This window comes from Lonchura striata, chromosome 8, assembly GCF_046129695.1.
Source record: "Lonchura striata isolate bLonStr1 chromosome 8, bLonStr1.mat, whole genome shotgun sequence".
Lineage (NCBI taxonomy): Eukaryota > Metazoa > Chordata > Aves > Passeriformes > Estrildidae > Lonchura > Lonchura striata.
Window position 1 is genome coordinate 36,989,283 of NC_134610.1, and position 141,303 is coordinate 37,130,585.

Below are 141,303 nucleotides of genomic sequence, written 5' to 3' on the forward strand. Positions count from 1 at the left end.
TGAAAGTGAAATGTGAGAGAGGTCATGGAAGGTGCTCAAGACTTACAGGGGATGAGGCAGGACAAACACAGTAAGATGCTTAATTTTAAGTGGATCTGGATGGATTTACCTCAAAGGTTTGCTAGGACTCCTGGGAGAAGCTTTGTAGGTGGAACATTCCCGGCCCCAAAAAGGATGAGATGCATCGCAGCAGAGCCAGAGCAGCAGCACATCCAGGCAATGACTCCAAACAGGAGGAGAGATCCCAGAATTCTGCATCCCTGGATGTCCCACCACCACAGATGCTCACCTCCCTCCTGGTTTCATGCCACCAGGCTGGCTCAGGTTTTTGTTCTGTCCTTGCAGACATCCTTCACCCTTCACTCTCACTTCTGACAGGATAAAAATGAGAAAAATCACAGCAGAATATTCGTGTTTCATCAGGAATCCATGGAGAACACACATTATAAGCCAAGGGGCACCATAGGTATATTCAATCTGCTGGAAATTATGACTTTTGATTCCACTGCTGTCTCAGACCATAGAATCCCAGACTAGTTTGTTTTGAAAGGGCCTTCAAACCTCCTTCCACTATCTCAGGGTGCTCCAAGCCCCAGTGTCCAGCCTGGCCTGGGACACTTCCAGGGATGCAGGGGCAGCCACAGCTGCTCTGGGCACCCTGTGCCAGGGCCTCACGGTGGCTTGTCCAGCCTTTTCTCCAACAAAACCTGATTCAACCACGCTGAATTTTGCCTCAGGTTTCCTTTCTTTGCTCCAAGTCCAGCTGGGTCTCTCTCTAGGAGCCAGGAATTAGGTAGAACAGCTATTCCAAAGTAAATTGCCCTACAATTTCTTTTCCATAGCAAGAGGGTTTTTTTTTTAGGGCAAACCACTTTTATCCTTGAGGAAAATGTCAGCAGGAGGAATAGCCAGGGAAAACTTGGCTGTGCTGCTGTCCTGGAGTTACTGTCAGGTAAAAAAAGGCCACTGAGTTTCTCCTCTGCAGGTTTTGTGGCCAAGTTCTTTAACTTTCCCTCAGCTCAGCTGAAGATGTCAGAGCTGGGGTTCCCTATAAATACTCTCAGCCTCGGCTGGGGAGAACAAACCAAAAGGGCACAGGAACCATGGAGCTGCTCCAGCCAGGGAAAAATGTCTGTAATTAATGTAGTGGGAAAATTACACATTTATATGGCCCCCCCAAATACAAGAGCAGACATCCATTTCCTGCAGGGCTGTGGACGCCTGCCAGCCCACAAATAAATCACAAAACCACAAAGCCAACAAGGAGGAAAAAAAGGAATTATCACAGAGGATGCAGCAGCCTTTTGTACCAGGAAAATCACCAGCATCTCCACCAGACATCTATTGTTTATCAATAATATTCCCTGATGTTTCCCACCATTTGAGACTGAGACAGGGAGGAATATTCAAGCAGAGCAACATTGGATTTTGCAAACTCCAAAGGCACAGCCAAGGGGTGACTTGGGAGATGCACTGACCTGCCCCAGAGGCGTTTGTGGGACCAAACCCAAACAAACCCACAGCAAACCTGATATCAAATAGGCTTTGGCATGGGTGAAAAAATGGAATAAACCCAAAGTTGCCAACTTTCCTCCAGGATGAGGGTGTCTGGAGGGCAGGGATGGAGCACTCAATGGTCTGGCAGCACCTCCAGAGGGATCACGTCCAGTGATGCTGGAGATTAAAAGTAAGAGAACAAACAATTTCGGTGGAGACTTGCAGTCCTACTCCCACGCATTTTCCCTCCCCTTGCCTGTCCCCATGGAGGTTTAATGGCCTGGGCCCCCACTTCACAGCACCCTGGAGTCACTGAGAGCCTCTCCATTGCTCTCCAGCTGCCTTTGCTCCAGCCATGGGATCATGGCAGCAGCTTTCCAGCTTCCCCATGGCCTGTGAAGCTGTGTCAGTGCCAGGGGACTGCAGGAGTAGGTCCATTAGTGGGGTTCTGAAGGGCAGCTCCTGTTTTCTGCACCACCCAGGGCTTGTAAATGAACCATGCGTGGTTGCCTGGGATATATTGTGGCTACAGAAACCCTGGCAAATGCATCAGCATTCCCAAGAGGGTTATTTTATCTTTTCCACTCTGAGCTGAAGCACTTCAGGGGACACTCAAAACCATCCTGTGCTGCTCGCAGAACAGCTTCTCCACCACCTCTTTCCCTGCCACAGCCACAGCAACACTGATCTTATGGATTGCAAGCGACTCTAAAGGCCATCCACTTCCAACTAGACCAGGTTGCTCCCAGCCCCTTCCCACCAGGATGAGGTGGGTTTATCTCCCCAAGCTCCCTGATTTCACTGCCTGGCCACCAGAACCAGAGGTCCCACAACCAGGGACAGATGTGAAGAAATTTCTTCCCTATTCTAGGCTTGCCCATCCCAAATCCTCAGCCCTCCTGCTCTTACCCTGCAGTGGGGAAACACAGGTGACACTAAGCAAAGTCAGGGAAGAGAGCAAAATGCTGCCCTGCACCTAAAGCACTTCAGCTTTTCCTTTCCTTACTGGCCTGCTCAAAAAAAAAAAAAAAAAAAAAAAAAAAAAAAAAAAAAAAAAGGGAGAGAAATTTTATTTATTCACACACACAACAGTGAAACATTTGTTCTAAGAAAAAAATCTCACTGATTCTTGGCTGTTTTTCCAGATACAGAGAGAAACAGCAGCCCTTAATGTCTGCCTGTTCCTCAGTGATTTGTGCTTTTGTGCTTTGAGCAACATTCCCAGTTCTGATAAAGGTATTAGTGCATGTCTTGGGCTGAATTATAAATTATGAGATGCAAAGCCCTCTATTTATGCACTTCAGTGCTGAGAACTTACATGCAAAAGACACTCAAGCTCTCACAGTTCCCACAGCAGCTCTCTCCATTCTGCACAGAAAAAGCACCCAGTTTATTTGGCTGTGTTTATGAGGGACACATTTCAGGGATTAGGGCAGGAACAGACATCTCCTGGATGTTTTCACAGCACTTTGCTCAGAGCAGTGGCTCCTGCAGCAATATCCTCTGAGTTGTGTCCAGGGCAAGCTCCCTCTTGAGATCGGCATGGCCAAATGGCACACAGGATAAGGACATTCAGGATAAACACATCTGGAAGTGGCTTCCTAGCTGCAAAGAAATGCTTATTAACACACTTTTTTAGGGCAAAAGTCGAACTAAACTAAAATGCAGTAAGCACAGATTTGAGTTTTCATTTGGGGAGGGGAAAACTGTCTCCAAAGCAGAGGACGCCCAGCATTGCAAACAGCAGATTAATCCTTTTTCGTTTGTGCTTCCACTTCCTTTTAACTGAAAGAATCACAGAATCATTAAGGTTGGGAAAGACCTTCAAGATCATGGAGTCTAACTGTGAATTCAAGAGCACAAAAGCATTTTTCTGAGCACCACATTCACACGCCTTTTGAACATTTCCAGCATTGGTGCCTCTGGGCAGCCTGGTCCAATACCTGACCAACTTTGCAGTGGGGACATTTCCCACAGTTTCCACTCTAAACCTCACCAGGTACAACCTGGAGCCGTTCCCTCTTGTCCTATCCCCTGAGCTCCAGAGCCTTGCCCAGCTCTGTTCCCTTCCTAGGACACTCATCCCAACAACAGGATAGAACAACAGGAAAGGGAGCTGCACTACCCCTTCATTTTTACAAAGCGAAAGAAAAAAAACACCTGGAAAAAAAGAAAAAAATTGTTTAGGCTAATCCGAAACTGAAAGTTTATATTCATTAGTTAGATTTCGAAAAACTAAGTTTACTTGGCTCAAAGTCAAATGTTTAATTTTACCTAAAAGCTTTAACTTTGCTTAAAGTTTCTTATAATCTTAGAGGACTAAACAGCTCATTTTCAAAAAGGAAAAAAATAAAGCCCTCTCCCCCATCAGGGATTGAGGCAGGTGACAACAATAAGCAGCGATAAAAGAGCAGCAGTCTGTGTTCACAGAAAATGCCTCAGCTTGCCCATGTGCCCACAAGGATGCATCAGTTTATGTTGCCAAAACTGCCCTGTTTAATAATAATAATAATAATACTTAAATGTTCCCGCAGCCAAATGGAAAGAGGTGGTGATGCCTTGGCAAGAAATGGAGGCAAGTGTCCCAGCCAGGACTGCTGAAGGGTCCTGATGAGGGAGGGCCAGGTCCCACGCCCTGCTCTTGCCCTGCTCCATCAAGTGGCTGCTGTGGCTCTTGGGGGCTCACGCTGAGCCCTGCACTGCAGCCACAGCAACCCTGACACGAGGGGAGAGCCAGGCCTGTTGTTTCAGGAGAAGCCACTGCATTCGTGGCTCTGCTTCATCTCCCCCTCTGCATTTGGCTTGGGAGCCTTTGCAGCCCCCCAGAGATCAGCTCATCGCTTCCTCACCATTCCCTGTCCATCAGCATTCCTCAGAAACTGCTGTGTGAGTGCATACATCTGCCTGTAGTTCCAGCTGGCAGGAGGAGCTCATTGTGCTTGGGTTTAGGAACACTTTGGAAAAGCCTAGAGCCCGTCCCCCATCCATTTCATACAATCATAGAAGCACTAATCTTGGACAAGACCTCCACCAAGCCCAGAACAGTGTCTTTCTTTCTCTGTTTCCAAGAACTGAGATTTCCCTTCATTTGAGACTTCTCTAACAAACCAAAACCACATATTCACCCTCATTTGCAGTTTGTTGGTGTGCAGGCTTTCAGTGCTCATGCCAGCGGCTCCACAGGGAAGCTCCAGCAGGCTCTAGGAGCAGGCTCTGGGCAACGGGATTTTTGTCTGACACACAGTGAAAACTGATTTCTGGGGGCAGCCGCCTGAGCCTGCTATGTTTGAGAGCATTGGCCTAAATTCTTGCTGCTCCTCTCCATTTTCCCAGCCACGATCCAATCCCAAGGAGAATTCCACATTCCCTGCAGCTTCTTCCAATGTCCAACAAAGCCTCAGGAGAACAGCAGCTTTTTTTTGTGCTGCTACCCTCTGGATCTGAAGGATACTCCTGAACTTTAGCCTGGCTCTTGCTCCTGGCCCCTCTCTGGGGCTTTGATCCAAGGAAGCCTCTTGACACGTTCCCCTCGCTCCGCTGGGGAATTCAGCACTGCAGTGTCTTGCATTGCAGATTATTTTTAGGGATGATCCAATTGAGACAGATAAAAATAAGAAACAAGCTGGAAAATCTTTGCTGGAGCTGACAGCAAGATGCTGTGGCTTACCAGAGCCTCGTGGCCAGAGTGGAATTCCTGATCCAGGAGCACATCCCAGAACAGGTCAAGGGCTCATCCGCAGGGCTCGATGGCCCAGTGTGCTCCCACCAGCACCCAACAGGACAAAAAAGCAGGGATCACCACAGATAAACACAGATACCTGCATGCCAAAATACCCAAATCACATCCAAGTTTCATTTCAAAGTTCAGGAAACATCACCCATAGCTGTCAAGGACATCTTAAGCAATAGCGGCCAGCCAGACTGATAATGTACTGCTGAATCTCACTGAAAGCCCTTAAAAATTATTGTCAGATCTTTAATAAGCTCAGCTGGCTGTGCAACCACAGCCCTCACTGTGTAGCTATCAACTGAAGAGTAGAAAGCAGTGAGACATCTCCCTGTGGCATATGCCCAGACTCCAGAAAATGTTTGGGGCAAAATTCCAGAGCACAGCAAAGGACAAAACTGATTTTTTTTTTTTTAAATTTTCACTATTGTGAAGAAACAGGATTTGCTCTCAACTTGTTGGTCAGTATTGCCTGGGGAAAGAAAGTAAAAAAAAGAGCCACCCTCGAGAGATGACATGTCTAAACCAGTCACTTAGAGGTATTTATTTTTTTAAGAAGGGAATTTTCCCCTTTTTTTTGGTCAGGTTGATTATTGCCAACAGTATTTTAACATCTGCTGTGCCTGCTGACCTACCACATTTACCCTACTTACATTAATTAAACTTTAATTAATCTTGCTAGATGTTCATCTAACATCAAAAGTAAAGCAAAAGCTTTGCCAAGCAAAGGTCTTGGCATGGCCGGGCAGTTTGGGTTTACATCATTTTATTTATACATTCATAATAAAGGGGAGGGGTTTTAAGTGCAGGTCACTTCTGATCTACTCACCTGACCCTTCGAACACCTGCTCTGCAGTTCTGTTCTGAACCAGCTTCACGAGGACTGGCACTTGTTGGGGTAATAAACATTTTGAGGGACTGCGTATTTGTTTTGGGATGCTCCCATGAGTCCAGGCCCTCAGATACCTCAGATTTCTCCTCCCAGGCTGCCAATCAGGTCTTGTATTCCTGTTTCTTAAAAAAAAAAAAAAATAAAGGCAAAAGGGCTTTTCTGCCAGCCCACCCTGGCAGTGCAGGGGTGCAGTCTCTGCTCCATGCACACACAGCTGTTTTCCAGTCAGCCTTGCTCAAATAACTCCAGCCAAGTTTCCTGACAAGTCAGTCTTCCTCTCCTCTCTGCCTCCAAAATAAATTCACTCACATCCCAGGCTTGGGAAGGGAGGGAGAGGCAGCATCAGGAGTTTCTTGTGGCACCTGGACCACGGGTGTCACATTCCCCCTCACCAGCCAGGGCTGCAGTAACCAGTGGGGATTAAAACAGATCCTGGCGCTCTCCTCAGCTCAAAAGAGTCACAGAATCCTTAAGGTTGGAAAAGACTTTGAAGATCTTTGAGTCCAGCTGTTAACCCAGCACTGCTTTTCACTGATTTCAGCAGGATCAGGTGGGAAACCAAAAGCCAGGTGCATATGCACACTTCAAGGATCAACAAGCAGATTGTTGGCACCCAGAATTGTCCTCTTGCGTGGTTCACTCCAGTCTCACCTTCAGCAAAATGGCTCTGCCTTTGATCCTGGGAAAGCCACTTATTTTAGAGCTATTCCTCTAAAATTGCTTGAGCAAGACTCCCTCTTTTTCTTTCTTTCATTTGCAAGCAGGAACTTTTAAAAGAAGGTTTTTGGAAAAGGATATTTTGGCTACAAACTTTTCAGTTTAGTGCTTGGCAGGCACCAAGCATTTAAGCTTTGAAAAATAAATATTTGTTCAGAGCTTTGGGATTTTGCTATTCTTTTGGCCTTTCTAAATGAAACTCCAGGTTGGTGCTGTGAGTGGGGAAGATCTGACACAAACACACACACACACAAAAAAAACCAAACCATCAACCCTCAAGGATTTCCAGTGATCTCTGAATGAAAAGATCTGAATCCAAGTCCAAATTCCCAGGAGGAGCACACATGGATTCATGGAGTGCTTCCCCCTGAATGACAGCTCCCAGGTAGCATTGAAGGGTGTTGGAATTGTGAAATGGTTTGGAAAGGACCTTAAAAATCTTCCCATTCTCCTCCCTGCCATGGGCAGGGACACCTTCCACTGTCCCAGGTTGCTCCAAACCTTGTCCAGCCTGGCCTGGAACACTCCCAGGGATGCAGGGACAGCCTGTTTGAGGGTGTAAGGGAATTGATTGTTCCAAACAATAACCACCTATTTGTGGTGGTTTACTTTCAGTCCATCCAAGGAGAAATGCTCCTGGTGAGTGTTCTGTGCACTAACAGAGGTTCCCAGTGAGACATCTTGTCCATCCTGAGCCCAGCAATGGAAACTGTCCGTGCAGGAATGCAATGGGTGCCTGTGCCATGAACACCTGGGCTAAAAGGTGCCCTGAGCACACAGCCTGGAGCAATCCCCCGGGTATCCCTTGGTCTGTGGTGTACAGATCAGAGCAACAATCTCTTCAAAACCACATCCTGCACCTCTCAGCAGCCCTGCAAAACCTGCAGCGAGCCTCCTTTCCTGGGACCCTGCAATGGTTTTATTTCCAAACTCATTTGCTCCATGGGATTTAAAAAAAAAAAAAAAAAAAAAAAAAAAAAAAAAAAAAAAAAAGCAGAGAGGTAACAAGAGAAATGGAGCATTTGAAAATGTGTACTGAACTTCACACAACAAACTCATTAGTTCAGGCGGCCCCGTCTCTATGGCAACCAAACAGCACAAAAACAAGGCATTAACACCTAAATTTATTAGTGGGCAAGTGCTTAGCTTTTATCATTCCATGGGGTGTATTCCCCTCCGCAACTCACTGGGGTTCCCAAGGAAGACGGTTTTGGTTCAAATGCCAACACAAACATCAGAACACCATTTACAGACAGCTGAGCTGGAGCTTTCGTACTTTCAATCACAGTTTGGAAAACAAACAACAAAACAAAACCGAGAAAAAGAGGCTGCGTGTAGGGGAGTTACCCAGTTTCCACTTTGATGTGCGAAATTGTTAAAGGTTTGCAAGCCACGGGAAAGGGGCGAGAAATATTTTCCATCCTATCCTAACATGAAGATCTTCACAAGGAGGAGGAATGGAGGGTATAAGCTGGTTCCACCAAAGTAATGTCTAAGTGCCCTGCCTCTATTTTAAATTGATATTAGGAAAATGTGTAACCCAATCTCCCCTGTGCCACAGGCTCTTGGGAGGAGTGGGGCTATTTGGATTTGTTCCAGGAATAGAAAGGGCTTGGGCATAAAGATGCTGAAAGCCGCATTTAAATGCTTCCCATTTAAAGCATCTTCCCCTTTCCGAGGGCCCTAGGTGAATTCCAGTGGCCCCAAGAGCACAGGCCAAGCTGGGACAGCTTGCAGAAGATAAGGTGTCAGATCTCTCTCTGCAGGTCGGAGTGAGGCAGGAGAACAAAGGATGTGTCTCAGCCCAAGGCACACTTGAAGCTGTGCTGGGGCTAACAGTGCTCTTCACATTTATGTAAGTGCTCACTGAACTTCTTTTTTCATCTTTGCTCCAGGGTTTAGAACAACCTTCAGCATGAATAAGGATCTGGCTTTCTTGGGGTGGATAGTCTTAAAGAACCTAATCCTGCTCACTGTCAGAGAGAGAAAATCTCTGCCCAGGGAAGCTGTGGCTGACCCTGTGTCCTGGTTTGAAAAGCAAAACCAGTGAGAGGCTCTAAGTCAGAAATACAAATTATTAGAAAAAAGGGAACAAAGAACCAAATACATACAATAGCACAAAAGAAGGACCACTGACAGAGTCAGAGATACAACCTGACACTCTCTGGCTAGGGCAGTGGTAGCAGATATGGTTCTGTCCAAGCAGTGGTCCTGTAGAGTGATGGAGTTTCCCTCTGGAGGTCCAGTGCAGAGGTCTCAGCTGTTCCTCTTGGAAGAGGGGATCTCCTTGCTGTCTGCACAACCCCGCTGATATCCTTGATGGCATCGTTTGGCTCCTCCCTCTGGGCGGAGCATCTCACGTGGTTAAAAGAACAGGTTCCCTGGAGGGACTTATCTCTGAGTCATGAGATAAGGAAAGAAAGGGATCGCAGGTCCAGGTGGTAATGGAATACATCCCAATATTATAACCTAGGACACCCTGGATCCCTGGCAGTGCCCAAGGCTAGGTGGATGGAGCTTGGAGCACTCTGGGAGAGTGAAAGGTGTCCCTGCCTGTGGCAGGGGGTGGAACAGGGTGAGCTGTGAGGTCCTTTTCAACCCAAAGCCATTCTCCCTTCCATCATGCACATCTGTTTCCAGTTGAGAGGCACCTTGTCCTGGGGCTAATTCAGACCTAATCACTAAACATTCTGCGTCTCCATACAATGAAGCAAGGAGAATCAATCCAGGCTACACACTCAGGAAAAATGTTTAGTGAGAAAAGCAACGCTGCACCAGGAGACGATGTCTTAAAAATATCAAACCCAGCATCCCTTCAGGTGGAGTCAGAAAAGCACCTCTGCTGCTACCAAGCACAGATTTAGCCATCACAGTGTAGAAGGTCTGATGGCAAATTGGTTGACGGCTGCCACCTGATTTCAGCCATGTGAGCAGCAAGTGCTTAACACAGGGGTAGTGATGCACTCACCCCGCTGCCATTAGCAGCAGCACAGCCCAGCACTCATATCCATCCCCATGTCCTCAGGCAGCACCTCCTCCTGAAAGCACACTGCCAGGATTTCAGCTGACCAGGGCCCTGCTTCCCAAGCCCTTCAGGCAGGTTGCAAGAAAGCAAATTAACATGTTGAAACCCTGACAATTTTCTTCTGAAACGAGGTCGCTGAGGATCTCACAAGTCCCTGACTGACTGGCTTGCTATCAGCTCAAAGGCATTTCAAGAACATTAGCACTAGTGCCAAAAATATCTGGGCTCATCCCTGCGGCAAAACAGCAGCAGGGGGAGGAGGAGGATGGGATGTAATGGCAGTGTCTGAACAGACAGAGAGATGGAGGGAACAGAGATGTTTGGGGTTTTGTTGGTTTTTTTTTTTTTTGGGGGGGTGCCTTCCCCACTTGGAAGAGTAAACAAAGGAGATTTAAAGTCTTCTGTCAGCCAGAACTAACTCTGTCACCATGATGGTTCTTAGCTGGACTCGAGGATCTTAGAGGGAGGTCTTTTCCCACTGTAATGTTTCCACATATACCTCTGCCAATAGATCTCAGCACACAGCAGCAAAGCCAACTCGAAATAAACCTTCAGCACGCCCAGCCCCCTACAAAAAGCACTACAAAAGGGCTTCCTGACATCATGTCCAGCTCACCAGTGTTTTCCTCTACTGGAAATTTTGTTTGCTGTCTCCAGTCTCACCTTATGGTCTTTTCAAAATGAGGGGATTTTGGGTTTTACCAGTGAAATCATTGCTGTGGAACAAAATTCAGTATCAGGACAACATTTAGCAATCAGAACAACATTCAGTAATTGTAACAAGAACCATATCTGCAAGCTTCGGCACAAATACACCTCCAGATAGACCTGGAATAAGATCTCTCTCTTTCACGGTGTTCACCATTTTATTTTTGGATTTGATGTGTAAATTAAGCATTTAGAGGCCTCCGTTCTGAGTCCTGAGGCTTTTCCCCCCAAAGTTCTCCTGGCTAACATTCCCTTGGGTTGAGGTGGATGTTTTGCCTGTGGTCCCTGTGAGCACAGACCAGTTCTGACTGCTCTTGTCACACACAGCAGGATTTCTGGGCACAGGGGCAAATGGATTTGAGCTGAAGGAGGGCAAGTATTAGATGAGATATTGGGAAGGGACTGTTCCCTGTGAGGGTGGGCAGGCCCTGGCACAGGGTGCCCAGAGCAGCTGTGGCTGCCCCTGGATCCCTGGCAGTGCCCAAGGCCAGGCTGGACACTGGGGCTTGGAGCAGCCTGGGAATAGTTGAAGGTGTCCCTGCCCACAGCAGGGGTTTGGGACAAGATGAACTTTAAGGTCCCTTCCAACCAAACCATTCTGTGGTCTGACCCCTAAAATTCACACCTCTAGGCCTCTGTCCTGATGGGCAAAGCCACGCTGGGACAGATGCAGATCCTGGGAAGCAGCTTCTGGTCGCTGCTGCCCTCAGTGCACACCCAGAGCTGCAGATTGTGCAACAGCTCTGAGAAGCCACCCGGGCCCTGCAGAGCAGTGCCATGCTGAATGCATTAGCTGTGCTAGGAACAAATGAGTGAACCAAAGCCAGTTTTGTTGTTTTGTTGTTCTGCTGGGGGCAGAGGAGCGAGGCACGCAGCGGCAGAGGCGGAGCACGGTGACACCGCTCCCCACAGATCAGCCCAGGGGTGCCCAGATGCAGACCTGGAGGCTGTCCCTGCTGGAGCCTGTTTATTCTAGCCCTGCTTCCCTGCGTGCGTATTCCCAGCAGGAGGGGATGTAAACTGGCTCAACCATGCCTGCCCAGCCCTCCATCCTCCACCACATGCCAAAACTCTTCTGCTCACACTCTGCGAGGTCACATTTCCTGGCAGAGAGCTCAGCTCCTTCTCCCCTCTCCCTTCCCCCATGCTCCTAGTGAAATATGAAAACAGCCTGCCACCTGCCATTTGCCTGGCCTGCTTCTCTCTGTGTGCCAAAAATTAGCAACATACCCCAAAATGTAATTGGAAACACTGCACTGCACTGCAGGGGTCCCATTGCTGTTGCATACAGGAGGCTTGACAAAAAGCCAATTTAATTTCTAGATTCTCTGGGCTGCATGTGCTACACTAAGTGTACACTAACCTCCTCACAAAATCCCCTTTACCAAGCCAATTCCTATTAGTAGATTTAGATCTTTTAACAAGCCATGCCGTAGGAATCAGCGAGCTGTCACTGCCAGCACATTTAGGGCATTGTTTCTTGGAATAGGAGTCGTGTGGGAGGTCAGGAGTTAGAAGTCGGCATTCCCAAACTCCAGGGCCGGGAGCTGGGGAGTGCAGGCACAGCCGAAGGTGGCAGAGGATTCATGAGGGCTGACATTAACCCCAGGAAGGAAACTACCCTGCCCCCTGCTCCCCAGCAGAACTGGCACAAGTCCCAGAGGATCCTTGCAGGAGGACCTTTGCAGGAGCCTGTGGACATGGCTCCCACACCTCCGTGCTCAGGGCAGCTCTGACAGCGGAGCACGGCACCACTGATGCTGCCCAGGCTGCAGACCAGCCCTGCAGAGCCAGCAGTTCTCTCCTTCTTGCAGCAAAAGGGCAGGACAGGCGAGAAAGAAAATATAGGGCACCTCATTCACACCACTCCTCGGCAGAGAGCTCAGCCAGCAGATTTGTGAAACTGCAAAGCAACATTTCACCCCAAAAGAGCTGTTTACATTGTTAGGGTTGACTGGCCAGGCTTAAGAAAGAGCTGTGCCAAACTGGCTTATTATTAGCTCCCTTCCCCAAAACACTCGAGGCCTGCTCCTTTGTTACGGGATGTCTGTATCCATGGAGCTGTGCTGAAATCCATGCGCCTCGGGGCCACCTGTACACAGACACAGGGAACTCAGCCACTCTGGCAGCAATAAAGATATATATTGGGAAGGAGCTGCTCCCTGTGAGGGTGGGCAGGCCCTGGCACAGGTGTCCAGAGCAGCTGTGGCTGCCCCTGGATCCCTGGCAGTGCCCAAGGCCGGGTTGAAGCACTCTGGGACACTGTAAGGTGTCCCTGTCCATGGTGGGGGGTGGAATGGATGAGCTTTAAGGTCTCTTCCAACACAAACCATCCTGGGATTCTGTGAAAATAATTGTCAGGCTGGAGCCAAAGCCTCACTGACCTCATGTTTCCCCTGAAATTGTGCTCCCTCCTCAACCTTATACCAAGGCTGTACAACACACTCGGGAGATCCAAACAGGAACAATTCTTCCATCTGCTCTTAGGGAGAAAAGTGCTTAAACCCAAAACACAGCACTATTAAGTATCTCCCCAAATCCTCCCTGGCCAGGTTCCTTGGAGAAGATGCAAAGAGATGCTCAGATCAGGCAGCTAGGGAACACTCAGGTGTGGCTCAAGGCTCAAACAAGACACTGGGACAATGCAATGCCTCTGGGGATGGAGTCTCTCAGCCCATCTCACAGAATCACAAGATCCTGGGTGGAAGGAACCCACCAGATTCATGGAGTCCAACCCCTGGCCCTTTAGAGGGCAGTGCCCAGAATCCCACCCTGTGCCTGAGAATGCTGTGTTTGGGACTGGGACTCGGATACCCAAAGCCCATCAGGGATCTGCTGCATGGGACTGTGGGCTGCCTTAATTTCAGCCTCAGAAGGGCAAGCCAAGAGGGAGCCCTGAGGAAACTCCACATTCCTTCTCATCAGGCTGATTACTGAATAGGCTTTAATAGATCAGGGAATTAAGAATTTGATTAAGTCTAAAGAACTGCTTTGAAATTCTTCAAAATTAGATTTTTTTTTTTTTTTTGTCAGTAGCAAGCATGCTATGGAATACTAGGGAGATGACCCCACGTTTCCAAAAACTAAAACAAAAAAAGTCATAGCAAAATCCACAGCTGCTCCCCATTTGCAATAAGCTGTTTAAAACAAAATAAACCAATACATTTTGCTCCAAGAAACATGCATTAGACACTGGCAGCTTGTTTCCCTCATTCCTCTATCCCCAAATACTTTGAATGGAAGGAGGAGGAAACATTGAAGTGATACATATGTGAGAAGCTCTGAGAACAATAGCTGCTCCCCAGTTGACTCTAGAGCTGTTAACAAACACAAGGTTCCCATGCTAGAGGAGCACAGATGGAGCAGCACCAGCACCAGGCTCTGAGAACACCAGCAAAAGTCAGATTTCCACCTACAAATTCCTAGAAGTTTGTAGTCCAAAGAGCAAAACACCACAGATTCATGTGGGCAGGCTCAGAGGGATGGCATCCTGCAAACCTCCCATCCAAGAGCAAAATATCAGCAGGCTAATCCTCAAATCAGGAGGGGCAGGATCCTGCTTGGAGCACAACGTCACCACTGTGGTTTTAAAATGAATTTTACTCACAGTGAGGTGCACTCAGTACAAAGAGGCTACAGTAGGTTTGTCACACCGTGGTGTCTGGAAGTAGCAGCTCAGTCCCTGGATGTGTCAAGAAGGGGAGAAGAAACTGAGTGCTGTTGTTTGCAACCAGCTCACGGCTCTTGTCCCTCCTGAAAATGAGGGGAAGAATTGGAGGGTGCATCGTGCACCCTCCGTGGGGGTGGCTCTGAGGATCCCTTTTTCTAGGCTTTTGGAAAATGAAGCTTCTCTTGACAGCCACAGCTGCAAGCATGTGCAGCCATTCCCTCTGATTCCCCAGACACAGAGCTGGCCCATGGGAAGTAATGCCATGAAAGTTTTCTCTGGATTTAAAAGCTCAGAGATCCCTCTGAAGCACTGCCTTCAAATGAAGCCTTCACCAAGAACCTTCAGGAAGAATGAGCAGCCCAGTCCACTGGCCAAGAGAGCCTCGGCCCAGGCAAAAAACAGAGGTGAGGAAAGAGCTGAGGGAGAACTAAACCACTCTGCTCAAAATCAGATCTTCAGGCATCAAGGACTCAGAAAAGCAGGTGAAGGAAGGTTTCAAAGGCTGCCTGAGACTTGTACACTTGTACTCCCCAGCAGGCTGCCCACATTGATCTCCTTCCCACAGAGGACACACAAAGGGACGTTTCACGGCACTCACAGCAAACCTTACCTGAGTTATGCATCAGATACCTCCCAACTGCCATTGGATCCCAGTCCCTGATTCCCAGAGACCCCTGATAAATTCCCAGCCCTGCATTAAGGACTTCAAGCTCAGCAGCAGGATCTCTCCATCCAGCACAGCAATACCCCCACTGCAAGATTTCCCTGAATGCACATTGCTCTGAGTCACCTCTTCTCCAACCTGATGTTCCCAGAAAGGCTGGGGAAGGGACCTTAACATTCCAGCCCCCTACCATGGGGTGGAACTCCTCCCAGTACTCCAGGTTGCTCCAAACCCCATCCAACTTGGCCTTGGACACTTTCAGGAATGGGGCAAAGGATAGAGGAGCACAGGAGACTTCCCAGAAAATTTCAGATATGAGGAAGCATCTGGGTTCTTCACTGAGTGCCGGGATGCTAACAAAGTTGTCCAGGAAGCTTTTCATCCCAGCTGTTCTGGATTTGGGGCTTGTGCTGGCCGAGTCTGGCCTGTCAAACAGAGAGACCCAGGCTTGGCATCTACCACTCTGCTGTTTGTCATTGTGCAGGAATGCTGAGGGATCATTTTATCCCTACTCTAAATTTCAGATGGTTTCCCTTGCCCATGACAAAGGGAAGCTCTGCCCCACCCCTCTCCACAGGTTCTCAGAGCCAGTGGTTTGCAAACAAACAGCCTGGTGACAACACTGCTGAGTAACATACAGAGTATTAAGAGTCAATAAGAAATTATTAAGAGAGGGTCCACAGGAGGTAGTGACCTGGATCCAGCTGTTGCACCCTTCTGGGAGAAGAAGTCAACTGGAGCTTTCAGACCTTCCACAGGGAGACCAGGAACAAACACTCCAATCAAAACGGAGGATTTGTTGCTGTCTCACAAAACCCCTCTCCCTGCCAGCTGTGCTCCATCCCATCCTTTGCTGCTAAGCACATCCCACACACAAAGGCTCATTTGCAGTCTGTGGTCATTCTAAAGGGGTCACCCAAGACCTGAACTGGCTGAAGCCAAGGTGGGAGTAATAGAAATCAGCTGCCAGGATCAAACTGTAAATCATCTGAGACCTCTGATGGAGCCCAAACAGGAAAATCTTTCAATTTTTGCTGCTTGGTTTGGATCAAAATCATTTAAAGTGGCAAAGGAGCAACATCTGCAGGGAGCTTCAGGAGAAACCCTTGGGACTGCAAGGAGTTCAGTTCTCTCAGGCAGAAATTCTTCCTTGCAGAGGAAGCTTCCCAGAGAAGCTGTGGCTGCCCCTGGATCCCTGGCTGTGTCCAAGGCCAGCTTGGATGGGGCTTGGAGGAGCCTGAGACAGTGGAATGTGTCCCTGCCCATGGCAGGGAATGGCACAGGATGAGCTTTGAGGTCCCTTCCAACCCAAAACAACCTGTGATTCTCTCATTAGGGTGGAATTTGATTCTGGACAAGGTCTGCAGGCAATGCTCCTCTTCTTCCCACTGCCCTCATTCTTGCAGCTGAGCTCTGACACCTGGAGAGGACTCTGTGCCTTCCCCAATGACTGTGCAGCACCTGGCACAGGACTTTCCCTAAGCTGGAAAACCTTCAGCTTGGAACTGTCCCAGAGACCCTGGAGTAGGGTGATGCTTCTGCTGACAGAGAAGGTGACCTTGAGAGGCTCAGAGCTGACTTTAGGTACCACAGGAACCTGTGTCCTGCCACCCTAACCCTGCTGGAAGGCAAAAATCTCAGGAGCTCTGCTTCCAGTGAGAGCAAGAACCTTTTCATCCAGCATCCCAGCAAAGCTGCTTTCACAGGAAGCCTCGCCAGGCCTTCTGCAACATTTCCTCCAGCCAGGCCTGTCCCCTGCCTTCCCCAGGAAGGAACATTTTGTTCTAAGACAGCTAATGACCCATTTACATTTGCCTATAAAACGATGTTGGGTTGTTTGTCCCTCCCCTCCCGCCTCTCGGCTGCTGCTGCTAGTCTGCAGATCCTGTCAGGGCTAATTACATTGGTTTTTCTGTGCAGGGAGTTTTCTCTCTTCCATGTGTTTTCTGTTCAGGGCATAGCACAATTTCAACAGGTTTTTGAAGCTGTGGTTGTTGTTGTTGTTCCTCACAAGAGCTGCAGTTATGAAACGCATCCTTACGGCCCCACAAGGCCCCAGCCAAGGCAGAACCAGCTCCCTCTGACGCAGGAGCAAATTGAGACCATTTGGTACTGGGGGACACTGGACATCTTATTCCATCTGCAAGGGAGCAGTGAGAAGGGCTGAGCTTCTCCTCCCTCCCTTTCCCTTTCAGTATACTCATTTATCCCTGCCAAAACGCACTGTTTCCCTTCCAGTCTCCCCTCATCCCTAATTTTATCCACATGCCATCAGGGTGGACGTGGAAAATCACCTGCCCATCCCTCTCAGCAGATACCTGGGACAATCCCTGAGCCCGGGGGACACGACACTGTCCCTTGCACCCCTTTGCCGGGGGAGAAGCTCCCGGGATGGCAGAGCAGCCCAGGCCAAGCCCCGGCGTCGGCGTGGGGCAGGGAGCTGGTGAGGGATGCAAGGAGGTGCTGCTGGAGCCAAGCTCTGCACAGCCCTGCCAGCGGCACCTTCTCCCCCACGCCGAGGCTGCTGTGGGCTGGCCGGGGGCTCCCTTGTCCCCCCACATCGCTGCTCGGGGTGGCAGCAGCTCGTTTGTCAGGAGAGGTGCCAGCGGCAGCCGGGGAGGTGGGAGGGCTGGAGCACAGCTGTGCTCCCTGCAGCCTCACACGGCGCAGCCACGGTGCCCCACGTAGCCCCCGCGCCATGCAGGCTGCGTGGGACGTATGCTCGGCAGCCAGGCAGACTGCACCCGACAGAAGGGGACAGGAGGGATGCTTGGGTGGAGCACTGTGCCAACTCGAGAGAGGTGACCACACAAACCACCCCACAGGCTGCAGAAGGTGACAGGGTCAGTCGTCAGAGTTTCCTCACTACCCTGGCACAAGGGATGGCAGCGCAGCCTCCCCTCCATTCCCTGCCATTTGAGACATCTCAGAGCATTGGCTGTCCCCGAAGAGCGGCTGCTGCTTGCAGGGTTCCCTCATAGCCAGCTGGGATGACAATTGCCTTGCCCAGCCCTCAGCATCGCAGAGCTCAGAGCTGCTCTTGGAGACGCAGACACCACGGACTGACCCCAAGGAGCCCTTCCAGCCCACAGGAGTGCAGGCACTGGCGTGATTAGTGAGCAGACCCTGTTTTACCACACACCCTGTCCTGCCAGTCTGGGAAATGAAGAGCCATCCACTCAGGGGATAGTAGCAGCAGCACCTTCACAGCTCTTGACCTTGCCTGAGAAGACACCAGTGTAAAGGCTGGATTTTAAATAATTTTTACGTGTTAATCCAATTGGTTTTGCCAGGGAAGAAGGAAAATAAGGGAGTAAATGTATCATGTCTTTAAACACTGCATAATGGCTTCAGATTGAAAGGGAGTAACTTAAATTGGATTTTGGGAAGAAATTGTCCCTTGTGAGGGTGGTAAGTTACTGGCACTGCCCAGAGCAGCGGTGGCTGTCCCTGGATCTCTGGAAGCGTCCAAGGCCAGATTGGATATTGCGGCTTGGGATAGTGGAAGGTGTCCCTTCCCATGGCAAGGGCGGAATGAGAATGAGATGGACTTCGAAGTCCCTCCCAACCCAAAGCATTCAGTAGTTCTTTGTTTCTATGACAAAGGAGCTCCAGGAGCCCTCCCTTTGCAGGCAGGACCTGCCTGTCTCTCCTGCTGCCATGGGTGGGAGCAGCTTTCCCTGGACAAAGTTCTCCAAGGATAGCCACTAGCACAGCTGCCCTGGTCTCCCTCCGCCGGGAAGCCAGCCCCAGCGTTTCAGGGAAGGCTCATTAAGGAGTTGAGTGACAAAGCAATCAGGCTTATCAAAGTCCAGCTTGGGCTCTGGGCGGAAATGCAGCCGCTGGAGTCCATGCCAACGTTGTTAATGCCTTTTGGGGCTGCATCTGAGACTGGGTTTGTTTAGGCAGCTGCAAAGCCTGATATAAAAACATGTCCTTGCTGCACAGACTGGCAGAGAGAGCCAAGGCTGCTGAGCAGGGCAGCCCAGGGATGCAGCAGAGCCTGAGCCTCACCTGGCAGGAATCCACCTGGCTCCAGCCAATCCATTCACACCAACGGAGCAGCGGGACCCAGTTCTTTGTTTGTTTGTTTGACATCTCCTTGGGGCTCCTCCTGCTGAATCTCCAGAATGGTGGGGTTTACATGCCACAGTGCCACGGTGGCTGTCATCAAACCATGTCCTGCAGCAGCTCAGCAAGGTGTGATGGGCTCTCCTGGAGCCAAACCTTCCTTGTAGCTTCAGGATGGCTTCCTCAGCTTGGATACCCCCAAAACTCAGGAGGGGTCAGGCAATTCAACCAGTTTCAAGAGCAAAAACTGGGAAGTGAGAAGTCTCTGTTGCAACCATGCAAGCGAGTTTTTTCCCCTCTCCTGGCACTTCTTCCACAAAAGCATGGTTTTAGAGGGCTAAACCCAGAACTTAGGGGGTCTCCTGGCTCACGGGCAGTGGGTGACAGCGACTGCTTGATTAATCAGTACAATGAGGGATTTGGGTTCATGGGTTGAACCAAATCTGAAGCACATTTGCATCCCGTAGGCCAGAGAGGGATGGCTACAGCCCAGGAGCCGTCAGCGATGGCATGCCTCCGCAGGATAATGGATCGCAGGATGTTTTGCATTGGAAGGAACCTGAACCTTCCCTGATGCCATTTGAGGTAATTTCCTCTCCTCCTGTCCCTGTTCCCTGAGCAGAGCCCGACCCCCCGGCTGTCCCCTCCTGTCAGGAGCTGTGCAGAGCCACAAGGTCCCCCCTGAGCCTCCTTTTCTCCAGGCTGAGCCCCTTCCCATCAGCTTTGAGCATCCCGGGATTTTTTATTTCGGCAGCGGAGTTGAGATCGCACCCACCGTGCTGCTATTGGTCGCTCTCTTCGCGCTCCCCCCCACTTTTCCTACTGCCGTCCCCACTTCATTCCACATTTTTCACATTTCTAGGGATTGTTTTTCACCTCCCGGCGCTTTCTGGAGCTCGCCCAACAGAAATAAACTCAGCCTGCCCATCGCTGGTGGGGCGAGGGGCAGGGGGTTACGCTCGCGGTAAATTTAGCTCCTCACTGACAGATTTATCTTCCTTAATCAGAACCAAGCATAGTTAGTGAGGTTTGTTATTGTAGACTGAACTTCCCCAAAGTCAGCGCGCACTCACCTCCCCCTCCCTCCCCAATTACATAAATGCTTTAAGAGCTGATTTCCTGGAGTGTGTGCCAGTGCTCTCTCCAAGCAAACAAAGCAAAGACGACACTGAAATGAGCCCGCGCTTGGCATTGAAAAGGAGGATTATCCTCACAATAAGGTGAGACATGAAGTATCAAAGGGTCTCTTCCCCGTTTCTCTTCCTTTATTTGCGCACGGGAGATAAAGCAGAACTGGGGAGCACCTTTCCAATCCGGAAACTCAAGCGGGTTTGCCCTGGCAGACCGAGGTTTGGCCAGAAACTCAAGCACGCCTCCCATTCGGCAGGGGAGGCAGCAGATCCATCAGCTGTTCCATTTCCATCCAGGCTGCCTGCTCCCATCGTCTCCTCACCCCACGCTCACAGGCTGGCACCAAAGTATCCCATCCTGCTGCAGCTTGGGCCAGCGCAGGGGCTAAGCCAAGTCTGGCGCCACCGTCCTCTCCCAGGAACAGTTTGGAGGATGTGTGGTTGAAGAGACTTTGTGGACATCTTCCCTGACAGGGCTTCTCCTCTGCGTCTGTCCACGGTCTTGCTTTAATCTTCCCCTTTCCTTTTCCTCGCCACCACTGATTAAGAACATCCCTAGCACGTGCCAGCCTGGAATGTGCTGTAATGACCATTTGCTTTCTTCTGTTTCAGCTTAAACAATTGCTTTTACTGAGCTCAGACCCTTTCGCAGCAATTAGGAGCCACGATGGATTTTGGGAAGAAATTCCTCCCTGTGAGGATGGGCAGGCCCTGGCACAGGGTGCTCAGAGCAGCTGTGGCTGCCCCTGGATCCCTGGAAATGCCCCAGGCCAGGTTGGACACTGGGGCTTGGAGCAACCTGGGATAGTAGAAGATGTCCCTGCCCATGGCAAGGGTGGAATGAGATGAGTTTTAAGGTCCTTCCCAATCCAAACCGTTCTGTGGTTCCATGTTTCTATGACAAAGGAGCTCCAGGAGGCCTCCCCTGTCAGGCAGGGTCTGGATCTGCCTATCCCTGCATCCTGCCATGGATGGGAGCAGCTTTCCCTGAACTAAGCTCTCAAAGGATGTCCACTCACAGCCCCAGCAGCCCAGGAGACGCCCCACACATCCCAGTGCACAGACAAATTTCAGTGGGATTGGGTTCCAGTCAAAATACCATTAACACTTTCCCCCCATTGCTGCAATAAGGATGAATCCTTCTGTTCACTTGTAGTTAAGGCAGCCCTGAGGCATTGCTGAAGCACCAGCGAGCTAAACTGGGCAGAAAGGAGAGAAACTCCCTTTGCTAAGAGAAATTGCAGGAGAGGAAGGCAGCAAGGCAGAGGGGAAAGGTGCACTAACATGTTTTCTGGATTAGCTCAGGCTGAGATGGAGTCCTGACCTCGTGACATCACTGATCCACTTCTCCCCCACCTGGACACAGGTCCTGTTGTCCAGAGGGTGAGCTGGGAAAATAGATTTCAGTTTCTTTTTTTATTTTTTTCCTTTTCCTTCAGATGAAAATTCCCCTCATTTCCCCTCAAAAGGAAGCACACGTGGGACTATTTTTACCCAGGCTTATTTTTAGCTCCTCTTGTCTGCGTTGCCTCTCACATGGCTGCATGGGGAGGGATGGCAGCGGTTGCAAGGACACGTTCTCCCTCTACAGCACAGCAGGGCTGGGGGCAAACACACCGGCAGTAATTACAGCACAGCCTCGTTAATCAATCTCTGCTCCCAGCCTTGCTCAGAGTGCAGCAAGCTCGTTCCCATCCAACACTGCTGCCCACGCTGCCCCCATCCCTAGAGATATCCCCACCCAAACATGTCCCCATGCCACTGGTACTGCCTCAAGGGACCCAATTCCTGCTGTCCCTCTCTCTGCTGGATGCTCAGCTTGGCCACAGGAAGGCAGAGGCTGGAGCGAGCTGAAAGCCCTGGGAGCTGGGTCGGAGCCAAACCCTGGCGACAGCAGGGCAGGAACTGGGGCACTGCGTGGCCCCCCTGGGACAGGTTTCTGTGCCTAGCCCTGCCTTCAAAGGAAAGCAGAGCAGCAGGCAGCTGAGAAAAGGGGGTTGGGATGCTCAGGAGCTGCTGTGAGCAGGGAGAAGGCTGTGGGTGCTGGCCCAGAGGATGCTGCAGGACACTGAATGTGTTTGATGGGGATGAGCAACGTACAAAGGTCTGGGTTTCACTCTTTAGGGGAATTCACACACAGCCAGAGCCTGGGTGTTTTTTCCCAGAGGGGAATCCCTGCTGCCAGCAGCACAACCAACCTGCCTCATGGCCTGTGTGCTCCATCCAGCAGCAGCCGAGCTGGGAGCAGCACTGCGACCGTGGGCATGGAGGGCAAAGGGGATGCACAGGAGGCTGGGTCCTGGTCAGGACACTCTCATGTCCCTCCTCACCCTGCCACCAGCTTTCAGAGCATCTTCCCAAGGCCTCTGCTGACTTCCAGAAGGGAAAGCACAGCCTCTTCATGGCACCAGCCCTCTCCATCCTGGATCACAGTGTGCCACAGTGCCTACAGTGCCATGCTGCCTGTGCCAGGCTGCAGCAGGCACTGGCAGGTCCCCCGTTACCATGGCAATGCTGCCAAGGTTCACATCTTTTCCTGAATCCCGATTTATCCTGCTGCTTTATTTCTCCCCCACCCCCCACTCTCCACACCTCAGGAAAGGCCAGGATGTAGCTCTGCCATCAGGGCTGTGGTCACATTGCATGAAGTCCTTGCTCAGGAGTAACAGCCTTGGATCTCCTGACAGCACAGAGGGAAATCAGGGAGCAGATAGTGGTCAATCCTCTGCTGTCTCTTCTCATTAGACTTAATCACAGGGAAAAATCCAGAAGGCCTGAAACGTTTTTGTAAAGTGACAGGGATTTTTTTTTCCTGGTCATTATTCTAAAAGAAAAGCTCCCCGTGCAGAGGGGACAGCTGTGGATGCAGATCCTTGTCAGTGCTGGTCCCCCCACCCACATGGCCTTGCCCCGGGCATCCAGCCCATCCCAGTGTCCAGCACCTGGGCAAGCGGGAACATCCCCTGGCACATCTCCCTGGGGCCATGGTCCCTCTCCACCCATGTGCTGTTTCACAGAATCACAGAATCATCAGGGCTGCAGAAGACCTCCAAGATCCTTGAGCCCAACTCCAGCACCACCAAGGCCACCAACAAACCGTGTCCCCAAATGCCACATCTACACATCTTTCCAACATTTCCAGGAATGGGGACTCCACCATGGCCCTGGCCAGCCTGGTCCAGTGCCTAACCACCCTTTTGGTGAAGGAATTTTTCCCTCATCTCCAATGCAAACCTCCCCTGGCCCAGCCTGAGGCCACTCCCTCTCCTCCTGTCCCTATTCCCTGGAGCAGAGTCTGACGCCCCTCCAGCTTCCCCCCCCTGTCAGGAGTTATGGAGAACCAGAAGGTCCCCCTTGAGCCTCCTTTTCTCCTGGTGGCCTCCATCCAGCTTCTCCATAGCAACATCAAGACATTCAATATAGATCCCAAAACTGCCTTTGCTAAATGCCACCTCTCCCTACCACAGAGAAACATTTTCAGGGAAAATCCTAGCTTGATCCCAGCATGGGGTTTCATCCTGCAATGACAGCAGCTCACCTTTAGCTGGAATGTCCAGGCTCTTTCCTATACTGACATTGTACCTTGTGCATCCAACTCCTTGTAGCCTGTCGTGTGATAGGATAGAAAAGAGAGACCTAAAGGAGCTCCTAAGGGAGAGCTGGAGAGGGACTTTAGACAAGGGCCTGGAGTGACAGGACAAGGGGGAATGGCTTCCCACTGCCAGAGGGCAGGGTGAGATGGGATATTGGGAAGGAATTGCTCCCTGAACTAAACAGAGAGCTCAGTCACTTGGAGTGATCCCTTATCCAAGCACCAAACCTCTTGGAATAGAGGAACTGGAGCTTGGATTACCATCCTGCCCTGCTCAGGGTTCTTCTCCTCATCCTTGATTTACAGGAGTGGCACTTTGGCTGAGGATGCTGATGAGCTGATGTTGGGACACAGTTCCAGGAAAGGCAAATCCATTTATCAAAGTGCTTATGGCTCCCAGTTCAAGACGGGTGAAGCACCAATAAATATCGAACAAAGCAAGGGAATCAGACTCCAAAGTAGCTTCATAAATAAAAGGCTATTAAAAAAATATATATATATCTGCAGATGCTCGTGCCAACCTCCCTAGAGTCCCAGCCCAGGTCTAAATCACAGCTGAGAGGGCCTGGCTGCATCCTCCTGAGCTGACATCCCAGAGGAGAAAGGTCCAAGGCACATGGCAGGCTGCACAGACGTGGGTCAATGGGAAGGGAAGTGGTGTCTGACAAAGGAACGAGCTGCTAATTTATTGAAATGCTTTGGAAAATAATTGCATTTGGAAGCCTTCAGCTGTCCTGGATTTGTGCCTTTTTGTGCAGGACTGGAATTTCAAGAGATGGGACATAAAAGGGAGTTGAAAAGCAAAGAGAGCTTTGAAGCTGGAGCAGGAGAGCACTCAATCAAATGTCAAACAAAGCACAATTCCAGCTCCCACACAGGCAAAGCTTTGCAGCTCCCATGGACAAGCACTTAGGGAACAAATCAGCCCTGTTTGTTTTCACCGAGGTGAGAAACACCTCCAAACCTGGAAGCACCTTCTGCTCCTTCAGACAACTCCAGGAATGGGGAACAAATCCAGCATGAAGAAAAACAAAGGGCGGAGAGCAGCCCTGGGAAGGGCTGAGGAGGGAATGAGCACAGAATGAGCACAATTCCAGCACCACCACCCCCAGGCCCTGCTCTGCCAGCAGTTCCCAGGCACTTTCACAGCACTTACACTGAGGCAAAGGCAGAGGATGGATGGGGTCACTGCTCCAGCAGCACAAAGAGGGGTTCAGAGCTCTTCCCACTGGAGTTGGCTGGCTTCCCTCCCTGCTCCCAGGGTCTGCTGACTGCCACCATCCCCAGCTTCCTCTTGGGCCATCTCCTGGAGGAAGGGTGTCACACAAAGCAAGAGCAATGGCCCTGCCTTGGAGGGCTCCTCTGAAAATCAGCACATTGAGAGAAAAGCTTCCTTGGGGTCCTCTGGTGCCCAGTGGATGGGGCCATGCTTGTTCTGAGACAGAGCTCATATTCAGGCTCTGCAAACAACAGGCCATTCAGAGGCAATGAAGGGACAGTAAATCCAGAAGTGATGGACAAAAAAAACCCCATCTTTTCACACAATTTGCCTCGAGGAACTCTGTGTCATATGATGCGGCCAAGGGCAGAGACTTGTGGGATCAAACAACTGCTGAGCCAGCCCTGGTAGTGCTATTGTTCAAGCCAAAAAATAAATTATGTTAAAGATGGGGAAAACCCCCTGAGTGTAAGCAGCAGAAATCACTCATGCTGTTGAAGGACTACACTGAAGAAGACTTTCTGAGGACAGAACACCTTTGCTGGGAACAGGTCCTTGGGAGCAGCCTGCATGAAGCTTGCAGGACACCCTGCAGCTTTCCCTGAGGTTCCTGGCACCAGCTGCTGAGCCAATAAAATCCCTTTGCTAGCCACAGTGGCAAACAGCCCTCTCACCACAAGAATTCTCTCCATCCAGCCACTCCTGCAAGATTTCCTTACACCTGGCTTGACCCTCCTCTTCATCTCTGCACCTGCCATGCAAGGAGCTGCCTCCACTGCTCAGACCATGGAATCATGGCATATGGGTGGGGTTGGAAGGGACCTTAAAACTCACCTCACACCCCTGCAATAAGCAGTAACATCCTCCACTGTCTTGGCATGTTCAAACACTGTCCAATCTGCCCTGGACACTTCCATGGACGAAGATTCCACAACCTCTCTGTGCACAAGATTTGCCCTGGGAACTTGGAATAAAGCAGGTTGCTTCCCTTCTAAACTGGAGAGGGAGGGAAAGGTTTAGAGAAGAGGAAGAGCTGCTACAGTAAAACATTACCTCCAAAATATTCCAGAAAAACATATGCCAACAAAAGCCTCCAAACACCTTCAATTATTGAAGTTTCCCTATCAACACTCACAGCATGTTAATTCTCCCTTTGGGAGCGGTGATGCAGATGTGAGAGCACAGCCTGGGAAGGATTTGGTATGCTGTTGGAGCTTTCCTTGCTGGATTGAGCCATCCCAGCACACTCCCAGGCTGAGGCTTTTCGAGCTGCAAAGATGGGGAAGAGAGTGAGAAGGTCACATAAACCCAACCCTCCAGCTCAGGTTTTTTGGTGTTTTGGTTAAGTTGGCCAGATAAATGCTTTCAGAAGACACTTTAAAGCCATGGCTGCTCTCTCCAGGGAACTATCAGGCTGATTTCCTTTGGCCAGAGCACAGTCTTAGGGTCAGGCTTTTAATTAAGATTTGGAGGTGTCACTGAATGGAAAGCACTTGGCTGTATTGCTGCTCATTTGGTTGCTTTGTGATAAATCTAATCATTACGCCACTCCACTTGGCCTAGCTGAAGGAGATAATGCTGTGCTGCAGCCATCCCAAGGGAATCCAGACCAAATGGCTTTCCCAGGAAGGGCAGCTCTGTCACAGAGCTCCCTACTCCCAGTGGGATGCACCTGCCCCAGATTTGGACCTAGGAGGATGGGTTTGGGTAATTAAGAGTAATTAAAGTTCGGCCATGTGTCACTGCTTCACATCTCCTCCTGCAGCCCCAGCAGGGCACGAGGCTGAGCTCCAGCAGTGCTCCATGGGCATCACTGGGAACAGAGGTGAAAGATTCCCCCCCTTTTTTTAAGGCTCGTCCATGGATCAAGCTCCTTGTGACTCCTCCCATAACCATATCCAGGGGTTGGAACCCCACTGCAGGTGGTACTCACATGTGTAATAGGACTGCTGGGGACCCAGGCTGCGACTGAGCCATCCCAGGGTGCCACAATGGGGTCTGGGCCGGTGGCTTTCTCCCTGGAGATTTGGGCTGAAGGTTTGTCTGCTCCTCATGCTTTAATACATCCAGAATAATCATTCACGTCCCCTATCACCATCATCATCTACAGAAACTGCACAGCTCTTCAGACTCCTGTGGCCACCTCCTCTGTGGGCACATGGGGGAGCAGAGAGGTCCAGAACTGCAACACTTCCCTCCTCCTCTCCTGAGGGCATCCAAGAGGACAGCCAGCCCTTCCCCAGGGCTTGGCAGCATTTCATGCTCACCTCTGATAATGGCAGACGTGGTAGTAGTGCCACAGCTCCCCAGCCCTCGGCTCCTGTGGAATGCTTCCCATCTTCCTCTGGCTTCATGAGCTGATGAATTCATCAAAGGGAATTAAGCTGCTCCTGGTTGAGGCATCCCAGAGAAACTGTTGGAGTCCTTCTGCTCTTCCAGAGCAGGACAGGGAAATCTTGGCACCATCAGGCCAGGCAGAGCCTCTGCCTGGAAATCTGCCAGGCCATACCCAGGCCATGTGTGCTGGGAGCCTGCGCCACATTCCCAGGCCTGGGCTGCACAGGCCCATCTACATGGATGCTGCTAGAGATGGGAACTAAACACAAACAAGCATATTCTCTAAGGAATTTAGGGAGCTGGAGCAGGAGGGGTCCTGCTGGGAAACACAGAGCTGTGTTTTGAGCCCCTCAAGGGCAGCAGTGGCTCCCCAAAAACCATCAGATCATCAGGTCTTTGCTGCATCTAAAGGCTTGGGTGCACCAGGATCCATGCCAGCAGAGAAGACCCTCCAGGTGGAGCCTGGGATGCCGCAGTAGTTTCCCATGCCCCGGGCTGTCCCTGGCAGGGTTGATGCCAGCCCCTGGCAGGGTTGATGCCAGCCCCAGCACTCCTGCCTGTGCTAACACGGCAGCCCGGCCCAGCCGGCCCAGGGCTGGTCCCAAACCACACACAGAGCTGCAGCCACAGAGAGCAGGAGCGGCCTCCCCTCCCTCCCAGGCATAATGGCTGCGAACACAGTTCAAAGTTCTCGGTACAAAAACGGGCTTTGAGGGTAATTTGTTGCAGCTTGAAAGCAGCTGAAGTTAATTACAGAGCAATGAAATATCACACTTTAACATTGCTTTAATCCCCTCGGCTGGGCTGCTGTGGAATTTTGCTCCGTTCCGGGATCCAGACCCGAGCGCTCTCTCATCTCCAGATAACATCCCAGTTAAACAGGGAGAGGCAGGCCGTGGGATGCATGGCCCTCTGGAGCTCGGGAGAAAGGGGGCCGGAGCACGGGGCTGCACCTGGGGGCTCCCAGCAGGCACGGTGCTGTTCAGCGCATCCCTAACCCATGCCAGGGCACTCAGGGAGCCCCCAGCCCCGTGCTCGAAGCTCAGCCCCCATCTGAGACACAGGCCTGTTCCCCTGCCCACGCACAGGGCACCCCTCAGTGCCTCTGAGCTCTGCTACTGCCTGGCCCAGCAGTCAGCCCGGGAAGCCCCTGGCTGCAGGCCAGCACTGCCCAGGTGTGCTCCTGAGCAAGCGCTGGAGTGCCGTGGCCAAGGGCAGTGCAGATGTCTGCATCCTCTGCAGGCCTGGGAAAGGCTGCTGGGAGCATGGGAGCAGCAGCCTTGTCCTTCCTGGAGCTCGGGCTGGCTCTGTCAGGCAGCCGTATGAGCAGACTTGTCCCGCTTGCTGGTCACCCCAGAGAAGATGCCAAGTCTACCTCTTGTCCTGATGCTACTTGGGTGCTTCCTTCTGCTTGGAAATGACACGGAATAAAGCAACAGGGAACACCAGGGTGGACAAAGCACTTGCAAACAGAACTTGTGCAGCCTAGGCAAGGGACAGAGTTGGCCCAAGCAAGGCCACAGCCACCACTACGCAATACAGGGCATCTCAAAGCCAGAAGGATGGGAATCCCAGTGTCCTTGTTAGTGTCAGCAGCCAAAACAGAGTTACAAGCACAAATCTGAGAGCCCTTTCCACACGCTGAAGGGCCTTGGCCACCCCAGCCCACTCCACAGAGGCTGCAGCCCCTTCCTCAGTGCCGTCATCCTGCGGGGCCGCTCAGAGGAGCAGCCGCATTGCCACCTGAGGGATGGGAAAGCCCCGGCATCCCGCTGGAAACTAGAGACCAGGACCCTGGGGGCTCTGCAGGTGCTTCACGTGCCCTGCGTCAGCAGAGCTGACCCGGACAGGCCACCCCTGGCTCTGTGACACAAATCAGAGCTGGGGCACAAAGCAGAGGGGCCAGGCAAGATTGAGGGTTTGTGTGCTCGGAGCTGTGCCAGGAAACAAGGCAGCCGCTCATCACCCAGTGGTATCACCACCCACATCTGTCTGGGCACACCAGGAGAAGTCTTTATTGGGTCTCAAAGTCGTTTTCCCCTTGCTGCCTCCCACAGCTCATAAAAGCTCCTGCCAGCAGAGCCCATTGAACATTAAGCTCCTCGAGGAAGCGCTTGTCCAGTTAAAGCTGCCTCCTTGCCAAAATGCTGCATGCAGGCAGACACCACAGGGAAAACCAGCTCCACAGGGACTCCAGAGGTGGAGGTGGGATGGAAATCAGCATGGCTAGGAGAAACAGGGGTGGTTGTGCCAGGAAAGCCCAGGGACTGGTGCACTGTGCCAGACCCACAGCACTGAACACAGCCCTCCACCCCACTCCTTCTCCATCACCACCTAGGGAGCAACACCTTCCGTGTGACATCACAGGGACTGCTGGGAGCAGCAAGGGCCCCATATCCAGAATTACTGCACTGACAAAGTCACAAATGCACTGGCAGGAGGGTCTGCTCACATACCTGATCCTTCCTGCAGCACCAGCTCACAACCTGGCACAACCCAGCCTGTGACCAGGAGCAGCAATCAGAGCAGCAGCTTTAATGCCTGGCTCCTGAGCCCCTCACCTCCCTGCAGAGTTCACTTGGCTCACAACAAACACCCCAGGGAGAAGTCAGAGGGGATTCAAGATCCCTCAGAGCCCATGGTGGCTTTGGTTTCCCTTCCTCAGTGAAGGTGCAGTCCCTGCCCATGCCAGCCTGACTTCCAGGACTGCTTCAGCTGCCTGGAAGGCAATGGGAGCTTAATTTTTACCCATATCCAAAGATAAAATCAGAAATTGATTTAATAAAGTTCCTCCCTCCTTCAGCCTTGAGTCTCTTCCATAAGCAGAGAAAAGCATTAAATGGAGTCTGTGTCCTAATGGCAAATCCCAGCCCAGTTTCTGATACCCTCACCTTTTGTGACATAAAACCAATTAACCTTGTCTCCCAAAACACCCAGAGGTGAAGGGAAAGTCCTTGGAGCTGCTGTAGACCCTGCCAGAACTGCACAGTTCATGCCTGCTGTATATAAGCACCATTTTGTACTTTTTTCTTTTGCATGCATCAACTCCTTTTATAGACCAGAAACTGTCCTGTGAGCTTTCTACCAAAGCATTTGGTTCCCAAAAAGGAAATCTACTTCCACAGCATGCAGCAATGTTTGGAGCAGCCACCTTCTCGTAGGTAGGAGAGGAAGCAGAAAAGAGCACACCTGTGCATCAGCAGCTGGTTAAATCCCATCCCCTGGTCTGCAGAGGGGCACTGCTGTGCCACCCTGGAACTGTGACATTGCCCAAAGAGCTGGTTCTTAGTCGTGCTCCCTGCTCCAGGAACAGGTGGAGGAATGAGGAGCAGTGCTTGTCTCACTCAGAGGGAACCACAGCGCCCAACTTAAATTCCAAACCCAGCTGCCTTTGAAGATGCTCAGCACTGAGCTAATTGAGACAAAGCTTTCTCAGGCATGGAAAATTGAAGTCTCATTTGTAGCTGCAGTTTTTGCTTAGGAGGGTGAAGAGCACAGCAGGAGTGTCCCATCAGATAGCAGCATCCAGGCTGGGCTCCAGCACCTGGGGAGGAATTACACGACAGCGGGAGGCAATGTGCCAGGCTTGGTCTCACTGGGAACGAGTGTTTGGCAGAAAACAGGGCTTAAAGCTGGGAACCAGAGCAAGTTCCCAGGTGTAAGAGCTCAGCAGCATGATACAGAGCAATGCCATCAGGTGGGATCAGCGTGGGCTGACATGGATGGGAGCCCCTAGGGCCAGGCACTCCCAAGGAGCTTTGGCCAGTATCACACAATCATGGAATGGTTTGAGCTAGGAGGCACCTTAAAGCTCTATTCCAATGCACCTGCCATGGGCAGGGACACCTTCCACTATCGCAGGTTCCTCCAAGCGCCATCCAACCTGGCCTTGGACACTTCCAGGGATTGCCACTGCTGCTCTAGGAAACATGTGGTAGGGCGTCCCCTCCCTCATGTTATCTCCTGTCACCCTCACATCAAACAAAAGTCCACAGAAGACCACCCCAAGAAGGAGAGGCCATCCTTTTCCTTGATCTTCAGACCTCCTTTTCCCCTGAACCCTCCCTGAACACTGATGGCTTCTGGGGCTCTCCATAAACACCCAGTTTACACTAAACCCACACAGAAACATTGTTGGGAAGCAGCCCATCAGGTGGTATTGTGCCATCCCATCTCCCCTCTGCTTTGGTTGCTTCCACTCACTTCTGCACAACTGATTAATTTTGCTTTTGTGAGCAGCACTGGAAGCCAGCTGGGATTTGTTGTGCACCTAAATTCCACTTGCTCAGCAGGCTCTTCCACAAAAGGGATTAATGCCAACCTTTGGTTGTGGTGGGGACACAACACAACTGAGGCAGCAGGGATACTATTGAAACCTCACTGCTATTGCATTGCCCAGAGAAGTTGTGGCTGCTGCAGCCCTGGAAGTGAGTGTTCCAAGCCAGGCCAGACAGCTTGAAGCAACCTGGGATAGTGGAAGGTGTCCCTGCCCATGGCAGGGAGTAGGACAGAATGGGCTTTTATGTCCCTTCCAGCCCAATCCCCTTCTGTCATTCTGTAATTAAAACATCAAAGTTTCACTGTGAAGAAGGAAGAAGAAACTTGCTGCATCTCCTAACTGCAGCCCTAGGCTCGATGTCACTGCCGAGGAGCCAATTCCTCAGCGAGAAGCTCAGCCATGCACAGGTATCTCCACAGCCTGGATGGTCACAGCCTGCCCCAGCTGAGGGGGAAGCTATTAACAGACATACTGGGATAGCACAGACAAGCACCAGCCACTCATCTCCTCTCTCCTTTCTCCCCTCCTGTGCAAAGTGAAGCCAAGGCCAAGGTCAATGCTGAAGTGGAGTGACCACAGGGAAAGCTGGTGGTTTTGCCCATAAACGTGACCTTCCCCAGAGAATCTGCCCTGGGAAAGCAGACGGGGCCAAGCATGGGACAGGACAGGCAAGAGGCAAAACCCAGACAATGGGAATTTGGGATAAGAGGACAGACTGCAGATGGGTTTCACACATGCCCCTACGCAGAAGCATGGAGAGGATCTGAGCTATATTATCTTCCCCAGTCTAACTAAGAATTGGAGATAGATTCATCCAGCTGGCACAGCATAGCCTCCAAAACCCAAATCTCTACAGCTGGTTTGCTAAGAGATTTTTTTTGAGGTGTTGGAGTAGGAAGGAGGAAAGAGAAAAACACAGAGGAAGGAAGAGAAGAAAAACTAGTGCTCCCTCCTACAGCATGGAGAGATAGAGTTATTTCCTTCACAGATTTAGCTTATAAACAGTTTTAAAGCAGAGTTAAAGCCTGAATAAAAATTTTTAGAGTGCTTGAGATGCATGTTGTCATACCACAGGGCTCACCAACATTACTTTTCCTGACTGGAATTAAAGTCTTTTATATGCAAAGCTCAGCCTTCCGTGCTGCTGGAGTGGGTGGGGAAGGCTCCTAAAGCTGCTCTGCACCCCAGTGAGCCCCCCAGTGTCCCACAGTAGCTTCTCCAGCTCTACCCACAGCACAAAACACCTCTCCAGATCTGGCACTGGGCTGTACACACTGCCAAGTGAATTCCAGCACCCAGAGAAGCTGGCGACACCAGGATGAAGGACACATGTACAAACAGAGCTGCACTCTCCAGAGGAATCTTAAAACCACAGCAAGTGCTCCTTTCATCCCCACATCCCTCAGAGCTGGGAGATGGTGCTCTGGGCAGTGGAGAGAGGCTCACACTGCTCAGGATCTCACTGCACTGGCTGGGAGTCCTGAAGGATTCAGGCATCCCTTCCCAGAGGGCAGACAGAGGAGACATGAAACACAGAAGCAAAGCGCCACAGGATCAGCAAAAAGAGGCACAGTTCTTCTCACTGCTCCTTTACCCAGTACCTCACCAGGCCCCCAGGGCTCTTTTTAAGGGTTCTTCATACTGGTTTTGATACAGGAAGGGGCACAAGCTTAACTCCAAGGCACTGCCCTAAATTCTGGAATGCCTGGCAGCCTTTTCCTCAGTGACTGAAGCAGTGAGCCCCATGCTGAAAATGCAAAATTAACTGCAGCCTAAATCTGGACAGTGGCACTTGAACCAATGCCAAGATACCTCATTTCTGTGACTAATACTAAATGAACAATTTCTTTTAAAAGAACTCTTCCAACTTGGACTTTCAGGGACTTGCAAAAATAATAATTACACTTGTCTTTTATAGCCAATAAACATCTCACTCTATAGTGAAGAAGCTATAAGTACAACTGCTGGAAATTATTTTGACTATTTTTTAGAATTTTAAGCAGAGATTTTTGCTATATTAATTGAGATAACTTATTTCCATCTCTCATCAAACTTCTTATGCTTTGCTGAGGTCCAGTCAGTGCCTTTCAGAACACATTGCTGCTTCTAATGAACCTCACAAAACACTACGCATGACAGAACAAGATATTAACTTTGTGAGAGCCAGGAGGGTACAGGTTTAATTTCTCTTGAATCAGCAGAACAACACTAATCATGGATAATAATGTGCCACAGTCTCAAGGAAGAGAAAACACAGCTCTGATGTTGAGCCTGCCCCAGCTCACTTGGCTATACCACACTGACTATCCAACATCCCTGAGTTCCTCAGGGAAAAACAAACCAGAATGAAGTGGTTTTCCTTCTGGAAGTCTACTCCCTTCTGCTGGGGACAGGAAATGATTTGAGCAGTGTTTCCTTGGTGCTGCACAAGTGATGTGGAGCAGGTGCACTGAACATGGCTCCTCTTCCCTCAGGTCCTGTGGTCCATCCAGCCAGGGCTCCAGCAGGAACAGATTTCATTTCAGCCAGATCCACTTGTCCCCAACATCAGCATTGTAGCCTGGCTTGTACTTGCGCCCAGGGAGCTAAAGAAAGCAGAAAGCTCAGTCAGAACTCTGGCCACTCCCCTCAGAGGTTTGAAGTGCCTTATGAGATCTACAGAACACAAAATACTGTTTTTACATTGTAGTGATAAAACGTACAGAAAAATTAATCTCTCAAAAAAGACTGAGCTGTGCAGCTGAAGGGGGGACTGCAAAAACCACAATATATATATGAAAACGAGGCAAATGATCTCAGCATCACATTCCACCTGGATTCATCTACCTCTTCCCAGACTGAGATGGTTCCTCTAACTGTATCAGGGAGAAGAGGAACTGAATCTCATTCCAAAATAGGCAAACACATTATTAAATATATTAAATAATTAATGCATCAGATACTGAGTTAAATATCACATTAAACTGTTGAAATGAAAATGCAGATTCAGCCTTCAAGAACTGAACTTATCTTCATTAAAGCAAAAACAGTATCTGCCTGCCTTCATCAGCAAAGTCAGGAACTACTTTTTGATGGAAAAATCCAAAGATTTTTGAAGCCTTTACCCAAATTTTGACTCTGGGACCTAAGCAACAGCCTGTGAGTCTCAGTGCTGAAGTAGTGCCCTTTGGAAGGTACTGACCACAACCTGGAATGCCAGAGATGGTGAGACCCTGATTCTAAAAGCAGAATGCATCTCCAGAACATCCATTCCTACCTCTAGGAACCAAAAAGAGAGAACAGAACACCTCTGAGCTCAAATACTGGACCTGAGAAGCAAAGCACCAGAAAAAAAGCCAATGAGTTTGGTGAGAAAGGCTGAAGCCAGCAAAGATGCTGTAATAAAATTCTTCCTTTAAAAATAAGCTATCTACTGGCAGCCTCTCCAAATAATTAAGCACAGATCATCTGCTCTGACTCCAAACAAACACTCGTTTCAGACAAGACCCCAGACTTGTCCTGAGGATTTTCCCTTTCCAAAAAAACATGTAAGAGGATCCTGTTGGGGAGAGCTGCCTCTGCAGAGAGAAGCAAGATGCAGTCTTGATAAAATCTGTACTCAGGCCACAGAAATGAATTATTTAATAAAAGATGAAGCCCGCTAGTTTGAGGAAGGGGAGTTGTGTTTATGTTCACTTGAATGTCAAAAACCAAGACACTTCTTTCCCTAAAAATCAAGCTGACAGAAGACCTGACCTCCTCCACGAGATACTTCCCACCCTGCCTTGTCACAAACCATTTATGATCAGTTTTTCTGAGGTTTTTCAATTAATGTCTTGTCTAAACATCAGCAGAATCCACACAGTCCTGCTGAGAGTTCCCCCCACTGAGCAAAGAGGAGATGGGAGATGAAAATAAACTATTACTATCTCTGCCCCACGGATCTCCAGCAGTGAGCCAGGGAGGACATGAGACCTCCTGTGACCAGCCTGTGACACAAAAACAGCTCTCCCTGGTTCTCTCCAGGCAGCATGTAATTGGACCTTTGATACTTGAAGAGATTCCCAGATAAGTAGATTATTAAAGCAACAGGAGATCTCTGGGAAAATACAGCAGTTTACAGTTTTGTTTCTGGGAACATCTGCCCTCTTTAAAAAGCTACAATATCAACCCCAACAGAATTCAAATTCATTGTCCAAAACAAATTCCCTGTGTGCCTTTGGTTAAAGACATGCAAGACATCAAAGCAAGTGTTATAAGTATTCATCCATAACTCCTTCATTCACAGTGGGCCTTGGCAAAGGCAGGAGAGTTTGGGGATTTGTTACAGCTAAACTTTCAAAACAATCAAAAAGAAAAAAAAAAAGGGAAGAGGGAAGCAGAGTAAACAACTCCCGTGTTACCTAGGAAGCAGGATGATGGGAATTTATGCTCTGTGCACAGGATGCACAAGTGACACCGACCACTTTGCCAAACTCTGCTCTTCAAATCCCACATCTTCTAGCTGTGACTGCAGTAAAAGAGCTGCACAGTTGGAACAGGGGAGGATTCTGCAGAGAGGAGTGGTAGGAGCACCAGAGAAGATGTGGCGATGCAGGGCAAGGGGTAAGATGGGCTGGTTCTGGTTAGGCTGGTGCTCCAAAGTGCACCCAGCTGAAATTCCCAGGCTGCTCTTGGCCAGCACAAGGGCAGGGATGGAAATCAGGGACCAGCCCTGAGGCTGCTGGGTTTGTCTAGGCTGGGCAGCCCTGCTGCAAGAGATGATGGAAAGGAGATAGGAGAAAGCTCTACAGGAATTGCCAGCAGCTGAGACAACAGAGAGGGACTGAATATTCACCTTCTCTTGCAATACAAGTTCCCTAGAAGTGTCCCAGGCCAGGCTGGAGCACCTGGGATGGTGGTGGAAGGTGTCCTTGCCCATGGCAGGGGGCTGAGATGAGATTTAAGGTCCCTTCTAACCCAACCCATTCCACAATTTTATGATCACAGAGATCCCACCAGGCTCCCCCACATCCTTGCAATTCCTGCCAGGTCACCAAGGAACAAATTTTTCCACTCCATGGAAATCAAGCGTGAATGAAGCCTTGGCCTGCTGCATTACACTCTACAGAACCCAAATGTTGGCAGTGAGGACTATTTCCAGAGGGATGGGGTAAAATCCACCACACAGAGCACAAAACTCCTGAAATTAGCTGAACCCAAAGGTAGAGCCAGCTCAAAGGCATCAAACTGCTCAACTTTAAAAGAGCAATAGGAAAAAAAAAGACCGTCTCATCAGTTAAATTAAGAACCTGCCACAGAAGTGCCTGTCAAAATTACAAACATGATGAAAAGCCCCATAAAGTAGCAGAGACTGTGGAAGAGTAACAAGCAGCTCCAGCCAGCTGCTTGCTCCACATCATTCCACACCAGGCACGTGCAGGTAGAGCTCTGGAGAGCTCCAACCACCTGGAAAGGTTGTTGAGGAGGAGCCTGCCTTGTTTTGCAGCCTTTGGGGAACAAACAGAATTACCATTATTGCCTTCTATTCCTGCTCTGCTCTGTGCTGATGGCTGGGCTCCACAGCTCCAAGAGCTCTATAAATAGCCTGCTCAGAGGCAGCACTGATCAAAGAGCACTTAAAAGCAGAGTCATTGCTCTGGGAGCTCAGGCTCATTCATCAATATCCCGAGGCTGTTTAGAACAGCCACAATAATAGTCCCTTCCATCACTGCTGGGAACAGATGACTGCTTTGTACAGGAGAAATCCTTGCTTCCAAAGGGTTGACAGTGTTGTAGACACACAGCTAAAATCTGGGAGAGTCTAGGAACATGGAGCTGCAGATATTGGCTGGATTCTGGGAGGGTTTAGTTCCTGATTGCTCCATATTATTCCTCCTCTGGTTCCTCTCTACAGCTACACAAAAGGAGGATGTAGCCAGGTGGGGTCAAGTCTCTCCTCCCAAGGGACAAGAGGAAACAGCCTCAAAATGCATCAGGGGACACTGAAATCGGGCGTTTGGGAAAAAATTCTTCATGGAAAGGGGCTGTCACCCTTGGCAAAGGCTGCCCAGGAGTCCCCATCCCTAGAGGGACTTAAAAGCCACGTGGCACTTAGGGACATGGGCTGGTGGTGGCCTTGGCACTGCTGAGTTTAAGTTGGACTCAATGATCTTCTCCAGCACCACTGATCCTGTGCTCCAGAGCAGCAGTTAAAGCAAGGAAGGGGAACAATTTGCCCTCCAAACAGACATCTGAGGTGCACATGGCTTGGTTTCCAAACGCCTGGCACAGGCAGATGTTTGTTACAGCCTTACTCCTGCCATCCCTTACTCAAATAAAACCCTCAATGCCATTAACATCCATTGCAGCCCAAAAAACAAGAACACCCAAAAGTTTTGCTGAATTGAGGCTAAAATAATTCCAGTTTGCTGGAACTGTTCAATGACTGCTGTCCTGCCCTTCATTCATTCATTCATTCACTAAAAAAATAAGACAAAAATCCTTTGGAAAAGAAGTGCCTGTAAGAGGATCAGTTATCCACTAGAGAGTGCAGGGAAAAGCCAAGGAACTAATCCAAGAAACAGAGCACAGTTAAACACCTCAAAATGACTGCACACTGTAAGATCCATGGAGATGCTACCCCTCTATTACATTATATTCCAGTTAATTTTAATTTAACAGAGATCTACCCAAGGGATTACATCCCTCCACAGGTATGGGATTAAGGGGGGTTTGGGAAAAGGGGATGTGCTCCCACATAAAAAAGTGCTTCCTTTCAAAGGGACAGACTATCAAGTAGAAAATGGATTACTTAAATGCCAGTGAGATTTGATTGTATTCTTGATTCACAGAGGCACCCAGTGCCTGGGACAGCAGGGGCCATCACCTAAAATAAAACAGACACAACCACCAAAACCAAGATTTGAGACAGTTACAAGGTCTGTCAGGCTCCTTCCCTACTGTTTCTGGGATAGATATCCCTGCCAACTGTCCATGATGCTTTTCAGGGTGAGCAGGGTGGAAAAGCTGCCTGTTCCTAAAGAGGGGATGCTCTCACACTCTCCCCATATGGACAGGATTAGTGAGAGCAGAGGAGAAGTGGGAAGGTGGGAACAGGAGCAAATCCAGGTATCCTTAAGCAACAGCTCTGTTATTCCCAGGTTTTTGTTATTCCTCAGGTTCTTTTGGTCTTACTGATACCTAGCTAGGCAACAGCTTGTTACTTTAGAAAGGGCTAAAAATACTTTTGCACAGATAAAACAGAAAAAAAAACCCTTAATGAAGCCTCTTCTAATTTATTATGTGTCTGTTTTCATTCCTTCCTGGATTCAAGAGCAGACAGGGCTGGGCATTACAACTGTCAAACACCTCCTTTACAACAGAATTAGGAAAGGAGATCTTGATTGTAAAAAGAATGAAAGCCTCATCAAGCCAAGAAAAAAATGGCAGGAGAGAGAAAACAAAGTTCTATCAAATGCAGCAGCTATGGCAACAATCACAAACAGAGAAGGAAAGACATCCTAAGCTCCTTGCTCTTGCAAAGGCAAGAGTTGATCCTGTTGTTGATCCAGACTCTGGCTTTCTGAAAGCTCAAGTATTCCTTTTGTAGCTCTTTCAGGAGATTTTTATGTGAAGAAGTCCCTGCACTCTCAGCAGAGATGAGGAGCTAAGGGCCCTGCTAACCCTCTGCTTGCCAGCAGCCACCTTCAGCCCCACAGCTGCCAAAAAGGGCCAGAGCAGCTCTTGGGCCCCTCAGACCTGGAGAGCCTTCCCATAACGCCCTCTCTTTCTGGCTGGCTGTGATTTCCCATTGCAAACACAAGCTCTTCCAGCACTCTCAGCGTTGGGTGGTGGGACAGACCTGACTCATACTGCAGACTCACCTTCCACCACTCAAAGCTACTGTCCTACAACCACCTCCAACCTGGAGGTATGGCAGACACTGGAGGATTTTCCCTCCTAAGGCTGCATCCTTATGGAAAAGAGTGATGAAAAGCCTGGGAAAAGAGTGTGGGATTCCCCACCCTCCATCCTGTTCCCTCTTCTCTGCTTGCTGCTACACAGGACTGCAGGGCCCTACCAGCCACACACTCCCAAGCCCTGGGCAGGAGGGAGGAGGATGAGGAGCAGGACACAAAGATCAAGTTAGGCAAGGCAGCTGAGCCTTGCAGCTGCTGTGGAATGAGCTGAATTGCACATCACAGCAGTAGCCAGGACTTTGCTCGAGCTTTCCTTACTTCATGCTCAGCATCCCTATATTCCAAAAGCCGTTTTCCACCATGGAAAACAGGGAGGGAAATAAAATGAGAGCCTTGTCGTACCTTTCCGTGGCACAGGACAAGGAGGTATCACCTCACACTGCCAGAGGGCCAGATTAGACAGATATTGGAAAGAACTCCTCCTCTATGAGGGTGCTGAGGCCCTGGCACAGGGTGCTCAGAGCAGCTGTGGCTGCCCCGGATCCCTGCAAGTGTCCAAGGCCAGGTTGGCTGGGACTTGGAGCAACCTGGGATAGTGGAAGGTGTCCCTGCCCATAGCAGGGTGTAGGAATGAGATGAGTTTTAAGGTCCCTTTCAACTCAAAGTGTTCTGTGATTCTTTGATTCTCCAAATTGCAGCAAACAGCTGCACTTTTATGTACACAGAAAAGCATACACACGTCAAAGACGCTGTTTTTGCCCACTCCAGGAGATGTAGCAGGAGTGTGAAGTACATCAGCACATTATTTAAGTACACTGATTCCATTAAACAGAGCCATTTGTTTTCATCTTCACTGCAAACACATCTGCCTAAGTGCTCCAGCTCTCCAGCTTCACAGGGTGCACACAGAGATTGGAGCATTATCCCTGCGGATTGTGTGCACTTGGAAGAAAGGCAGAGAGTTACAGCAGTTGTTAAGGGAAAAAAAAGGGTAGTCAAGCCTTTACTAGTCTGACAGTTCCTAAAATAATGTTGCTTCCCTGAAGAATGAACGTGCTTATCTCTGATCTACAGAACCTGACTGAAAGGTTGCTTTTCCCTTGCCAGAAGAGTGTCCTTAGAAGTTTCTGAATGCCTGAGCAGAACTGCTGGACCCTGCCAGACGACTTAATGGTATAAGAAGGCTACAGAAAGCCACCTCCTCATACATGAAAAGACCCCTTACATCATTTAGAGGATATACATTAAAAAAGAAGTGGGTTTCGAGTATTCAGAACTGTATGTGGCCATCTCATTATTTCATGGAAAAACACACATACTAAAATCTTGAACTCTGAAGTGTTCTTTCCTCCTCCTTCTTGGTTGCTTCTAATGAATATTTTGAACAAAACCCAGCTTCTACCTGGAATTTGTAACTACCTGAAAACCACCATTATTAGGCAGCATGAATTGTGTGCATGGAGCTCTGAAAAGCACAGCAGTTTGCTGCCTATTGGAGAGATCAAGGATTTATGAGTAGTTACAGAGGGAAAAAATCCCCTATGTAAATCATTGTATTTATGTGGTAAACATCATTACACCAACTTTAGAAGCGCACATTTCCCACAAGGAAAAGTTAAACTTCTGTAATTATCTCATAATTAAGCCTTTACTTACAAGTGAGCCTAAACCCTTTATCTTCAAATGCCAAATTGGCAGCACAGCTGTGACCGTCCCTGTACAGCCATGGACAAGGCAGGGGCCTGTGATTCCCTCTTTACAGAGCCAACAACCTCCCAGCCCAAATGTGGGTGTCTGGAAGCTCATCTGCTCTCTGTACCTGTGCTGGTTGGCCTCTTGCAGGATCACCTCTGCACAGCAGCCTTACCTGAGAAAAAAATTCAGCCCTTCATTTGCTAAACAAAGTTGGAAGGTAAAAAAACCCCTAGATCTTCAAAGTTTCAGCACAAAGAATGCAATTCTCAGAACATAAAACAGCAGGTGGGGCTGGCTTTGTGCTTCCCCTTCCAGTAACTGATTGAAAACAGGAAAACTCAGCATCTTTTGCATTGTGCACCATCCCCGTACAGCCTCCACACTACTGAAGGATTACACGTATCCAAGCATTTAGAAGAGAGAAAATTAGTATTAATGTAGCCTAAATTTAACAGAATACTTCCTGAAACAAACAACTCCTCCTGATTCCAAAGGACATTATCGCTTTCCACAGCACTTTCCTGAATCAGGGCCTACAAACAAGGCTGCAGAAGGGAGATTATATTTTGGCAATGTTTTTTTTTGTTCATCTTCAGCTGTCAACTAACTGGTATGGAGCAGAGCAATCCAATAGCACAGCTTTCCTTCCCAGGTAACCATAATCCCACTACTAAGCATCCCTTTGCTACATCTGCAAGGCAAGTCACAAATTTCTCCTGGCAGCCAGTTACTGGATGAGCCAGGACATTCTCAGTTTCCTGCCAGCACAAAGAGGCATGTGCTGCTGTACAGCCAGAGGAAAAAAGTCTTTCAGAAGTCTCACCCCAGGCTCTCAGCACACAGCACTAAGGTCACATCTAGCTGTGTGTCAGGCAGCCTTAGTAATTCCCAGCTCTACTGCAAAGGGACATCTCAGCCCAAAAAAAGCCCTCTCATCTTGGGGAAGAAAGGCACAGGCAATGCAGATGGATGCTGTGTGCTAGAGACAAGTCATGCAGCAGATCCTGCTCAAATCTGTGCTACACAACACAGCCAGCTCTTGGAGGGAAGGGCTCCAAAAATCCTGAGCCCGAGCTTGAAGTTCTGTATTTAAGAATGTGATGCCAAGGAGGACGAAATTCTGAGAGCAATTTCTCAGCTGGACCACAGAGTTCTCAAATCCATTAGACAACTTCAGATGCTTTCTGCTGCTTTAACCTTTAGCCTCTTTTACAAGCTGAAAAGGTCACATCTCAAATGAGGCAGAACAGTGTGAATCCAGGAGCCTCTCTACTACACAGCCAGCTGAGGAGGAATAAATTATTGGAATATTCTGTCTATTCCAGAAGAAAACATTGGTAGATCAGTTTCCAAACAAGTCCATAAATCTGTATCTTACATTTTAATCTCAGTAAGAGACTGTATACTAACAGGAAAAGAAAAATTATAGGGCTTGGATTATGCAAATCATGGCTTCTAACAATTTACATTGTATATTCCTCCCTTTGTCTTCAGGATTTCCTGGAAAATAATAAGATGAGGCGGCAGAGAAGATTTCAACCGAACTGGAAAACAGAGGCTCACCTGTAACTTTGGCCACTCAGTGTTAATTATCAGCTACACAACCTCTCCAAGGAGCTTTTCCAATACCTGGGCTTTAGGTAAGCCTCGTGTGGGGTGAGGACACCGTGCCAGGGAACCACTGAGCAGCACAAGGGCAGAGCTCTGGGGGGATTGGAAGCTGCTGTCTCCAGAAGCAGCAAGGCAGGAGCTAATTAAAATCCTGTGTGGGAGCCTGCATGAGGTGTATGAGAGCACTGGGCACAACAGGCTTTGGATGTGTGCCCACGTGCAGAAACACTCTATTTAAAGCAACAGCACTTTGGGGAAGCGAGGCAGTATTCAATTCCTCCTCTAAAAAAACACTCCCTTCCCTCAGCATTCAGTAAGGAGTGGCCACAGGTTTCCAACGTTCTTGTTTGACTTAAGGGACTCAGATTTCAGAGGTCACAGACTCATCAGGGCACAAGAAACAGAAGCAAGTAAAAACCATTTATCCTTTAGTCCAAATCTAAAGACAAAAAAAAAAATCAGATTATGAAACAAACCATTTGCTTCCCTATTCCTCTCGGGGGGAAGCTAGACTTCAAAAAAGGTGGGGATTTGGGCAGAACGCACAAGTTCCCAGCAGCAATGGGCAGGGTGAAGCAGCAGTGGGAGCCCCCGGCCGTGTCCCCAGCAGCACTCACCTCCCGGTACTCATAGTAGATTTTGTCGTACTCGGAGCCGCCAATGGTGATCTCGGGGACGAAGCGCGGGATGGACACAGAATCCAGCACTCCAGCCTTGTCCTGCACACTGAAGGGAAAAGGAGCACGCAGTTCACACCCGCCCCCAGCAAGAGCCAAGTACTGCACCCAGAGAAGCTATGGCTGCCCCATCACTGGAAGTATTCTGAACCAAGCTAGATGGAGCTGGGATGGAGCAACCTGATGCAGTGGAAGGTGTCCCTGCCCATGGCAGGGGGTGGACTGCCAGGGCTTTAAGGACCCTGCCAACCCAAACCATTCTAGGATTCATTAGCATCATTCTATGATTAAAGAGCTACTTTTCTGTTAAATAAAGCTTCCAAAGATTTGGGCTACTTTCCAAACATTTATCCTTCTCCTTACAAATCTATGATGTATTGCCCCTCATCCTTGACTCCAGTTTGTTCCTGCTCCAACTTCCTTCTCCATATCCCCTCCCAGGTTCACCTTTCTTGGAGATGCTCCATCATTCCTGGGACCCTTCTACATGAATCCCCTCCGGCCTTTTTTATTTCTATAAAAGCAGTATAAAAACCAGTGGTTTTATTGAATGCCACACACTGCTTTGCTAAATTCCCATCCTAAATGGACCAGTACTGAGACAGTGAGAGGGTCTGGAAGGAGGCAGTGCCTCCAGCACCCTGTCTTGGAATACCTGGAGGAAGCTGCAGCAGCTCCAGTGATGGATCTCAGGATCCACAACTCTGCACAGCACCAGCACTTCAGATATCCCAAATTTAAAATGCCTGAGAAACTGCTAGAAAGCCTCCTGCTGCCTGTGGTTATCCACAGGCCAACAGTGCCACCTGCACATGGCTGGCAAAAACACATCCCCTTCCAGTCAGCAATGACCAAACCCTAAATCCAACACCAGAAACTCTGCAAATCAGGTTGTTTCCAGTGAATTACATTTCTCAGCAAATACTGACATGCACATCAAGCACATGCCCTGAGCAAAGTTCATCATCTTCAAGCAATTATTTTTACCCCCAAGTCATAAATTTTGGGACCGTTCCTCTCAGCAGTAAAGAGTTCCAAAAAGTGAACTGGTCTGCTAACATACCCTTGATATTCTCTCTGTAAATTATCCCACTACAGACAGATTTGTAAGGAAATACAATAATCCAGTCAAAGATCAGATGGAAGAAGGTGAGGATAAATGCTCTTTTCCAAGATCAGGATCAACAGTAAAGATGCTTCCTATAAACTATAACAATATTTAACATCAACAACATTAAATGTGTATTTCACGTGCTGGAAGGCACACAAGGGAGTCCAGGCAGATATAAAGCATAACATCACACAGGGAAATAAGGTTTTGTAGCCATCCACACTGCAGTCAATACACTCCTTCCCTAATCTCAGCCAAGTGGCCATTTGGAAAGGACAATTCCCAGGCACAATTAATTTTAGTTAAGGGCCAAATGACAAACTTACTGCTCCCAAAACTTATTTGCACAAGAAAAGAATGAAAGTTACTGATGGCTTCTCCATGTTCTCTGCACTTTCAGAAATAATTTGGAATACTAAGCAAAAGCACACCCATTGCCACAACAATGTCTAACCACAAAACCACAGCCACTTGCCAGGACTAATTCCCTGCTCAGCAGGAAGCATTTACAGACACCTTTTGTGTTTCTTTAATTTTATTTCTCTCCCCCAGCATAAAATCATCACTATTTATTATTTTCTGACCCTTTAACAGACTTTCCTGAAGGAGCTCTCAGCATGCAGCACCTTGCTAAAGGTGCAAGGTGGGGTAAGGGAAGGAAACAGTTTAGAAAAAAAATTAATGAAGCAACCCAACCAAAACCACCTGAGCTTGCATAGCCTGGGCTGTGATTTCTCAACACCTGATGTTGGCATAGTCACAAAACCTCAAGTGACAAGAGAGACCTAAAAGCCAACACCATAAAACCATTCCATGTAAGTTCTATGTTGATAAAGGAAATTAATATTCTTTCTTCTGCCAAAGGGACTCCAATTCCCTCATTTAGCCAGGCAGAACAGGTATTGCATGGCCAAGGTGAGGCACAGCCACTCCCTTGATGAGCAAACACTCAACATCAGCATCAAGAACAAAAAAAAAAAAATTCCCAAAAAAAGCAGGTCTGCAAGAAAAGGAGAGAAGGTGCACCAATAACTATTCAAACCTAGAAAAGCCACTGCAAAGAAGAAATCACAAAAGAAGTGTTTCAACTGCAGCAAAAAGATGGGGTGGACAGGGCTTGGAGCAACCTGGGATAGAGGAAGGTGTCCCTGCACATGGCAAGGGGAGGGATGAAATGGACTGTTAAGGTCCCTTTCAACCCAAACCATTCTGGGATTCTATGATTTTATGATGAAAAGAGAACCAAGGTGCTAAAGAAAATAGCTTCTAGTGCCAGAAGTTTTACAATTAATAGTTCATAAGATTTTTGGAGTCTCCATGACAGAAGTCTCAAAGCCTGATCCAACACACCTCTTGTCAGCCCTTCTAGTCCCGCTGTTTGCAATCAGACATTTAAACAGGGACACTTCTTCCCCTTGCTAGGCAAAGCTACACTGGAAAGCAAAGTTGCAGGGTCTCTGTCCCTCACTGCCAGGTTCTGAAGGAGCTGCAGGGACAGATCAGATTTAGTTGTGCAGTTGTCTGATGCAACAAGCGCAGCAATTTCTCCCTGAGCTGATAAATAACACAGGCAAGGCTACACAGCCTGAAGCTCCTCCTCCCAAATGCAATTTATTTTGTAATACATGTAGACAGACAAATGTCACTGGGAAGGGCCCAGATAAAAACATGCCTGAAACAGTGCAGTGGCAGCAGAGGAGCTCCCTGAGACAATTAAAAAGCCAGAATGGTTCCTGTTGGAGAGGAAGGGAAGATATGAAGAACATCCTCTGGAAGACACCTCCAGCTTCCAAGCCACAAATGCAGCCCTTTTTAACCTTTTACCAAGATTCCCACAACCACGCTGCCAGGGCAAGGGAGAGCACTTAAGGGCAGGCAGGGAGATAAAAGAGATCATTATGCAACTGATTGCCCACGGGTTGGGCTCACCGGTTTGATTAGCTTCATTAATCACTCAAGAGGCCCTGCTGGGGTTTCCATGCATTAGATCCTATACATGTGCAATAAAAAGTTTTCCTCAGTCCTGCTCACCCATCCCAGTCACCCAAAGGTACAAGCTGAGGGTGGAAGAGAACAGCAGGGCTGACAGCCCCAAGAGCTGGGAGGTCAACAAAGGAAGCAACTGCAGATGGAAAACCAAACAGGGCAGAACTTTGATTAGATATTAGGGGAAATTTCCTCACGGGCAGAGTGGTCAGGCATTGAAACAGGCAGTGGTGGAACCACTGTCCTTGGAAGCGTTCCAGAGACATGTGGGGGTGGCACCTGGGGACATGGGCTTGAGGTGGGCTCAGCAGTGCTGGGAGAATGGTGAACTCAAACCATCTCAGAGGGCTTTTCCAAGCTGAACAATTCTAAATAGCTGTTGGAGCCTGCCAGGAAGACCCAGGAGAGGGCAGTATGTGCCTGCATACAAGCTGGCACCGGGAACCTGTGCCAGGAAAGCAGGAAAAACACCTTCCAAAGGAAAAATTGCCATAGGCACAGGACGCCTGCACATCTGTAGGGACCACAGGCTCTTTGCTACTTGGGCATTGGAAAAAGGGAGAAAAGCATCAACTTCAAGGTTCACAGACTTACACCTAGGCATTGAATCCAGCATGCAATTCCAACACAGCCAATCTGCAGCAGGCTCCCTGCCTTTCTGGAGTTACCATGGGGAAAAATCATGTCCAAACACACACTTTTACAGTCTCTTCCCAGGCTGCCCGAGACATTGCCCAGTATTCCCTCACTCAGCTGAGCAAAGCATGAGCTCAAGACTGGCATAGGATTTGTTGTCATCCCTTTATTGATGCTCTTGACAGCCCAGCACAAAAAAAGATTCAAAAACAAACCACAGGAGCTAGGCTTGATGCTCAATGTGGGTCCCTTCCACACAGGATATTTATGATTCTGTGGTTTAAATAAGCAGCTTATTGCATTCTAGGATCTTCAAACAACCCCATGGTTTTGCCAAAAGAATAAATAATTTCTTATTACCTACAGTGACAAGAGCATTGTGCATTAGACTCACCCCCCTCCAAGGTTCAAAATTCAGTCCTTAAAGCAATTTATTCCCTTTTAAAACTGTGAAATAGAATTTTCATACAGTATCTTAACACACTTCCCTAATTGACATGTTTCCTTAAACTCCTTCCTACTCATCACAATTAGTAATCCTTTCCTCATACCTGCATTAGTAGCATGGAGCTATAGGAAAACAAGCAACTTATTTCCTCTCTCAAAGGAAGTCTGATTGTGATCATTTTTTAGATGTTATCCTCCAATTACTACACAAAGTAACCTCATCTTTGACACATAAAATGCACCCAAATCATGACTTGATCCTCTCAGATACCACCCAGCACTGCTCTTCTGCAATTTATCTTCACTCCTTGATAGAAAAACCATACAATTAGGAGCATTATCTCTATTTTTAGGAGGTACTTAAAGTAACAGCACAGAAAAGTAAAATGCAAGAAATATCACAACTCTGCAAAGAAAGTTTAACTTGCTTCTCCGATGCCTGTCACAAAGACACAAACTTAGGGGCATATACTCAATTTAAAAATCTGCGTTTCTATTAGCCTATGAGATGACCAGGAAATAATGAATAGAACTCTTACATTTTGTTTTGAAAATGTAACTACTGAAATTTCCACCTGCACATTCAATATAAAGATGAAGTTGCAGCAAAATGGGGAGCCTGTCTTACTTCTGGTATTAACAGCCTTACAAGTACAGCTATATTCTTTATATACATCTTTGTATTTTATAAACAAACTGACAAATTAAACATTATACATTTGCAAAGAATTATTAAAATCAAATTAAATTCTATTACAACAAGTTATTTTCCAGTGTCTGAGTCTGATCTCTTCCAACTGGGCAGACAAGGATCTTCAACAAAAATCACTCTTAAACTTGTCTGGAGCCTCTTGTCTCAACTATCAGCAGCAAAAATGCTACACCACATTCCAGTGCCAAGCATCAATATTACACAATGCAACCCCACCTTTAAAAACTCATGGCTTTGACCATTTTCCCTGGAATTTAATGCCAAGAATTGCTCTGTGGCTGGATGAAATCACACTTACTAAAGTCTCAAGTGATGGAAAGAAACATCATCTTGTTCCACCCATGGCCCCTTGTCAAACTTCAGATACTCGATGTCTTCAATTACCTGGAAACAGAAAAGAAAGCTCACTAAGGGGTGGTTTCATCCAAAAATTAATTAAATAATCAGAACAGGTTATAAAACAAATGAGAAAGGCTTCACTGCTAAAGCTGTAGTAATAAGGCAAATGTCTAGAGATAACATGATCATCCCCCAGGTCTACTTCTGGAGGCCGTGGCCATGCCAGGAGTACTGGGCACACACGTGGGGCATCTCCTAATATCCTGTGCTTTCAGCTTTGGATGGTAGGGAATAAACTGGCTGAGAGGTGCCCTTGTTGCCAAATTCTTACCAGATCCAAGACATTCTTCCTTAACCTGCCACTGGGGTTGAAAAGCCAAGAAGACACAACCTCACCCCTGAGGGAGAATAAGCAAGGGATGGAGGCAAGTCTAAATTTAACTCCTTTTTGTTACAAAAATAAAGTTTTGTCAGTTTTATTCCCAGAGAGGCTCAGTAACACATTCTCTGAGACAGGCAGGGGAGCAGATGTGGCATTTGCCTCAGTGCTGTGTGGTTCACAGCACAGAAACAAAGGCACATTTCAAGCTGGAAAACTCAGGCCTACAGGAGCTGCAGTGATGAGTCCAAGGGCTCAGGATTTCACCATCACCATGACCCACCCATGCATGAAAGGAAAGGTAACTCACAGCTCAGAACCCTTCAAATAAGCAATGCCAGCTCAGCAAATCATTCCTTCACCATCCCCAAACTTATCAATCCCTGGTTTGAGCTTCACTTACAGCCTGGCTCCACCAGAAAACAGATTTTGCTGCTCCAGGAGGTAATTGCTTACCACACCTGGCTGTCTAGAGCTGAGGAAAACCTGCCCTGGTGTCAGGAAGAGGCACTTCAGGTGCCTGATGAGATGGATACAGCACCTCGGAGCAACCTGGGAAGGAGCAGATTCTTACAGCTCCAAACAACCCTTTCCAGAGACCTTTTCCATGGGGAAATGATAAAGCTGAGGTCATGACAATAAAAGAAAAATCCTTGTGTTCTTTAAATACACTGTAATTATTCCCTGCAAACTAAATCCCAGATATTACCATATAAAAAAATATAACCAAGCACTATTACAAAGTAGCCTCAACTATAAAGATCCACCCTGACCAGAACTGGTAAGAAATTTGGACATGACTGAATAAACACTTTTGAGGCACAAACTGCTGCAACATAACTCCAAAATAAAAGGAAGAGAGGTATAAGTTAAGTTAGTTCAAACAGCCATTATTTCTTTGAATTATTTAATTGCCAAGCTGAACACAAACAATTCCTTCTCCACTCCACAGGAAAGCTTTAGAAACTCTCTGAACCTGGTAACAGCACTAATCACAGAGTTGCTACAATGGGCTCAAAATGTGCTACAGGGGGAAAGGAATCTGCCTTCAAATTAGTTTTGCTCACTGTAATCACTTGAGGTCTCTCTTCCAGCAGCTCCTTAACAATGGCATCGGTTTCACGACCAGGACAGAAGAACAACTTCTTAATTTATAAGAAATGCCCTGGCACCCCCACGAATTAGCAGCAACTATCCAAGGCTTTAAAGAAAATTAAACATAGAGCTAACTTTTTATTCCCAGTTTTACCCTCAAGCTAAACAAGTGTGAAACATCCTAAAGAAGCTCATTTCAGCACTCATTACTCCTTCAGCCACTATAACCAAAGTTAATTACAACAGGAAGCCCCAACTGACCTTTTTAGGACACTTAAAAATCGTTTCTAAGCTGTGTATGTGTGCTCTGTACAACCCAAAAGTTATTAAACCATAAGGCTATAAAAAAATTCAGCTCCCAAATCCCTAAGCAAACAGATTGGAGTGGGCTAATGAACACTGCTGTCTGTCAAGAGGACACACCTGTGTAAACACACCTTACAAACCAAAGCTCTCCAGCCAATCCTTATTTCCAAATTTTTTCTGTGTCATCCCAAAGGGAAACTGAATCTGAACAGAAAAGGGGGGGAAAAACAACTAAATTCTTCCAAGTATCAGTATCTACCACCAACACCCAACGTTGACAATGACAACATCATGGGCTGGTCTTTTCCGACCTTAATCATTCTGAGGCATTATACTTTAAATTCCAAATAATAATCCTTTCCCTAGTCCAGATTTGTCCAAGCAAATTAAGGACTCCACTGGTGCATCTGATGACCCTATTTAGAGAAATGACAAGATTGATGAGCTCAAGAGAGTCGCTCCTTGAACAGTAAGAGCTTTAGACTGACTTTAAACTCTGATTTAAAGGATTAAAATAAAATCTCTAGTAATGGGGTTTACTACAAGAAAATCTAGGGAGGAAACAAACTGCTTTATTCTGACCACTTGGAGATGTGTCCAGAGAGAAGGACAGGGTAAAAACACAGGCATTTAACCCCCATCCCAACTTTCCTTTAATTCACCAAGTACCCATCTTGAAACACCACAGCTCTCAACTCCTATTCTTGCTTCTATGTTGTTATCTGGAAAAAAATATATTAACTGGTCCGGATTCTCTATATTCACATCACAACCTCAGCTTTTTTATTCATTTCAGCCTGATTTTTTGTGTTTTTTCTATTTATTATCTGCTGTCACACTGAAGCCCATCAGCCATTTTTTAGGGGTATAAACCCATACTGTCCCACAGGTCTACTGGTTATTAATGATAACCTTTATTATCAAGTGCAGGAGCACCCAAAAATCCATCCACAACATCAGAGGACCCAGAATGTGGCACACAAGCCTGTTCTTATAAGGGCAACCAAAAGGCCTTAGAGACAAAGAGTAGTACACCTATGGGGGAAAATGGAATGTTAATTTTAGGACCAGGGAAGTCCATTTTCTGCTTCACACAATCATACAACCAGACACCTCAAGCAAAAATGTAATTTTAGTCTGATTAGGAGCAGTTGAATATTAAAATACATGCTCTGACTATGTTAATAAGCTTACTGAGGTACAGGCTACCACACATATGTATGTATTACTCAACTCTCTGCCAAGATCACACTGCACATAACCTAGGAGGAGAGGGAGTGAGTTTGGGCTGTGTGTAAGTAGGGTAAAAATTCCATCTCATTAGGATGAAGACCCAAAAAAGCCCTTGGAGACAGCCCATGAGTAATTCTCCTCTCCCTTCTCCCAAGTAAGGATGATTCATTGCCAAGCTTCCACGTAGGATTATTATTATTATTATCCAGTTAACATCATATTACTGTTATTAACAAACATCTATCCCTAGAACCTAAATGGGCCTGAAACCTCTTCAGAGGCTCGAAAACCTTGGTGCTCTTTCCCTCAGAGAACAGCAGTTAGATAGGACAGTTAATAATGGTGAAGCAAAAGGCTTCTGTTACTCTGCTAATAATCCTCCCAGTTCACTGAACTAAGGGAAATCTATTAAACTTACTCCCAGAAAAGCAAAACTTACCTTCTCCACATCCTCAGCTGCAGTTGCTGTGTACTGCAGAACTTCACTGCTCTCACTGCAAAGAACACAGAAATTGAATTCCCCTGATAAAGCTGCTCTACCCATCCTCCCCCCACCCCACTCCAAAAGGAACAGAAGTGAAGTTAAAAGGCATAAACACCGAACCAGATTAATTGCAATTTTTTAGACTGCTCCTAGCTATTGCAATGGAATTCCTATTGCACTTGTGAGCTGCTTCTTTGCTACTGAAAAGTTGGTTTTAAAGGGCAAATGGCCTGGATATCTATATAACTTCAGCTGGAAAAAATTTTTAAACACCACATGTGTGAATTTGTTTTCATTTACTTAATGTGGATATTTGCCCCTATTACAACTGCCCAATCTACTTGAAAATAAGTGAAATTTTCAGTCTAACCCAAAATTGTGGTAGATTTTCCTTTTTTCCAAGTGCATGACTAGCTGTGAGTCATTTCAAGAGAAGAATGCATTCATTTATCACTATTTACTCAGGTTGAGCTAGCTGAATGAATACAAATACAGGCAGCATGATCTGTAAGTGTAAAAACATTCTTAAAATGTAATGTTTCCTGGTTAGAAGATTGTTTTTTCTCATCAGCCAGCAGCCTTCAGAGCAAAGGCACTTGCAGAGCAGAGCCACAACAGGAGTTCCTACATGAACCTTCCACACCACACATGTTCAGCCACATTCAACAATAACTGTTTCCAGCTGGAAAAGCTGGAAGGTCCTGGAATAGCTACCCAATGTGGACGTTATACCAAACATCACACAGCAAAGTTTAGGAGCATGAAGAAAAATTCACAGAATCTCAGAATGGTTTGGGTGGGACAGGACCTTAAAGCTCATCCTGTTCCACCTCCTGCCCTGGGCAGGGACACCTTCCACTATACCAGGTTGCTCCAAGTACTGTAGGACCTGGCCTTGGACACTTCCAGGGATGGGGCAGGCACCTGGATAAGAAATTCTCCTCAATATCAGCCCAAGGCATAGGTCACTTCAGCAGAGCCTGACACCAGCAATTGCATTAAGGATCAAATCACTTCATCCCATCTCTTCATTTGACTCTGCAGATTATCAGGGCTTCATTAAGAGAAAACAGCTACTCAGTGGAAGCAGTGTTGGATATCAAAGAGAACATTACCAATCTTAAGGCTCTGCTCCAGAAAAAGAGAAAAATCAAACAGAACCCAAACACTGTTCCAAATCATCAGGCAGTACCTGCCACAAATCAGGCAGAACCCAGCTCACTAATCTCACTACCAATAAAAACATTAAAGACATTCATAACAAGTCAACTAGAAAGAAAAGCATCAATTTTAAAGCAAAAATCCACTATAAACCACTTCAGGCAGCATCAAGCTGCTCCAGTTAAACAGCACAAGATAACAGGAGTTTTGCCCAGTAACAAACTGCTTTTCAAGGAACAAGCAAACAAATGTCAACATGGAAAGCATGCAGGAGTTTGCTCAGCAGTGTATAACAACTCTTTTTAGCCTGTCTGGACCAGATTTTAGGCATTACGAGGAGTCAGGGAATCAAACTAGGCAGGCTAAGAGGTAACAGGTAGCCATGAACACAGCCCTCTGTGCCACTGCCAGCAAACAAACAGTTCAGGTAGCTGTGGCTTCTGCATTTACCCCAGACTGGAGCCACCCTGAGGTCTCTGAGGTACACAGAGCTGGATTCACACACTCCCAAGCTCCCCCACAGCCAGGGGACAGAGACACAGATCAGTGTGACAGGCTGCTGGGAGCCCATCCGCTGCCAGGACGCCGAGCAGAGGGGGTTTGCCTAACAGGGACACTGACCATGTACACACAGAGGGTAGGGAGGTGAAATCACAGCAGGATTTACAATTTAGCCTCACTGAACACCACGAGATGCATGTGGGGGCTTGATCTGCTCCAGAGAACAAGCAGCAGCTTTCTCCCCACCAGTGACTGCAGCAGTTTGCCCTCAGGGGGATGACATTCCCAAGGCTTCCCATTCCCTTCCAAGACGTATGTGCTGGCTCTGGGGACACAGGGGGAGGCCACAGACCATACACAACACCAACAACCCCTGCCTGCATGAGTGACAAGCTCAATATTGAGTTACTCGCTTCAGTAGCTGGCAGAGCCATCACACTGATCCACCCTGGGAGATGGAGCAAGACCCAGGGGGACACAGGCAGGCTACCAAACACTCAGGAATCTACTCTGATTTATGTCAGCCTCCTTCACGCACCAGAACTTACACAGTTAATTCACCTGATACCCTTTGAGAGTTTCCCTTCCAGAATTATGAGGGACAATAATTCTGCTTTTAGATTTTTAGGACAACCTTAATTTTCCTAGAGCTCTTTTATAAGAACTGGGAGAGCTGGCAAGCTCTGTTTCATTTGAGGTTTACAGGGCACATGTTTTTGCTTCCCAGCTAGAGGAAGCCAGGGGAGCCCGGGACACGGGGAATGGCTTCCAACTGCCAGAGGCCAGGGTTAGAGGGGATATTGGGAAGGAACCAGGGAGGAGCCACTGAGGCCCTGGCACAGGGTGCCCAGAGAAGCTGTGGCTGCCCCTGGATCCCTGAAAGTGTCCAAGGCCAGGTCCTAGAGGGCTCAGAGCAACTTGGGATAGTGGAAGGTGTCCCTGCCATGGCAGGGGGTGGTATGAGCTTTAAGGTCCCTCCAACCCAAACCATTCTGGGATTCTGTGACAACCAAATGACTTTTCGAGGAGAGAAAAGCCCTAAAGCCTTCCAAAACGGCCTGAGAAAAGCTTGTATTGCATCACTCTCTCTTCAAGTCATGCAAACACATACAGCCACAGCTGTGGCATTCTGCACACCACTCCTGAACCCATTTTCATCTTCCAACACTGGCATCAGGCTTCTGGGATGGCAGAAGTAACTACACTCACACAGCTCCTATGCTGTAAGTGCAGCGCCGCTTACGAGGGCGCAATTCTGTACTCTGCAGCACAAGGAGGATTTTTTCACATGATTTGTTGATATTGGCAGAGATTTTAAGGTTTGCACACATTTTTGCTCAAAGACATAAGAGGCAAAATATTTTGCTTTGCTAACCTGATGTCTGGTAGGAAGGTCTTCTTGTAAGCATCCTCAATGCTCTGGAGATAGGAAGTAGACACCTTTTTCTCATATGGCTACAAACAAATAAACAGAAAAAGCTGTGGAATTAACTTTCTTTTCACACCAGCACAGACTCCAAGGTCTGCTCCACCACCTGCCAAGGGCTCACTCTGGGATAAACAGTCAAACATCCAAGTGAACCACATGCACATCAGTGAAAATTTCAAAGAATTAAGAGTTTTATTAGGAGTGTTGTATTTGGAATTCCTTACATTCCATACAATATCTAGAGCAGCCCGCAGCTATCCAAGGACTGATTGATCCTTGCTAACTACACATTCCAGCAAGCTATAATAGCTACCCAGAAAACAGGAGAAGACTGTCTGAGTCCACTTTTTCCATAAGGAGGCCAAATTTGCATCTATTTGCAGAGTTTCAGACAAGCGCGTGGGCAAACACCCACTCCAAACTCCAGAGAAATTGCATGGATATCATCCCTATTGTTAACCAGTTTGCTTTCCACACAGTGTACTTTCAATGCCACATTTGCAAAACACCAGGAATTTCTCTAATCTACTGTGCGTTGCCCAAACAAATCCTACAGAGCTCAGCACTGCCACTAACCCAAAAAGTCACAAGCTACATCAGCAATTTCTGTCCAAAGGTTTCAAAAATGCCACTGATTTTCATGCTCAGAAGGGCTAAGAACTCACAGGTTCCCCAATAAATTAAGAACTTAACTGAGAACTTTTTCCTAATAAATCAAAGCCTTCTTTTAATCTATCTGGCCTTCCAGAGTCATACTGCATTTCCCATAGCTTTTCAACAAGGTAAGACAAACATCTTTTAATCCTCATAACACATCTGCAAACAGCTACAAGTACACATCTAAGTATCAAAAAAAGAGGGGAAAAAAAGCCCAAATTACAAACCTTACTTAGATTAGTTATTCCCCAAAAGCACCCTACAGCTTTCCTGAGTCAAGACTAGCTCAATAACGCAATCACTCAGCAGTGATTTGCTGGATTTCAGGGAGTTAACTGAACCTTCTGATCCCAGATGACTTACACATGAACCCCAGCCCAGGGGTGAGGAACCAGTCAACTGGGAAGCAGGAGCCAGGGACCCCAGCTGGGCTCCTGACACTCAGGAATAATAAATATATCATCTCTAAGTGCACTGCAATCAGCACATCACCTGCCCACAGCTCCTGAAGTGACACCTACACAGTCAGGTATAAAAATTTACCTGCTTTTAAAACAATTTCTCATTCCACAAATGACAACATATCAATGCAGTCACACAAAAAGTTGATTTTTGCCCTTTTTTTGCCTTTTTAAAGAAAGCATACAAGAATACCCACAGAGTCACAGATCTCACACCTCAGAGGACAACCAGCTCCCCAGAAGCAGCATTCAGCAGCAAACCCCACAAGACTCCACATAAGGAGTGATTACAACAGACATTAGCAGGCAGCAATTGTGAGAGACAAGTAATAATAAAGGTAAAAGATAAATAGGCAATAATTAGAGATCAAATTACCTTGCCTTTCTCTTGAATCCTCTTCTGCACTTCTGGGACAGGCACATCTACATAAATGACCAAGTGAGGTGGCAGCAACTCAGAAATGCTGATCTCCTTGACCTCTTTGTAGTGATCAAGGCCTGTGTAAAACACAAATAAATCACATTCCCCACCTCTGTATTTGCAGTTTCTTCTTCAGGGCTCACAGAGTAACTTTAGGGTATGCTTTTCCTCAAACAGAATTCAGGAAGTTTACGGAAAAACTATCTCCAGAAAAGTTCCATGCACTGAGATCTAAGAATCTAAACCCAGTTGTATCAAAGGACTTTATTCCTGACTCAGGTTTACAGGAATCTCAGCTTTTCCTCCACTATTTAGAGACAATAAGCAGCAATAGCTCTAATCAAGATGTCTGTTCCCTAAGGATTCCAGTACAATCCAAACTGTGATTCTGTATTAAACTGTGGATTGCTGGGCCTTGCTGCCTCAGCAATGCAGGCACAAGTCATTATAATCAGCTCTCAAAGCCATCCAGTAACTTACAGCAGGTGGCAAGAAACAAACCTCTTAACAGGAGGTAGTCAAGAAAACAGTTATGTCCACTTCGGGAGCAGCCAAAAGCACAGATTTGCTAAGAACATGCAGCAACAGCTCAGGAGCTCAGTGCCCATAACCCCAAAACAAATCACTAAGGTTGGGAGGAACATCCCTAAATCACCGGTTCAACCGCTCTGCTGAGAACTCCACTCACAGCATTCTAAATATCCCCAGGGGGGACATCCCAGGTGATTTGCACCAGGGTTTGACTCTTCACAGTGGAAAAAGGGTTTTTCCTTACAAACAAAACATTTTGCATTTCAGTTTGTGCCCTTTATCTTTTGTCCTCTCACTGCCACTGAAACCAGACTAGCTCCACTCAGCAACATACAACACATGAACACTGAACATTTAAAGGATTTCCTCCTTCCAAGCAAGAATGTTTTCTTTCTTTTTTAAAGCTAACTACCAGACTTCTGAGAGATTATGGCCAAACAGCCTCCTTTTGCTAGCAGGAACTCACATCTCTTGTGGACATATCCCTGCTTTAACATGGCATCCAGGAACACAAAGTCACTGTAGGGAGAGCGCTCCAGCACCACGCCTTGACCTGCAAGGGAGAACAGGCTCCAGGTTGGAACAAAAGGAGCTGCAAGGTCCCTTCCAGCCCAGACCATTCCATGATTCCCCAACCTGTGCTGAGCAGGTGCTCCAAGGCGTCAGCGTACTGCAGGACACGGTTCCCAAAGATCCAGGACTGCAGGCGGTATGAGTGCCCGTCGGGAGACTTGGGGTCCGTGTAGAACTTCTCCAGGTTACAGAAACCACTAAACTTCTCAGGCAGCGGCTTGCCATCCCCTGAGAGCCTATCCTGGTAGTGGATGTCTGCCTCGGGGAAGTACTTCATTCCTGAAAGAGAGAAGAAACCCGTAGCAGAAATAAGCTGTGTTCATTTGCAGCACACACCTCCTCAGCTACTGAATGCACAGCTGTTCCTTGAACAGCTCCCAAACAGCCCCAGCTCCCCGTCTATCACAGCAGAGGGCAATGAACCCAACTGCGAGCTCTGGCACAGCCCAGGGAGAGCTGAGCTCTTCCAAGTACATCCCTGTGGAAAACCCAAACTCTCTGGGAGCACAGTGAGCACACAGACTCCATTAGAAATGAAGCTTCACTCACAACAAATCCTTGTCCCAAACCTCACCAACATCATCCACAGATCCTCCCCACTCCCTCCAGCATTTCCCAGTCAGGAACCGCTGCTCTGGTGAACTTCCTCTGCACAAGAACCAGGGGAACCATTTCTCAGGGGAACAGACAGAGTGAGACATACCCAGTTTGTCTGCTATTTGCTGGGCCAGCTTGCCCTTCCCAGAAGACAGATTCCCCTCTATTGTAAAGACTTTGCTGTGCTCTGTGAACTTCTTGCTGGTCCTTTCTCCCAACATATAGGCCAGCCACCCATACTGCAGGCTCTGCTCAGGGCTGGTGTGGATTCTTGCCTGGAGAAAAACACATGGAAATCAGCAGGTTTGGAGGGATTTTTCAGCTAAAAACACTGTTTCTTCAGACACACACACAGGACACACTGTTATGCATCTAATACAACTTTTTACTCAGTAACCTTAGCAACTGCAGCAGTGGTTAGGCAGGGAAGTTGTTCATTAAATCAAAGGCTGAGAAGACAGAAAACATGGAACAATTTTCAGTCTGAAGGCCAAATACACAACACACCAAGGGTTCCCAAGAGAAACTACACATTCGACTTTTGCTTGTACTTTGTGTGGTTTTGGGCACATAATGACACTAACTAACACCCACTCTCAGGAGAGTTACAGCTTCATTTCAATATGGCTTTCAATATACGACTTCCAAGAGGCAGCAAAAGGGACCCACCTGGGTTAAGGGGCTGAAGGCAGGGACTTTCTGAGCCCTCCTCAGAGCCTCCCACAGACCCCGACAAACATTGTACAAACCTCATTCTGAGCAGTGCAGTGACCTCCCTTACACGGGGGCGTTCATTAATATTTACCACTCCTTTCCTCGCAGCCGCAACCGAAGGTCACCGCACTCCACTCTGCAGCACTTGCTCCAGTCTGCCTCGCATTTCGCCGCCTCTCCCAGCTCCCTGCCGGCAACGTCCCTTCCCAAGGACCAGCCCGCCCCGGGGAGATGCATCTCCGGCCCCCAGTTGTCTCTGCTCACCGCCCCAGCAGGACGGAGCTCCGCACACAGCCCTGCCCAGCCAGCCCCACTCACCGGCAGCAGGACGGAGCCCGGCCCGGAGCTCCCCCGCCCAGCCCGGGCGGCCGCGGCCCGGCCGAGCCGGGACAGCCACAAGGACATGGCGGCGGCGAGCGCTGATGACGTCACCGGAGAGGCGCCGCGCCCCGCGCGTGAGGGCGCCGGGAGGCCCCGCCCCTCCCACAGGCCACGCCCACTGCCCGCGGGGACAGCGGGGACGGGGACAGGGACAGGGACAGGGACAGGGACAGGGACAGCAGGGACAGGGATAGGGACAGCGGGGACAGGGACAGCAGGGACAGGGACAGTGGGGACAGGGATAGGGACAGGGACAGCGGGGACAGGGATAGGGACAGCGGGGACAGGGACAGCAGGGACAGGGATAGGGACAGTGGGGACAGGGACAGCGGGGACAGGGATAGGGACAGGGACAGTGGGGACAGGGATAGGGACAGCAGGGACAGGGATAGGGACAGTGGGGACAGGGACAGCAGGGACAGGGCAGCAGGGACAGGGATAGGGACAGCGGGGACAGGGACAGCAGGGACAGGGATAGGGACAGCGGGGACAGGGATAGGGACAGCGGGGACAGGGATAGGGACAGCGGGGACGGGGACAGCAGGGACAGGGATAGGGACAGGGACAGTGGGGACAGGGATAGGGACAGCGGGGACAGGGACAGTGGGGACAGGGATAGGGACAGCGGGGACAGGGATAGGGACAGCGGGGACAGGGACAGCAGGGATAGGGACAGCGGGGACAGGGACAGTGGGGACAGGGATAGGGACAGCGGGGACAGGGACAGCAGGGACAGGGGCAGCAGGGATGGGGACAGCGGACAGGCGGCACCGGGCACGGCCCGGGTTAGGGACTGGGGCACAGAGAACAGGCTGCTCGGGGAGCAGGGCTCAGGCAGCAGGTGGGACTAGGAAGAGCCGAATCACTGAGCCGGCTGAGCAGGAACAGCCTCGTCAGGAGCAGGGAACAGGCTGCTTAGGGAATGGCAGTCGGAATAGCAACGGGCAGTAGGCGGGATCGGGCCCAACCGAGTTAGGAGCAGTGGGACAGGGAACAGCCTGGATTGGGAAAGGCCGGGATAAGGGACAGCCGGGTTAGGGAACAGGAGAGAATAGGAAAAGGCCGGGTTAGGGAACAGCCGGGAATAGGAAACAGGTGAAAATAGGGAACAGCCGGGTTAGGGAACAGGCGAGAATAGGAAAAGGCCGGGTTAGGGAACAGCCGGGAATAGGAAACAGGTGGCAATAGGGAACAGCGGGTTAGGGAACAGGTGGCATAAGGGAACAGCCGGTAATAGGGAACAGCCAGGTTAAGGAACAGGCGCGAATAAGGAACAACCGGGAATAGGGAACAGGTGGCAATAAGGAACAGGCGGCAATAGAGAACTGCCGGGAATAGGGAACAGGTGGCAATAGGGAACAGGCGGCAATAGAGAACTGCCGGGAATAGGGAACAGGCGGGAACTGCCGGGAATAGGGAACTGCCGGGAATAGGGAACAGGTGGGACAGGGGAGAGCCGCGTTAGGAAGCAGGTGGGGCCAGGACCAAGCAGGACAATGAACAGCCGGGTTAGGGAGCAGACGGGATGAGGGACAGACAGGGTGCCTGCACTATGTCTGCCCGCAGGTCCCCCACAGGAGGGAGCCTGGCATACGTCTCTTTCCAATACCTGCACATCCTGTTGTCCTAATTCCCTCTGCACCCTGCTTCGGGTGCTTGACCAACATCTCCAAGCTTTTAGGCTGGGAGCATGTGCAGTAACCCTTACCCTTATTTAAAAGCACTGTTAAATTACTGGGCCTAGGAAGGTCATAACCAAACGTTTTACAAAATCCCATCAAAGTGACATCAGCTCTGCTGACCTGGCACATTTGTGACACCATTAGCAGCTTCTGCTTTGCCCCCTGGCAAGAAGCAATCAAGTTGCATTTCAAGGATTTATCCCTGGAATTTACAAACAGCTTGAAAAACCCAACCAAACAATCCACAAGAGATGCGTCGTCGAGGTTCCCTTAACAGCTCTGTCTGCAACCAGACTAAGCTGGATGCTCCAAGCCCTGTCCAACCTGGCCTTGAGCCCTTCCAGGGATGGGGCAGCCACAGCTTCCCTGGCCACACCACAGCAGTTGGAGCTGGGAAGCAGTTTTGGGGGGAAGAGTAGAAGCTTTGGGCAGCATTAACTCAGGGAAAGGCAAAGTGAGAAGGAACAAGCTGGCTTTTCCTGAGCGGGCATCAGGCTCTCAAATGGTGGCCCATGGACATGGTGTTTGCCAGGATTCCATGTTTCCCTTGGACAATGACCCAGAGACGTGGTGATTTCCACAATCCAATGGTCCCAGAGGATGGTGGCCCACTGATAAGTTTCCCAGGATTCAGTGTCATCTGTACATAGGATGGTGGTCTACAGTCATGGTGTTTCCCAGGCTTTGGTGTCCCCTGAGGATTGCAGCCCAGGTGCATGGTGTTTCCAAGGATTTGGTCTCCTCTGTGGATGGTGGCCCACAGGCACAGTGTTTCCTGGGACTTAGTGTCCCCTTGGGAGGTAGCCCTTGGGGCTGCATTCCCAGGATTAGGGTGTCACCTAGGGAGAGCGGTGCACGGGCACGGCACTTCCCAGGATTTGCGTGGGACCGAGCAGGACGAGCAAAAGCCGGGCAGCGAGAGCCCAGCTGGTTCTGGGGAAGCGCCTGGAGCCGCTCTGCTGCGAGCACTGGGGGAGCAAAAGGGAGTAGCATGCTTGGGTTGCTTGGTTTTAATCAAGTTTAATTGGAGCTAACGCTGCGTCAGCTCTGGCACACTGGTGGGAGAACAGAAATCCCAAAGATGCTTGTCCTGCATCCCGGTGAGGAAGCTCGCCAGTGTTTGAGCTGCTCAGCAGTGATTCACAGGCTGGGCTGTGTTTTAGTGCCCGCCTAAGTCAAACATACAGCAATTAGTAACTACCAAAACATCTCGATTCCTTAATTATTAATTACCATGCTGCTCAGTATGTGTTGCATAATATCCCCCTCAGTGTCCCTGATGTTTCCTGCCTCCTTCAGGCCTTCCCCAGGTCCCACCAGCCTGTTTAACCTCAGCTTTTCCAGTGCATAGGAGCTAAAGGTGGGTATCTGTTTCTGGGAGGCTGTGGGGGAGGACATGGATGAGCTGAGTCCAAGCCCAGGATGAAGGGAGCATCAATACTTTAAACCTGCGGTGAGGTGACCCTGAGCCTCTCTTGGGAATTTAATTGGGAGTCTTGCTGTGTAAACATGAAGGATAGCGGTTTTGCCACAAATCTGTCTTCTGTTCATCTTGGAGTGGTGATTCCAGCCCTCTGGCATACCAGTCTGAGGGTTTGGGCTGGATTTGTGTGGCTCAGGGTGCAGGAGAAAGTATCTCTTTGGAACAGAAAGGCCCTTGTTCCCTGGTTCTGCAAGGTCAGCCTTGGAAAGAGATTATTTTTCTCTGTGATGGGTCAGATCTTGGAGCAGGATCTTGCTGATACCAGCCAGGCTGAGCAGGGCTGGTGGCAGTGGGACATAGAGGGGACAGCGAGGATGGGCTGAGGGGCTTCTCCAGCCCCTTTGCAGTCTGCTCAGGGCTTTTTACTTACTAAAAAAACCTGTTCATAAGAATTAGGAGACAATAGATCAGCTCATGCAAGTTCCACTCTCGGGAACAATCTCTCTTGGTACTTGCCAGCTTGCAGAAGGGATATGCTTCCTACTGGGTTGTCGTTCAAAGAGCAACTCAGGAAAAACAACCCCCAGCAGCAGCACAGCCTTTGGGACTGGGAGCTGAGCTTTCCCTTGGCACGGGGGCCACTAGCTTCACCATGAACCCCATGGCACAGTGTGCTTCATAACCACTGGGCCAAAGGGAAGGGAGATTAAACAGGTTTTAAATGTCTAGAACAAGCTTCACTGTTTCCATGAGGCATTTTCCTCACTGGCATTCCCCCTCTCAAGGATGGCCATGGAGCACCCTGCGTGCTGCAGCTGGGATGTGCAGGACAGAGGTGTTGGGGTGTCCTCCTTGGGCCTTGGGGTGGCTTGCTGCTGGCTGTGTCACCCTGTGTGCCTCAGCCAGAGGACTTTCAGTGTTTGGCCAGGCTATCCCAGTAGTTCTGTTATACCTCAGTGTTTTACCCACTGCCGTGCTCATCTCCAGTCTCATTTTCTCTTCTTTCTGTCTGTTTGGAGCTGGATTTGGATGGTGAGTGACCAGAAGACTTTAAAGGATATCTGAGGAATCTCAAAAAATTTTACTTCACCCCTTTTTTTTTTAATCAAAGGAAAACTATTTCAATTTTTCTCCTTCCTGGTACATGACTGTGATTTCAAAAGTGTTTAAGCTTTGTTAAAGCCTTGGTGCCAGTGTGTTTTACCCGGCTTGTGTGGACTAGTTTAGAGCTGTTTGGGTTGTGCCAGCCTCCCTGTGAGAGGGGATATCCCTCCTGATGCTGCTCTTACAACCCAGCAGGCTTGAGCTTTCCTGGGGAAATGCTGCAATTTTCCATTCAGCCTTAAAAGACCCCTCAATCTCTCTCTGAGCTGCAAATTCAACAGGCACTTCAGTGCATTTCATTTAATGCTCATTTCCTCTTGTGTCACATATATGAGCAGCCCTGCCAGATGAGATTGGAGAGTGGTGGTGAAGGAGAGAGATGAAATTGCTGCTAAACACTGGCAGATCCTGTTATCCAAAGCTCCTTCCTGAAGTGAGGATGCCCTCAGAGAGGGAGTTTGTGGTTAGACAGATTACATCAAACCAAACAAGATGCGTGTTAGGGGGATGCAGCTGAGCGAGATACAGATCGAGGGGGCGGGGGGGGGGGGGGGGGCGCTGAAGGATTTGTCTTTGAGCTATGAAATTCAAATTGGCATTAAAAAATGAAGGACACAGGGTGACATCCAGGACTTGCTAAAGTTATTAACTGAGCTCTTACTGCTGTTCTGGCATTTTGGCTGGGGTGGGTGAAATAACTGCAGCTCACAGAGATGGGACCTCACGTAGGCTTCAGGCTGCTCGCCTGGACACTTCTTTTTGCACGCTGAGGGTTGCCCCTGGTACCTAAGTTTGGCATCAAATGTGGTTTAATTTGGAAATGCCCAGGGACAGAAATCATAATATTGGAAGAAAATAAAACTTTTTACATCAACTTTTTTTTCTCTTTTTTTTTTTTTTCAAGATAGGCTCTTTACATAGTGCAGTGTCCTAAATCACCTTATATGATATCCCTTTAAGTCACAGAATCCCAGAATGGTTTGGGTTGGAAGGGATCTTAAAGCTCATCTCATTCTGCCCCACGGTTGCCCCATCTCTGGAAGTGTTCCAGGCCAGGTTGTACAGGCTTGGAGCAACCTGGGATACTGGAAGGGAGTGGAACAAGATGTGCTTTAAGGTCTCTTCCAACCCAAACCACTCTGTGATTCTGTGATTTCTAAGAGGATCAGGGTGTGTGTGGAAAAATCTAAACCATTTCAGTGTTGTGGCTGCACCAAAGCCAGTATTGTGTTTGAAAAGAGCCTGTTGGACAATCCCAGTTTGATTAACCTCTCCTCTGCCCCTTCCAGCCCCAAAGCACCCCTCCCCAAGGGTGTGAAGTCCAACCCCTCCAAGCGGCACAGGGAGCGGCTGAACCAGGAGCTGAACAAGCTGATGGGGCTGCTGCCCTTCCCCGAGGATGTGTGCTCCAGGCTGGATAAACTCTCCATCCTCCGGCTGGCCGTGGGCTACCTGAAGGTGAAGAGCTACCTGATGGGTAAGTGTCCATGCTGGGACGGGGGGAAAGCCCCTGGAATCAATCCCCAATGCACAGCTTGTGTTCTACCCCAAGCTTTGGGATGGGAATTTGTGTTTCCTGAAGGAAACATGATGGTGAGTTATGGGAGCAGGCCCTTGAATGTTGATACTGGCAAGAAAATGTCACCATGGATGGTGGGAGACACTTGGGAGCCTGCCCAGCAACTGAGACCTCCTGCAAATTTCCTCCATCTCATTAGCAGCCATCCTTTATGTCCAAAACTCCTCCTGTGTTGCACTCCCAGCACCCTGTAGAGAAGAGCTGGGTAAAACAGAGTGTCTTGTTGAACTGCAACAATGCCCTCATCTAACTGGAATGGCAATTTGAAATTAAATTCATTAAATAATTGAATGTTCATAATATAATACATATTGCATGTTCCCTTTTATTATATTTCATATTCTGTATTTTCTTATTTATTCCATATTTGGTATTCTTATATTTCCATATTCCTTCTCCTTCCCTCCCTATTCTTCTTCAACCCTTTATTATTATTAGATTTACAGTATGTTTAATAAATTTTAACATTACATATGGTGCAGAGCCTGACTGGGAGCAGTCATCACATTGCCAGAAGCCACCAGAACATGCAGACAGGGACATGTTCCCTCTTCAGTGACCTGGGCCTGATGGAATGGGCGATGGACACTGGGGAAGGCAGAGCATGTGGGGCAGGAAGGCAGCAGCAGATTTTTATATTTAGAGGCTCTTATTGCATCTTCTCCCCACCACAGATTGGATAAACTTGGCTCCCTTGGTTTTTCCCTCATGCCCACTCCTCTGGGCTCTCCCAGGGCCCTCGTCAGCTGGGATGAGGCTTCAGAAGGAGACTCCTGGCCAGACTCTCCAGATGGGACCTGTGCCTCCAAGCAGGAGCTGGTTCCCAGTGGATGTGCTCAGCGTGTGCTTCCCAGCAAGAGAGCTGCTCTGGAAAAGCATTTGGCATTGCAGGGGTTCTGGAGTCCTGTTCTGCCGGTCACTTATTCCCATCTGGTCACCACTTGCCTGTGATTTCCAGCTCCTTCCCCTTGCTCTGCCTCGAAGTTCATCTTGTTTGACTTCAGATCATCCCAGATACATCAGGGTGGGACTGGGTCACAGGCATGCCTGATGAAGAGCCGTGCCAACTGCAGGCCACAGCAGCCTGCTGCTGGCATGTCCTGTCAGGTATTTTGGGGGGACGTGCCGGCACCCTTTGTGCTCTGCTTCCTGCCTCAGGTTTGCTGTCCTGTGCTTTGTGCAGGCTCTTCTCCCCGAGCAGGAGAGCATGGCATCCTCTGAAGAGCATCCCAAGCCTCTCCCCATCCACAGCCCAAGCCCAGCCTTATCTCCAGGCAGGAGAGAGATAGATGTTTTGATAGACTGGTAATTGCCTCATCTCCAGGCAATTGAGAGACCAATTGCTCAGTGGGCTCAGGGTGATGCCTTGAGGCTCCTTTTTCCCTTGTGCTGCATTTCTCCAGCCCTGGAGTGGAGCTTCCCGCTGTTGTCTGCATCTTGTCTGGCTGCTAAGGCCAGGAGAAATCTGAGAAGGGGCTTCCAGCCTTCTCCACCTTCTCTGGTATTTCTGAGGTGTGGGTACTGTGTGCCTCTGGCTTGGGAACAGACCTGTTTAATGGGGTGTAGGAAGCCAGGCATCAGAGCCTGGGGCAGTGTTTAGGGTGGGACAGAGCAGAGGACAACCACAGTGGGTTTGGGTGCTCATATCAGTGCCTGCTTCCACAGCGGATATGAGGAAAGGCATTTGTCATCTTCATGGGATCCTGGTTTCTATTGCAGGATAGTGCCTCACTGCATCATCCTTTGAATCTGCTTTGCTTTTAAATATTATTCTCTATCTGTGCATTAACGAGAAACCAGACAAATTAGTAGTTTGCTGGAAATGTTAAGCTTCGAGCATAGAGAGGGACGCTCTGGGAGCTCCCTCCATGCCTCCAGGGGCTGATTCAGGTTGTGCACATCTGTAACTCCTCTGTGCCCTGGGGCAAACACTGCAGATGTTGCACAGCTCTCTGCTGCCTGGGATCTCAGCCTTCCCTGTGCAAAACCAGGGGGCTCAGGTCTTGGTCTCCTCAAGCTTTGCCCATCAGGCCCAGCCTGGGAGCAGTGCTGACAGCTCTGGCACTATCACTGCCTGCCTCAAAGGCACTTTAAAGGTTTTGTCACTCGTGTAATCAATGACTGAACCTCACTGCCAGATTTGTGCTGAGCTCTCTCTGCAAACCAATTTGCAGTGGTTGCTACTTGGACCTGTATCTGACGGCCTCCCAGACAAATCTGGAGTGACTTTGCTGATCCTGTCTCTTTGAGAGCAAGTGCCCAAGGAGGAAAGCTGGTGTCTGTGTTGCTGACTGCCACGATCCTCTGGCCTCTCTGTGGTGTGACAGGAGCCCCACTTGCTGCAAAGAGGGAGATCTCATGAAAGCTTGGATGGATTTTAGTGACTTGGTAAAGCTCCAGGTAGCTGGAGAGCTGTGCTGTGATTAGTTTCCTATGGTTCCTGTAACAAAGGAGGCAGATGTTGGGATTGCAGATTTGGCTCTGCCAAGGGTGAGCAAGAAAATGGGGGCTTAAAATGCTCTCTGAGGTGGAGAAGGTGTGATTAGGAAATGTGCTGCCATGCTTTCTTCCTAAGACTCCAGGGAGGGAGGTCTGCAAGAGGAAGGATTACAGAGTCCCAGACTGGTTTGAGGAAGTTCATCCTGGTTGGAAGGAAATTCATCCCATTCCACCCCCTGCCATGGGCAGGGACATCTCCCACTATCCTAGAGTGCTCCAAGCCCTGTCCAACCTGGTCTGAAAATCTTCCAGGGATGGAGTACCCACAGCTGCTCTGGTAATCTGTGCCAGGGCCTCACCATCGTCACAGGGAATAATTCTTTCCCAACATCCAACTTAACCCAATCTCTTTCAGAACCCATATAAAATCCTGTCGTGGTGTGAGACCACACTCTGGAGTCTGGCAAAGCTTGAGATAATCTAACAGCTCCTAGCAAACAGTGAACAGTGGGCTACCTTCCCATGCAGCTGACCTGGCTGGAGCAGGGGCTGGGTTTAGGAGGTCTCACCAGGTCCTTTTCCACCTCTGGTGCTGGTCTCACCAGTTCAGTCCCCAGTGCTCTGCTGCAGGGCAGCTGACAGCAGGTAATCTCACTGGTAATCTCCCTGGGTAATCTCACTGCAATCAGCACTAAATTAGCTTTGTTATTCACCTCGTCTTTGTTGTTACCAGAGCTGGCTGTTGGGCCACAGCTGCAGGGCTCTGGGCCTGAAGTAACTGAGGCAGTGAAAGGAGTCAAGCTCAAGTCTGTCCCTGGGCAAGATCCTGCAGGACTGTGTGGGATGAAGATTTGCAGCAGCAGGCTGGAGAGGCTGATGTGGACTTGGGGATGCCAGTGCTCCCCAGAGCATTTCTGTGCTCCTTGGAAAACACTGAGTGGCTTTTCCAAATAGTTTATAATCTGTGGATTTGGCATTTGTCTTTTTCACTTGGATGGCATGAGCCTGCTCTGCTTGGCACCGTACCTTTGTTAAACAGATGAGGCAAAGGTTAGTGCTAATTGACAGGGTTTGGGATTGGATCCAAGATGAAAATGGTTGTGCCTGGCTTGGTGTTACTTGAAGAGTTGGGAGCTCCTGTTTTTTGGATGCCAGGCACCTCTAGAGCCTGTTCAAAGAGAAGTGTTTGCCATGCGTGAAGCTTATCAACTCCCCCCAGTGTAACCCAGTCTGAGAGAGAAGATCTCGCTCCTGGGTTGTTACCAAGAACCTTTTATTTTCAGCACCAAATCTATGCCAGAGGCAAGAGATGTGTTTTAGCCTCCATGGCTGCCTTGCCCATCATATTCTCTTTCTTCAGGAATGTGATGGGCAAAAAAGTGAAGAGATTAGATGACTTTGCTCCTTCTTCCTTCTTTCTCCCGCTGGAATTTTTTCCTCCATTGCAGGGCTTAGGAATCTGCTTGCAGAGGCAAGAAAGCCAACCCATAGCGGGGTGCTCTTGGGGATGTATGGGGCACATCCTGATTCATTGATGCTGGAAGCTCTGTTGATCCTGTCATCTTCCCTGGCTGAGTGAAAGACTTGCAGTTTTTGGGGATCACACCAGCAGGGGGAAACCTGTAGTGCTCTAGCTGGTTCAGGACAGAGCTGGATTGTCTCCTACTGTCTTAAAAATTACACACAGCCTCTGTCCCAGCACTTTGAAAATGTAAGTGATCACCACACTGCTCCAGCAGATGCCTGGGACTTACCTGGTAATGCAGATGGCTTTTGCCACGGTCTTTTTTATAGAATTACAGAATCATTAAGCTTGGAAAAGACCTCTACAATCATCAAGTCCAACCATTAACCCAGCACTGTAAAGCCCACCACTAACCCGTGTCCCTAAGCACCACCTGTTGATTCCCATTAATTGTCCAAGATGCAGTGCAGGAGATGGAAAAAACTTGGCACAAACGGCAAAAGTGAATTGTCCTATTACCAGTTACTTTTGTTGTTGTGGGTATATTATAGATTGGGTACATGTTGGACACGTTTCCTTTAATCCCATTAATTTGTGGTCTCAGCTGCTTTGTGTGGGAGTCTGAACTACTCCATTAGAAGGAGTGTGTTAAATGGGATTAATTAGCCAGCTTTTAATACAGCTTGTCACCTGCTTTGTCCTGCCTAGCAGCCAGTGGGGGGTCTCTTCCTCCTGCCAGCCACTGTTTCCAGTCCATCTTAGCCATTGGCCCCTTGGAGACCTGGCTTCAGCAGGCTGAGGAATCCATAGCTTCGGGTGGGATTCCAGAGGGTGGCATCTCCCCATCTTGTTTCAAGCGAGGGGATGTTTTAGGAGTGACCCCTCTCTCCCATGAGGTTTCCTGTGTTGTAAATGAGCTGGGATATGGTTAAAATGTTGGGGTTTCCCTTCCAAGTCAAAAAGTGACTGGGAATAGCCTCTGTGCCCTTGGTGGTTGTATGGATCTGGAGTCCTCTGCCTGGAAGTGCTTGGGTTTCTCTTGGGATTGCTCCCAATGCCAGTGGTTCTTGGCAGTTTGAGTGAGGATGAGTTCAGAGACTTGTTTGCAGGAGGAGAGCCACAGGAACAACATGGCCCCTGGCTGTGGATGGGGAGGACTGGGCTGGATATGATCACCAGCTGCTCCATACCGCCAGTACTTTGGTGGCAGACAACATCTCTTTGAGTTTCCTCCCCTCTCTCCATGCTACAGATCTTTTCCCCAGGTCAGGTGTGTCCCATGGGAGACAAATTCTGGAGGATTTTTGAGCTCAGTTCTGCAGAAATTGACTGCTCTGTGTTTGAGAGAAGGGGAAGTGAGCACCTTTTTGGTGGGAGATAAAAAGCCCCTTGCTAAGATCAGTGGGAGAGGTGAAAAAATTTTGCTGGAAAGCACAAAATGGGTATTTCCGGCTGGATTCTGAAAGCCACAGCAGCTCTCCCCAGCTTTCCCTGCAGATACTGCTGATGAATGCTGGGAGAGAGCTGGAGACCAGATGCTCTCAGGATGTGCATGCTCTCAAAAAGTTCTGTGCCCTTTTGGAGCTTTATTTTGGAAGAACTTGCTTCTTTTTTAAATCCCCTGCCAGCCTGCCTCATTTCAATGCTTTAGAGAGGAGTCAACCCTTCAAAGGAAATAAAAATTTAAATGAGAATCGGTGTTTCATTTTGAAACTATTACACTCCATGAAGTGTAAATTGAAGCCATGTGGTCCAGATGGGATTTTTTCCTTGAGGATCACTCGGCAGTCATGTGAAGGGGCTTTTTGCTTGGTGTCTCCAAGCAAAGATTCTGTTGAATCTCATCTTTCCCAGCCTTTCTTAGAGGTCTCACATCCCCTGAGGAGGCTGGTCTGCCAGCACAGGATGGAAAAGAGCAGAAGCCATGACTGATGGATAAGGTGGAGATGCTGAAGGTTTGAGGGAGCGAGAAGTATCCCAGCTCTCCCAGAGATGGAGATGGCGGCTGACTCTGCTCCAGAGCACCCTCTCCACTGCTATTTGTGTCACCTTATGCAAGACCTGCAGCTAGTTACCCCAACCCTACTGTATCCATGTCCTGGTTGATGAAAGCCTCCATGGGTGGGTGCTTGTTGGCACTCGGGCTCTGGGTATAAATACATCCCAGAGATGCTTTGATTCCAAATTAGTTTTGAATTCAAACATGCCAATCCATCAGGTTTGCTGCAAAGCAAAATGTCCCAGATCAGCAGTTGCACGTGAAACTTCTTTAGATTCCAAATTTGGTTTTGAACTTGGTGTTACCAGGGAAGAAACCAAACAAACCTTAAAAGCATTTCAGTGGTGAAGTGAGAGCTTCTGCCATGGAGAAAATTAAATGTATGGTCAGACTTGGGATGGTTTGAGGTTCTTCCTCATATCCAGCATTCAGAGGCTCTTTTCCCTTTGGATCCAGCACCATCTGACACCTGGGGCTGAGATGGGGCAGACAGTGCTCTCTGCTGGGATGGGAATTACACAGAGTATATGAGATCAGTCAGACCTCAGGGAGCTGCACAAGCTGGTGGTGGTGGTGGCAGAGGTGGGCTGGTTCCTACAGGGGAGCTGCTCTGAGCTTTTCTGTGATTTTCCCTTTTTTTGTGTGTGAGCTGGCACAAAAACATGTCTTGAAAATCATCCTTTTGCTGTCAGCTGAGCTCGCATTGAGTTTTTTCAACGATAATCAGCAGATAAAGGATCATGCTGGAGATCTGCCTGGGAGCCTCTGTCCTCATTCATTTTCCCTGAACAACTGGTTCTGTGGGAGTCCTGTGATGCTTGAGGTCCCACAAGCAGGGCAGCAGGAGGTTTCATGCTGGCTGCACCCGGAGGTGTTGCCTTGAAGGCATCCAGTGCTGAAGCATGAGGCAGCTCCTGAATCAGCCTAGGGAGGTCATGGCAGCAAGTCCTGGGAGCCGAGAGCTCTCGGGTGTCACTGGGAGTGCCATGGCCACCAGCTCTTGATCTGCTTCCAGGCAGCCAAAGGTGGAAGGGAGAAAACAAGTATGGGTGCTTTGATGGCATCTAAGGTGCTTTGAGAAGGTTTGTTTCTGTCATTCTCTAACCCTGAAGGGCAGCAGAGCAGAAAGAGCACCCTAGTGGGGTGGCTTGAAGCCAACTCCAACTCTGCAAGGCCCTAACCATAAGCCTCCTGGCTGTGTTGGGTGGTGTTCTCCAGCCTGGGCAGCACAGAAGCACTCGGCCCCCCTCTGTCCTTTGCACCTCTGCCTCACACCCTGGCAGGAGTGAGGTTTCCCAGAAATGAGATCAAGCAGGGGAAAGAATCTCTTGGAGGAAGCCTCAGGCAAACTGGGCATGGCTCAGTAGGTGGGCTCTGTGCCAGGTCCCACCGATGGTCACACCTTCCTCCATGCTGCGCTGGGTCCATGGCATCCAGTAGCTGCATCAGCAGCCCTGGGGTGGGAAGGAGGAGTGAGAGGCTCCTGCCTCACCTCTTCCACGCTAATTTCTTGCCTTCTCACTTACAGCTACAGCTCCAAACGTTGGTAACCACGTGAATCAGCCCAGACTCCCAGGAGGGGACAGATGGATGGAGCTGCAAGGTGACAGGGAGCTGTTTCCTGAGGGGGAGCTGCTGCTCCAGGTATGGTGCTATGGCTTAGTCATTTGGGTCTCCACAAGCTTCTCTGGAGCTTGTGGTTGCATCTGTGGAGCAGGAGGAGACCCTGCCTTGCCCAGAGCTGCTTCACTGTGATTCCTGCAGGCAATGAGTTCCTGGGCACAGAGACCAGTGGCACTGCCTGGCTGGGATGGGTCCAGATCCCCATTCCCACCATTCCCTCTCATCCCACAGCAATTTGCAGCCCATTTGTTTATGTTACATCTCATAGACACAGCTCCATCATCCCGACCAAGAGGTTCAAGGATGCCATTTGGTGGTGTAAGGATTGATCCCTGAGTAGTTCCCAAGGTGCTGGGTTGGTTCATTCAAGAGGAGAATGTTGAGAGCTGTGGGACAAAACATCCCCCAGGAACTCCTTGCCTTATCTGGGGCATTGTGTGAGCTCTGTAGGGATGTGTTCACAGCCTGACTAGGATTGGAAAAGCCCAGCTTTAGTTTGTAGGTTTTGGGGGAGAAAAGAAGAGCAGTTGGATGTTGGACAACAGCGGTGGACAAAACCAGTGGGAAATGAGATCTATGCTTTGTAGAAAGGTCACATGTGTCTCATGAAATAGCTGACAGTGAAGCTCAGAGCAAAAGGGCCTGGTGAATCGGCCTCCCACAATGCTGCTGGTTTGGGCTGCCATTTATAAATGTGAGCTGGAAGGGCCTGGCATGGAAAGTCACATGGAAAGGCTGACTGCTGAACAAGCATCTGGGCACATCAGCTGAGGAGCATGCTTACTGGGGATGCAGGATGAGTCTGTGCAAGACCTTCAATCATTCTGTGTTCTTGGCATCTCCCATGCCTGGGCTTTCACAGAATCCCAGAATGGTTTGGGTGGGAAGGGACCTTAGAGCTCATCTTGTGATGAGCTGCCATGGGCATGGACACCTTCCACTATGCCAGGTTGCTCCAAGCCCTGTCCAGCCTGGTCTTGGGCACTTCCAGTTATCCAATGGGAACCACAGCTTCTCTGGGCACCCTGTGCCAGGGCCTGCCCACCTTCTCCAGCTCTCCTGTAGGTTTTCTGGGCCTTCAGTCCTCTTCTCCCGCCTCTCCAAACACCAGCAGATGAATGCTTGGCTCTCTTTAAGCCTGGCTTTGGTCTCTTCAGCCCTGCTCCTGCAGAGCCCTCCAGACAGCAGGCAGTGTGAGCAAACCCCCAACAGGAGCCTCTATGTGGGATTTTGGTGAGGCAGTGATTCCTGGGAGCTCAGTGTGACTTTTGGCAGTGAATGTTGGACCACACCAGGTCCCCCACAGTCCCAGCTGTGTGCGAGTGTGATGGTCACAGAGGAGCAGCTGGATGCCAGGAGGGAGCCCGTGACTGCCCCAGCATCCCCTGAGCACTCCCTAGGGCTTTGGACTTGGACCATATGATGGGAATTTGTTGAGCGATCAACATCAGAGCATAGGCAGGCTGGGGCGACTGAAGGCATATGGAGAGCTTATGAGGTGTTACTGTGACAGAAATCCTCCTGCTGAGCTGTCTGGTGGCTTTTTTCCCTCCCCACAAAGACAATTTTAAACATATACTGCAATTTGCAGAAATTTCTGACTTGGAATCCCTCAGGGGGCTGCAGCACACAAAGGGAAGGGACTGGTCCCTCAGCAAGCTGGATCTGTAACGCTTCCATTTAGGGTGTTCTTTCCCTGATTTCTCTCCTTCCATGCACTAATAAATTAAACATATCACAGTGAAGAACAGGGTGCATGAGTTACTATCTAGTGCAGTGCTTTGCTTTTGGGGGAAATCATCCTGAAATGGTCACCAGAATCATAGAATGTGCAGAGCTGGAAAGGACCCACAAAGATCATCGTGTCCAAAGCACAGCCCTAGGAAGTATAGCTATTCCCAGCTGGAAAAGAGGACTCCAGATCCTCCATGAAACCTCTCCTTATCTGGACCCACCTGATGTAGGAGCTGCCCTGCAGTGAGAGGGCGTTCCATGGGAGGTTTGGAGAAAGTGGTCAGTCCAGCTTGGATCATTGCTTGTGCTAAGAAACTCCACAGAACTGAATTCTGCATAGTTACCAAGTGCTGTCCTTCTTTGTGGGGCTCCTTGTTGAGGAAGAAGGTCCCTTCCTGTCCCTGGATGCTGAAGAAGCAGCTGGGGGATTTCATTGTTCAGCAGCTGGATTGAAGCTGGGCAGAGTAAGTTTGGACTCAACTTCTGCTTTCAGGCACTCAATGGATTTGTCATCGCCGTGACTGGAGACGGCTACATCTTCTACATCTCCCCTACCATGCAGGCCTACTTGGGCTTCCACCAGGTGAGTACCATGTTTTCCTGTCTGGGAGCAGATGGATGCAGTCCTGATGTGGGAAGGAGATGCAGATGGAGGGCAAAGCTTCCCAAAGGGCAGCAGCTCCTATGGCAGGGGAAGGAGCTGGAGTTTGCCTGTTCTTTACACTCAATCCTGCACTTCTAGTGCTCAGGAAATCTTCTGCCATGTCCTCCTCCCGACACCTCTGCCAGGCTGTCCAGGAGCAGGCACTATTCTGTTTTGTCATTCCAGTCGGATCTCATCTACCAGAGCATGTACGAGCTGATCCATGCAGACGACAGGGCCATCTTCCACCGCCAGCTGCACAGGACCCCACTGCATGCTGCTGACAGTGAGTGCCAGGGTGATCCCTGCAGGGGTTGAGCAGCTCTGATCCACAAGCTCATGATGTGCAGTGCAGTTTGGAAAACTTCCTTTCGCTTTTGCTTTTCCAGCTTTTCCCCCTGAGCAGCCGCTTCTTGCCAGATGCAGTGCCACGTCCAGCCCCCAGCACCTCCATGCTGAGAAGCAATCCTTCGTGGAGAGGAGCTTCTCCTGCCGCTTCCGCTGCCTGCTGGATAACTCCTCGGGATTCTTGGTAATGCTGCCACACCCTTCTGCTCCTCCTGTGCCTGCAGGGTGTTCCCCCAGAGCCACTTTTGTCCCATAGGGATGAGAGCACAGCCAGTTCCCACCACCCTGTTTGCTTCACACCCACGTTTTGTAATCCCTGTAAGGCCTTGAATTTCCATGGGTGCCTGAAGTTCCTTCTTGGGCAGCAAAAGTCAGCAGCAGACAAATCCCCAGTTGCTCTCTTTGCCATTGCCACACTCCTCCAGCCTCTCTCCATCCTGGAGCTCCAGACCAAAACACTGATCTTCCAGAAAAAGCACAAGCTGGACTTCACTCCAATGGCCTGTGATTCCCAGTAAGGCATCTCTCACTTTCCCTGTGGCAAAATCCCCAGTGCTGGACAGAAAACTAGACCTGGTGGGGACAAGGAACACCTGACCCAGCTCCCATGGCCTGATGTTTTTGTCCCTCTACTGCAGGCCCCCAGTAACACAGGGAGCAGGTTAACGGGGCACCAGCACTTCTTGTCTGCTGTGGTTTGCGTGGTTTGTGGAACAGGGGATGCAGCTCAGCCCAGGGTGGAGCGTTGCACCACCCAAAGTGGGGGTCTGGCCAATGGGGTGCAACTGTGGGGGATGCATTCCTGGTGTCACTGCATTCCTGTGCTGATTCCAGGGGGAAGGTTGTCCTGGGATACACGGAAGTGGAGCTGTGCAGGAGGGGGTTGGGATACCAGTTTGTTCATACAGCTGACGTGATGCACTGCGCAGAGCACCACGTGAGAAGTGAGTGCTGGGGGGCTGTTGGGGGGATGTCTGTGGGGTCCCTCAAGGCTCTGGCTGTACTATTGCTCCTTGGTGCTGTCCGTCCTGGGGCTGGAGCAGTTGTGACAAAGACTCTTCCTCCTGGATGAGCTCAGGGAGCTGGCAGAGAGATGGCACACTGCATCTCCTGCCCCCGTAGCACAGCCACAAGGTGATACTCAACCTTGTAGCATCTTGCATGTGTCATTTGTCTGCCTCTGTGGAGGAGCTCTGTCTGTGGCACTTTTTTTGTGTCCCTGCCCCAGTGATGAAGACAGGGGAGAGTGGGTTGACAGTGTTCTGGCTCCTGACCAAGAGGGGCAGCTGGCTGTGGGTGCAGGCCAGCGCACATCTGGTGTACAAAGGAGACAGGCCCAACTGCATCATCGCCCACCAGCGAGCATATTGCTGGCCCCCTTCAGCTGCTCTGGGCATGGGGAGCTGCCTGAGGCACATGCAGAGGCCATGAAGGTGGAGGAAAGGGTAAGTGAGGTTGGCACTTTTCAGCATTTGTCCTGCTGTAGTGTGAGTGAAACAGCTCTGAGGAGGTGGTTGTGGACATGCTCCTACCTGGGAGCAGCAGCCCTTCCCTGAGCCATGCAGACCTCCCTGTGGGCTCCCCAGAGCCCTCTTGTAGCCAGTCCAATCCAGCCCTCTTTTACTCTAGAAAAGCCAGGGCAGGGCTGTGAGTTCCCCTCGTGCTGTCAGAAGGGTGGTTTTGTCTGGCCTGGAGGAGCTGCTCATGCTGTTTCCATCCATTTTTGCCTCCACACTGAAGGAATGAAGAAGGGGAGGAACATCTCCAGAAGAGAAACCTGCAGCTGCCTTTCAGCTTTGCCACAGGGGAAGCAGTCTTGTATGGGAATGACCTTCCTGGGTTCTTGGATTCGTTCCAAGCCAAGGAGGAGTTGCAGGTGCAAGCAAACTCTGAGTCAGAGCAGTGCTTGGTAGACCCCAACTCTCTCCTTGGGGCCATGATGAAGCAGGATGCATCCATATACAATTCCCACGCTGATAACGTGCCTCAGTTTTCCCTGCTAGGTGTCATCCCTGAGCCTGATGGGCTGACTCAGAATGAGGATGTCAGCAGTGCCAAGGAGGACAGCAACTCCCTCCTGGTGGTCATCGAATCCCTCTTTGAGAAGAGTGAGGTGGATGCAAACGTCTGCCAGACCCTAAATGTGGACAGCACAGAGCTGCAGCAGTGGGAGGAAGCTCTGCTCAGCCTGGGGGCAGAGGAGGAGTCACTAGCTCAGGAGCTTGGCCAGAGGCCGGGCACCAAGGTGACATCCTATATGGAGCAGATGCTCCTTAGGGAGAGTGTTGGAACGAGCCTGGACTTCCAACACTGCCATGAGGAAAACAGTGCTATGGCTCACTTCCAGCGCTGCTGGGCAGCTGGTTCAGCATTCCCAGCACAGCCCCAGGCAGCAGGCACATGGGGAGGCCAGGGGGCTGTGGGCTCCGTAGCCTCCGTGACCTCTGAGGGCAGTTTTGCCCAGCCAGAGCAGCAGGTCCCATTTAACCCAGCCAGGCTGATGGCAGGGACTGTGCTAGGTGTCCCACTTCAGCTGGCAAACCAAGCATTTCAGGCAGAAGCTACCCCCTCTGGTCCTGTAGATAATACTCTTCCGACTGCGCAGAGGCAGTCTGGGTGCCAGCTGGTGGGCTCAAGCTGCTCACCCCCAGTGCACTCAAACAAGATGGTGACTCTGTGGCACAATGTCTTCCTCCAGGCAAACCCAGCCAGTTGCCCATTGGAGGCTTTGCCAGCCATAGTTCCACAACAGCTGGAAGCTGCAGGAGCGTACATGGAGTGCCAGACTCTGCCAGATGGCAGTCCTGAGAATTCCCTGGGAGCTGGGCTCTGGTGGCCACCCCCTTCCCAGTCTTTTCCTTGCCCTGCCCAGGGCTTGCATGAGTCCCTGTTCTCTAGGGATGGGAAGCTCTATGATGTGGAGGCTGCTCTCCCTGCACCCTTAGGAGCCAGGCAGCTGCCAGAGCATGGCAGCTTTCCCAAAGAGCCCCTGGTAGCCCATGTAGACCCCAGATTTTCCTGGAAGGTGGAGCAGGCAGTGCTCCGAGAGGAAAATGGGTTCTCAGAGGCTGGGGCAGCTCCTCAGAGGAGCCATGGGGCAGGGCCAGTGCACCACAGCAGACTCCTGCTGAGATCCAGCATGGATCCCAGCACCCACCAGAAGGACTGCTTTGTGCTGTCCAAGTACCATTATGGAAACAGCCTTTTTAGGCATGAGAGCAATTTCCTGAGGGATGCTGCTAAAGTACCCCTTCCACAGCAGCCAGGTGCCTTGCCTTGCCCTGCTGAGAACCACCCTGGAGCACCCTCCTCCTCGCCGGGCTCAGTTTCAAGGTGCTCAGCAGCTCTCCCTGTGAAGGTAGGTGCAGGAGCACCTGTGAGATCCAGCTCAAGGTGAGGTGTGAGGGCTGCAGGACCTGAGGGGTGCCCAGCTCCTGTGGAGGTCTATTGTTGTCCTGGCTTGTAAGATAAGCATGTATTCTATTTGCCATCTGTTGGAGGTTGGACAGTTTTCTTATCTCTTTCAGTAACAATGTCTCCCCCTGGGAAGATATCTTCTGTTAATGGACCATTAAATGACTCACTGCATGACTGGTAAATCTACATCATCCCATGGTGAGATGCTCCACCCAGAAGGAGGAGCCAAGCATCCCTACCTGCATAAAATCAGCATTTTTTGGGACAGCAAGGCAGCCCTTTGCTGGATTCCTAGAGGAGCAGCTTTCTTCTCTGCTGGATTCCCAGAGGAAGACCAGGCCCAACTATTACCAGGCCTTCAGAGGAAACTACACCCTTCTACATACAGATCACCGCTTCAGCAGCAGTTCATCTACGACTCCAGGAGGAGCAGCCACCATTTAACTGGACTACTACCAACACCCTGACTCCTCAGGGTATCAGGTTTCTGACTCTATCACTAGTTTAGTTTGTACTAATTACATTTTTATTCTTATTATTTTTACTTAGTTTTTCTCCTAGTAAAGAACTGTTGTTCCCATTCCCATATTTTTGCCTGAGAGCCTTTTAATTTTGAAATTGTGGCAATTTGGAAGGAGGTGGTTTACCTTTTCTATTTCACAGGAGGCTTTTGCCTTCCTTCATGGACTCCTGTCTTTTCAAACCAAGACAATTATAAATGCAGGCAAACCCAATGGGAAGAAATGATGATGTCTGACTCAATTCAGAAGGCTGAATGATTTCTTTATTATAACTATGCTAAAATACATTAATATATGATATAAAAAGGAAGATACTAAAACTACATACTACTTTCTCTAACTCTAACACAACTCGTGACCCTCTCTCCAGAGTCCAGCCCCAGGTGGGTTGGATTGGCCATCAGGCTCAAACAATCCTCACCAGAATCCAATCAAGCACTCACTCCAGGTAAACAATTCTCCAAACACATTCCACATATGAAAAACAAGGAGCAGAAATAGAAATTGTTTTCTCTTTCATTTCTCTCTGTGCACCTCTGTGAAAAATCCTGAGAGTGAGAGAAACATGCTTGCCACAGAGGTCTGCCAGCGGTGTAGCTACACTATCCTTTGTGGGCGGCCTGCTTTGGAACTCCACGTGAACCAGGAGTCCTGTCTTGGAAAGCCAGGAGCAGCTGTGAGCTCTTCTCATACCTGCCAGCTGTGCCCCATGCTCCCTGGTCTGTCAGGGTTTTGTTAGGCAGTCTAAGATGAAGTGGTTTGGACTTTCTGTTCCATGAGAAGTCTTTCAGGGAAATGCAGCTGTGCCACTGGGGAGGCTTGTGGGTTTCTGGGGTCCAAGGAAGGACATTGCTTGCTGGCACATGCATGTGCTGGGGGCAGCCTCTTGCAAATGGAGCTGCTGCCTCACAGGCAGGTAGCATTGAGCTGCTGTTTCTCAACAAAATAGCATGGTCTCCTCATCTCCTGTGTTGGACCACCCTTGCCATGTTGCTGTTTAGTCGCCTGCATCATCTCAGCTGGCCTGAGCCTCTTTTCCTCCTGCGCTCTCCATCTCCTCCAGAGACCATCCAAATCCTTTGGAAAAGATGTTACCAAGCACTTCAAGAATGCTCAGCAGCATTGAAGGGTCTCAGTGAGAGGTGGAGGCATCTTGGGGGTGTGGGGTCTCCAGCAGGCCTCCCAGGGAATTTGGGAGAGGTGGGTACCAGGCATTGTGACTTTTCTGGGATGCAGGGTGGGGAAGGTCCAGCCAAGCTCTCCTTGGGTTTGTCACTGGCTTGTCCTTGTCATCCTCTACTCCACAGGGCCGTGGGACAGAGAAGAGTGAGAATTCCCCCTGTGGAGGAAAGGAAGGAAAGGCAGGGAGGGATGCACTGACCACTGGCTGCCTCTCTGCTTCAGACCTACTTGGTGCCCCTCAACCATTGTTCTGCAGCCCAGAACAACCACTTTGTTGAATTTTCTTCCTTTTCTATATATGTAACCTAAGATGTGAATGAATTGTTTTTTCCCCCAACATGAGAGCAAAGTCTTGCAGATCCATCAGGGAAATCCACAAAAAAAGCAATGATTTTTTTGGGGAGGGAGGGTGGGGATGATTTGAGACCACACTGACTTGCAACATTGGGTTAGAGAGATCAGAGTTCTTGGGAACATTCACAGCTTCTCCTCATGCACCCATCACCCTGAGCATCACATCTGCCTTGCACACCAGTGTTAAGCATTTATGGATCAAATTAAATCGGGCAATTAGCGCAGGGCCAGCAGCAAGCCTACATGTCCTGGTGTAGAGTGGCCTCATCTCCCTGAGTCTCATCCTTCATGCCCAGCTTTGCCTCTGCTCATGGGGCCTGGGAAAGGTCAAGCTCCTCTCTGCAGGCTGGGAGCAGAGCAATGCTGAAACGTGCTGGACCACTCTAAGGTGGCTTTGAGGAGCACCTAGGTCAGGCAAGGAGTTGACTGGCCATGATCCAGATCCAAAAAGCAGCAGGATGGACTCTGCTCAGTAGCCTCTGTTGTTCTGGTGCCTGTGAGACAGTGCTGGGGGTGTACCAGGGGTTCCCCATGCTGCAAGAGATGGACCTTGGGGTGGGGGCTCTGCTGCTTGGGGCTGTGACAGACGTGTGTGTGTGGGGGGGGTCTGTCTATCTTCTGCCACTAGTGTCTGATCTCTCTGTACCTCGTGGCTGTACAGCTAAAGTCTGTTCTGGTAGCAGCATCTCATTTTCTGCTCCATGATTTCTTTGTGCTGCTGGTGGCAGCTGGAAGATGCTGAGGAGAAAAGAGCTGTCCGGAGCCTCACCCCTGTGTTTGGTGATGTATTAAAAGGCAGTTTGCTTTGTGCTGATGTTTGTTTTGACCCAAAACCATGTCTCTCCATTTCCTCCTTGACTGAGCAAGTGCTGAGAAAAGCCTAGCCCTGGTGCTGGGTGGGTGACACTCTCATTGTCACTGTCCCCAGCTACTGTGGGCATGCACAACAGCAGAGGTATGACAGTGTCCCCCCTTTGCACCCCCAAACTGCCCTGTGGGGTTGTGGGACTCACAGGCAGGGTTACACTTGTCATTGACACACATGGTTGTTAATATCTGACTATTAAAAATTATTACAGAGATGCGTCTACCCAAAGTAAGGTGTAGATGGCACCATGTGCCAATAGCGTGGATTTTTATTTAACAGTAAACATGGGGGGGAGAGATGGAAAAGACAGGAAGGTGGAGAGAAAGTGACTGCAGACTACATCCATCGAGTGGTGAAGGGAAACAGTCCAACAATCGCATGCATGGAGTTTATATTCTGCTGAGGCTAGTGGGAGCATCGCCTGTACCTCTCCCTGGGGCGGTGATCTTCACACTGAATAATACTGTGGATCACGGAACACCTGGGGACTCTTTACACCTTCTGAGATGTTGCAGCTGTCTCCAAGTGAGCGTAGTTGAATTAATTATGGCCCATCAGTCGAGACGGGTACCTTCAGCTTACGTGTGAATGTCCCCGTACTTGGGAAGGAGTTTTCACAGCTGAGGGAGGACATTGGCACGGAAAGGACTTGCTCCACATCGCAAATCTGCAAGCCTCGGGCGTGCGGCCCTTGCGCACCTGGCACCGGCAGAGCACCAGCGGCTTGCTCGAGCCATTGGCACCCACGGCCCAGTTCCCCCACCTCCACCATCCCTCACATCCCCACCCACCCATCCCTCCCTGCTCCCCACAGCCCCTTCCCGCCCCAAATCCTCCTTCGCTCCCCTTCGCTTCCTCATTAACCCCCCGTGTCCCTCCTCCCTACTATCCTTCCTCCCCAGCAGCTCCCCCTTCAGCCCCCAAACCCCTCTATCGCCATCCGTCGCCCCCCGCAGCCCCAGATCCCGTCCATCGCCGTCTCCCCCCTCGCCGGGGGCGGGCCGTTCCCGCTCTCGCTGCCTCTCGCCCTGAGGGAGCGGCGCTCGGCCGCTGTCGGCCCGGCCATGTACGCGGGGCGCAGGCGGAGGAAGCCGGTGCCGCGGGCGTGAGTGAGGGCGAGAGGGCTGGGAAAGGGCTGAGGGGTATCCCCCTTCCCCGGTAACGCGGCTGTGCCCGGCAGGACGCGGCCGGGCCCGGCCGAAGGCGGCGACTCCAACCCGTCCAAGCGGCACCGGGCGCGGCTGAACCGGGAGCTGGAGCGGCTGGCAGGGCTGCTGCCCTTCCCGCCCGACGTGCTGGCCGGGCTGGACAAGCTCTCGGTGCTCCGCCTCAGCGCCGGCTTCCTGCGCGCCAGGAGCTTCTTGGGCGGTAAGGGATGGGCGCGTTCCCGCCGCTTCCATGCTCGCAGTTCCAGCCTGGAATTGTGTGCTGGCCACCTCCTCCCTCACCGCTGCCCGCTCCCGCGGCTGCGGCGCTCCCTCCCGGGGTGTTGTTGCGCCCTTCGGCAATTCCTTTCCCCCGCACTCTCTCCAGAACACTTCGTGGTTTTGTTTTCCTTCACATACTGGTTTTCACTTAGAATTTCTAGTGGTGGGCGGTTTGTTTTTTTGGGTTTGTTTTGTTCCCTAGAGTTCCATGAGGTCTCCCTCACCGAAAACATGTTTTCTCTCCCTCCCAGAACAGTGCTTTCTTTCACCCGTAGAATGTTTGGGGTTTCCTCCGCACTTTCAGGAGTTTCGTGTCGATCCCGCCTCGAATTTTTCGGGATTTTTTTTCTCTTCTCGAATTTTGACGGGTTTGCCCCACTTGAAGTGTGTGAGTTCTCCAACCTCGAATGCTTGTGTGTTTTAACAGCGGCATTTTTTTTGTTTGGTTTTTGTTTTTATTTTTTTTTGTTTTGTTTCCCTTTGAAATTAATTCCTTCCTTCCGCCACGAATTTTGTGGTATTTCTCTCTCCCCCTCCAATTTTGCTGTTGGGTTGGGTTTTTTTGTCCTCGAGTTTTGGGTTTGGTTTCTCCCCTCCCCACTCCCCTTGGATTTTGGGGCTCCCTCCCACCCTACTTTATTTTTTCTACTCCAAATTGTTATAAATGAGAATTTATTCAGCCAGATTAAAAATAAAAATAATTTTATTTGCGGTCAAATTCTGTCTAGCCAGCCACACGGAAAGGACAGAGCCGAGCCCGGGATCGACCCTGTGTGTGCAACAAGGAGTCAGCCTCAGCAGAGGTTTTCTCCTATGCCCACACACCTCCATCCTGGCCCAAGCAGTTTTTATAGGGAAAATTCCGCCTGAGGCCAAGATTTGAGCAGTTAGTCTTTTCTTCTATTCAGAGTCTATAGGTTAATAATATTTTTTTGGTGATGAGGAGAAATAATTCAATGTCCGGAGTAGTTGAATTCTTGATGAGAGTTACGGGAAGGCTGCATTCACATGGATCTGTCTGAGTATTTCCATGATATCCATCGCGGACGATCAGCACCGATGATGGCCCATCTCCCACATCTTTTACTTGTAAATCAGTTCCCAATATACACTCAGTCTCGCCGGCAAAAGTGGGGCGGGGGGGGGGGAACTAATACAACGGGCATGATTTAACAAGCATCCAATATTACATATTTCATACAAGGAATGGCGCAAATTATATTTACTGTACATAACAAAATTATGGTGGGTGTTACCCCCTCGTATTTTGTTTCTTTCCTGTCTTGACGCCCATGGAATTTTGCCGTGCCCCCCTGGAATTTTGTTTTCCCCTTCCCCTGAATATTTGTTCTTTACCTGCCCTAGAATTTAATCTTCTTACCCCTCAGAATTTTGGTTTCTTTCCTCTAGAATTGCTTTTCCACCTTTTCTAGCGCACATTTTATTGCTGTGCCGTCTCCAGCTGCCAGGCTGGGGCTGTGTTTGACCCTGCCATGGGATCAGAGGGATCTGGAGGGGTGAAGTTAATTTTGTTTGTGGGTTCTCCTGAAGTAAAATATTCTGGTTTATGCGGGAAGGTTGAGGCAGAGCCTTGTGTGTCCCGGCTGGGGAGTTTCCCGTGGCAGTGACTTTTTTCCCCCCTCTGTTCCGATAGGCTCGCGGTGCTGGCAGTGAGCAGTAAGCAGTGATGTGCTTGCAGTTGATCTGGAAGCCTTTTATTTTTTGGGAATCTTTTATTTTCGGGAACCGTTCCGCCACGCTGTAATTGTGATTAAGAGGAGCCCTCAGGAGGGCATTGAGGTATCCTTGGATTTTCCTGGTGGAGTAGCAGTGGCTCGAAAATACTGCGTTTTCAAGCCACAGAGTCACTGCAATTTCTCATTAAATAAATTCAATGCTTTCCTTCCCCGCCCTTTCCACTCTCTTTTAACCTCGATTATAGGACTGGCAAGTGGGTGAGTTGGGAGAGGAATGGCCACATCTGTGGTCATCAGGAAATTTACTGTTCTGAGATTGTCTTATTTGTTTTGGGTCCTTCCCACCACCCTCCTCCACGTCGTTCGATCTGGTTGAATTCCATGACACCGATTTCCAGTTTGTCCGAAGCTGTGGGGTGGCTCTGAGGCAGGTGTGGCAGGGAAGGAGAGAGAGCTGCAGCCTTTCAGATGCAAATAGCGATTGCAGACTGAGCTGAGTCGCTGAGTCCTTTGTGATGCTTAATACTAATTTTAAAAGAATCCTTAAATGGAACGCTGGGCAAGCTTATCAACAAAATAACTTATTTTAAGTGACTTTTATTTATTTATCTATCCACACTGCTTGAGTGCCCCCTAAAAGAAGACTGGGAAAGCAAGGACAAAATCTGGGATGTGCTGCCGTGGATTGTGAGGAGAAACAGCTGGAGCAGGTCTCAGGTGCTGCCCATGATCGCTGACAGCAGTTCACCCAGCAGGTTTATGCCAGCCCATCCCCTGCCAGAATAAATAAATAATTATTGATTTGTTAATTATTAATCGGTTTAATAATGAACATAATGTTACTTTGCCATCTCAATTTATGCATATGATATGTGGGGAAGATTGTTTGGGCTTAAAAGTCTTTGATTGTTATAAGGGTGTGTTTTTCCTGAGGACGTGAGGATTTTTGTTCTTTATATAGCCCAAAGGAAAGCTGTCCCTGCTGCCTCTCTGCCTGGCTAAAGGCCTGCAGTTCAGTGACAGGATTTTAGGCTGCTGCTGCTCAGTGTTCTGTTGTTTAATCTGTGGAGTGGTTTAGCAACCATCAAGCACTGCCTTGGCTGAGCAGGGTTATTTACACAAACAAAAACCCTTCCTTGGGCTGATGTGCTGTGTTGGTGGCTCTTCTGCCGCCCTGGTTCTGGCTTTCTTCAGGGCTTTGGAAGAGCAACAGACAAGAGCATCCTGGTTGTGTTTGTGGACTGATTCCATTCCATTTTTTTCCACTCAAATCTCTCCAGTTTAACAAAGCAGGAAGCAGCTCAATGCCAGCTGTGTTCAGTAGCTCTGGGGGAGGAGGGATCTCAGCCAAGGTCTCCTCCTGATCCATGACAGTTGGGAGAGGCTCCCTTTGTGATGGGGCAGCACCACTGTCTTCTGTGAGGTTTCCAAGTGCCTTTCCCTTCCCTCACTGCCTGATTTTGCAATCCCAAGTTCACACAAGTGCTTCCTTGCCATGAAAGAGGTGAGCATAGGAGGAGAGCAGGATTATGGGAGGGATGGAGACACTGGGAGAGGTGTCCTGCCAGGGAGCAGGGTATCCAGCCCATCTGACATCCATCCTGCTGGAGAAGCAGCACTGACCAGAACTCAGCACCTGGACCAGAAGGGCCAAAAGGAGCTGAGGGTCCTATCCAAACACCAGTAGCACCTGATTTAAAGGCTTCTATGTCCTCCTTTCCCATCCAGGTTTCTTCCCATACAGCAGTCCTCCCAAATGCTTTGTTTCTTATCTGCCTTGGTGAACAGGTATTTTTAATTATCATTCACTGCCTTGACCTTCCTCCCTGCTCTGCTGGAGGCTCTTTCAGCCCATGGCATTTGGCAGAGGTAGGACTGTGCTGCAGGGCACCTCCCTGTCCCCTAGCCCATGTACTGCTGTCGGTGGCCGTGCCACCACTCCAGGGGGTGTACAGCATGTCACACCAGCTGTGTGCCAGCAGCTTATCCCAGTGGTGCCTGGCCAGGCTGCTCCCCTCTAATCCCTCCCTGTTCTGCTTCTTGGAGCAAGGGCCCAGCAAATGCTCTTGGGAGGGGAGGAGTGGTCCCTGTCTCTTCCACCTCCTTCACCCTCTGGAAAGGGGGAGGAAACAAGAACAGATGCTCCAGGGGAAGGTTTGCTGTCTTGCTCTGTGAGAGGATTTCTCATCAAAAAATGAAGATGCCTCAAAGGCACCTTTTCACGTGTCTGTTGGGTGCCATCTGTGTATCATGGGCCACTTAAACTCCTGGTGGGAGGCCAACTGGCAGATGTCACAGTGGTCAAGGGGCTCACTTTAGAGAAGTGTCTCTCACAGTTTGTTCCTGCAGAGTGCTGGGACGGTCATCTGAGCTGTGCTTCCCATCCTATAGCAAGACTGGCCCTTCTGGTGTGTGAATGTAGCCCCTGCTGGGCGCCAGCTGGCTGTCCCCAGGGTGCCCTATGCCTGTCACAGACCTGTGCCTGATGTTCAGTGATTCATCTGTGGGATTCCTTTCGATGTTCTGGATCAAGTCTAGGGTTTATGAGCTACAGGAAGAGGTCTGTCCATGGTGCCAGGAGCTGCATGTTTGAACCCCATAGCAATGGGCTAACCCTGCCTCGAAGTAGGAATCCTCAGAGATGCAGATGCACCTCTGCCTGTGTGCAGCATCCTGCCTGGCTCTCTGGGCGCCTCAGGTGCATCACTGGCTGGGAGGAGAGGCAGAAACATGGCATATGTTGTGGCCTTAGAAACTTTTGGCTTGTTGGCTGCATAGTCTGTGATTGTGGGTCAGAGAGTTGTTCTGAGCTCTTTGTGGGTTTGAGCTCTGCATTGATCTCTTCCATTTGGAAGCTTAAGGTCATATATCCAAAACTTAAGCAGTTTTTCTGTCCCATGTATCTTTAAAACATATCATGCTTGTGGATGTTGGGGGCTTAGGGATTTTCCCAGAGTCCTCTTTAAATCATTGGTACCTGCTGTAGGATCAATGTGCAGCCTCCAGACTGACCCTTACCCTTTGAACTGTGATATGAACCCAAATTGTTATCGCTGGAGCTGTGGTGGCCCAAAAAGTGCCTGAGCTGCAGTCAAGTCAGACTGGAAAAGTGTATTTAATTATATCATTATTATAGGCTATATGACTCTGCCCCTGAAATCTCTGCTTAGGGATGAAGGCTTGCAATGGGGGGATGCATGGGACTAATGCTGTTCATCACTTGTGTGCCTTCCCTCCTCCTGAGCTGTTTGTCAAGCACAGCAGAGAGCTGTAGCAGTGAAGCCTAAGGGCTGGTTTAAGAAAAACAAAACCTGGTCCTGTGATCACTGTGCTCTTTTAATTGCCTGGGTAATGAGCTGACCTTGGAGGAGCAATTTAAGGTGGAGAATTATTGTGACTTCCTTAGGTAGAGAGTTTTCCTGCTGTGTGCTTTCCTTGCCAAGTGTTTTTCCCTGACTCTCAGGAAAGCAGCTGCTGGGAAGCTGTTGTAGCTCCCTGGGGTTCACAGTGGGCTCCTGGGGTTGCCTGCTCTGCTGCCTAGAGCAGCTGGGCTGTCTCAGGGCTCCTGCAAAGGCAGGTGGGGGAGCAGGACTGGGAAGGAACTCCAGGCTGAGGCTTTGGGCTGGGATGATCCTTCCTGGTCTAGTGGAAGGTGTCCCTGTCCACAGTAGAGGCGTGGAACCAGGTGGTGTTTAAAGTCCCTTCCAACCCAAACTGTTCTATGATAGACACTAAAGCTCCTGAGGGAGGAGCAGTGGGAGAGAGAGGGTTCGAACAGTTGGTGATGCTGCAGGAAGAAGGAAAATCTGGCAGGTCATTTTTGTCCTTGTTTAAACTCCTGCTCATGCTTCTCCCTTTGAGACCCAATTGACACAACCAAAAGCTACATGTAATCAAGGCCTCCTTGCTTCTAAAAGTGCAGTGAGATCTTTTAAGAGGCCATCCATTATTAAAGAGTGTTCTTAGAAAGCAGGGCATCCATACCATTCAGGCAGGGATAAATAATGAATCTGTTTAATGAATTTTTTGCCAACAGGAAGCTGTGGCAGGTACAAAGTTAAGTAAAACCATGGTATCCATTATGAATTAACAAATAGAAAGGAAGTATTTGCCGGTGGCTGGAAAATGGGCTCTGAACAGCACTGATAAGAACCCAACTGATGGTTCAGCAAGGCAGGGAAAAGATGGCTCTGTGGCCTGGTGTCAGCAAATCTCTGCCCATTTCCCTCGCCATTTACATTATGTTTTCTAAACTTCCAATATATTCTCTCTTGCTAACAATAAAATGTAGGAGAAAGCAATATTGAGGGGTTATTTGATGTGAGGAGGATGTACTGAGCAGCAGAGCTGCAGGTCCCTCTGCCCATGAGCAAGGAGAAGCTGGAGAAGTGGATCGGAAAGTGAGATCTGGAGATCCACTCGTGGGGGTAGAGACTTTACTGTGAGGTAAGACCAGTTCTTCAGGGGATTGGCACAAATGACAGAAAGAGAGAGGTGGATAAAAGGCAGTTTTGTTAAGAAATCAATCAATCCTTCCCCCAGAGTGGCTTACACATGCTGAGCTGTTTGGCAGAAGGCTTGTAGGGAGCACCAATACCAAAATCCTTCTCTGTCCCCTCTCTATGACCTGCTCAGACTGACAGTGGCCATGCAGATGGCCCAGCCCTTTCCTGCAGCTCTTGAAGAGTCAGGAAGCAGTTTGGTTTCCTTCTTCAACACCTGGAGCAGGTTTGGGATTGAGTTGTTTAATTTTTCTCCTTTGCAGTCAATGGCTGATGGAAACCCTGCTCCCACCACGAGGTTTTGCTTTGTGGAGGGAAGGGGCCTGGGAGATAACCTCTCAAAAATGCTAATTCCTATTTGTGCTGCAGAGATTTCTCAGGTCTACAAAGCCCTGGCCTGGGAGATAACCTCTCAAAAATGTTAATTCCTGTTTGTGCTGCAGAGATTTCTCAGGTCTACAAAGCCCTGGCTGGTTCAGGAGTTCACTGTCAAACTTGGTAGGTAGCAAGGTGTCCCTGCAGCACCACATGAAAGAGATTCCCAGGCTGGGAAGCACCTGGAGATGGAGGGAGAAAACCCACCCCTGTCACCCGTCCTGCTTGCCCGGTGACAGCACGAGGCCAGGCAGCAGAGAGCTGGTGAGCACTGTGTGTGAGGATGACCACAGGGCAGGGAGCATTGTGTGGGGAGGCAGGTGTGGTCAGGGACCTTGTTCCCCAGAGACGCGAGAGAGTTTCTTCCTCTCAGCTAAAAGGCTTTTTGTGGCCAAATAGCCTGCAGGGCCTGGCAGGAGCTGTTTCTTGGAAGAAATTGCATGAAAGTTGTGTAAGCCTCAAAGGTGACCAGCTTCTCACCTTTCTCACCTTCAGCAACAAAGATGACACTGGTGGCCAGAGGGAGGCAGCCCAGGAAAAGCCACTTCTACCCTTTTCATTCTCTTTTTTCCTTGCAAGTGCCTGTCCCCAGTTGTGCAGCAAGGGCAAAGGCCACACCTGGTCTTGGTGCCCTAGGTGAAGGAGTGTGCTGTGCCTGGAGTGTATCCTGCCTTTCCTGGTGCCCAGCTCCAGGCAGGATGCACACAGCAGGGGGGATGTGGCAGTTCCCTGGCTCGTTCTGCTCCATCAGTCTGATGTGCTGTGACAGTTCTGCTGAATTGCTGACTCCAGGGGCTGCACGGGGCTATTTATGGACACACAAGGCTGGGGGACACCGGGCAGGATGCCAGCCTGGTGTGGCCACAGCCACGAGCCTGTCCTCTTTGGGGATCCTTGGGTGGCTTGGGTGGAAAAGGCACTGTTTGGTGAACTTCATGCGGGGGCCTCCCCTGGAATTCTGATTTATCCCTCACACCCTGGTGGTTGGATCCTGTTTGGTGGCAGACATCCCCACAGAGGACAGCGCCCTGTTCTCTGCTGATAATGTGTCTCCTCTGGCTCCACAATCCAGATGCTGATAGTAAAGCCTGGTTTTAGGCAGCGGTTGAGATCAAGATTTCTATTTGCAAGGGCAATACCGAAACATTAAACCAGAGCCTTGAGCAGAGGGCAGCACCTTTAGCTGCTCTCCTGTCAGCCAGGTTTATTTTTCTCTCTCACCTCCAGTGCAGCAGGCTGGGAGCTCACGGAGGAGGACTGGAGACCTTTAATAATTGATAGCTCCTGCATTTTGCTCCCAGCGACCAGAAAAGCGAGTTGCTGGAAGGTGGCTGGCACAAACCTGCTCTGTTCACACCACAGGGCCCTGCCTGGGTGTTGTGGCCTCTCTCATGCTGTTCTGCCTCATGGCCTGTCCCTCTCCAAGATTTTATGCAGGCTCCAATCTGGACAGGGGACTCTGAGTGGTCCCTTGGGGTGGGAAAGCATGAGACCACAGCAGCCTGTGCGTGTCCACCCCAGCTGGCTCAGGCCTGACCCACAGTTGTATAAACATGTGCTGTAACCTTAGACCTGGTGTCAGCCAATGCCTGGCTGGCTCCTAAAATAGTCTGTGCAGGCTGAGCTTGGGGAATTCTTCAGAGCTCCCAAAAGCAGTGGGATTGCTGCTGTATCAGGTGTTTTTCTGTAAGTATTATAACTGGACTGTGCTTTGCCTTTGGTTATGGAGCAAAGTCGATCTTTGGGATGGTCCTGTGCCTGGTGGAAAAACTTAATTCCCAAAGCCTGACTCTGGAACATCTGCCTTTTTGCAGCATCTGAGATCCTTCAGGATCAATTCCCTGCAGATGGAGGAGCTGAGTTTCAGCAGCTGCTTTAACAAAGCACAGGAAAAGCAGAGCCTGTTACAGAGCCTGGCTTTGTTTATGTGCTGGTGGCTGTTGTCTCCTGATTTGCTGTCCAATTGCTTCCAGGGTTCACTTGATGCTCCCATAGCCTCTGAGCTTGGCAGCCCTCCTGCTGTCCAGGACCTGGCAAAGGAGATCCAAGAGAGCTCCGGCTCCGTTGTTGTGCTGGCAGGCCACTGTGCTGCAGCTGGTGTTTCACACCTTTCCTCCTGGATCCCAGTGGGAACAGCAGGTTTACCAGCAACTGAATGCTGTCCTCAGTCCTCATGGTGCTGGCAAGAGGCTTCCCAGCTTTCCTGGGAGCTCCTCTGTCCTCTGGACATGCCTGTCATGCACAGGCTTGTTGTCCTCTTACCCTTTAATTTTTATCCACACCAAAATATCCCCAGGAACCTTTCTTTTGGGGAGTACAGAAAAAAATTGACAGGCACACCCTTCAGTTTAGCTGAGTGACAGATTCCCTCATGCATGTGGATTGTGCATGAACCACTATTAGATCTTGGGTGTCTGTGTCTGGATCCGTGAGTTTTCTATGTTGTTTTTTCTCCCACTGTGAGCCGTGGCTTGCCTTAATTTGGTTGAGTAAACCTACTGTATTGCTGAACTGTAACGAGACATCACTGACTGAGCTGTGTCCTTCAAAATGGCACATTCCTGATCCTGGGATTTGCTGCAATGCCTCCTGTGTAGGGCAGACTTCTGCTGCTGTTTGCCAGCATGTGCCCAGGTGGTCAGGAAGGCCATGGTGTGGCCACAAGGCCAGGGCAGTGACTGTCACCTGTGCTGAGCATTGCTGAGGCCACACCTTGAATCCTGTGTTCAATTTGGGCCCCTCCCAACAAGAAAGACATTGAGGGGCTGGAGCATGTCCCGTGAAGGGAACAGAGCTGGGAAAGTGTCTGGAGCACAGATCTGAGGAGAGCAGCTGAGGAAGCTGGGAAAGGGGATCAGCCTGGAGAAAAGGAGGCTCAGAAGGGACCTTTCTGTTTGCCACAACTCCCTGACAGGTGGGGGCTGGGCACTGCTTCCTGGGACCAAGGAACAGGACAAGAGGAAATGGCTCAAGCTGTGCTGGGGCAGGTTTAGTTTGGGTATTGGGAAAAATTTCCTCACAAAAGAAGTCAAGCATTAGACCAGGCTGCCCAGGGCAACAATGGATTCACTGTCCCGGGAAGTGTTCAGAAGACCTGTGGATGTTGCACTTGGGCACATGGTTTGGTGGCAGTGCTGGGGAATGGCTTGGCCCTATGATCTTTCCCCAACTTTAATGATTATGATTCTGATGCCTACCTGCTTTAAGGATCCCTGGCTTTAACTGCTTTTTACTTACAGGTTATTAAAAGGGGGGCAAAAGGAGTGGGGGGGAAAAAAACCCAGACTGAAACAGTTGAGGGTGTTTGAGGGGTGGGGAAACATTTTGTTCAAATCAACTCTTGTGAGGGGTGAAGCAAAGGGCTGTGACTGCATGGTAGCTTCCCGTGCACTGTTCAGCTTGCAGCATTCCAGCTGTTGTGGCAGTATGTTCCTGCAGCACTGATGTCCCTTCCCTTTTCTTGGTACAGTTGCTCTGAAGAATCCTGGTGCCAAAGAAGCCCAGAGGGACCCATCCTGTAGCACTGGACCAGCTCTGGCCTCAGCAGTGATTCCAGAGGGTGAGCTGCTCCTACAGGTTAGTGCTCCTCACAAATGCCTTCACAGGATCTTCCTCTTGTCCCTCTTCCAGCTCCTTTGAGTTGTATTCCAAAACCAGGCTGTTCTTTCAGTCATAGCAGGTGATTTGTGATCTCATATGGTGTAGCTCACTGTGCTTCTACTGGGCGGAAGTTTAAGACCTCCAAAGGTCACTAGGGCAGAAACTGTTGCTTCTTCCCTGCTTTTCCCATTATTCCTGGGAAAAGTTGTCATTTTTAAATAGTGCATATGTAAGGAACATCTTAGGTTTAGGTTTCTGAGCATGGTAATTCATATTTTCTGCTTCTCTGCCCTCATGTCTAAGTGTGCCAAAAGTGTAACATGAGAACCAAACTGAGTGAGGTGATTGAGTGTAGTTTTCGACATGGGCACACTGATCCTGACTCGAGGCTACTGTCCAAACGCTGGTGATGAGAGTCTCCCCTGATTTTGAGGAGGTGATGTGTTACACTGAGCACACAGGTGCTGATGGGCCATGTGCTCATCCCTTAAACACAGGGTAGGTGGGTGTATCCCAGGAGCTCTGTTTTCCCTAGTGGTCTTCTTTGGTGATGCTGGAGACAAGGCTGGTGGTGCTGCAGCTGCCATGGTTCGTTCAGAGGTGCCAGGAGGTCACCTTATGTCCTCAGTTGTGCAGAGAATGGGAAGAGGCCATGCTCTGGCAGCACGAGGTCCTGCAAGGACACAGGTCTGCTGTCCCCTGCCTGGCACCTGGGCACAGGTTGTGGCACTGTCCCCTGCCTGCCTGGCTGTCCTCCAGCATAGGCTGAGCATGCTGGGCAGCCCCAGCTCCCATCCAAGCTCTCACTCAGTACAAAGTATAATTACTGTCCTGCCTGAGAGCTGAGGATCTCTGTGTCTAGGGGGAGAAGTGCTAAAGCCAGCCTGGTTAATAACCAGCAACCTGAGGGTTTTCCCTCAGGATATAACAAAACTGCTCAGCAGGGCTTGCTGAGCGTTGATGTCCTGTTCATCAGCTCCTCTCACAGTTGGGCACCATCCTTTTAGAGGTGCCAAATTGGGTCTGAAAAGCTGGTTCAGCTCTCTCAGGGTCTATCTGTGTGACCCTGCATGTGGCAGGAGCTCAGAATCTGTCTCTGTACCCCACAAGGAAACATTCCTCCATACTTATAAACATACTTCCACCTGGTTGGTCATATCTGATGGCCAAACTTCATTTGTTTCTTGGTCTGCTCTGATTCTTCCCCTTTCTTCCTCTGTAGCTGCTCAAAGGGTTAAAGTGCATTTGGCAGCACTAATTAACCTATGCAGCAGATTCCCACACACTGAGATCAACCCCAGTAAATACAGAGAGCATTTGTGCCTGGAATAAAGGGAAGGAGAGGGGGGAGAAACTCTGACCTGGACAATGAAACGGGAGTTGACAGCAACAATAGCTGGACTTGGCTGGGACTACACGCCAGGCCCTAATTAATGATTGTCTGTACATTATGAAGTGAGGGAAGCAGGCCAGGGCTGGCTACTGTGGCTTCGCTGCCAGGTTAGTGGTACAGGATAGTTTTGGCTCTGAGAAGCCACAGGGCCCACACTGCAGGAGCCCTGCCTTCCAGAGGTGTCCTGCTTCGTGCTGTTAGTGTCCTCATCAGGATCTATTCCCCTTAGGGAGAAGTGGTCACATGGTGATGGCAGGGTAGTGAAAGCTCTTTAGCTTCTGGGAAGATAAACCAATGATTTTCATAGGGTTTCACTGCCTTTGCTCCTTGGGTAGCACCACGGGCTTGAAGTTGCTGGGTGACTCGGGATTTTCAGAACTGGGGACACTGAGCCACAGAGTGATGTCTGACACTCAGACATCACTCAGGGGCTCAGGGAGCCCCCTGCTCTGAGGCTACTCTCAGCCCTGGCAGTGGGATGACAAGGTCTCCAATGCCCTGGGCTCTATGCCACAGAGACTTACAGGGGTTGGTGCTGTGCCTGTGGCACTTGAGGGTGCTTCCCTGGATCCTGTCAGTGCCTGTGTCAGCAGTATTCTGCCTGTGGGTTCCTGCCTGCTGCCAGAGAGCAGGGATGGAAAGCCAGGGCTCCTGGAAAGGAGCTACACTCCCAAACTAGTAGGAAAGCTCCTCTGCCCCTTCTAGTCTTCTGCAGGTGTAAAGGACACTGTCATCCAGCACCCTGGTCCCTTCTCATGTGTCCTGTCCTGCCAGCTGTGGGGTTTTTAGATCAGGGAAAACACCCAAGTTACTTCCCAAGTTTATGAAACCAGTAGCGATGAGCCCCTCTTGAGTAAGACAGAGGCTATGATCAGCTCAGCCTATTCCTGCCAGGAAGCCCAGTGCTCCCTTGAATATTGGCTTTGCAATTCTGGATCTTGAGGAGTGGATGGAAAGGCCACTGAACTGTGAAATGTCTAAGTGTGTAACATTAAAAATGCAATGGAAACTTGAGATTGATGGCTGCATTTGCTCTTTTCTGTGGGGAGGGTTTAGGACTTCAAATCCACACAGGCACAACAGCTTTGGGTATTTATTTTGTGAAAACAGAGCACAGTATTCAACTTAAGGAGTGTGGGGTCTGCATGAAACAGGTAGTGTTCCAGAGCAAGTGATCTTGGAGGTGATGATCTTAGAGGGATTCTCCAACCTAAATAATTCTGCGTATTGACTAAAAGGAAAAGCTGATCTGGGGTCACTCAGGGATTTTGTAGTTTTCCCCCAAGTTCAGGCACCAGTCTTAACCTAAATTCCCTGCTGCTTTGGAACAAACTGGCTTTTCAGAAATCAGATTGTTTTTGCTGCAATTTCAAATCCAAACCCTTATGCTTTAGCTTTTGGCTTTTCCACTGGTTAAGGCCCTTTCAGCACTGGTCACCTTAAGGAGGAAACAGGCAGCAGAGGCAGCACCTTCCTTGCCATGAACAGTCCAGGTATTCCATGGTCCATCTCCAGGCCACTCCTCTGGAAGCTGGGATGGCCACACATGGCTGCCAAGGCCCTCAAGGCTGTTGGAAAGGCTCATCTCCACCAGAATAGACCCGTTCCTGATGGTGTCCACTTTCATACTGCAAGAAGTTTAGAGGCTTTTATCTGCTCCCTGCACAGGATGAGGATGAATGTGCGAAGCTGAGTCTGAGTGAATGCTCCCAGGATGGAAACACAATTTTCCTTCAGTCTGGATTAGGATATTCCCAGGCAGCTGTGTGGAAGAGATGCATGAGCTCAGAGAGGCCATATGTGGTGGCTCAGCTGCCTGCTTAGCCAGGCTTTGGGTGCTCAGTGTCCTACTGTAAAAATGAAGTGATCATGGCCTGTACCTGCTGATCTCCTCTCTCCTGCAGGCACTCAATGGCTTCGTGCTGGTGGTGACATCAGAAGGACTGATATTTTACTCCTCACATACGATACAGGACTATCTGGGATTTCATCAGGTTGGTGAGACTCTGACTTGCTGTGGAGAGCCAGTTTTCCCTTGGTGGTGGAGAATAGCCCCAAGTTCCCTGCAGGGAGGAGGTTCTGCAGGGATCACACGGTCTCAGGGAGTTGTTTGGGGCTTTTCCTTGGTCTTGAGAATTTGAACCCTCTATTGCCTGATGTGGTCACTGGTAGGTGACAAGGGACTTCATCAGCAGCCATGTTGATGGGTCTTCATGGAGTTAATGGCCATGGTGAGATGTCTGGGGTTCCTTGCCCGGTTTGCCTGGGGCGCCCCCTCAAATCCTGGAAAATCCCGCAAGGCTCCAGCACTTTGGGCACCCAGGTAACCTGGAGGACACTAGATCATATACACAGGGAAGTGGAACTTGCCTGCAGTCCTTCAGCTACTGTGGTTTGATGTCACCCACACACAGCTGTCTGTCCCCAACACCTGGGGTAGATGAGACCTGTCCACCTGGGCACAGGGAGCAAGTCCCAGGGCATTGTTCTCTTGCAGATTATCTAGTGATGCAGTGGCCTTGCTGCTGTTTTGTTCCCAAATCCTTGCTTTCATCTCATTTCTTAAGTCAGCACTAGGATTTTGAGTTCTGGGAATGTCAGAGGGAAGCTGTATTGGCTCTTTAGGCTTCTCAGGGGAGGAAATCAGCATGGGTAGGGGGTTCTTTAAGATATGCTGTCTGTTCCCACCAACATCAGTTCTGGGGGAAAGATTCCAACTTCCTTTAGCCAAGGGCTGTTCCCAGGTGGGACATGAAAACTGGCACTGGGGACAGGCTGCAGAGCTTACAGATGGTGTGTCCCCTCTAGACAGATGTCATACACCAGAGCGTCTTTGAGCTGATCCACACTGAGGATCAGCCGGAGTTCAGGCGCAATCTCCACTGGGCCCTGGACGCACCACACACTCCTGAGGGTGAGCTTTCTCCAGCAGGTAAAGGCAGGCTGCCATCCTGGGTGGCACGAGGTATGTGGTTCCCCAGGGATTCTGGGAGGCCAGCTCACTGTCACCACTTGCACCAATGTGGCTCAGGCCACGGCTTCATCCAAATGTGGCTTTTCCCCCCAGTTTCTGTTGCTGTGCTCTGCAAACTGCTGCAGTGCCCAGTGCCGGGGACCTCCAACCCTCGCTGGGGTGAATCGTTACTTGATTCTTTCAGTCCTTCTCTTACCCAGCAGGGAAGAGTCTGAGCTCTTCGGCTGTCATCTACAAGCCGGATCAGCTGCTCCCAGAAAACTCCTCCTTCCTGGAGAGGAGCTTTGTGTGCCGCTTTCGCTGCCTCCTGGATAATTCCTCTGGCTTCCTGGTGAGTACAGACCCCCCACAGCAGGAGAGGAGCAGGCTCACCACAGAGGTTCATACCACCTCTGAAACCACCCCCTGGAAGATCCTGTGCTCCTTTCTGCCATGTGCAGCACTTGCCTGTCTCAGCAAGAGACTTCCCCCGTTTTTCATAGGTTTGGCCTGTACCTACAGTCTCTCCCTGTGCATTTTGTTCCTTTCTTCTCAGAAAAGCTGAATCTTGAATAATCAAATGCTTTTCTCCCATGTTTTGCTTGGTTTTTCTGTTAAAAGCATGTCTTAAAATCAAGTAGGTGGTGGTCATCCCTCCTCCTCTTTGCACTGGAGAGCACAGGGTGTCCAGGGAAGCTGTCGCTTGCCCCATCCCTGGAAGTGTCCAAGGCCAGGTTGGATGGGGTATAGAGAAACCTAGGATAGTGGAAGGTGTCCTGGTCCATGGCAGGGGGATTGGAACGAGATGATCCTTAAGGTCATTCCAAACCCAAACCATGGTGTCATTTGATGATTCTATTCACACCAACTCTGTACACAGATGTCTCCCTTTCCATGCAGCTCTCTTCCTTCTCACTTTTCTGAATGGCACTGAGCTTTTCTTCTCTTCCCAGGCTTTGAACCTTCAAGGCAGGCTGAAATTCCTTCATGGGCAGAATGAAAGGTCTGAAGATGGCTCTGTCCTGCCCCCCCAGCTCGCTCTGTTCGCCATCTCCACACCCCTGCAGCCCTTGTCCATCCTGCAGATCCGAACCAAGAACATGATCTTCAGGACCAAGCACAAGCTGGACTTCACCCCCTTGGCATGTGATGCCAAGTAAGCAGCAGAGCTTTCAGCGCTCCATTCCTGACATCCCCCCCCAGCCTTGCCTTTAAGCTGAGTGTGCTCTCTGTGTTTCACAGGGGGAAGATTGTCCTGGGCTACACTGAGGCGGAGCTGCGGATGTGTGGCACTGGTTACCAGTTTGTCCATGCTGCTGACATGCTGTACTGTGCTGAGAACCACGTCAGGAGTAAGAGTCCCCTCCCTGGTCACTTGTGCTGATGAGTGGGCTGGGACTGGGGCAGCTCTGTTGGCTGCTCTGTCTAGCCCAGTGGCTCTTTCCCACAGGATGCTTTGCTGTGCTGCTCCTGTCACTACAGGGAGCTTGGTGTGGAGTGCAGTGAGGGGTGTTCTGCTGCATGGTGTCCCCTGTGCCTGCCAACCATGCTGCTGCTGTTTCCAGTTGGAAAGAGCAGTGTGCCATGGTGACAGCACTGGTGCTTCCTCCCGGCAGTGATGAAGACAGGGGAGAGTGGCCTGACAGTGTTCCGGCTGCTGACCAAGGACAACTGCTGGAAGTGGGTGCAGGCCAACGCCCGGCTTGTCTACAAGAATGGCAAACCCGAGTACATCGTGGTCACACAGAGACCCCTCATGTACGTGCTGGGGCTGGCATGGGCACAGCCTGGCTTTCTCTATGGCTCTGGGATGTCCTGAGCAGGGCAGGGTGCTGGATTTGTCATTGCTGCTTGTGCCTTTGAAAGGAGCAGCTGTGGGATTCTGTGCTTGGTGCTGTTCAGCCACATCCCTGTCTGCAAGGCCACCCCTCAATAGGGGTGATGCTCAGTTATGCTGCAGTTGCTTAGTTTTTGTGTGAGTGTATTTGTGTGAATGCATGCTGGATGTAGCAAAGGGACTTTGGCTTGCAGGGATCACAATTGCCCTTTGCAGAAGCACTTCTGTGGTGGATTTGTGCATGTCAGCCACAGTGTTCTCTTCCGTTCTCTTCCTGCCCTGCAGAGACGAAGAAGGAGGAGAGCACCTTCGGAAGCGGTCCATGCATCTTCCCTTCACCTTTGCTACAGGAGAGGCACTTCTATACCAAAGTTCTCACCCTCTCCCAGGCTTCCCCGACCTTTTCCAGAGCAAAGGGAAACCCAGCAATTCCAAGAAGCCCCCCTGCAGCCACTTAGGGTGCTCCCAGAAGAATGACATTGACCCCAGGTCTCTGCTGGGTGCTGTGATGCAACAGGACAAGGCGGTGTACACCTCCCACTCAGCTCCCATTCCAAACCCTTCCTTCAGCAGCACTTTCCAGCTTGAGAGTGTGTCCTTGCCAGGTGCAGGAGGGGATGCCTGGAGTGTGGGCACAGCTCCAGCTTCTTCAGTGGGTAACAGTCTCCAAGAGAAGCTGTTGGATTTGCAGCAGGAGGACCCTCTCTTGACCACCATGGACCTGCTCTCAATTAAGGGTGACCAGAGCTGTTCCAATAAGATCTTCAGTGCTTTGGAGGGCCTGGACTTGAATGATGAAGACTTGAAGCTCCTGCTGCTGGATGAGAAAATGGTGATGGTCAGTATGGACCCAGACCAGTCTTCATCCCTGAACAACAGCCTGGCCAGCAACCAGATTCTCTCCTGCATCCCCAGCCCTCCAGTGGATGGGCATGAGAGAGGGCAGCAGGTCTGTCCCCTGCCAGACATGGTCCCCAGCCCACAGGGAGGCATTGCTCCGTGCCACACAGAGAACAAGGACTCGATGTGCCACCTGGAAGAGTGTGCAGGGCAGCCCAGCACTGCCCTGGCCCAGCCCCCCACCCTGCTGTGGGAGCAGCCCCTCAGTGTTGTGTCAGGGCTGCTCCCAGAGCTGGCTGAGCAGGAAGAGCTGTCCAGTGGCTCCCAGTGGAGACCAGCTGAGGAGGAGACTATGCTCTATTCCTTCCAGCCAGCACAGGATGCCCCATGGCACGGGGCCACCAGCTCAGCCCTGGGAGCTCCCTGCCCACAGGAGCCACCCAGGGCTCAGCAGCTGCAGGGAGACTTTTCAGCCGTGCAGCCCCTCCAAGAGGATATCCAACAGTCCTTCTCCCTGCCCAACCAGTGCCAGGACCATGTGGCACCACCCAGCCAGCCAAAGCACCATCACTTGCTGATGGACGGGGTATGTGGCCACAGCCCCAGCTCTTCTCCACACCCCAGCCCATGGCAGGACTATGTTTGCCCACTCCTGCGGTCTCCAGCTCAGCCTGGCATTTATGGCTTCAGCAAAGACATGATCTCCCATCCCCAGGGCTGTTTGGGCCCCGGGGCTGGCGTGCCCCCACAGCATTTTAACCTGAACGGATTCTGCAGCATGGATGCTGCCAGCACTGGGGACCCCTGGGAAGAGATGGCTCCATACCCCAGGTTTTTTCCCCCTTTTTACCAGCTTATTCCCGAAAAGCAGCTGAGCCCTGTTCTTTCAGTGCCCCAGCACTCTTCCCCCAGCTCAGCTGCAGGGCTCTTTGGGAGTGTCAGCAGCCCTCTGGAGACACTGAATTCCTATGGGACACATGGCTCTGCGTGGAGCCAGGAGGGCAGGCACAGGGTAAGGGCCTTGCACCAGTCTGGGGCTCAGTGTTTTCTGTGCTGGGAATTTGTCCAGCCAGTGCTAATAACCCTCTGCAAAGCACCTCACCACTGTTCTCTCTCTCTCTCCTAGCCCCACAGCGGCTGTGGTTTGCCAAGCTCTCCCATGGGACTGCCCCAAGACCATCCAGTGCTGGGGGTAAGCCTGGTACAGCCCTGCCAGCCTCAGCCCCAGGCAGAAGTGCTGCCAGATCCCCCTCACACCTCCAGGAGGGACTTCCATCTCTAGGAGAGACAGGAATGGACAAGGCAGGACTTTTCCCTGGGGAAGGAGCTACATTCAAGCCGCATATAAACAAACCTTCCTTACTGCTGTGCACATCCTGCCAGTGCAATTGATGTTGGTTGCTTTGGCAAAAAAAACCCTGGGTTTTTTTCCTCAATCTCTCACCATCCTGCTCCTTGAGCTGTTCCTGTGTTGGTGTCCCTGGTGTGGGGAGGAACAGCAGCAGGGCTGGAAGGTAGATTTCCCAGGGTGCTGGAGCAGGCTGAGCTGTGGTTGCTAGTCAGCCTTTGAGTGTATCCAAAGCTTCACCAAAGCTTTGTATTTACATGCATGATCCAGCATGGATACCAGCCTCATGAAAGCCTGTCCTAAAGAAAGATACAGAAAATGTTCTCACCTCTGGTACCCAGCCAAGCACCTGTGGCTGTGGCCATGTTGTACAGGTATTGCCTGTTTAATAAGGAAAATGAGCCCTTTGTGGTGTTCTTGTGTTGCTCTGGTCCTTCCCTACCCCAGCTTTCCCAGTGTCCAAGGTGTTCCCAGTGTTTGGGATCCAGGTTAGAGCTTCTGTAGCAAAACACCCTGGGCTTTGCTGTACTGAATAAGACATGCCAAGATTGGCTGCTAAACTGGTTTTCTCTGAGTGCTGGCCTTTCAGGTACTCTCAGACTTCAAGTCTCTTAAGTTTTCAGTTAAAAACCAGAAGTTTCAATAAGATAGAGAAAGCAAGTATAATGCTACTTAATTAAGTGATATCTTCCCATGGGGAAAAAAAACCCCACAGCCCATATGTGTGTTGACAACCCATATGAGTTGACATATTTATTTTATGCCACTCTGGTGGAAGGAAAAAACAGCCTCTTACCTTCCCAAAGCAGCATCCTGTGGAATGGGATGAAAAGGTTGTTCAAAGACCAGAAACACGGTGACCCTTTAAGAAACCTGACAAAGCTCATCCCTCTTCCTGCTTGTCCAGCTTTGGATTAATGTGAATTGCTATTGGTTTTTTTTTTCAATAAATGGTTTTGGAGATCCTCCCTGATGTTTCCCTTGCTGGTTGTGTCTCTTCCCAATCTGGAGCTTGTCAGGGTTTGCTAGCTGCAGCATTGGAGCTCAGGCCTTGCCACTAGTGACCTGAGACACAATGAGTTGGATTGGAAGAGATTCTAAGGAGCACTTGGAGCCTTTGGGATGCACAGTCCACCTGCTAGCTCCTGTCATGGATGTTTGAAAAGGATTGAGAAATCTGACAGAGTAGGGTGTTTAAAAAAAAGTGCAATATTTATATATTATAGTAATATATACATACATAAAGGTGCATGTAGATACACTGAAATATAAAGTATGTGTATTTATAAAGTGTCTATGTGTAGTTTCTAGTTTGTAATAGAAAACATCTTTTAAGACAAATTAGCTGATTCTTTTCCCCTGCACTTTCGTTTTTCAGCCTGGAAACTAGAAAAAAAACATGTTTGTTTGCTCTGAATGCTGAATTTTCCAACATTGCCACTCCTACATGGCACCTGCTTTTCCTTAGCAAAACAAGGCAGTTTTGTAACATTTCTGAATTTTTTTATGGAGATATGCTGGGAGTGTTTGATTTTTTATGGTTTCTGTGCCCTACTCTGCTTTTTCATCCCTGTTCCTTCAGAGGAATTGGCTCTGGGCAGCACCAGCTGTGCTGAGGGGGATGGAGGGATGGGACCAGGGCATCCCTGGGGCTGCAGCTTGTTGACTTTCATCTGAGTCCCAGATGCTGAGTACAACCTGACCACTGCCAGACTTCCTCCTTGAGCCAGGTCCTGAATGTGTGGGGAACCATTCCCTGACCAGCTGCCCTGATGGCTTTCTCCTCTTCCTTGCCATGCCATCTCCACAGCACCACGAGCTTCCCTGCAGCCCAGGTGACCTCAGGAAGACTTCACCCCTTCTGGCTGTGTCACCAGGGCTCTGTTTTAGTGAGCACGGTGTGGATTTGTTCAGCTCTGTGTCTGTGAGGCTTGTGGAGCACAAGACATCATTTCTGTGGAGGGAGGTGTTCTCTGCTCCCAAAGCAGGCAGGCACATCCATAATTCATGCCCATCCTCATGGCAGCAGCTGCCTGTCTTCCCCTGGGCCTCATGACATTGATTCTTGACACACCAGGCTGGCCCAGGGAGCCTGGCTGAAGGAAAAAACTTCCTTCTGGAGCAAGGGAGATGCCTCTGTTCATCACCCCAGCGTCTGCAGCCTGCCCTGAGCTGTGATGGTTAGAAAGGGGAGTGGGCTGCTGTGCATTTGTGCTCTGGTTTGCCTATCTGGAGGGAGCACAGTCCCATGAGGCAGATTAATCCCCGAGAGCTGAATGAGGCCAAGGAAGGTGTGAGGAAAGAGTTTGGAGACATGCAGAATCATAGAATATTCTGAGTTGGAAGGATCACTGAAGTCCTGGCCCTGCAAAGGACAGTTCTGATAATGCCACAATGTGCTTGGGTTTGGGGGTGTTTGTGTAGCTGTGGGCTCAGCTCCATGCAGGAAGAGCTATGATGCTCCTTGCAGCATGTATGTATGGAGGGGCAGCAGGAGGAGAGCAGAGGGCATTTATAGTTTGCCTCTTTTCCCTTTCCCTTCCTACCTGCTCTGTTCCTAAATGCCAGCCAGGATAAGGGCCTGTGAGACACAGCCTGCAGCAAAAGTGGGCTCCTGTCTTGAGCCAGCTGGAAGAGGTGACATCTGATATTGGCTGCATCCGTGAGGCTCAAAGCACCAGTCCCCAGCTGGCATCATGGAGGCCAGGATGTCTCCCTAGGTCCCAGGACAGCAGAGAGCAAGGTAAATATTTCTCTAGAAGCTCAGCCTGGTGTTTGCCTACCCCACCTCTGTGCACCATCCATTATAGATGGGGGCAGGAGCTGTGGGCAGTAGAGCAGAACGTGCTGTGATGGCTCCTGCTGTATTAAATAGAGATGAAGGAGCATGTGGGGAGGTGGTGTTTGTTCACACCTGTGAACAGCCCGTGTCCTGTTTGCTGGCTGCTCCTCAGTGCCAGAGCCATGCTGAGCTCCTGCTCTGGGCCAGAGGAGAGCCATGGACAGGTGCTGCAGTGTGGCTGGGGACATCTGGGACAGCAGGTGTAGAATTAACCAGTGCGTTCCTGCAGAATAGCTGAGATGCGTTTCACCTTGTGTGGGAACCCCCGGGCAGGTGCTGTCGGGGTGACTGCCTTCCTGAGAGCGATCCCCTCCTGGCCCGGACAGCCAGCTCCCCCAGCCCACCTTACGCTCAGCCCCAGATGGAATACAGTCACGCTCGACCAGCAAGAGAAGGAGGGCTTTTGACTTGAGGAATGGCAGAAAGTCCGGGTAAGGTGGGATACAAGTTACGTGGAGGGTAGGACAGGCAGGAAGGCCCACAACCGCAGTTGAAGGGTCTCCGTATCAAGAAGGCACAGAGAGAGAGGATGCCAGCCCCCCCTCCCAGGAGCACAAGGCACCAAGACCCTGAGCTGGGGAGGGGACAAGGTATATAACCAGGGAAGGGTAGGAGGGGTTAAGGTATGAACAAACCAATGGGGTTAGGGAAGAAGGGAGGAGCTGGGATGGGATGACACAGCCACAACCAGTGGGGAATGGAGAGGGAAGTGGTTCTAGACAGAGGCCAATGGGTAGACAGAGGATGCAGAGTTTTTCAGAACATGGGGGTGGGCACTGTTTAAGTGACAAGGCCAGATTTACATGAGAGAATGGGGAACCCTGGGGAAAAGCTTCAATTTCTCACCCTGACATGGAAGGGAGTGCAACTCATGGCCTTCCACAACCTTTGTTTAAATAATTTAAAAAAACCCAATTTGGACAAATCATAGAATCTCTTAATGGGGGACACTTCAAAACATCACTATTGGAACGCCCACTGCAGAGTTGAGTGGCCATCTATACAGCCTTCTGTGCCCATGGTTTTCAAGTACAATGGACTTTAGATAGCAGTCACTTGCCCAAAAAATATATTTGTGTATCTTTTAGACAAGTCCAAAGACTTTACAAGCCTGGCTGGAAAGATCTAAAGAACGATGAAGCACATCAACCATCATCCTGGGGTGAAGGACCAGCGCATGGCTAGCAGGTACTTTGGAATAATGGCATTGCTGTTGGTGGTATCATCATCAGATATCAATATTGTTGTTACTTTCTGGACCTAGGACACTTTGATATGAATGGGCTGAAACTTTCTGTGTTGTTTGATAAATGTGTGTGCCTCAAAAAATAATCTCAAATCTAATGTGAAATCTCAGACTCACAGAATGGTTCAGGTTGGAACCTTAAGGCTCATCCAGTCCCTACCCTGCTGTGGGCTATCTTCCACTATCCCAGGTTGCTCCAAGCTCCAATGTTCAACCTGGCCTTGGACACTTCCAGGGATCCAGGGACAGCCACAGCTGCTCTGGGCACCCTGTGCCAGGGCCTGCCCACCCTCCCAGGGAGGATTTCTTCCCAATATTCCATCTAACCCTGCCGTCTGGCAGTGGGAAGCCATTCCCCCTTGTCCTAATTCCAGGCCCTTGTCCAAAGTCCCTCTCCAGCTCTCTTCAAGCCTTTTTAGGCACTGGAAGGCTTTAAAATAAGTGTTTTTAGCTCCCATGTAATTATTTTACACTGGAACTTACTTCAGTTTCCTTGATGGGTTTAGAAAGGTTTATACTTTATGTTCCTCATCTTCTGCTGACATATCCCTGTCCCTTCTCCTGAAACAGGGGCTGCTGCTCTGCAGCTGCGGGGACTCCTGTCCTTGCTAACAGATGTACCATTGTTACTACATTGCCGATGTCTCCCAGATGTCTTTCCACTGATCAGAGGAATGTTCCAGGGCTGTTTGGTGTCATGGTGTCCCATCTCTGCTTTAAATTTTGCCATCCTTCCCGGTCCTTAATTCCCCTTTTCCTGGCCAGCTGTGGCTGCTAAACCCTCAAGTGATTGCTAAACTCTCAAATGCATCTAGGAAGATTTCCAAGCTGAACAAGTGGACCAAGTGTCACATCTACCTTGCACAGTGTTCTGTACTGGTGCTGGGTTTCAGCCCCAGCTGTTGCAGCTATTTATGGTGTTTGGCTCTCCAGAGGAGGAAATGTCGTTTTCAAGCTTGCCCAAGAACAGTTTGCACTTCTGAGCTTGCTGCCTCGTCACAGGATGTTTCATGCCAGAAACTCACTTGGCTTGAGTTTGAAATACCTTCAGTATCAAAAATCCCAGCCTAGGCTGATGGTGGCCTGGCCACACAAGGGGAAGGGAGCTCTTGAGGGAGAAGAAAACCCATGTGCACCTTGGCCCTCTGCACTATCAGTAGCTGGGATTACTCTGCAGAGAGCAGAGACTGGAAGGATCAGACAAGTGGGAGGAGTTCTGCACACATGGAGGGGCTCAAAGGTGGATTGAGCTGGGCAGCCCAGTGTGGAGAGGGGCCCTTGCAGAGCAGCCCCTGTGAGACAGCCTTCTCTTTCCCCTCAGCAGGACTGAAGCTCCTGCGGCGAAGGAGGCTTTGAAGAAACATGGAAGGGAGGCCAGGCAAGGCTGTGGCAAGCTGGGAGAGGAACAGGCTGAGCATTATCCATGCTGGGTGTGCTTCTGTGGAGGTAATCTCATAGTTATTTTAGTCTCCAGCTGAGATGCAGTTCTGATCCCAGCTTTTGCAATATCCTGCCAAACCCGTGCTCTAAATCTGCCCTTGGTGGCTCTGAGCAAGGCGGGACCACGTGGTGAGAACCTGCCAGCATCAATCAAAGGGAAAGACTTTTACACTGCTCCCTTTTTGTGTCTTGCTGCCCACTTTGGGCCTCCTGGGAAGGGGCTCTAAACCTTGGGCTTGGCTGTTTGGTTTGGGGTTTTTCTCCCCCTCCATAATATGCAGATTTTAAGACAAAACTGGAGCATTTGGATCCATGCCTCCCTCTGCAGAGAGGTTCCTTGCTTCCTAAAACTATCCCATAAAAACATGGGAGCTCTCTCTCCTGCTTGGTTTGGGTCTGTGTCCTGGAAATACATGAGGAGGCTGCAAAGAAACTTTAATCTGAGCTCCTTCCTGTTCATCAGCAGGGCTGCTCCTCCAGCAGTATTTCTGTAGCATCATTTGGTCTGTAGTAAATTACAAGGATCATATCTCCTGGAAACATTGGCTACTTGCTCTGCATGGCTTCAACCTCCCCGATATGCTATCTTCTAGGTCCTGTGTTCTAATGCTCCTCAAGCAGCAAGACTGGGTTGGATCAGCTGCTAGTCCTCATACCCACAAGGATTTGAGCCCTTGCCCAGTTTCAACTGGACAGTGCTTTGCTTTGGTGGATTCTCAGAGCTGGATCAACACACACTCTTGGGAGTTTGGTTTGCTTCTTTATTTCAAGGATGGAAAAGGAAAACCCAGCTGGTCTGGGAGGAAAAAGGAGGATGGAAAGGGCCTGGTTTAAAGCAAGCTTTGCTTTCCTAGCCAGGTTGTTTTAGGAAGTGTCCACATGCCTTGAAATAAATTAAGTGTGGCTCCAGGGGCCATTGTGGAGAGTAAGCACTGTAAAAATACAGATTTCAGGGAAGCCTTATGCACTGTAACAATTTAAAGTACACCCGAAGGGCATTCGCTCAGGCAGAAACACACTTTATTTGGAGCACATTATGAATGAGACGGGAACAATTTGTTTGCTGGAGATGGCAGAGAATCAATTAAGCAAAGCAGAGGGCACAGAGCAAAAAATGCCTTTTTGCAAAAGGGCAAAACACAGAGGAGGTCTCTACATCCTGTCTGGCTTCTGGGTGTTCTCTCTGCTGGGATGGAGTTGGGGAGCCCGAGTGCCTGTGACATCCCTGGAGAAGGAGATTTGCCTGCCCTGAGGAAGAGCCTCAGTGTGGTGTGTTCTGGACACTCCTAGTGCCATTGGATATCCCCTTGCTTCTGCTCTTCCTCCTGGTTATCCTAATCATCAGGGCTGGGGACATTTCCCAGTGTGCTGGGACAGTTGCTGGGACTCAGCTGTGTCACTCTAGGATCAGCTCTCCAGGTGCTAACAGCTCACTTGGCTGCATAGAAACACCAGGAAACCAAACCCTGAGCATTTTTGGAGACAGCAAAAGGAATTATGCCAAGTCCATTTGTGGGTTTTGGGTTGAAAGGGAGGTCTGATGTCTTTGGAATTGAATTAATCTTCCTTTTGAAGGGAAGGGACTTTGCTTAGGTAGAAGATAAAGTGCTCAGAACTACAGAGCCTATCTAAAAGTGGCTGGGGAAAAAGAGCAAGCTGGAAGCCTTAAAACTCCTTGGGTGTGCATGTTTTTGTGCTCCATGGGATGTGCACAAGTGTTGCTATCATGCTGGCATGGTAGTGTGGAGGAAGGGTTTTAGAAAGGCCTTGGGAATGGAAAACTGAGGAAAAGATACATTTCTGTATGCCCCATTGTTTTAGAAAGGCCTTGGGAATGGAAAACTGAGGAAAAGATACATTTCTGTATGCCCCATTGTTTTAGAAAGGCCTTGGGAATGGGAAACTGAGGAAAAGATACATTTATGTATGCTCCATTGTTTCGGGAAAGTTTCGCTTCAGCATTCCTCTGTAGACCCCCTTCTCCCCACCCCTGAGCAGTTCCTATTGGACCTGGCCCCTGGGGTGGTTCTGATGTGCCCAGGCTGGACACTGTCTCTATTGTTTAGACCTTATCTCTTAATTTTGCTGTATAAAACTGTATCTGGGCAATAGCCCAGGGCCTTTGGTCCCTGCAACGCTTCAGGCAATAGAACCTCTCTGGACAAGCATACCATTGGTCTCTCTGGGTCTCTTTATCTCGAATCCTAGCGGCAACTGAGGCAGCGCCGGAGCTCGGACCGTGCTAACCCAGACACTGCCTGGTAAGCCCAGGGCAGCGGGACCGCGGAAAACCCCGGCCCCGGAGGGGACAGCTAGCCGGGGTCCCGGGGGGCTGGGGAGGGACGGGGGACAGCCACAAGTGACCCCCGAGAGCCGCACACAAGTTAACATCACAACTGTGAGGACCACATATGTCCTTCTGAACTTCAACTTCCATAACCTCAAAGCATATCCTTAATGACCAAAAGCATCCTTCTGAATTTTGCAAAACCATGAATCCTGCTGAGTGCTCATAAGTTAATTGGAATATGAGAAGTGAAAATAATTTCCCTGTCCAGCGAGTGGTGGGCAACCTAGAATGGCCTGGGGCTATTTGTGGACACAGTTTAGTGATGGGCTTGGCTGTGCTGGGGGAATGGCTGTGTTCAAGGATCTTAGAGGGCTTTTCCAACCTTAGTGATTCCCTGATTCTGTGATTCTACTGCCATCCTGTGTCACTTGGTGCAGGTCCTGTAACAAGCATAGCCATTCTGCTGCTCCTTATCTTTAAGGACCTGTCCAGAAGGAACTGAGCATTTCATTCAACACAAAGAGCTCTCAGTTTCCCCCTGTGGCACCAGCCCCTAGCAAGAAGTTGCTCATAGTTCTGGGCAAGAGAGTGGGAATTTTGTAAAAGGGCAGCTCTTCCCATTCCCTGGGAGTGCAAATCCTGGTATAGATCCTTCCATTGATGAAAACATAACCATCATATTATGCTTTGTTCTGTGTTTGCTTTGGCCACACTGAGACTTCAGTCCCTAAAATTCCTGCTCTCTCCTGCAGTGGTTGTGTATGCACAGCCCCAGTAACTGTCCCACAAGCTTCCCCTCCATCCTGGCCCCTGTGTGGTTGGAAGCAGAGACCCACGGGCTTCACCTGGAATCACAAAGAGCAGCATGGCAGCTTGGAGCAGCCTTCCCTCTGAGAGCCACCTGGCTAATGAGCTGTGACACGGACAAGTCTCCCTGTCTGCAGTAAACCCTGGGCAAGCCACTGCCAGAGCCAATTCCAGACTCTGGGGTTTGTGGATAACCTTGTCACAGGCTGGTTGTTCTGCTTATTTGGGTTTTGACACTGGCTGTCCTGGCACACGGTGACATTGACGGCAGCAATGCTGTGCCTCACCACCCTCACAACAAAGAATCTCTTCCTAATATCTGATCCAAACTTGCCCTCTGTCACTTGGGAGAGCTGCTTGGATTTCAAGCAAATGGGGAGTTTTGGTGTGTTTGAGGGGAGGAAAAAAAAAAAAAAAAAAAAAAAAGCATTTCTGGAGGTGGCAGAGGTACATTCTGTCTCTGTCTTTCCCTTATCTCAGATGATCTCTAAGGTTTGTTCCAACTCTAACAATTCCATGATTCTGAGGTCCCTTTAGCAGGGAAAATTCTGATTTTTAACAAACACTTAGCTCTCCGTATTTGGAAGATGTGTATATTATATGCAGGACTGGCAGGGCTAGCCAACATTTTCCTTTAAAAAACAAAAGCAGAGAGGAAACTGGGTTCCAAGTGCAATGAATGTTCATTTGAGTGTTGTTTCCAGGAGAAATGCTGACATTTTCATCAAAATAGCCATTTAAAATGTGCTTTGCATTGCAAAGGAAGCTGATTTGGGTTTCTATGAAGAATTAGGTATTTATTTATGCTATCTTCTAGGTCCTGTGTTCTAAACATAGTATTTTCACAAGCTGCAGTTGAAGTCCTTTATGGGTCTTTAATCCTTCATTTCTGCAGAAGTGGTCTTCTCCCAACTCACACAAGGTCCCAGAGCTCTTCCTGTGATTTCCTTGTGCGGTTTCCTAGAGTTCATTTTGTACTAGATGTGTTTGAATTCCCCAGGAATGTATTGTTCCACCTTAGCAGTTAGAACTGCATGGGGTGTCCATGGCGTACCCACCTCATCTCTCATACTCCATTAAATATGTGTAAGGGTCTAAGAGAGTGGCACAAGTGTATGATACTGATTAGTTTTTCCCCATAAGCTTTTGCCCTGAGGGAAAGTTCCCTCAGCCCCAGGACCTGCCATTTCCCTGGGAGTGCAGTTCAGATCTCCAGGGTAAAATGCCACACACGTGGCTTGGCCTGAAAATCTTGCTAAAGGCATCACCTTCACTGTGGAGGGTTGTTAATTGGTTTGATAACACCAACCTCACTGTTTGGGAATAGCCAGATTCTCCTTGATGTTGCTCTGGAAGAGCCTCTACAAAGGCTCTTCTGATACTTCCCAGAGCAACACTAGAGGAAGAACAGAGGGTGAAGGAAAGCTTAGTAGGTATTTAGATAACTCACCCCCAGCCACACTCCCGTGGCTGAGCTAGAGCTTGGTATTCCCACCACATGCCTCAGTCACTGGAGATCCAGGGCTGAGCTTCAGTAGCTGGGGCTGAGTAGACCCCAAGTGGAGGGGCTGGTCTGGGCCACCAAGGTTTATTAGTGCTCTCAGGGCCCTGACAGGGATGAGAAGAGACTCCTTGACAGCAGTTTTGGGATTAGTAGCTCCCTGACTGGAAGCTTTGGGTGAGGAGGGAGGATTGTGAAGTGAGATATGAACTCATCTGTTCCACAGGGAACAAGGAGGAATTAGCAAGTTTGGATGTTTAACCCGTCACTTCACTGGAGAAGTTGCTTCTGCTTTTCCAAAAGTACTCCCTTGAAAAGCTTTCCAAATTGGGCAGCCAAGAGCAAAGCCACCCAGAGCTACCAGTTGCTTTGGAAAGCTGGCACTGTATTGGAAAATGCTACACTAACCTGTCAAGTCACACTGGGCAGTACAAAATGCTTCCTGGAGCTGTTGTTTGTGCATGGTCCTGTGTGCTCATGTGCGTTTCCTCAGTTACTTTTGCATTACCCTTATGACTGTTGCTATTAATTACTGAAAAAAGGAAGAGCCTGATTATGTCAGGACAGAGAGGTGAAGGAGAACTCCAAATTGCACAAAGCCATTCTCCCTTCTCTTGAAGGCAGACTGTAAAGTCTAGGTGGCTTTTCCCCAGCTTCCATGTCTTCCTTACATGTGTAGCTGAGAACCTTAAAAATGGAATATAAGAGAAGACAGAACACAGCCCTCTTGGAGAGAAGGGAATGACATGAACTATTAATGACATCTCCCTCTGATCTGATGTGACAGCAGAACACTCTTAAGCACTGTCTCCCAAAACCAAGTATAGGTAAAATGTCTGCTTCCATCTCCCCCAGCCTGTCCCCTCCAGCTACAGCTGAGATATGCCTGCAATTCACCAACTGTGTCATGTCTGGCAAAAGGGTCTGTTCTCAAAACTGTCTAAGACCGTTGGAAATGAACTTCAGTAATGGCTCAAAACGTGAAAACTCAGCTCTTCTGCCTGCTCATTTCAGGCTGGCAAGTCAAGAGAAAGCCAATGCGGTGAACGCTGCTGAAGCCTTTTGCCAAAGCACGGGCAATTGTGCCCACAGTCTCCCCCCATCTGGCATCCCGGCTGGTGCAGATGCCTCGTTGAGCAGGTGCCGGCGTTCAAGGTGCTGCTGTGCCTGAGCACACTCTGGTGCTGTTTCTGTGGGGTCCAGAGCCACCAGGGCAGCAGTGCCTCCGCAGCCCTGCTCCAGGAGACGTGGCCACCCTCCCCATGGTGGCCACAGCTCTGCGGGCCCAGAGCTCTCTGTCAGGGGGCCTCAGTCACAGCACCTGGCCTGGGCAGCCGCGAGGGCCCGGGCTGGCAGCCAGCCCTGCCTCTGCCCCCTGCCCCTTATTGGCAGCAGCCAGAGGCCATGCCCTGGCAGCACCCCCCTGCCCTCCCTGTCCCCAGCCAGCCCAGCCTGGGCACCTCGGGGGTCTCCCCACCCTCTTGCTGGGGTGCTGTCCTGGCATTGAGGGCTTCTGCCGCAGGCCTGGGAGACGTTTTGAGGAAGCGCCAGAGCAGCCGGGAGCTGGGAACAAGGTGGCTGCCTGGGGGCTGCTTGTGGCCTCTGACACCCAATTGCTCAGGGCTTCCCACTGCCCCAGTCCCTCCGGGTCTCCCCCAGCCCGGCCAACCCGCCCGGCAGCGGTGCTGCAGCCCCACAGGAGCTCCAGAGGAGCCCCACCAAGAGGCACCTCAGAGCCCTCAACCATCCAGCCAGCAACACACGGGCAGGAGGACACGGATGGCGCTTCCTGCCTGGGACAGGGCTTGTGGCCATCTCCAGGCACCGCTCTCGCAGGGATCCCTGCAGCTCTGGCCTTGCCCACCCGCTCTGTGGGCAGCACAAAGGCTTCAGCAGAGCCACCAAAGGCCAAGGGGCTTGTGGCCATTTTCCCTGCAACCCTGCCTGCCTGGGCACCTTGCTGAGCACAAGCACTCTTCCCCCACTTCCTTGATGCCCTGTGGACACTGGGCAGCAAAAGAAAGATTCGTGTACCTCTGTGCATGACAACAGTGATTTCATATTTCCATGCTGAGATGAGGTCTTCCCTGCAGCTCAGGTTCCCTGAGCAGACAGAGCTCCTGGGATTAGTTGTTCATAGACTTCCACAAGATGCCACATAGAGGAGGCTTCCTACCCCCCACTCTCCTGGAAGTGGTCTTGCACCTTCTATGTTTCCTTCTGCTGAGAAGGCAGGTGACCTGGTTCCAAGGGACAGCACGGCAGCCCAGCCTCGCCCGGGCCACTCGGGCCACAGACATACACTGACACCAATGTGGTGGATGGTCAAATGGCATTTATTACCTTATCTTGTGAGGTTAAATAGTCAAGGGGGCTTTGCTACGTCAAAGGAAGAAGGTAGGGTCTCTAGGGTTAGTATGGGGTGGAAAACTACTGAGTTAGGAGGGGTTACATGTCTCAGGGGTGATGGATTACATATCACAGGATGAGGGGGGAAGAGTCTTGCTTTCTGTTACATCCCAAAATCTTCTATTCGTCTGTCCCTATCTACCACATCTCCCCCTCCCTTTTCACAAATAAATGAGGTAGTCATAGATATAGGCACTGAAGTGAGATACAAAGTTGTAACTTGATAAGGGGAAAAAGGGCTTGGTAAACCTGAGTAACTCTCACAAGGTGAGTTTAGAAAGTTTCTGCAACTGGCAGTGTTCGCAGTTTTTGGTTTACAGCATTTGTTGCTGGCCTATAAACAGAATGTTCACCCATTCCAGACGGGCCTGAACAAACGAGACCAGCTTGTTCAGCAGGCATGGTCCCAAGGTAACAGCTAAAAGCAGCATTGCCAGTGGACCTATGAGGGTGGAAATTAAAGTGGTGAGCCACGGCGATTGATTGAACCAGGATTCAAACCAGCCCTGTTGGGTTTCCCTGTCTTTCTTTCTCTGAGCCAGTTTATCTCGGAGTTCTGCCATGGAGTCTTTAACGACTCCTGTGTGGTCCGCATAAAAGCAGCATTCCTTCTTCAAGGCAGCACACAATCCTCCTTGTTGCATGAACAAGAGGTCCAGTCCTCGCCTGTTCTGCAAGACCACTTCCAAAAGCGAGGAGACTGATTTCTCTAGATAGGAAATAGATTTCTTGATCCTCTGCAAGTCCTCATTGACAGTCATTTGCAGCTGAGAAAGTCCTGGCACACCCGTGGCTGTGCCAGCTGCTCCCAGGCCGAGCAGCATTGTGATAGTTATACCTGTTATTATTTCTCTTTCATGGAGCCTGCCAGGTTCCTCAAAAAGGTGATATACCTCTTTGTCTGAGTGGTACAGGACCCTAGGAACACTTAGAACTTGGACACAGAAGTCAATAGAGTTATTAAATTTGGCAAGGAGCACACAAGTACTCACCCCAGATCGTTGACAAACTCACATCCCAGACGTGGATGGGACCGCCCACCTATTGATCTTTCTGTTGGGCTTGACAACTTTAGTGCAGAAGTTGCCTTTCTGCTTTGCTAAGGCTGCATTGCCAAAACATTTGCCTTGTCCTGTGATTTGACTCAGGGTGATTCCTCTGCGGGGAGTGTCCCACCTGCACTGGTGGGGGGCATCGGCTATGGAGTAACTGAAGGGGGTGTTTAAAACAATCCCTTTGTAGAAAGGGGGTTTAACATCATAGCAAAGCCAGCAGGAATGAGTTAGGTTCGGGTTGGATTTGTTCAAAGATAGAAAGGTAGCTTCTAGCATGCAAAAGATTGGGTTTGGGTCTGACTCGGCTAAGCGGCCTATCTGGAAGGCATCCATGTAGCTGGTCAGGATATCAGTGGCCTTTGTGGGCAAGGTTTTGGGGTGGGTTATGTTTTTCCCTCTCAGCACGTCTTTAATAACTATATTGGGTCCTATCAGTCGGGACGCTGGCGGTTGGAGCCTGATAATTCACACATTCACCCACTCTTTTGGCTCTTTTGAGGACCACTGTCCACGTTCTGCCTGTGGCCCAACTAGGGTGGTCTGGCTGTAAAACGGTCATGTTACAATCCATGCATCCCCGAGATCCGGGTTGTGTATGATAGCTGCTATAGACTCCTCCTAGGAAGGCGGGTTTTCTACAGCCGGTGGGTGCCCAGGTGAACTGTAGAAATTTATCGGGCTCCTGTGGTTACCACCCTTCTTCTAATGGTCTGGCATCTGTAACAATGGTTTCACAGCCCCAGTGTCCGCAATATCCCCACCCCGGGTAGTTGCAATACCTTTTCCCTGGGTTGGAGGCTGGGCACCAGTAGGATAGGTACATGAGCATGATATGTGGGTGATAGGGCCATAATTTTGGTCATCCTGGAAACAGGTTGATGATGTGGAACATGAAGGATGGGGCGCTCACTGTGGTGATTTCTTTGAACACCTTGTTACTTGAAAGATGTTGCATGACCCACCTGAATGGCTGATGGGGGTAATAGTCTGGGCCGGCTCGCCCTCTGGCAACAAGCCCCAACTGCAAAATCACACTAAAACACTGTTTATATCTGGGTCTCACCGGTGCGGGACTCTTGGGTGCTGTCTGGCGGCTTGGTGGTTCGTCATTTCCCTCTGGAACAGGGATGTGCACGTTATGGGGACGCCCCATGAACATGTCCTGCAGACAGAAACTCACAATTTTCATTAGTCTCATTCTGAAGGTCAGGCTTGATTGACCTAAGTGGACACCACCTGGTTCTGCCCCCTTTTTTGACCGCCGCGTACCCTTGCCCTGTGAGCACTAGTCTCCAGCCCCATTCCCATTGCCTAGCTCGTTTTTGATCATGACCTGCGGGCCCTCCTCTAGCGTTCAGGTGACCCAGTGCTTTCGAACGGGACTGTTTGTCTCATCTCCCCTAGGGAATTGATTCAGTGCTAGCAAAGCGGTTGCCAGTATACGCGCTTGGTCTCCTGGGGGAATGGAATTGGAAAAGCCCTCTGCCTTTGCCAATACTTCCAACTTGGCTTTCAGGGTCTGATTTACTCACTCAACAATGGCCTGTCCAGTGCTGTTATACGGGATACCATGCACTAAAGTGATGCCCCATTTCAAGGCGAATTCTTGCACTGGTTTGGAGATAAAATTGGAAGCATTGTCAGTTTTAATTTGCTTGGGGATACCAAGCCATGCCATAGCTGTCAGCCAGTGCTGAATTGTGGCCTTAGAGTTAGGTTTGAGGTGCTGTGTGACCACAGTCACTCCGCTGTGTCTACTGTCACTGCAAGTCATGCTTGAGGCTTCAGCAGTTGACAAAAAGTGAAGTCCGACTGCCAGATTTCTGAAGCCTTGAGACCTCTTGGGCTGACCCCACTGGTCCATAGGGGTGACTTCTGGCAGTGAGGGCAAGTGGCCACTACATGTCTTGCGTCAGCGGTCGAGATCCCGCATCTTTTCACCAGTGCTTTGGCTCCGATGTGGAGCGACTCGTGCAGTTGACGAGCTTCCTGCAACATCCACACTCCCTCCGCCACGGCATCCGCTTTGTCATTGCTGTTCTGGAAGAAGCCCTTGACTGGGTTGTGGCTGTTGACGTGAATGACAGACACGGTGCCCTGTCACGAGGAGAGCGCCTCTTCAAGCATTGAGGCCACTGCAGATGTTGACACACCTGGTCCTGACAATGCCAGTCAAAGCCTTGCCACAAATATAGAGTCCGTTACGATGTTGAGGTGTTCATCTTGGAAGAGTCCGCATGCCAAGACCACTGCTGCTGCTTCCAGCTGTTGCACTGACAGCGTGGGGTCACATGCTTTGACACAATGCCATAGTTTTCCTGCCTGCCACACCGCTGCTGCAGTAGAAGTCGTGGAGGAAGCATCTGTAAAGACCGTCGGTCCTGGCTGCAGTCGATCCATGACCTTTGGTGGCATGTCTATGTCGACAATGGTCAGTAGCTGAGTCCAAGGTGGTCTGGTGGTGTAGGAGATTTCTCCTCTGAAACCAGTGAGAGCAAGGGCCAGGTGCTCCAATATCGCGGTTGACTCCATGGTCGGTCGTTTGCGGAAGGGAAGGTGGATTCTTGCCGGCTCGGTTCCCAGGTGCCTCAGGGCAAGTTACCTGCCTTTCATGATGAGGTTAGCGACGCATTCAACTCCCAGGGAAAATGCACGAGTTGGTCTCCTGAGGACCACCCATTGGATCGGCTGGGATTTTTCGGAAGGTCCTTGGGCCAGTGCTCCCACTCCTCCCTTCTGTGTGAAGTGGACATATAAATCTAGCGGTGTGCTTGGGTTCCACATGGCAAGTGTGCCAGTAGACATATGATGTTCGATGAAGTCAAGGGAGTTCACTGCTTGTGGCGTCAGCTCCTTAGAGTCCCAGGGGTGCTTTCCTTTCAGGAGGTCATATAAAGGGTCCATGACCTCTGGAGGAATTAGGATGATGTTGCGGAGCCACTGCAGACATCCCACAAGGCGCTGCATGTCATGGAGCGTCTTGATGTCTCGGTGGACCTTCACCTTTGGGGGGGGTCATGTAGGAATTTGTGATCCCCACTCCCAGGAAGGTCACGCACGGTCCTCTCTTGATCTTCATGTTTGCGATCTCAAAGCCATTGGCCTGGAGAGTTTCCGTGATTGTGGACACTAGATGATCCACTTGGCTTGCTGATGGTGCGGCAACGAGGATGTCGTCCTTGTATTGAATGACGGTTGCAGTGGGGTAGGAGTGTCGGACTGGCATCAGTGCCCTGTCCACGGTGATTTGGCATATGGTCGGGCTGCCCACGAGACCTTGCGGTAGCACCTTCCATTGGAAAAGGAGGTTAGGTTGCTTGCCAGTTGGGAACACGATGGAAAAGGCAAATCGTTCCTTGTCCTCAGCATGCAGGGGTATAGAAAAGAAGCAATCTTTGATGTCCAGCACCACACATGGCTGCCCTTCGGGGATGGCTGAGTTCGTGGGCAGCAATGTCTGAACTGGACCCATGGGTTGGATTGTCTTGTTCACCTCCCTCAGGTCGTGGATGAGACGATAACCTTCTCCAGATCTCTTGGGGATTACAAACACGGGGGTGTTCCACGGGCTGGTGGAGGGTTCTATGTGACCCTTTTGCAGCTCGCAGTCGGCCAGTTCCAGCAAGGCTGCCATTCGAGGCTTTGACAGGGGCCACTGCTCGACCCATACGGTGTCTGTGATTTCCAAGTCAGTTTGATTGGCAGCAGTGGGTGTACGGCAGTGGCCCTCATTATAAATTTGTGATCCTGACTCCTAACATAGCAAGGATGTCCCTTCCTATCAAGGCTGGAGAGTTTTGCAGAATGTAGGGGTAGATTGCCACTGTCTGTTCTGGTCCCTTTTTCATGTGAAGCGTTATAGCTACCAACTGGGTGCTTTTCCACGCCCAAGACGGCCCTCCCACTCTGTTCACTGGGGGGACTTCTTTACATTGCCAATGTCAGGGCCAAAGTGCTTGGGGGAAAATCGAGCAGTCTGCTCCTGTGTCTGCCTAAACTGAAGCCCTATGACGTGGGGATCCTGACTGCCATAAAGGCGGCATGTCCCCCACACCATCAGGGGCTCCTTCCCTATTTTCATGGCCAGGGCCACCCAGGGGTCCCGCTCTGAGGCGTCCCCTGCTGACCCTGTGTCACAGGCGCGGCTTGTGGCAGTAGTGGATACGAAGGTACCGCAGGCTGTGTTGCGAAACTCTGCAATTGTGTTGCTGGTGGGGGTACGAAGCTGGCTGTCTCCTGTGGGGTATGGGGTATAAGGGCTCCCCGACCCACTGGGGGTTGGCATAGATGGGCCGCCTTGCATTCGCGGCAGGAGGAGGCTGAGTGCGGCCCGCACGCCCCCTCCCTCTCCCGTTTCCCTGGGGCTGGGACCTGCAGTCCTTAGCGAGGTTCCCTTTCTTCCCGCAGCCCCAGCAGGGCCCTTTCAAGAGTGCTTGGGGTGGAGGCGCCGCTGCAGACTGCTGTGCCGGCTGGGGACAGCTCACCGCGCTGTGGCCTGCCTGACCACACTTGAAGCATGCCATTGCACTGGTCAGGGTGTGGACGGATGCTTGAATAGGTGTCAGGTGCTCCTCCCTTACAACATGTTTGATCATGTCAGCCAGGCTGGCTCCGGCCAGCAGGGAGCGCAAAATGTCCTTGGTGACAGAGTTGCACTGCTGACGTAAGCAGTCAGCTACCACAGGGCCCTTTGCCTCCACAGGCAGCGTAGAGGAGTCTACTGCCACTTGCAGGCAGTCTACGAACTGCGTGAAGCTTTCACTCTCTGCCTGCTTTATGGTGGACCACGGAGATGGCTTGGCCACGACTAGAGAGGCAGCACGAATAGCCTCCCTAGCAGCTCGAGTGGTGGCCCTGACTTCCTCAGCTCGCATTTGTGCAGCTTGTTGCTGAGGCGTGATCATCTCATCATGTTTTCCTATCAGCCTGGATAAGCTCAAGCCGTGCAGTGGTTGCCCCACCCCAGAAGCCTGGGCTAGCACTTTTGTACAACTATATTCCCATTTCTGTTTAAACACGATCATTCCTCCACCACCGAACATCATGCAACGTATTTGTTTAATATCAAAGGGGAGCAAGTCGTCATTATCAAAAAGGCCGTCCACGAGGATGGAGACCATGGCTGAGTTATTCCCTTTCTCTGAAATCGCTTTGACAATTGCCTGTACATCATTGGGGTTTACTGGAGTGTATGTCCTTTGTTGATTCCCCTCCAGCCCAGTGACCCTTACCGGGAAGTCTTGAACTGTGGCTGCGGAGGCCCATTCAGCACAAGCTATTTTTATTTTTCCCCAGTTGGTAAACTGGGCTGGTTCATATTGTAATTGCCTTTCAGTGCGGCTTAAAGCTTTATTAATTTTTGTTTTAAATCGCGTTGGCTCTTCTCTCTCTGTTTCTGAGTCCCAGTCGGTTTCCATCAGCTCTTCCGAGCTGGTGGAGCTGCTGCTGCTGGACTCAGAGCCGGAAGTCAAACACCAGTGCACTTCCAGGCTTCGGTGCCTTTTTGTGCGGCTTCGGCCCCGCTCCTCCCTCTGGGGTGGTGCCACTCCCGCCCCCTGGGCTTGCCCTGCCTCCCGCAGGGGGAGGTCTCTCCCTTAAATGGTAGCGGCATCAGGCGCGGCTCCCGATTGGGTCTGTGCTCTCTGCCGCTCTCCTCCTCTCTTTCCCGCGGATGCGTATTAGCAAAAACCCGCGCCTCCGGGCTTTTCCCACCAAGAGCACCCACGCCCCGCCCATCTCCTTGGTCACTGGTGCCATGTTTGGCTGGGTAGGGTGGAGGGGCTGCCTGCATCTCCTCCTGAGCCGCGGTTTCTGCATCTCTGGCTTCTTTCGCCAGTCCCTCCCAAAAGGATTCCGCGCACTTCTGCACCCCCGGCACCGAATTGCTGATTGGTGACGGAGAGATGGATGGGGAACCCGCGGATTTTTGGGAAGGTTCTGTGGGGGGGTTTGGACTCTGGCTCGGGGAGGGGGGTAACACGTCGGGGCCCCTGGCTCCCTGCTCTCGGGCAGACTGCTTTCAGGGACAGTTTGTGTTGCCGCTCCTATCCCTAGCTTGGGTGTAGCTAATAAACATGTGCGCACAGCACTCCATTTCTCCTGTTCTTCAAGCGCTCCGCACAGGGCCCACTCAACTTTACCCCATGCCTTGAGACTTTTGCCACTGCCTGAGGATTTGATATGCTCGGCCAGCGTGGCTGTGCATTTCTCCCACACCTCTGGATGTAATATTTCCATGGGACGTTCAATCGTCCCAAGCTCTAGAAGCCTTGCAATAGCAAGATAAAAATCCTTGAGCCTGCACTTAATTCCCCACTGTCTATGAATCGAACTCACGACCTTCGCGATGGCGTCCATGACGGTCACTGGTACGGGGACATCTCCACTGCCGAGAGTTGGCCTCACCGCTCCAGCCGCTGCCTCTCATCCAGGCGATACCCGCTACCCAAGTGAATCTTCCCGGGTTTCGGCACCAGATATGTTGCCTTCTTCAGAGAAGGCAGGCGACCTGGTTCCAAGGGACAGCACGGCAGCCCGGCCTCGCCCGGGCCACTCGGGCCACAGACATACACTGACACCAATGTGGTGGATGGTCAAATGGCATTTATTACCTTATCTCGTGAGGTTAAATAGTCAAGGGGGCTTTGCTACGTCAAAGGAAGAAGGTAGGGTCTCTAGGGTTAGTAAGGGGTGGAAAACTACTGAGTTAGGAGGGGTTACATGTCTCAGGGGTGATGGATTACATATCACAGGATGAGGGGGGAAGAGTCTTGCTTTCTGTTACATCCCAAAATCTTCAGTTTGCCTGTCCCTATCTACCACACTTCTGAAACCTGGAGAATATGGAGCTCTCTGTGCAGCTTTTAAGAGTTGCAGGGTTTGAATTGCCAATCTCGAGATGGCAGGGCTGACGTCATCAGCCAGGTCCTGAAGGGCTGAAACAGAGAGGAACAGAGCCATGGTCAGAGCCCAGGTCTGCGGGGACCTGAGGAGACTCTCCTGCCAGGGCCATCCCAGCCCACTCTTGCCATGGCCAGGAAGGAGCAGGGAATATCACAGAATCACAGGGTTGGAAGAGACCTTCAATATTGAGTCCAACCCATGCCCCAACACCTCAACTAAACCCTGGCACCAAGTTCCACATCCAGTCTTTTTTTAAACATATCCAGGGATGGTGACTCCACCATCTCCCAGGCAGACTATTCCAGTGCTTTATCACTCTTTCTGTGAAAAACTTCTTCCTAATATCCAACCTCTATTTCCCTAGGAGCAGCTTAAGGCAGTGTCCTCTGGTTCTGTCATTTGCTGCCTGGAGAAAGAGACCAATCCCCACCTGACCACAACCACCCTTCAGGAAGTTGTAGAGAGTGATAAGGTCACCTCTGAGTTTCCTTTTCTCCAGGCTAAACACCCCCAGCTCCCTCAGCCATTCCTCACAGGGCTTGTGTTCCAAGCCCCTCTCCAGCCTCATTGCCTTCTCTGGATACACTCATGCATCTCAATGTCCTTCCCAAACTGAGGGGCCAGAACTGGACACAGCACTCGAGGTGTGCCCTCACCAGTGCTGAGTACAGGGGAAGGATGACCTCCCTTCTCCTGCTGGCTGCACCATTCCTGACCCAGGCCAGGAGCCATTGGCCTCCTTGGCCACCAGGGCACACTGCTGGCTCATGTCCAGCCGGCTGTCGACCAGTGTCCCAGGTCCCTTTCTGCCTGGGCACTGTCCAGCCACACCATCCCCAGCCTACAGCAATGCAGGGGGTTATTGTGGCCAAAATGCAGGACTGGGCACTTGGACTGATTAAACTTCATCTTGTTAGACTCTGCTCATCCCTCCAATCATTCCAGGTCTCTCTGCAGAGCCCTCCTACCTTCCAACAGATGGACACAAGCTCCCAGCTTAGTGTTGTCTGCAGATTTACTAATGAAAAACTCAATCCCCTCATCCATGTCATCAATAAAAACACTGAACAGACCAACGGGATCAGCCTGAAGCTGCTGGCCACGAATCCCCCAGGTGCCCTGAAATCTCTGTGTGCTCGGCCCACACCGCCCCTCATCCACACAGGGACCAGAGCCCTCTGCAGCCGGGGCTGGGCTCACAGCTCTCCCACCAGCCCCCGCTGGCAGCCCTCACCCTTGTAGATGAGCTGGGTCTCTTCCTGCTGCCTCCTCAAGTACCGCCCTGCAATCCCTAGAACACAGAGCCTGTTATGGACCATGGCCCAGCTCCTGCTGCGGCGGGGCGGGGAGGGAGCCCGGGCTCGTGGCTTACCCATGAACCTGACAGCTGCCTCTCGCAGGGGCTCCTGTGGGCTCTGCAGGTAGGGCAGGGCCCGGCGCAGGAGCTCGGCCGCGCTGCTGCTGTCCTCTGCCAGCTGGAGAGAGCGGCAGCAGAGAAGGGTTGGCGCGGGCTCAGCCCCTGGGCCGCGGCTCCATCGGCACCCGGCTGGGGCCACAGGAGCCTGGAGCAGAGCCCGCGCGGCCTCGGGCTGCAGCAGCGGGCAGGGGCACAGCTGCCAGCCCGCACACCGAGCACCGCGCTCAGGGGCTGCTCCAGGCTGGGGCTGCGGCTTCCCGGCCCTCCTTACCAGGCACTCAGCAAACTTTGACAGCTGCTCCTTCTTCAGCAGCTGCTTCAGATGCCTCCTCTTCAGGAACTTTGCCGCACGAAGCAGCGTTTCCCGAGAAGCCTGGAGAAGAGCAGAAACATGGAAATGCCCTGCAGCCAAGGGCCCCCAGGATCAGCGTCTCTGTGCCAGGGCCTGGAGGAGGCTACAGCCCTCCAAGCGTCAGGGCAGGAGGCAGCTGAGCCCCCTCCCAGGGGGACAGCAGCAGCCCTTGCGTCCTCACCTTTGCCACCTGCCAATTCTCATCATGGCAGTGGATGAAGAGTGGGAGCAGGCTCTTGCTCACATGTTTCTTCAGGGGCTTTTTTCCCGTGTCCATTACTAGCTCCATCACCTCTCGGAAGAGGTGAATGGAGAGCAACTGCACATGGCTATTGTCCTGTTGGAAAGGAAAAGAACCAGCAATGGTTTCTCTGGGCCCACCTGGGCACAGGCCTGAAAATCCACAGGGCATCAAGTGTCCAGGCAGCACCCAGTGATGGTGGCTGGGGGCACAGAGCTTTACTTGGTCAATGAGTGGCCGGAGCACCTCAGCCAGCTGCAGGGCAGTGGGACTGGATACTAGGATGGCTCGGTCCTGGAGCTCATTCAGGAATACAGAGAGGATCAATGCAACCACCTCTCCATCTGCATCCTGCAGTAGGGCCAGGAGGCTCTGTGTCAGACTCCGGATGCCTTCGGCCTGTGTGGGACACAATGCTGCACTGTGAAACCATGAACTGTAGAATCATAGCATATCCTGGAGTGGGAAGAGATCCACAAGGATCATCCACTCCAACCCCTGGCCCTGCACAGACAATCCCAGCCTGTGCCTGAGAGCGCTGTCCAAACAGTCTCAGAGCTCTGGCAACCTTGGGGCTGTGACCATTCCCTGGTGTGCCTGCTCAGTGCCCCACCACCCTCTGAGGGAAGAACCTTTTTCTAATATCCAGCCTTAAAATCTCCTGACACAACTCCAGCTGTTCCCTTGAGTGCTGTCACTGGTCACCAGAGAACAGAGATGCCCTTTCACTTCCCTTGCAAGGAAGCTGCAGATTGCAGTGAGGTCTCCCCTCAGTCTCCTCCAGACAGACAGGTCAGGTGCGCTCAGCCACACCTCCTATGGCTTCCCCTCTAGACCCTTCACTATTTTCATATTCCTCCTTTGCACAATCTCTAGTAGTTTCATGGTTTTTTTACATTTTGGTGCCAAAAATTGCACACTGCGCTTGAGGAAAGGCCACACCAGCCCAGAGTAGAGCAGGATGTTCCCATCCGTTGCCCAGTTGGTGATGCTATGCCTGATGCACCCCAGATATCCCTCCTGGCTGCCAGGGCACTGCTGACTCCTACTCGCCATCACAGGATCCCCACAGGTCTCTTTCCACAGCACATCTCTCTGATCTCTCATTCCCTGCTCTAGCCACACAGCCAGGCTGCTCATGCCAGGTGCAGCATCTGCCACCTGCCCTTGTTCAACTTCATATGGTTGGTGATTGTCCAGCCTGCAAATCTGTCTCTACAGGGCATCTATCCTCAAGGGAGTCAACAGCTCCTCCCAATGTAGTATCGTCAGCAAACTTACTTATTATTTCTTTATGTGCTGTGTCCAATGCCACTCTGGCACTGCAACCCCACCCTGCTGCCACAGGGCCTAGAGGCCAAAGGCCTGTCCCAAAGCACTGGGGCAGCTGAAGTGGGAGGCAGGAGAGCTGGGAGAAGCTGTCCCAGTGCCTGAAGCCCAGCCAAGTTCCAGCGACTGCGTTCCACAGCCCCACGCTGCCTGCACGGCTTCAGCTGCTGCCCCTCCTTACCAGCGAGGGATCCTTGCTGAGCACCACAAGGCCTCTGAGCGCCAGGTAACGCTTCTCCCTGGATTTGCTCTGCAGGTTCCTTGAAATGATCTCCAGGGCACTGTCACTCCATTCCCTCATGTCAGGGCACTCGAGGGCCTGAAAGGCACAGGGCAGTGACAGGGGACCCGGCCGGCAGGAGCCCAGAACCGCACAGGGCGGGGCCCAGGCAGCAGCACAGGGCGTGGGCACCGTCCCAGGCAGCTGCGGCTGCGAGAGGACAGAGAGCTGGGAGGCAGCAGAGCCAGGCAGCGCTGGCCAACAGGCTCACCTCCACAATGAAGGCCAGGGCAGGCAGATCCCAGCGTGGCTTCTGTGAGCTGAGCAGCCCCAGCAGGCGGAGTGCAATGCAGGAACACAAGGGGTTTGAGGTACGGTGCATCTCCCTGGAAGGCAGAAAAAGGCACCAAGACTCTGAGTCAGCAGGAGCAAACATCTCCCAGGACTGTCTCACAAGTTCTTGTCTTTCCCCACTACCCTGCAAGACCTGGGCCCTTTGGGAGGCGGCTGCTCTTGGGCACCCTCCTCTCCCAGCATTTTCCAGTCTGCTTGGCCATCCCTCAGTGACAAGGCCCTCTGGCCCCTGACCAAGGGACTGTGAAGGACACCCCAGACACAGAGCACAAATGCTGAGAGCAATGGGAAAGGGGTCCCACCTGGCCAGCAGACCCACAGCATAATGGTGGGTGTCAGCACGGAGCAGCATGTCCCAGCCATGTTTGCGCTCCATAGCCACCAGTAAATCCAGACACCGCAGATGGCGGAACAGTGCCCTCAGAGTCTGCACTGCAAACCTGTGGGCAGAGCAAAACCCAGGTCACCCTGGGAGTGCTGGCACCTGCCCTGGGGACATGGGAGAAATGGGATGGAGCACCTGTTGATGCTGGTGGGAAGGCTGAGTTGCTCCTGGCATTCCTTCCAGAAGGTATTGACCTCCTCTGGCAAATCTAATGTGCTGACAAAAACTTGGAAAAGCAGAGCCACAAGGAGGCGGGGAGAATATTCCATAAATGGTGCTGGGCACCAGGGCAGGCGGAGAATCTCCCAAACGACCCTGGTTGCCTTCAAAGAACAAAGCCCCCCAAGACAGCGCTCAGTGCTGAGGTGTCTGTGTGACTGGGACCGAGCGTGGCAGGGAGAGGCCCAGAGAGACACAGGGGGAGCAGCAGGCCTGGTGGCCCTGCAGCTGTCCCTAGGCCAGCTTTCAGGCCAGTGCCTGAGGAAGGGAGATGCAGTGGGGGAAGGAGGATGGAGAGCTGTGGGACAGGCAGCCTTGGGGCCAGCAAAGACCAGAACCAGAAACTCACAGCCAGGGCAAAGACTCTTGTTTTGTCCCCATCAGAGGTGGACACTCTATGCAGTGGCCAGTCCTCCAGCACACAGAGCAATGTTGGCAACACCTTGTCCACTGCCACTCCTGATGAGGCTATGGTTCTCCACATGATTGTAGCAGCCCTATGGGACCAGAGCTGCGTGTCAGAAGGATCTTAGCCACAGCACCATGGCCTGGGCAGCTGTGGGGGCCCAGGTGACAGAGCCCTGGTGCCCTGAGAGGCAGGGAGGGAGCATGGCAGCAGGCTGGGTGGCTGACATGCCACATCTGGGAAACAGAGAGCCTGGTGGGTCCTGGAACTCTCTACCTGTCTATCAGACTCCACTGGACTGGCTGTAGAGGGTGATGGGCCCTAAGGGCCAGTGAGCCATGAGGCCACAAGGAAGGTGGCTCCCATACCTGTCACATGATGGGGCACAGCGCAGGAGGGTGACTGTGACATCAGTGGGGTGTGCCTCAGTCAGCCTCAGGATGTCCATTAACACCCTGTCACCTGGAGGTGCACTGGATACAAGTCTCTGGTGCATGTTCCTCACAAAGTCTGGCACCTGGTGGAGGCACACAGAGAGCTGGAGAGCTGCCAGAACAGCAACTTCCCCCGCTTCCTCTGAGAAGTTCTTCCCTTTCCACCACACTCTGATGGCATCGAGGGCTGACGGGGGCCCAGTGGACCTGGCTTGAGGAATGCCCATTTCCTGGGGGGATCCAGCCCTGTCCACAGGCTGCTTACTTCATTTGGGTGGGAAACAAGTCTCTCCCCAAAAATATCCAGGTTGGGAGAAGAAGCCTTCATATTTGCTATGCTCTGAGTGGGTGTGATATCAGTGTTGGCCGTGTGGTCAGTGTAATGTTAGGGTTTGCATCCTCCTTCTTCTCCTGGCCATGCTAGAACGTCTCTCCCTTGTCCCACCAAGATCTGTCCCTAATGGCACATGGAAAAAAATTGCTTAAAGCCTGGGGACAAGGAACAAGGTGGTTGCACAGAGCCTCCCTGCAGGACCACCCTGTCCCATTGCCTCGTCTGGACACTGTGGCCACGAGCAGCTGTATTGTGATGTGCTACCAAGGGCCCTGTGACACAGAGAGACGTTCCTTCCCACAGTGCCCACCGTCACAAAGGGTCCTTGCACACAGTGCCGTGTGCCCTGGAACCTCCCCCAGCCCAGGCAACCTGCCCTGTTGTGGGGCAAAGGAACTCTACAGGAATAAAAGACACGCTGATGTATCCTGAGCCCACTGGGAACACGACTCTCGCAGATGGTTTTCTTACCCTCCATAACCATTGGGGGACATATGGGAGCCCCAAAATCAGAGTGTTCTGCCTTAGCAGATTCCAGAGGGTGATGATCCTGTACCAAGGAATGAAAAGAATCCACTGCCACTGACGTTGCCCACAGGCCAGCCCATCTTGGTGTTGCACCTATGAGCTAGGCAGATCTAGTGCTGGTTATTACTGCCTGCTTGTTTGCCCTTGTTGTTGATTGGTATATCTCTTTGTCTATTTCTCCTGTAGGATGAGAGGCCTGTGTGGAGGTTGCAGTCTGACCCTTTGGTACAAAAATAAAACACTGAAGAGTAGACTGAGGGGAGACCTCATCGGGGTCTGCATTCTCTCCTCATGAGGAGCAGTGAAGGGACAGCTCCAATCTCTGCTCTCTGTGACCAGTGACAGCACCCAGGAGAACGCCTGGAGGTTTAGGCTGGATATTAGGAAAAGGTTGTTCCCCCAGAGGGTGGTGGGGTACTGAACAGGCTCCCCAGGGACTGATCACAGCCCCAAGGGTGCCAGAGCTCTGGGAGTGTTTGGACAACCCTTTCAGGCCCAGGGTGGGATGGTTGGGGTGTCTGTGCAGTTCCATCCTTAAAACAACGCATCCCCACAATCCACATTCCTTTGGATGAACATGATCTCTCTATCAATAAACTCATGTTCATGGCCACTGCCTCTCCAGGAGCAGACTCTGACTTTTCAGTCTTATTAAAATTCACAGAAAGTTTTGCTATGAATATTTTCCCCCTCCTTTTAAATCACGAATGGACACTCCCTGGTGTGCCTCAGTGCTGCCTCCAGGTGAGCACTGACAACACTACAGATGCAGCTCATTAGAGCACGAGCAGCAGGGTGATGATCCCGCTGCTTATTCTGCTGGGGAAAACTCCTATTTTACAGCCTAGTCTGGCTTTCAAACAAACGGGGCATGTTCTGGATCCAGTCCTGACTCCAGACTGTGCTAACGTGGTTGTCTGTGTGAAGATCCCTGGGAAACTCGTCCTTGGAGATGACCACAAACATTCTCCCAGCCAGGGACCACGGTCCTGCCTATGTGTTGAAAGATCGGCAGAGGGCAGAGCAATCGCACCGAAGGATGGATGAGGACAATTCCCAGGAGCCGGTATCCTACTGCAGTGCCGTGGGTGGCACATATGATAGGCCAGGGTGCCCAGTCGACCTCTTCCCTAGGGAGGGTGCAGCCAGGTGGGCAGGGTCCCTGGCAGAAGATAGACAGGGTGGTAGTGAAAGTGCTCTTGGAGGTGCCAGGGTTCCTTCTCTCAGCATCCTTTGGGACACAGGGAGCAAGCTGCCTACCCCAGCAGTGTGAGGTCCACGCAGGAAGCAGCAGCTGAGATAAGCTACCTGTTACACAGGTGCGAGGTCCACCTGGAGACAGAGCCACCAATAAAACAGACCCTCCCAGAGATCATCCTGGACTGAGCTCAGGTGCCTGGGGCTGTGACTGAAGGATGTGTGGGTGGAGGCAACAGGTGAGGTCAGCAGGACCCCTTACTGCCCTCAGGGGTCCAGCACTTGGGGCAACCCAAGGTTTGAGAGGGAAGCAATGAGAGTCTTGAGGGCACAGCTCTGCTTGGGACTGCTCCTCGGGATGGGGGCTGAGAGGAGCTGCAAGGTGGTGCCCATTCCCATGGCTGGTCGTGACCAGCTCCCTGTGACCTTTTCCTGTGTGGGCACTTTATGGATTCTTTTGGGGGTGACCTGCTGGTTCAGAAAATGGGAAAGAGCTGGGCACTGTGTTTGTGAAGAGGTTCTGCCAGAGCCCAGAGTACCCCCAACTCTTGGTACCTTTGCTTCTGTGAAATCTCAGGAGCACCTGGGTCACTGAGCTTTGGAAAGGACCATTGGCTGTCCAAGGCTGACTTGCTGTGCTCTCCTGGGCACTTGGCTTTCAGGAGTCCTTGGCACTTGGAGTGTGAATGTGTGCAGAGTGATCTCATCCCCTGGAGATGCTCTTTGCCCTTCCCAGCAGATGGGCAGCAGAGGAAAGTTCCAACTGATCTATCCAAGAATTGTAGGCAGAGAAATGAAGCAGGTGAGCATCCAGCTGTGCTGCCGGGGTGATGTGCCTGAAAGCCAATTTCTGCCTGGGGTAGGGGCCAGGCAGTGGTGGAAGAGCTGTACCTTCTGTAGAGACCTTGGGGAGGGGGAGTGGAAGGCAGAAACATTGTGAACCCACAGCCCAGATCAGCAGCCTCCTTCCTGCAGCAACAGCCATGCTCGTAAATAGCAGGAAGTATGGAGAAGCAATGAAAAAATAAATAAATCACAGGAGACAACTTCCTGAGTCCCCAGCCCTGTGGAGCACATCGGGAGCAGAAAGATGCCCACTGCCCAGCAGGAACCATGAGGGGAGCACAGGGAGGTGCAAACCCACAGCCGTGTCTGCTGCTGCATTTGGGGAGAGCTCTGACACCACGAGTTCTCTGGAACAGAACCAGCCCTTTCCCTTCTACACTCAACCCCCGCATGGGAGGGGAGTGGAGAGGTCCCCTTCCTCCCCACCTTCAGCAGACAGCAAGGGCAGAAGTGGAAGAGAACAGAAAGTCTCCAGGGGCCAAATTTGCACCTTGTTTCCATGCTGGGGGCCGGGGGTTTGGAATTTGGGAGCTCTCCTTCTTTGGAAAGGGTCCAGCTGCCTTAGGAGAGAAATTCCTTGCATAGCTTTGCTGTGAAGAAAGTGCTGACCTGTTTGGGGCGTTTGCTGAGTAAGTGAAGATGAGCTGGTAAGTGCTGGAAGAAAATGGCCCAGTTTGCTCATCACTGGGGTTAGGCAGCTGATCAGGCTCTCTGGGACAAGTGGTACCTGGGGACAGTGGCTTTGTGTGCCATAAGGGAGCCCACGAGGGTGTCCCAATGCTCCCTGGCTTCACATACCTCCAGAGTGATGATCTGACTGCAGCACAGAGCTCACGTGGCAGCCCAGGAAACCCCACCATTCCCAGGGGTGAGACCCAGGGAACACCTGCAGAGCTGGAATCTCAGGGTGAGGATGAGACAGTGGGTCAGGGAGGGGGCGTTTAGCTATGGCTTGACTCAGAGATGGCTGGACATCTTGGGATGCAAGGGACTCACACAAGACATTGATCACTGCAGTGTCAAAGGGGATTTAAAACCAGCAGCAGGTGGCTGGGGGAGAGGGCATGGAGGGACTGGGCTAGGAAATGCATCTTATGTTCACTTCTGAAAATGCCAGCAGGAAAGCAAACAGTGTAACTGCGATAAATATGGGAGGCAAATCTGACCTCTTGCAATGCAAGGAGAGCAGCCAGTGTGGACCTAAAAGGGCATCAATTTAGTTTAGCTATAAGGCAGCATTTTTTTAGGATGATGGTGGTGGAACACTGGCACAACTTGCCCAGGGAGGTGGTGGATGCTCTATCCCTGGGAACATTTAAGACTGGGATGTACAGGTCTCTGAGCAAAATGGTCTAGTGAAAGGTGCCCCTGGCCATGAGATGGTGTTTAAATGTCCCTTCCAACACAAACCATTCTGGAATTCTATGATTCCATAACTCTGTGTTCCTTTTCCTGGACAACAGAGCAAGGGCAAACCTAAATGTGTTTCCACATCAACACCAGACACCTAAACCAGGTACTCACGTATTTTAGGAGAGGCTATAATAGGGGGACACTTCCACTTGAAGACTGGATTGAAGTGTTGGAGAATAAGTAATAAAGATAAAACTTTTTAATGCAGTACATGGTGCCATTCCTCCAGAAACAGTCTGAGAACCACCAGGAAAATTTTGTTGCTACTCTGGATCTGCTCTGAAAATGAGGAAATATGTAAAAAAAAACCAAAACAAAACAAAAAAAAAAAAAAAAAGAAAAAAACCAACTAAAAACCAACAAACCAGGCCAATCCCAGACCAAAAAAAAAAAAAAAAAAATATGAGTACAGGGAAAAGTGATGCTGAGGAGTAAAAAGTCTCCCAGAAGAACAGGAAAGCTGAAAGAATGCATCAAGTCAGATATAAAAAGGGAAGCAAGACAACTAGGAGCAAGCTGGAGGCTTGTCCTGCTAAATGTGCTCAAACTAGTGGTGACCAGCTCAGCCGGTCTTCTGTAGGTACTGGGAGGTGGAAGGGTGCACAGGGATGGGATGGACACAGTGACAGGGCTTTTCCCTGGGGGGCATCCACACTCCTACCCATTTTTTTCCCCTCAAGGTGGGAAAGGCTTTTAAATTGGAATAGAAATCCTGGTGGAGTTATCCTGGAGAGACAAGCTAAATGTCCTGGACAGTTTGGAAATGTCCAACACCAGGATGGGGACACTGATGGTCAGCAGGAACATGGTCAAGTCCTGTCCTAGGGGAGTACAAGGATTCCTGAGCCTGGGGATACTCACAGGAGCAGTCCTTCCTTGGGGCCACTCCCCCTCCCCAGAAGTGAGCCTGTGCATCCTGGCACAGGGAACTGGGGCAGAGCCTTGGGATATCCAGCTGCTGAGGAGCCTGGAGCAGTCAAGTCCTTAGTGGGGAGCTGGGAATTTCCTTTTCCCAGGGAGGAAACCGCTCCTATTTTGAGTCTTGCTGGAGCAAAGGGCATTGATTTTTTTTTTTTTTTTTTTTCCCAGATGAGTCAAAATTGACCATTCCTCTGCAGAGAAGATGCTGAGTGCAGCCTGGGAGAGAAAAGGTGACAGCCTCAAGGCTGCTGGAACTATCCCCAAGGAAGCAGCGAGAACATGCCAGGATCTTCCATTTTGAGGTTGTTTCCTCTGTGTTACCTGCACACTGGGAAAGCCCAGGTGCATTCCACTACCCACAGCATCCCTAGGGCACTGCTGCTCCCTCATGCAGCCACCACCCTGCACTGCAGCCTGTATCCTGTCCACATCCAGCTCCCTGTGAGGCCAGAGACAGCCACGTCAGTGCTGTGCCTGCCAAGGTGACAGGGATGCTTTCAAGGCTGTCCCCCAAGTGACAGCCTAGGCTCAGCTCCATTACTCTCTCCTAGAGGTCCTTGTCTTGCCTGGCTGGATTTCAAAGCTCTCCCTTGAGCAAGCACCTGTCTGGCAATATAGGAAGGAGGAAGAACATGTTCTTTTCCTCCAGTTAAAAATGAAGTGCTTTTCAAGTGGTCCCTCTAGAAGGGCTGGTGAGGGGAAGCAGGAATCCAGATGAGTTTCCTTGCTTTGTGGCTATTGGCCTCCGCTCACACCCAGCAGGGAAAGCAGTTGGTGATGAATTGAATTGAGTTGAATTGAATTGAATTGAATTGAATTGAATTGAATTGCACTTTGTGGGGAAAACAGGAAGGGGCACAGTCCGTGGAAAGGAAGGAGATCCTGGGAAACCCATCCCAGCCAGGACTTGGAGGCTGTGGATAGCTCCCACTGGCCATAGGAGGGATGTGGAGGGGCCGGAGATGGCAGCCGGGATGTTCTAGTGTGGGAGTAGAAGGACTCCTCCCTTAAATGAGCAATTCAGGCATCACAGAAGGTTTTGGAAGCTCTCTCAACCTTCCTGAGTTTGGCAGAGGTGAGGAGCAGCTCTTGTTACCAATGAGCCCCAGCCGTGCAGAGGGATGGGGATTTTGGGCAGGATGTGCAGTGGGATGGGGGAAGGGGTGGTCTCTCCATCCTCTCCAGTGGATCCCTCGGAAGCTTTGAGGGGACTAAACCTGCACCCCGCACCTGGGGCGTGGGTGCCCCGAGATCTGAGGTGGCTGCAGAGCTCTGCCCTCCTCCTCTTGCCGTGCTGGCCCGCGACTGCAGAGCGGGGAGGGAAACAAGTGCCATTTCCCACATCCAGCCGAGAAGCAGGGACCCGAGGGCGAACCGCTGGGATGAGGCATGCGAGAAGCATCCGCCGCGGCCCCTTTCCCATGGAATGCTTCTCCCGGCCCTTTCTCTGATGTGTGCTGAAATATTGGTTTTCCTCTGGAGCGAATGAGTCACGGAGAAAGTCGGGAGGGAGCGGGGGCTGCCCGGATATCCCAGGTGCCCTGCCGGCTGGGAAGGCTGTGTGGGAGGGCGTAGGCACTGCCCAGGGGGGTGGGCAGAGAGCACCAAACGTGCATGTGAGCCGGGAAGCTGCGGCTGGCTCTGTCCCTGCAGATAGCATGGGGCTTCCCAGTTCTGGGGAAGGAAGGGGGGTTCCCTCCTTGTTCCCCCTCACCCTTCCCCAGGGAGGAGGTCACTGTGCACAGGGGTGAGCTCCCAGCTGTCCCTCTGCTGAGTGGCCGTGTCTCTGCTGGCTCCGCAGAGCTCTCACTTGCCCTTCTCTCGCTGCAATTTCATTGACAATGTCCAGCTTGGGAACACGCCAGGCCAGCTCTGTCACGTCAGGATTCTGCCAGATGGGAGCTCTCCACAGCGGCCGTGGGATGTGGCCAGGCCTGGAGTCCCCTGCCCAGCAGCTCTATGTGCAGGTCTCAGGGCTGTGGACTGGCCCCTGCTGCTCCAGGAGGTGATGGTGTGGTGGTTCCCCAGCCCCACTTACCTCCCTGCTGAGCCTCAGCAATCTGTGCTGTCCCATCCCATCCTCTTCCCATCCATGGCTGAGGTGCGGGTGGGCTCCAGATCCCGCAGCATTTCTGCGGCCAGCCAGGTCTCCCGCTGCCCCTGGAACACCTCGTGCTCTCTGCAGCCCCTCACTAACACACCCCCCAGCTCTGCCTGCCGAGGCCAGGCGTGGTGCTGCTGCGCTTCGAGCCCCAGCAACCCGGCCTGGCTGAGCTCATCCCCCGCCTACATGGGCAGGTAACTGTGCTCCCAACTCAGCCAAGCCCTTGTGCCTGCCAGCTTTCCTCACCGAGGGATTATCTGGATTTCCAGTTGTTTCCACTCCTGCCTGTGCTGCCTGGGTCCTTCCCAGATGCCCACCTTTGTGGCTGTGCCTGCTTCACCTCTGGAAAGGAGGGATGGTTTTCACATCATTCCTCGCCACATCTTCTCCAGAGGTGTCAGCTGAAGGCAGGGCATGATACTGCCCTTTCCTGAGGACATCCTGGCAGCTCCTGGGCCATCAGCAGACACAGAGTTCTGAGCTAGAGCAACAGATGTGACAGCAAGACGCAAAAACAGCTGCTTTCAGTGGTTCCAAGCACTCACACCCAGGGGCTGCCCCGGGAGGGAGCAGCTTTAACACGGACAAATGGCACATCAAAGTGGCAGCACCAGCCACAGTCTCCCCATGGGGATTGGCCCAGATGGGACAGCTGTGTCTGGCGGTGGTTGTCTGCTTCAGCCTTTGTTTTTCAGCAGGGACACTTGCCAAATAGTGTCCTATGCCTTCTTGTCCTTTATTGCTCCCCTGACCCAATTCCTATGTCCCCCACTGCTCCCCAGCATCCTCATTCGGTGTGGTGGCAGCGGGACTAAGCAGGTGAAAGGAGCCTCTGAAGGCAGCCGTGCACAAGGCGCGTTTCTGGGCCTGGTGACGGTCGCTGGCAGCCCTGGCACTCCCACAGCTCCGGCTCCTCGGGCAGAGGGGGCACGCCGCCCGTCCCAGGCCGGGCCAGCCGTCCCGCCGAGCCGGGAGGGGCCATGGGCCCCGCTAATGCATGCCAGCCCCGGGGACGCGCCTGGGCCGCAGCAGAGGAGGTTCCACCCCCTCCTCTCTGCACGAAGGAAGGAAAACAGGCCAGTGTCCCGCAAGGTTGCCAGGGTGACATTTTTTGGCGGCCGTGCTGTCGCGGCCGCTGAGCTGGCAGGGGCTGTGTGCTGGGAGCTGGGGCAGCCGCTCTGTCCTCGCACCGGGGCCACCCAGCAGCGTGGGACCACCGGCCGCGGGACGCAGGTGGGAGCCAGGCGCAGGGGTGGAGGGACAGCGGGACACTGCAGGATCCACTCAGAGATGAAAAATGCCAAAGCTTTGCTGGAGCTGGGAGCCCGCGGGGTAGGAGAGCCTTTTTGGCCGGGACTTGGGAAGTCTGGGCTGCAAGCTGCGAGAGCCACCATCGGAGCTCCACTGGTTTCCATTTGGTCAGCTTTTGAAAGAACTGCCTCCACTGGCAGCGTGGGTGTCTCTCCTCCCGCAGCGGGAAGTTTTTGTTTTCTTGGGAAAAGATGAGCCTCATTAGCTGTCCTTCATGGCTCTCAGACTTTAAAGCTCAGCAGGAGGAGATTTTGCAATGGGAAACTGCCCTGGTGTCAGGCAGGTTTTGCATGGAGGTCTGCTGGAAGGGACCATGGCCCCGCTGTGGCAATGGGGACAGCACTGGGGCTGAGACATAGGCAAGTCAGGAGGGTGGCAGAAGGTGATGTGCTCGAACAAACGCGGCTGGGTCAGGTGGAGTCCAGAGGTGCAGCGAGGAGGAAGTGTGGGATGTAATCCAGCTCCACGTTCACCTGCAGCAGTGATAACTTCACTGTGCTCCATGTGTGGGAAGGTCTGGGCAGGCGGTCAGTGTAGCCTCCAGTGTTTGCACCTTCTGGCTCCGGCAGCGCTGATAACACTGGAAGGGCCAGAATTCCCCCATGGAGCCAAAGCCGCCTTCCCAGAGCTGCTCTCACTCCACGGGAGCATTTATCCACCCGCTCTGATCCAGCCCACGTAAAGCCAGGTCACTTCACACAGGTCTCTGCTATCAGGAAGGACTCTTCTCCATTTTCAAGGAGTTTTTTTTTCCCAAGCACCATCCTTGTCCCAGGACACTCTTCCCCCTTGTTCCAGGTCCCGCAGCCCATCCACCCCTCCAAAATCCCTTCTCGGAAGTGCGGCCCGGTGACTCAGGGCTGCCAACATGTTGCCTTTTGTGCAGTTCAGGTACTGCAACCTCTACCTGGAGGGAACGAATCCAGCCGTGGGATAAGAAAGGGCTGGTAAATCACTCAGCATCCAGCTGGGAAAGCATAAATTCAAGAGTCCTGACCACGTGAAAACATTCTGCAGCCAAACAAGAGGCAGCTTTGGTGTGTATTCATGGCCCCCAGGCCGGGGTTGTGCTGAGGGGCTGCCTGCCTTTGGCGCTGTTGAAAGATTTACAGCCAAAATTCGGAGAGCGCTGGCGTGGCCCTGTGTGAGCGCAGAGCCGAGCAGCTGGATGTCGTGGTTTATCCTGCTGGATCCAAACCCTGTCTTAGACTAAACACGCCTCTGCCATCTCATTAGTGAATCACTTCTACATCCCCTCGAACCTTCCAGGGCTTGGATTTCAGAAGTTTTTTGCTGCCTCGGGGCACCAAAATGCTACAGAAGACAAAGCAAGGTGTGGCAGCAGGTTTTGTGGGGATTATCCCGTCGGGATAATCCTCTGGCTGGAGGAAGATGAAAGCTGGGGTATGGGGAGGAGTGAAAGCGGCAGCAGCCCCAGCTTTAACTCTTCTCCCGCCGTGGGCAGGGTGAGGTGCGCGGCGCTGCTGCCCTGGCTCTGGCATTCAGCCCGCACCCAGGGCTACCCCGGGAGGGGGTCCAGGAACCGCTCGGCTCCGCACCCTGCCGGCCTGGGCTGGGCTCACGGCACTATGAAGGAGGCAGGATCGTGGAGTTCCCGAGCCCCATGCACGCAGTGAGGGCGAACGAAGGGCCAGAAAGGAGAACTGGGTGCCATGCTGAGAGCGCCGGGCTCCGTGCTCCGGGACTCGCATAAGTGCTGGGAGAGGGAAAGAGCTCGGCTCGCTGATTCACTCCCTCCTTCAAGACCAGACCTGGTCTGCGAGCCGAAGCCCTGGGCTTGGTGGAGTAGGAGGTGCCGGGGCAGGTCCTGCGGATGCCCTTTAGAGGTGAGGGTGCTCTTCGGCACCCCGGACAGAGGTGGGATGCTCCTCGGGGGGGGATGTTCCTTGAGAGGGATGCTCCTCGGGGAGAGCTGTGCCTCTCCCACTCACCACCCCCGGGGAGCGCCCCCGACCCTGCAGGAGACCGCCGGCTGTAAGAGCCCCAGCCCCGGGGGCTGGGAGTGGGCTGAGCTCGGCCCCGGCTCACCCGCCCGGGGCGGGCCGGCCCTGCCGCCCCTCCCCTCCCCGCCCCCGGGGCCGTGCCGATCCCGCCGCTCCGAGCCGAGCCGAGCCGAGCCGAGCCGAGCCGAGCCGAGCCGAGCCGAGCCGAGCCGAGCCCGCCTCTCGGAGCGGAGCCGCGCCGCGCTGCCGGCGCCGAGCGGGCACCATGCGCACGGGGTGAGCGCCGGGGCTGCGGGGCGCACCGGGGCCCTGGAGCCGTCGGGGATGTGGGGGCACAGGTAGTGCGGGAAGGACGGAGCCGCTGTGGAGCGACGGCGCCGGGAATCTGGAACCGCCGCGGAGGGAGGCACCGGCACCCTGGGACAGGACGAGGGAGGGAGCCGCCGGGGAGGAAGGACGAGGACTCTGGGGGGCGGGGGGTCCTCGGTGTAGCCGCGGCGGGACCCCAGGAGCACCGGTACCGCGGGGACACCGGGGGAGGCCGGCAGCAGCACCGGGAAGGCGCCGGCTGGGAGGCACGCGTAGCGCGGGGAGCCGGTGCCCTGGCACACGAGGGGCTGGGGGGTACCGGCACCCTGGAGCCGCCGGGGCTGGGGGACCCGGCTGTGACCGCTGGAGGACCTCGGGGTGGGGTGGGGTGGGGGCCGGGGGGCGCCCCGCATTCGGCAGGAGGATGGGTGACCTCTCTCTCCCCTTCCCTTCCCGCAGGTGCCCCCCGCCGCGGCTGCTGCTCGGGTTCTTTGTCCTGCTGGTCCCCGCTGCTTCCCAGGAGCCGGGTAACGTGCACGGGATGCTGCGGGATGTTGGGGAGGGGAGTGCCTGCCTCCGTACCCAGGGTTCCATACCTCCTCCCTGTCCTGAAGCCCCCCATCGCCTGGGAGGCTCTCCACAGCAGGAATGGGGACTGGAGTCTCCCCTCCAGCCAAATGCTGCGCCCAGTTGTGATTCCCGAAGCTGAGGGTGATTCCTTTAATGGCCACATCCCTTGTGGCTCCCGAGCCCGGGGTGTCCCGTGTGCTCCATCCCATCAACGGCCACGGATGCTGGGGAAATCCTTGACTGCAGTTCCCTGGGAGGAGAGTGGTTTATCAGGTCCGTGCTGGCTGTGGGACAGGCAGGATAGCGTTGCCCCAAAGTGGCCGTGCTCCATGTGTTAGCGTTTTCTTCACGAATCCTCCCTGTGGCTGCATGTCCTTGGAAGTGTTATGAGTGGTTAGGAGCCTCGAGTGTATGCCCTGGGGATGCAACACCTCCCATACTCTTCTGGGCTTTTCCCTGCCCTCGGGGCTCCCTGTAACATCCCACTTCTCAAGCTGCGGGTGCAGCTGGGCTGAGAGAGGGGAATTCAGTGCTGACTCAGCTCTTCAACGCTTATTTCCCTACGAGGCACATGGAGCCGGTTCTCCCACTGCCTGTGTTTCTGGTGAACTTTACCTCCCCGACAGGAAAGCTTCCTGCCGGCTGCCAGGCGGGATGAAAGCCCTCCTACCCTTGCAGCCGGTCTCTGGACGCGTGCCCAGCACCTGGAGGCAGGAACAGCCATGGCTGGCACAGGGAGCCCCCACCTGGATCCCAGGAACCCAACTGCCAAAGCTGCTGAGCTGCAAGGGACAATCCAAAAGTGGATTTTCTCTGGGGTACTGGTCTGGTCTTTGACTTGTGCCAGCATGGTGTGAAGCATCACATCTTGTCCCTCTCTGCTGTCCCAGGCAGGGCATGACTTTTCTGTTAGTGGCATCCCCAGGTACAGGAGAATGGCAAGTCAGCCATGAAATTGGTGGATTATTTACTGGAGCAAGGCTTTGTGTCATTCAGGAACAGCTCTGGCACTGTCTGTGGGCAGCGGGGTCAGCTGTGGAGGGAAGGAGGCTGGCTGGGGCAGCAGGGATACCCAGCACTCCCAGAGCATGTGTGGGAACTCTGGGAGAAGCTCTCCAAGTGCCCTGGGCTGCATTTATGATGCTGCTTTCAGTGGCATGGGTGCCTCCCCAGGGACCGCAGGAACAAAGCTCCCCTTGGAGATCTGCAGAGATGGGAACATTGTTCCCATGTGAAATCCTGAATTGGCTATTTTAGGTCCCTGGAGACTGTCCAGTGCAGCCAAGCTGAGCTGGAGGGCCAGGCACTGCTTTAATAGTGGGTACTCAGAGTTATCCATGCCCTTCCCATCCTCTCCATCAACATCCTGGGGCACTCAGGGCCAGCCAGGACCCTCTGCAAGAGATGCATCCTCCAGCTTTGGTTAGCCACGCTGGGGGCCCCGAGGAGGTTGCCCAGGGCAGAGGGGATGAGTGCTGGGGGAATGCAGCTGGCGGAGGTCACCACTGGCAGGGAGGTGCCTGTCTCACCCAGCTGACTTGGCCGTCTCCCAAAGGCAGGCTGCAGATCAGGTTTTAAAGGAATTCAGTGGGTTGGTGTGGCTTTTTTCCTTCTTTTCTTTTATTCTTCCCCCCTTCCCTTGGTTCAATGTCCAAGGACTGCAGGGCCTGTTCTGCCAGCCTGCCTTTGTGATAGCTCTGGGGAATGTTTGCTGCAAAGGCTGTCCTGGTATGGAGATAACTTTTCTGTTTATCTGCCTGCCTTGCAAATTTGGGGGCTTAGCTGCCCCAAGTTGGGCTGGCCTCTTATCACTGGATCTCTGGGATTCCTCAGGAAAGGCTCAGCCCCAAGGGATAGTGTGAGGATGCTGCCTCAGGTCTGGTCTGGCTAGTGTGGGGGGAATCACAAATAGGGCTATGAGTGACCTCAGGCATGGGCTGGATCAGGTGCTGGGAAAATCCCCATTCCTGGGGGGGCAATCCTGTGCCAGGTCCCTGGATAGGGGCGATCTGCTGGCCAGGCCACTTCTGGTGGTAGAAGCAACCATGCATTGGAACA

The 141,303-nt window shown here is 50.9% G+C and overlaps 3 protein-coding genes and 1 long non-coding RNA gene across 4 annotated transcripts in view; 3 read left to right on the top strand and 1 right to left on the bottom strand.

Moving 5' to 3' along the window:
• Positions 1 to 33,681: 33,681 nt before the first annotated feature.
• NDUFA10 (NADH:ubiquinone oxidoreductase subunit A10) lies at positions 33,682 to 59,613 on the bottom strand. Its single transcript, XM_021539607.3, has 10 exons — positions 59,483 to 59,613; positions 58,557 to 58,725; positions 57,917 to 58,132; positions 57,747 to 57,833; positions 56,705 to 56,826; positions 55,157 to 55,236; positions 52,075 to 52,129; positions 48,582 to 48,667; positions 43,332 to 43,440; positions 33,682 to 34,113 (listed from the first exon to the last, which is right to left on the bottom strand). Exons 1-10 carry the CDS (start codon positions 59,567 to 59,569, stop codon positions 34,045 to 34,047), a joined length of 1,080 nt encoding a protein of 359 aa, XP_021395282.1. The 5' UTR covers positions 59,570 to 59,613; the 3' UTR covers positions 33,682 to 34,044.
• Positions 59,568 to 78,872, top strand: LOC110475451 (uncharacterized). Its single transcript, XM_077785222.1, is given in 12 exon segments — positions 59,568 to 59,619; positions 63,670 to 63,682; positions 65,044 to 65,231; positions 72,765 to 72,880; positions 75,087 to 75,176; positions 75,423 to 75,522; positions 75,626 to 75,768; positions 75,908 to 76,098; positions 76,419 to 76,528; positions 76,813 to 76,957; positions 77,325 to 78,823; positions 78,826 to 78,872. Coding segments are annotated over 12 exon segments (2,694 nt in total).
• Positions 78,873 to 80,087: 1,215 nt separating this feature from the next.
• On the top strand, positions 80,088 to 102,868 carry LOC116183113 (aryl hydrocarbon receptor-like). The gene is made up of 12 exons (XM_031505333.2): positions 80,088 to 80,198; positions 82,883 to 83,031; positions 83,107 to 83,294; positions 93,397 to 93,503; positions 96,825 to 96,914; positions 97,729 to 97,834; positions 98,098 to 98,225; positions 98,827 to 99,029; positions 99,116 to 99,225; positions 99,490 to 99,631; positions 99,996 to 101,562; positions 101,677 to 102,868. The coding sequence occupies exons 1-12, from the start codon at positions 80,088 to 80,090 to the stop codon at positions 101,830 to 101,832; spliced, it is 3,057 nt and encodes a 1,018-aa protein (XP_031361193.2). The 3' UTR covers positions 101,833 to 102,868.
• Positions 102,869 to 138,182: 35,314 nt separating this feature from the next.
• The window catches only part of LOC116183842 (uncharacterized), a 10,200-nt gene continuing 7,079 nt past the window's right edge, over positions 138,183 to 141,303 (top strand). The window contains exons 1-2 of the long non-coding RNA XR_004148535.1: positions 138,183 to 138,249; positions 139,135 to 139,202. This is a non-coding gene — a long non-coding RNA (uncharacterized LOC116183842). The remainder of the gene's footprint in view (positions 138,250 to 139,134; positions 139,203 to 141,303) is intronic.

Bases quoted from the DNA above. Each gene is read 5' to 3' on its own strand.
- NDUFA10 (XM_021539607.3), bottom strand. From the start codon at position 59,569: ATGTCCTTGTGGCTGTCCCGGCTCGGCCGGGCCGCGGCCGCCCGGGCT. The intron at 58,726-59,482 runs GTGAGTGGGGCT...GTTTTTCTCCAG, and splicing joins CGGGCTCCGTCCTGCTGCCG to GCAAGAATCCACACCAGCCC. The intron at 48,668-52,074 runs GTAAGTTTTGCT...TTCTGTTTCCAG, and splicing joins CAGCTGAGGATGTGGAGAAG to GTAATTGAAGACATCGAGTA.
- LOC116183113 (XM_031505333.2), top strand. From the start codon at position 80,088: ATGCTTGCCACAGAGGTCTGCCAGCGGTGTAGCTACACTATCCTTTGT. The intron at 96,915-97,728 runs GTTGGTGAGACT...TGTCCCCTCTAG, and splicing joins ACTATCTGGGATTTCATCAG to ACAGATGTCATACACCAGAG. The intron at 99,226-99,489 runs GTAAGAGTCCCC...TCCTCCCGGCAG, and splicing joins TGCTGAGAACCACGTCAGGA to TGATGAAGACAGGGGAGAGT.